The 119,344-nt window shown below is 35.1% G+C and overlaps 5 protein-coding genes, 2 long non-coding RNA genes and 1 other non-coding gene across 12 annotated transcripts; 3 read left to right on the forward strand and 5 right to left on the reverse strand.

Moving 5' to 3' along the window:
* Window positions 1-2,888: 2,888 nt before the first annotated feature.
* Window positions 2,889-6,996, reverse strand: LOC138314657 (10 kDa heat shock protein, mitochondrial-like). Its single transcript, XM_069255112.1, has 4 exons — window positions 6,832-6,996; window positions 5,351-5,512; window positions 4,970-5,059; window positions 2,889-3,558 (listed from the first exon to the last, which is right to left on the reverse strand). The coding sequence occupies exons 1-4, from the start codon at window positions 6,979-6,981 to the stop codon at window positions 3,511-3,513; spliced, it is 450 nt and encodes a 149-aa protein (XP_069111213.1). The 5' UTR covers window positions 6,982-6,996; the 3' UTR covers window positions 2,889-3,510.
* A 148-nt stretch (window positions 6,997-7,144) lies between these two features.
* LOC138314656 (heat shock protein 60A-like) lies at window positions 7,145-16,343 on the forward strand. Its single transcript, XM_069255111.1, has 13 exons — window positions 7,145-7,254; window positions 8,382-8,558; window positions 8,889-9,141; window positions 9,337-9,419; window positions 9,973-10,068; window positions 10,338-10,431; window positions 11,329-11,497; window positions 12,137-12,236; window positions 12,649-12,756; window positions 13,122-13,259; window positions 13,646-13,820; window positions 14,135-14,313; window positions 14,681-16,343. Exons 2-13 carry the CDS (start codon window positions 8,391-8,393, stop codon window positions 14,834-14,836), a joined length of 1,719 nt encoding a protein of 572 aa, XP_069111212.1. The 5' UTR covers window positions 7,145-7,254; window positions 8,382-8,390; the 3' UTR covers window positions 14,837-16,343.
* LOC138317107 (small nucleolar RNA SNORD53/SNORD92) lies at window positions 12,445-12,522 on the forward strand. Its single transcript, XR_011207727.1, has one exon. It is a non-coding gene; the product is annotated as a small nucleolar RNA SNORD53/SNORD92 (small nucleolar RNA).
* A 3,656-nt stretch (window positions 16,344-19,999) lies between the features above and the next one.
* On the reverse strand, window positions 20,000-22,254 carry LOC138314658 (uncharacterized). Its single transcript, XR_011207405.1, has 3 exons — window positions 22,096-22,254; window positions 21,114-21,162; window positions 20,000-20,308 (listed from the first exon to the last, which is right to left on the reverse strand). It is a non-coding gene; the product is annotated as an uncharacterized lncRNA (long non-coding RNA).
* A 3,039-nt stretch (window positions 22,255-25,293) lies between these two features.
* On the forward strand, window positions 25,294-27,808 carry LOC138314660 (protein yellow-like). Its single transcript, XM_069255113.1, has one exon. It carries the CDS (start codon window positions 25,430-25,432, stop codon window positions 26,651-26,653), a length of 1,224 nt encoding a protein of 407 aa, XP_069111214.1. The 5' UTR covers window positions 25,294-25,429; the 3' UTR covers window positions 26,654-27,808.
* A 4,974-nt stretch (window positions 27,809-32,782) lies between these two features.
* Window positions 32,783-34,098, reverse strand: LOC138316472 (protein yellow-like). Its single transcript, XM_069258166.1, has one exon. It carries the CDS (start codon window positions 34,096-34,098, stop codon window positions 32,905-32,907), a length of 1,194 nt encoding a protein of 397 aa, XP_069114267.1. The 3' UTR covers window positions 32,783-32,904.
* A 3,299-nt stretch (window positions 34,099-37,397) lies between these two features.
* Window positions 37,398-42,186, reverse strand: LOC138314661 (uncharacterized). The gene is made up of 2 exons (XR_011207406.1): window positions 38,541-42,186; window positions 37,398-38,487 (listed from the first exon to the last, which is right to left on the reverse strand). It is a non-coding gene; the product is annotated as an uncharacterized lncRNA (long non-coding RNA).
* Window positions 42,187-42,200: 14 nt separating this feature from the next.
* LOC138314662 (serine/threonine-protein phosphatase 6 regulatory ankyrin repeat subunit A-like) lies at window positions 42,201-64,105 on the reverse strand. Of its 5 annotated transcripts, none has more exons than XM_069255117.1 (28): window positions 63,935-64,103; window positions 62,219-62,302; window positions 61,664-61,813; window positions 60,274-60,474; window positions 59,659-59,811; window positions 59,185-59,388; window positions 58,711-58,797; window positions 58,226-58,292; window positions 54,151-54,265; window positions 53,285-53,437; window positions 52,797-52,865; window positions 51,859-51,999; window positions 51,428-51,557; window positions 50,923-50,988; window positions 50,495-50,570; window positions 50,099-50,224; window positions 49,767-49,854; window positions 49,360-49,477; window positions 48,750-48,890; window positions 48,532-48,598; window positions 48,182-48,269; window positions 47,309-47,392; window positions 46,915-47,060; window positions 46,380-46,459; window positions 46,175-46,257; window positions 45,608-45,699; window positions 44,381-44,518; window positions 42,201-43,304 (listed from the first exon to the last, which is right to left on the reverse strand). In XM_069255117.1, the coding sequence occupies exons 1-28, from the start codon at window positions 63,974-63,976 to the stop codon at window positions 43,186-43,188; spliced, it is 3,108 nt and encodes a 1,035-aa protein (XP_069111218.1). In that variant the 5' UTR covers window positions 63,977-64,103; the 3' UTR covers window positions 42,201-43,185. The 5 variants fall into 5 exon arrangements, with proteins under 5 accessions (XP_069111218.1, XP_069111216.1, XP_069111219.1 ...); XM_069255115.1 differs by having other exon boundaries at window positions 58,226-58,298; XM_069255118.1 differs by lacking the exon at window positions 58,226-58,292 and adding an exon at window positions 56,890-56,968 and having other exon boundaries at window positions 51,428-51,539; window positions 63,935-64,102.
* Between the last annotated feature and the right edge of the window lie 55,239 nt (window positions 64,106-119,344).

Below are 119,344 nucleotides of genomic sequence, written 5' to 3' on the forward strand. Positions count from 1 at the left end.
TCTTGTTGATACGGTGGCTGATTTGTGCCATTTCGTCTTTTCGTCTTTTCGTCTTTTCGCCCCGAAAAGACGAGAATTAAGAAACCTTAATTTTCGTCTTTTCGTCTTTTCGCCCCGAAAAGACGAAATTTAACAACTTTAAATTTCGTCTTTTCGCCGCGAAAAGACAAACACGAAAAGACGAAAGTGATACACGCTAATTAGCGACTTTGATTCTCGTCTTTTCGCCTTCAAAATTCTCGTCTTTTCGTCTTTTCGTCTTTTCGCCCCGAAAAGACGAAAATTAACAAACCTTAATTTTCGTCTTTTCGCCCCGAAAAGACGAAATTTAACAAACCTTAAATTTCGTCTTTTCGAGACGAAAATTAACAAACCTTAATTTTCGTCTTTTCGCCCCGAAAAGACGAAATTTAACAAACCTTAATTTTCGTCTTTTCGTCTTTTCGCCCCGAAAAGACGAAAATTAACAAACCTTAAATTTCGTCTTTTCGCCCCGAAAAGACGAAAATTAACAAACCTTAATTTTCGTCTTTTCGTCTTTTCGCCTTCCGGTCTGGTGTGGAAGTCATTTTGAAATCTTTTTATCTTAATATTGACTTAATTGTTCAATATAGAAGCATCAAAGTAGTTTATGATAACAATCGATTTATTAAATTGATAGTATTACAAGTATCTTCATCAATAACTAAGATTAGAAGTTTTAAAACAGAAGTCAACATGTTTGTTTACAGCAGTTACGTAGATTTCTCACACGTGGCATATGCCACGTGCCACTAACAGATTCATCATTCCGCAAATCCTTTAGCGTGATTGATACATTTTTTTAAAATTCATTAATATCTTATTTTTTGTGTTCTAATCGCCCTCTTTAGCAATTACGCTTATCAAAACATTGCCGTGTATATGTAAGGACCATAATGAACTTAAGATGCTAAACATAGCACTTACAGGAGTTGCCTCCCCTACACAACTTGGAAAAAAAAGTTGTCGGCGGGTATTATTTGAAAGCGTTTGAACCACGGATAAACTTGTTAACAAAATAATTTATGAAAGACAACTCGTGAAGACTTTGAGTTTAAAGGAAGGGCTTGTACCAAGAAATTGCTCAAATACAGTTAATTATAACAGTCAATCAGTAGGTACAATGTACTGTGTATTATTTGAAAAGACATTTTGACTACATACATGACATGGTCTTCATCATAATTGTACATTAGAAATTACATTATAATCTCCGTCGTATATGATAGATGACAAAGTATATTTGTAATTTGTATTTTTTTCGGGGCGAAAAGGCGAAAAGACGAAAAGAAGAAATTTTAGGTTTGTTAATTTTCATTAAATACATATTTATTCTGATAATAGTGCTAAAACAAGTGCACGAGAGAGCACTATATCGAGTGCGCGCCCGAGCACCCACTGCCATTCAGTAAATTTCTTGTCGCGCGAGCGCTCGCCATTCTGAACACGCCTTTATGTTGACCTCTTATGTAAGGCCAAAGAAATAATGTCTGTTTAGGATTACTCGACCGACCCTAATCCCCACCCCCCTTTTCTATGAAAAAAAAATCAAAGTCGGGATTTAGATCTCAGACTCTGGTTCCTGCCATTATTTTAGAGTGAAAGACACACAAAAACCAAAAAAAAAACTCCCGACCTACCGACCCTACTTTTTTTTGCCAATGTAACCCTAAACAGACATATTTTTAGGCCTAATGCGAGTATTTTACCTGTGTCAAGGTCGTTCATTTTACATATTGACTAGTCCTTTATCCCAGTAAGTTACAGAACCAAGTAACAATTTATCCTAGAAACAATGTATGCTCATTATTAGGTCTCTTGTTTGCTTTAATATCAGTTCTTACCGTCTAAATAGGGGAGATGTTTTTAAGATTTAAGCCTATTTGGCCCCAGTGGCCATGAATGAAGGTCAAGGATATTATTTTTAGCAAACTTTCTCAGTTTGAGAAGTTGATAATGTAAAATTGTGTATGACATACGACGGTTAAGAGTGTCGGACTCTCTCAGGGCTGTTCCAGCAAAACATTTATGGTAGAGGGGGAAGGCATTCTGAAATTTGGAGACCCACCGATAGAAGCGATTTTCAATTTTGTTGACCCCCACACATATCTATTTTTTTGTAAACAAGATCATGGTATAGAAGCGATTTAATTTTGTATTTAGCTCCGACATCTTTTTGGATTGACATATTTTGATTCACTGTATATAGTGCAGTGAACTATTGTTTGATGTGCTGCATCTATTATGAAATTTGTATAAAGGAATAGTCTTTCTAGAACCAGCGGAAAATCTACTAAAGATACCGAAATGTTGCACAAGGGTAATGCAAGAGTAGACATTTAGACAGTCACACTTGCGCTTGTGAACTGCCACTTTTTCCTCAACTTACATAGTAATACAAGTGAATTCAAATAAAATCTGTTGATTACAACAGTATTTTGCCAGAACTAATCCATTGTTTCTGTGTACCATTACCAAGTTTGATTGAATATAATATGTTTTAGATAAATATTCTGCCATTATTTTATCAAAACACCCAGAAAATAAAATAATTGTTTTTATTGAAGATTAACAACCTATTAGTATTGTCAGAAATTAACATTTTTCTCAACAGTTATTTTGCAGTCAGGATGACTGACAGCATTATAAAACACAAATTTTGCATTTATTTCAAAAGGTTACAAATGCTTCCGATAGACCCACCCACAGAAGTGATTTTATTGAAATGCCACTTTGGCACAGAAGTGATTTTTTTTTTTTTTTTTTTTTTAAAGTGCCTTCCCTGGGTGCCATATATGTTTTCCTGGAACTGCCCTCAGGTGGACAGTGATGGACAGTTACAGGATAAAGCACTCAAAACACAACAATGGTGTTTTTCTAATTTATTATATTTTATCAATTAAAATGAAATATGGTCAGATGATTAAAATGAATTGTTTACAATATCTTTTCATACCATTTTTTTCTGAGATGACAATTCCTTATCCTTGAAGCTACCGGGTACCCAAATATATGGATATGAATTATATAATAAAAAAGGAATATTTTTTTTTCGTAATTCATAATCGATGATAACTTTTTAAAGTTCTTTTTTCTTTCAATGTTTTCGTATCTGTATATTATTTTTCAAATCTAAAACAAATATCATCTAATTAATTAAACTAAGTCTTATTGACAACAAACATGATACAATGAATTTCACTCTTGAATAATCTATAATAATCTACACACACATTCACACAACTTATTATACACAATCATGATTAAATTGTGTGTTGAGTTCTGCTCTGCATCACAAAACACACCTCTCGCTGCACATGAGAAGGAGGCCTCCATAGAGAACATCATAGCAGGCAAGTCCCTGTTAATGGTTGTGCTCTCTATGTCTCAAACTGATGTCTTTTTGGGATTAACACTATCTTCATCACATAAATGCCTGGTCAAATTGTTCATCATAAATGTCTTGGTTATCCATTTGGGTTTTCCATTTCACTCAAACTTCCCTAATATATCGCTGTCCCGAAATAAAAAGTAGTCCTGAAACAGATATCAGTGAAAAGTTATTTGTAAACAATAAAAGAAAATGGTTATATCAGGATGTTAAACAATGACCTTACATTTATTGAATGGCTTTGATTCCAAGCACATTAATTTTTTCCTTAAATTACATACAACAGATTAGATTTTTATTACTGCATAATTTGAAAATTTGGCTCCATTCTCAATGGCAAAGGCTTTAACATTTCCCTGTCGGTGTCCTCCCTAATCCTGTGTGGTTCATTAGTTTAGGCCTTACCCTGTCCTCACTAACCCTGTGTGGTTTATTAGTGTAGGCCTTACCTTGTCCTCCCTAACCCTGTGTGGTTTATTAGTTTAGGCCTTACCCTGTCCTCCCTAACCCTGTGTGGTTTATTAGTTTAGGCCTTACCCTGTCCTCCCTAACCCTGTGTGGTTTATTAGTTTAGGCCTTACCCTGTCCTCCCTAACCCTGTGTGGTTTATTAGTTTAGGCCTTACCCTGTCCTCACTAACCCTGTGTGGTTTATTAGTTTAGGCCTTACCTTGTCCTCACTAACCCTGTGTGGTTTATTAGTTTAGGCCTTACCTTGTCCTCCCTAACCCTGTGTGGTTTATTAGTTTAGGCCTTACCTTGTCCTCCCTAACCCTGTGTGGTTTATTAGTTTAAGCCTTAGGGCCTTACCTTGTCCTCCCTAACCCTGTGTGGTTTATTAGTGTAGGCCTTACCTTGTCCTCCCTAACCCTGTGTGGTTTATTAGTTTAGGCCTTACCTTGTCCTCCCTAACCCTGTGTGGTTTATTAGTTTAGGCCTTACCCTGTCCTCACTAACCCTGTGTGGTTTATTAGTTTAAGCCTTACCCTGTCCTCACTAACCCTGTGTGGTTTATTAGTTTAGGCCTTACCTTGTCCTCACTAACCCTGTGTGGTTTATTAGTTTAGGCCTTACCTTGTCCTCCCTAACCCTGTGTGGTTTATTAGTTTAGGCCTTACCTTGTCCTCCCTAACCCTGTGTGGTTTATTAGTTTAGGCCTTACCTTGTCCTCACTAACCCTGTGTGGTTTATTAGTGTAGGCCTTACCTTGTCCTCCCTAACCCTGTGTGGTTTATTAGTTTAGGCCTTACCTTGTCCTCCCTAACCCTGTGTGGTTTATTAGTTTAGGCCTTACCTTGTCCTCCCTAACCCTGTGTGGTTTATTAGTTTAGGCCTTACCTTGTCCTCCCTAACCCTGTGTGGTTTATTAGTTTAGGCCTTACCTTGTCCTCACTAACCCTGTGTGGTTTATTAGTGTAGGCCTTACCTTGTCCTCCCTAACCCTGTGTGGTTTATTAGTTTAGGCCTTACCTTGTCCTCCCTAACCCTGTGTGGTTTATTAGTTTAGGCCTTACCTTGTCCTCCCTAACCCTGTGTGGTTTATTAGTATAAGACTTACCTTGTCCTCCAACACCACTTTGGTGCCACCATATTCGGGCAGTAAAACTCGGTCACCAGTCTTAACATTTGTTGGGATGATATTTCCGGACTGCAAAATACATTTTATTTGAAAAATGGGATAAACAGAAATAAGAAGGTATTATCAATTTATTATCTGTTTTGTCATTATAATAGGACAATTTTAAACTTAAAGACAATTTCATAATCTTGAGATCTAGCAGCAGTTCTACCTAAATGGTCTACCTAAAAAGCCACATCTGTTATTTAATTCAATATAACAGTTTTATTGCTGAGTTCATATAGCCATATGAATAGGGTCACCTGGGTGTAAAATCATTTTTTAACTTTTCTTTGATAATGTAACCACCACTTTAACTACCTTGTCTCTATTTCCTGGTCCAACTGCCACTACAGTGGCCTCCAAAACTTTTCCTGCAGATTTATCTGGAATCATAATTCCACTTTTTGTTTTCAACTCTGCAGCAAATCTCTCGACCAGGACACGATCGAACATTGGCAAAAACTTCTTGAATGCTGATGCCTGTGATAAAAACAAATTGTTGTTAGAACATATCTGCCATACTATAATATTACCATGATATTCTGACCCCCAAGCCTTCACACATTCAATTTGTGTATCATTTGTCAAAAAATAACAACACTAGCTGTCTGTCAGAGCCAGAGTAATTCTGTGTAGTTAACTGTCACTTCATTTAGAATCCAATAACAGTACACTGGTAGACTCGTGGCTTTGAAGTTAGGCGTCACTCTCTGTAATCTTCATAAGAAATATCTGCAGACCTCTCCGGTGATTTGTTAGTTTTTCTCTTTAACTGTCTTTAGGTTACTCCATGCAATGTTAGAGGTATAGCACGACGAGACACTTTTGATCATTATGTTGTGTCAAGAGGTTCTCAATACCTATGTCTAATATAGTTGGATTACCTTTAGGTAATTGCTATAACATGGGGGGGATATAACTGTAGCGGGATTGGACTGGGTCGATCATCGGTGACCAGGTACCTCAGTCGGTAGAGCACTCAGCTAGTGTTCGGAGAGTCCCGGGTTCGATTCCCGGTCTAGCCGCTACATTTTCTCCTCTTGTTTCAAAATTGGCGCCCAACTAAATAATAACCCACGTTGGTGGTGTTTGGAAGGGTCTTGTATGCCTTCGAGGGCAAAGACTTCCAGAAAGGAGGGAGGAGTGTAGCGGGGTTGGACTGGGTCGATCATCGGTGACCAGGTAGCTCAGTCGGTAGAGCACTCGGCTAGTGTTCGGAGGGTCCCTGGTCCGAATCCCGGTCTGGCCGCTACATTTTCTCCTCTCCTGTTACATAACAGTGAGATAACCCCTAGAGTATATATATAATTGAGAATGCAGTCTTGACATTTTATCAGGCAGATCTAGCACAAGTAATAAAATAATTTATCACCAGATTATGTTTACAAGGACAAAGTTTAAAAAAGGCTTATGGAGTTATGCAACCATTTACAATCTAATCTCTATGATGGTTCTGGAGCAAAATCATTAGGAACAGATAAAAGATAATACACACCTTAAATTATGCAATTTACTGGGATCACAAATGCAGATCATTTAATGGGCGTTCTTTATCATTATAATTTATCACTAAAAAATAATTATATTTTGCAATAAGACAGTGATATGTTACAGTGAAAGGGGAGTAATGGATGCTCCCCAGCCAATGCAATATCCTCCCACGTGTGTGACATTGAGCCGGTTTAAGAGTAGGACAGTGACAAGATCCATGCAATCATGCTAATTACATTTGCAAGTAACTAACAAAATAATTGAATATAATAAAAATACAAGAAATACTTCAGTTAAGTTGATCTTACCATCTTGAAGGTGATAATGAGCCCTGTGACGACCTTAGCTGCACTCAGTGTAGAACCGTCTGGAAAGTTAAACACATGGCATAAACAGGCAAGTGAGCATGCGTACATAGAAATTTCTAGCAGGAAATAAATATTGCCCTTGTTAGGCATATTTTTACATAAAGTCAAGATTAATGTTAACAGAAATATCAATAATATATATAATAACACCTTTGATTAATAAAGACTTTATCTGTCATTTAATACATAAATAATATATATTTTGGTGGTACACATTCTTTTCTTTCTGAACAATATAATAGGTGTACTGTTTCAGGGCCTCACTAAATTTTTATTCCGAAAGACAATCCGAGACCTATCGAACGTACGTCAGATCGGAACCCAAGAACCTAAGCGAAGGCACGCCGGTACTCCTACTAACTGGTAAGACTCTTTTCTCCAATAAACATTTATATTTGCCTTTGAACTTGCAATGTATATATTTATGTACTTAACTATCTGCATGACATATTTTGCACGCGCACAATAGTGTATTACGCATGATAACGCACTTAACGGTCTAACCGGAGACTCGTGAAGCCGGGTATGAAGCCTTGTCCCCACGTGGTTGGGTAACATGCCCACGTGCAGGTTATTGTCGCTGCTTACTGCATTCTGCGTGTTGCATATTTGTTTAAATGTCAATGAACTTTAGGTACCTTATCAAACATTGAATTTTTGCCATTAACGATTGAAATAACGTAACATTATTGTGTAAAGTACATTATATAAATACTAGCAAATGTCAATGTCATGTGGGGGAGAAGTCATTGTTTTATTTTTTCACCAAGTGATGAAACTGGTATTATAAGTTTCATCATATTCCTTTTTTATTGCTTATTCAATTTGGAGGATGCTTAATTCTTGTATATACATAAAATTTTCGTTAAACCTAATTTTATTATTATTTGTCCATAATTACGTGTTATATAAAAATCCTATTCTGGGGTTGAGGAATAATAATTTCAAGGCTTGATATTAACTTTTATAAGCACTTTTTCTGTCGAGCAAATGACATTAACAACCTACCTGCCCGACTGGAAATTTGATTTGTCGAATTATGAAAATGATAAGTGAATGCTGTAGACACCATCTTCAGTACTTTAGGGTTTACTTACATAATGTAAACCCTGGAGTATAGAGGATGTGTAGACACTAGACAGTACATTTTCATACCCTTGCCTACCTCAAACTGTCCCATCTATATCTACATTTATAATCTTTAAGGATAAACTGTTACAGTAGTAAATTGCAATTGTTGCAAATGAACATGTTACTGGTAAGATAAGTAATAAATTGTTCTAGCTGTCCAGCTGTCTTATAAGGGGAAATAAATCAAGTCAAACCAGTGTCAAACCATTTTTATTAATTTTAGTATAGGCCTATAGGAAATTATTAATTCCGTGTGCTTATCTTATTATATTACAGAACTGCATATATCAAGCAATTTTGATAGAGCTATTTTGTTTTACACAAGTTTTCACAAGTTTACTTTCTTGTTTTGCCTTTAGATACCAGCCATGTACCGTTTACCAAGTATGCTGCGGCCTGTTTTGGCCCGTCAGGTTATGCCCTCCCTGACAAGGTCATATGCTAAAGATCTCAAATTTGGACCTGATGCCCGTGCTCTCATGCTGCAGGGTGTGGACACACTAGTTGATGCTGTTGCCGTTACCATGGGACCAAAGGTAATTGGTGAACAAAAATTTTGTAAATATGTGTCATCTTTCATTTACACAGTAGATTTGACTTAATTAAGAATCCCTACATACAAGGTTTACACTTGCTTGTTTTCCATCCAGTAATTTTTGTCTCAAAGGTCTAGTTACCAGATTTCCTTTGAGTTTCCTAACAATTGCTTTTCCAAAGATTTGGTTGATAATAAGCCCTGCAGACACATTTTAACTCTTCTAAACCTAAAGATTAAATAGTTCATTATAAAAACATTAGACATGGATGGATTTATACCATCTGATGCTGTATTACCTATATTATTTATGAATTTTGTTTACCTTTAGGGAAGAAATGTCATCATAGAACAAAGTTGGGGAAGCCCAAAAATTACCAAGGATGGTGTGACTGTAGCCAAAGCTGTGGACCTGACTGATAAGTACCAGAACATTGGTGCTAAATTAGTACAAGACGTAGCCAACAACACAAACGAGGAGGCTGGTGATGGTACAACTACTGCTTCCGTACTCGCCCGAGCCATAGCTAAGGAAGGCTTCGACAAAATCAGCAAGGGAGCTAACCCAGTCGAAATTAGAAGAGGTTATTTTCAAAATTATTTGTAAAGCATTCATATATTTCACATAAATCCTTATTTATCTGTTCATTGAAGTAGAACTGACAGATGCTGGAAGAAATACTTAATAGAGTAAGTGTTTTAAGTTATGTAATGCATTGTAGTCGTAATTGTAAAAATACTCTATAATATAATATTTCAGCTCTTTTTTCTTTCTCCAGGTGTGATGGCTGCAGTTGACGCTATTGTCACACAACTCAAGGCCATGTCTAAACCTGTGACTACCCCAGAGGAAATAGCACAGGTAAAGATTAATAGAATCGAGCATGGGTTTAACAGGCCCATGTTTGAATATTTTTCGGAAATTTTATCAAAAACTTGATGAAATAGCATTTTCACCTTGCTATCATTACCTAAATGAGTGAATGGTGTATTGTATTCAAATTGATGATGTCTTGGACAATGGGTGCTGCATGTGTTAATGACATCATTGTTGTGTGTGTCTTACCCCGGATTATCAGTTGTCTTTTCTTAGCAACCATGGGATATTCCTGTCAAGTACGGGAGAATATGAGAGAGAAAAACTTGTGTGACAAAAGTTTATGAATGTTGTATTACTAGGAAATGGTATGACTTGCTATTGTTCTGTAATTCTACTATTCTGAGTAAACCAACCGCAAGATGTAGAATTGGAGACAGGAATACTTGTATGTCCATATTCAATTTCTTAATTGATTGTTGACTTGCTATTATAATTAAGAAATGAATATAATTAAGAAACTCGCTTATAAGTAAATCAATAATATATATATATAAAAAAAATATGAAAAAAATGATGTAATTTTGATATTTCACAGGTTGCCACCATATCTGCTAACGGTGACAGAACAGTTGGAAACCTGATCTCTGATGCCATGAAGAAAGTAGGAAGGGATGGAGTTATCACTGTCAAGGTTAGTGTTAATAATCTACTAGTCCTGCTTTCCATGGTCAAGGTGTCTCTGAGTCTTACACAGGTTCAGTGGTAATGATTTAGCAGCTTACATTCTTCTGATTTAAAAGCTGTCTGTGGTCTGTAAGTCCCCTCTGACTCCAGCCTTATTCTTACAACAGTGAATATTTTACACTGCTGTATATTTACGTATATACCACTATCAAATAATGCACAAATTCTTGCCATGTCCTAAATGTCATTATAACAAGAGATCTGAATTTCTTTTAGGATGGAAAAACCTTGAATGATGAGCTGGAAACCATTGAAGGAATGAAATTTGACCGAGGGTACATTTCACCATACTTCATCAACTCCACCAAGGGTAAGGTTATGTAGAAAACATAGTTTGTTTTCTCTGCTAGTTTGATAATGGCTATTAATAAGCACCAGATCTACACCACAGTGATACATCTTTACACTCTGGTTTGTACACTGGTGCTACAGAAACGCATGTTCACTTTCCTACGGCATTGTTATTGTACTGCCCTGGGCATAAAACATGCCACATGTCTAGCTGAATTATATTTTATTTCACCAAATATAATGTTCAAACGTCTAATGTTTTATTATATCCTTATTTGTATAAGATGTCAGATCATTAATTAGGTCATTCACTACGATATTATCCAGCAGTGATGTCCAACAGGTCATTTGTCAGTACTGACTTTACTCGCACTGTTTTATATATGGCGTATTCTTTAGTGCCACATTAGAGTTGTTAAAGTTAAGTTGCATTGTGGGCTACTTTCAAGACACTTGCTAGGATTTAATATTGTTTTAGAGGTTATAGAAAAAATATCAAATCAGGAATGATATTGAAAATTATAATCTGGAGTCCTTGGTTAGCTAGATATTATAATGGAATAGCCCTGTATAACCTAGAACATGTTTTACTCTGTTCTTCCAATTCTCTGATAGACCTGCATCATAGCGGTTTAATAGATAAATATGACAATGATGTCATTAAATATGTTATCTATGTTGTGCACTTGATCTACCCCTGGATGCCATATCTGACATTCTGGTTTGTACACTGGTGCTATAGTAACACATGTTCACTTTCCCATAGCGTCTTAGTGACGCTCTGGGCATTAAAGCATGTCACATTATTTGATATCTTATTCATCACTGAATTGTATTCTTCAATCTTTGTCCTTTAGTCTTCTGTACATGTATATAAAGTAAAAACTAATATAATGGGCTACGATTACTTTTTCAGGTGCTAAGTGCGAGTACCAGGATTGTTTGGTGTTGTTCAGTGAGAAAAAGATCTCTTCAATCCAAGGCATTATTCCAGCCCTAGAGTTGGCAAACCAGGCTAGAAAACCCCTGTTGATCATTGCTGAGGATATTGATGGGGAAGCTCTGAGCACCCTTGTTCTCAACAGGTTGGTTTCTTATCGAGGAAGTCCAAAATGGCTGATGCTATGAGGATTCTAAAGTTAATTACCCTAAATAGACTTTAATGCTATGGAAGAAGGAAAGTTATTGACTTCAAATGTAATCGTATTTGCTCAAGGAAATATCAAGTTTTCACCAACCTTTTATAAATTCCTCCAGAATCTCTTTATCATCATGACAAAGATCACTCAAATATTGTGACTAATCAAGATCTGCAAAAATTGTTATGGTCATCTAAATCTACATGAAATTCAGATAATACCACGATAATGTTTTCGATTTATAACTACACAGAAGAAAAAAACGGTTCCTTGTGTATGCACCTTACTCATTCCCCATTTTGTTGTCGTGTGACATCTTGGGATTACCTGGTGCACAAATTAAGTGTCTAAAGATAGACTGGGCTTGTTTCTACGAGTTTGGTCTACACACAGACATACAGATTGATTCTGTCTCCGTATGATGTGCTGTTTGCCAAAATTTTAATACACTCTAATTATATTCCTGAATTGTCTCTTCAGTTTGTTATTACCATGGCACTACAACAGTACTAACAAAATCTCCATACTATTTTATAGCTTTTGATTACTTTTATGGATTGCTGATTCTGATTTTGTGTGATACAGACTCAAGGTTGGACTACAAGTGTGTGCTGTGAAAGCTCCTGGGTTTGGTGATAACCGCAAGAACACACTAAAAGACATGGCCATCGCTACAGGAGGAGTGGTAAGATTATTAAACCTTTCACCCCTGATATTTTATAATGGACTGTTCAAGGTCTTTAAGAAGAATTATCCAATTGTGTTTTTAGGGGTGAATGAGTAATATGATTGGACCAGTTACCACATATTTGAAAAGTTGTCCAGCCCATTCTTATTGAGATAATTTACTAAGTATCCTAGCTGTCTATAATCATTATTATGATGTTGCCTGATTGCTGTGATGATTAAGGACATGGTTTCAATTTTTATCTGAAAGTTAATGATTATACATTCCTTGGCTGTCTGAGCGATCACATGGCAATATTTACATATTTATATATGACAAGGACTCCTCAGCCAGTTGGCTGATTTTTGTTTGATTGACTATTCTTAATTTTTTGTCTCCATTTTCGTAAAATATTACTTTTCTTTTGTAGATATTTGGTGATGATGGGGACATGTTCAAACTTGAGGATATCCAGATGCAAGATTTTGGCCAAATAGGAGAGGTTACAATCACTAAAGATGATACTCTAATAATTAGGGTAAGTTTATCCATAACTTTACATTAGCTACTCGTTACCTCATTAAAACAATTATAAGATACAGTGGCTAACACACCTATCACACCAAACAACTATCAGTGAAGCCAAGTTGGATACAGACGATGAAGAATCGGACTGATTGGGTTTATTTAGCCTGGTTGTGATAGAAAAAAACTATTTTTGATAATCAGAGAGTTATTGATCAGAATCTCCATTCTAATTGTTTAAATATTGACTATTTAAAATAACTAATAATAACTAAAGTCAAAGCACCTGCCATATTTGATACAAGGGTCTCCAACAGACATTGATTTTGAAGTGACTATTTCTTTTTGTTTTGATCTTAAATGTCCTTTTTTGTTTAGGGTAAAGGTTCCAAGGAGGATGTTGATAAACGAGCAGATCAAATTAGAGATGAAATCGAAATGAGCACCTCAGAATATGAAAAAGAAAAACTCAGTGAACGAGTGGCCAAGTTGTCAAATGGTGTGGCTGTTCTCAAAGTTAGTTTCTTGTCAACTAGATCTGAAATAAACATTGTAACATTCTTGAATTGACATTTATTTCTCGATATTTCTTGACATTATAGCAAAAAGTCTTGTTTGCCAACAAATAACATTATAAAGTATTTCTGATTGTGTACAGATAGAGTAAGTTCCATAATTGAAAAATTAATATGTTGGTAGTATGTCTTAACTTTGAGTCCATCAAAAGTTGGACAATTATTAGTATAAAACTTGATTTGGCATTGGTCACAATTGTCCTGATCAATAATGTCAAAAGAGTTACTTATGGACTGAAAACTCGGTCCCAGTAATGTAAGTTACATTCTTTTATAATGATAGGTATTCAATGATCATCTTACTATAACCCTATCATCTGCTTTTAGATTGGAGGTACCAGCGAGGTGGAGGTAAACGAGAAGAAGGACAGGGTTAACGATGCCCTGAACGCTACCAAGGCGGCCGTAGAGGAGGGAATCGTACCCGGGGGTGGCACCGCACTCATCCGATCTTTAGTAGCGCTGGAAAATGTAACAGGAGATAACGAGGACCAGAGAGCTGGTAAGTCTACAACAATAATTCCTTTAGTATGTTTTCTGACTTAGTTAGTGCCTTGAATATCACAGATGTTGTTTATTATGAATACATAAGATATGTGTCCAAAATCTAATCATAATGCTAGAGGAAATTTTTTTAAATGATATTTGAAGTTGTGACAATAATATGTGTGTAATCCTTGCATGCAAACTATAAACATATGTTTAAACTAAAGGCAAGAAAATGTAATACCTTGTTATCATGGTATTTCTGGATTCATTGTCACCCATATTGTCTGGGCAATATATATTGTACAAAATTTATTTTTTATTTTCCAGGTATTGAGATCATTAAGAAGGCCTTAAGATTGCCAGCTGTTACAATTGTAAAGAATACAGGAGTTGATCCATATGGTATTGTTGAGAAAGTTGCCAGTGGAGAAGGAGACTTTGGATACGATGCCATGAATGGAGAATTTGTAAACCTAATTGAGAGGGGTATAATTGACCCAACAAAGGTATGTAGATAAAGACATGTAAATGTAACTGATATATGCTTTACAAAGTAAGATACTGGTAGTTCAACAGTGAAATTGTTTTACCTAAAATGTAGAAGAAAAATACATAGCAAAGTTGCAAGGGAAAAAAATGCTTGCTATTAAGACTGTTTTCTCTAAAAATACATAACATGAAATTTATAAATCTTCAATACCGGTAAGTATACCAAATTTAGTTTGAATCCATCAAAGAATACAAGTAAAAATACATCCTGTAAAAAAAATGTTATGATGGAATAAAAGCAGAGTCTATAAAACTTGCTGTATGTAACCAGATATCTGCCAGTACTGATGTCAAATAGAGTAAGACTATTGCTACTATTTCCAGGTTGTGAGGACAGCTTTAGTAGATGCTGCTGGAGTTGCCTCCCTTCTTAGTACTGCGGAATGTGTTATAACGGAGATCCCCAAACCTGACCCACCAGCACCCATGGGAGGTGGTGGTATGGGTGGTATGGGAGGAATGGGTGGTATGGGCTTCTAGTTACCATAGAAACCATATATCATTCTTCTCATCACTATGGTAATCATGTACCTGTCTTTTTACCATGCAAACTAAGTACCAAAATGACTTGTGGGACTTCTTACTACCAGGCAGACTGTCATAGTAGTTACTGCTATACAGACTAAGGTGGGAACCAAATGTGATTCGTGTGGAGCTGATCGGCTCCAGACTTCATCGTATCTCGTACCAGAGACAGAGATAATGATGAGTGGATATGTCTGTTTTACTGTAATTAGACTTTAAAAAGGCTGGTTATAGTTTGTCATGAGGCAAGAAATCATGTACATAACTTTGTCAGGAACAACTGCAATTTTGTTTGATGTCATTAGTATTTACATTTTCATACCATTTCAACTTCACTCTTGCCATTCGCTTTATAGATGAACAATTAATGTAAACCTGGTATAAAGGTAGCAAGAATCATTTTCTATGAATTAAAACTGTCTGTTGTTCTATCTTTATTATAGTCTGAAGCAAATCCATCAGTACATTTCACACACAAGCTGTCATGTTCTTTTTATTATGTCCATGGTATCATGTGATTTGTATAGGAGCTGGTCTATATTTCATAACATTTATTGTATGTTATAGCATTTAAAATGTAATTTGGACTACAGCTAAACCATGGAAATGAAGAGAGAAAAAAATATTCTCCATAATGCTCTTTGAATAATAAGGTAAAAAGGGTTGAAGATGTGAAAGTGTTGATTCTTTCTTATTGACGAAATTTTGATGATGGGTTTGAAACCAATAGTTGTTACAAATATATGTATATCATCTTTGAACTGTTAAAGTTTTATGATGTTTGTTGGGCATTTCCTTGTCAAAATTTTTATTATCATATCCTTTCAAAACTAAATCATACATGTTTAAGGTGTTCATGTGAATCTGGAACAAAGTCAAAAGATGCTGTCTGTTGTATTCTATATTACAGCGATCTCCTATTAAGATGTAATCATATATGGCAAATCATCATGGAAAGAAATGAATGAGCATTGATGCAATACAGTGTTAAGAAAAATGTATTTTGGTTTGTCATAAAGAGTCAAACTTATATAAAGTATTATCAAATTACAAGAGTTGGGGGCAATGGTACAAGTTACAACTACTTACCTTAGTTACCTATAACACCCAAACTAAGTGTTGTGAAATAATTTGTTTACAGCTCAACTTATACGAAATATTTCATACCAATAGGAGGTTGATTTAGATTTTCAACAATAAGTTATTCTCAAAGAGTTTGTTTTGAGACGAGATGAGCTTTTTACAATCCCAAAATACACTTGTGTAACAGAATACCACACCAACAGGGATTGATGTGATGTGTGTAATCAGAATTAAATTAGAAATATAAAATAGAATTATGATATTTTAATGCAGAATAATTTGGTGTGTTTGGAATTCCTTATATGCTAGTTAGGTAATGTAGGTATGTGTGAAAGAATTGTGTGATTTTATATGAAAGTAATAAAAGAAAAAAAGCTCAGTTCTCTAGACTTGTTCTTTATAAAGCATGTCTGGTGCCATTTATTAGCTTGCTTGGCCTTAAGAGCGGGTGAGTTAGGCAGCATGGTTACGTTATGTCCTCTCAATATTTTCTTTAAAAAAAGTTAAAACTGGTCATGAAGGACCAAGTGAATTGTTGGTTTGAACTTATCTGAAGCGTCCTTTGTGAAGGGAAGCCACCTCAGGAATCAATCCTTCTATCAACAATCGACTGAATTCTTCCACATAACTGTTGGTTGGGATTTAATTGGACTTGCCCACCAGGAAAAATTGTCTATTTGGCTATTTCCATAATATAAACAACTTTGAAACAAAACATTGAATATCACTCGTATTTGAATCCCTGTGAATTTGGGATCAAAATCATATTAATGGCTAAAACTAAGTATTGGAGGGGATTGATTGATTCACTTGAAAATCTGTATTGAATGAGACATGGGTCAATATTACTATACATTGTGTATAGTGTAGTTGTCAAAGGGGTGGAAAATATTCCAGCTAGCTTCAGCGACCAACATGTCGTGCTCTTCTCAAAAAACAGTTTCTACTGTCGGTCATTTTACTTCATTCTGCCTGCCTGGTGGGCAAGTCTGACTATATTTGTATAATTTTAAAGTCCCCATATCCCATAAAGATACCATCAGGAAAACTTTGGTTATGAAGAAATTTTGACCTAGACTTTTGAACATCTAGAATGGTTGAAAGGCACTAAGGTGGGTCTACACATATATTAACTTAGTCTGCTAATCATTATTTTCTTTTGACTAAAAAAAACCCCTAATAATAAAAGCAGATTTAATGGACTAATATTAACTAACTAAATCTCGGATCCTTGTGGTCTGGAATCCATTCATCAACTTCATAAAACAAGAGGCCCAGAGGGCCTGTATCGCTCACCTGGTTTGTAATGCCAAGTAATGTTCTGAATACAAGTTCATTGTTTATTTTCTGAAGGAATTTGAATATTAACCTCTAATTCCCCTATTGGGCCCCACTTTTTCTGCTCCAGGGGGTCAAAGCCAAAATTTATACGAATTCTGTTAACCCCAAGGATGTTTCTGGCCAAATTTGGGTGGTACAATCCATGCAGAACTCTAGGACAAGTAGCGATTTTTAGGATTTACCTCTATTTCCCTTATCGGGCCCCGCCCCTCATGCCCCCCGGGGGTCAGAGCCAAAATTTATACAAGTTCTGTTCCCCTTCCCCCAAGGATGTGTCTGGCCAAATTTGGTTACAATCCATGCAGAACTCTAGGACAAGTAGCGATTTATAGAATTTACCTCTATTTCCCCTATTGGGCCCCGCCCCTCCTGCCCCCGGGGGGTCAGAGCCAAAATTTATACAAGTTCTGTTCCCCTTCCCCCAAGGATGTTTCTGGCCAAATTTGGTTACAATCCATCCAGAACTCTATGACTAGTAGCGATTTAAAGGAAATGTTGACGGACGGACGGACGACGGACGCCGCGCCATGATATAAGCTCACCGGCCCTTCGGGTCAGGTGAACTAAAAATGAATTTTTCAAAACCAAATTTTGACTGGTAGTAATCATGAGGTTGGGATTCATAAGTGTACATAATAAGTCGGACTGACATGACTCCATCAGGGCCTGAGGGGCTAGGCCACTTGGGCAACTTTGAATGTATAAAATATATTTACCTCCATGCTATATGAAAGGTGTATATCACTTTACACCATTTTATGGTTTTTAAGTGATAAGCAAAATATTTCTGAACTCATTTCATAAGAAAAAGTTGAAAAATCAATGATTTCATAATGAAATAGAGTAGAAATAATTTTTTTTTGTCTGCAGATCATTCATGGGTTGGTGAATTAAAGTTTAGAAAAAAAAAACACATTCAAAATTGAAGTAGGTCATTTGCTCTATTCTAGCATTCAAAACTTTTGGTGAAAACTTCATTTTTTTTATTTGATAGCTTGACATTGATGTTTACTTTATGAGAATCTCGAGCAACACCTACTCTGAAGGTAGGATATCAGAACGGAAAAACTGACAAAATTTATATTTGGGATATTAATCCTCATGGTCGCTTAGAAAAAAAAGATATATTGGATTTTTTTAACCCACCATCGGGCTATTCAATTCGCCTTTCAACCATGGTCCTTCCGTCCATTATCAATTCTTGGTACCGCTATTTCTCAATGAGATCTTTTTCAAATTTCATATGTAGGTTTCCCTTGGACTTTAGTTGTGCATATTGCATTTTGGGACTGATCGGTTGACAAGATGGCCAACCGGCCGCCATCTTGGATTTTGATAGTTAAAATTTGTTACAGCTATTTCTCAGAAAGTAACGAAGGGATCTGTCTCAAATTTCATGTGCAGGTTCCCAGAGGACTGTGTGCATATTGCATTTTGGGACTGATCGGTCAACAAGATGACTGACCGGCAGCCATCTTGGATTTTGATAGTTAAGTTTTTCCCGCTATTTCTCAGAAAGTAACCAAGGGATCTGTCTCAAATTTCATATATTGGTTCCCCTAGGACTCTTATTGTGTATATTGCATTTTTGGACTGATCGGTGAACAAGATGGCTGACCGGCAGCCATCTTGGATTTTGATAGTTAAAGTTTTAAAGTTTGTTACCGCTATTTCTCAGAAAGTGCTGAAGGGATCTGTCTCAAATTTCATATGTAGGTTCCCATAGGACTCTTGTTGTGCATATTGTATTTTGGGAAAGATCGGTGAACAAGATGGCCGACAGGCCGCCATCTTGGATTTTGATTGAAGTTTGTCACCGCTATTTCTCAAAAAGTACTGAAGTGATCTGTCTCAAATTTCATATCTAGGTTCCCCTAGGACTCTAGTTGTGCATATTGCATGTTGGGACTGATCAGTCAACAAGATGGACGATCAGTCGCCATCTAAATATTTGGATAGTAAAAGTTTGTTACTGCTATTTCCCAGAAAGTACAGAAGGGATCTGTCTCAAATTTCATATATTGGTTCCCCTAGGACTCTTATTGTGTATAATGCATTTTGGGACTGATCGGTGAACAAGATGGCTGACCGGCAGCCATCTTGGATTTTTATATTTGATAGATGAAGTTTGTTACTACGATATATATATATATCAGAAAGTAAGGAAAGGATCTTTCTCAAATGTCATATGGAGTATGTAGTAAAAGTTTGAAAAACAGAGAAAAGATCCATCTTTCCATTGTCAGACGTAGATCATTCTTTGGTGGGCGCCAAGATCCCTATGGGATCTCTTGTTATTTCATGTAGATCATTAAAAGTTTGTTTGTTTGTTTAAAGTATTAGGATGTTAGATAAAGAGTTATGAATGGCTTTGAACATTAATTTAAATTGCAAGAATCAAAGTTACTGTTGTTAAAACACCTCAATACTCAAGAGGATCAGATACATATGTACCTGCTTCTGGGTCTTTAGCATACTGACATGAAAAGTACTCTGACCTTCCTTCAAGGTCATAGGAAAGTTAATTAAATTGGAAGAGAAACAAGTGGTCACAATATTGAAGATCACAGAATGGCTTATATTACTATTAATGGTTAATAATAAGATCAAATAAATAACGAATAGTCATTATGACTTTTTTTATAATCAATCAATTCATTCACAAAGCATTGGTCAAATAAACATGAAACAAAGTCAAGAAGCTAATAAAATTTTAATATCAATATATCACACATAAAATGAAAGAATGAAAGTCTGATAATTCTATGGTATGTGGAAATGTTTGTTTCATTCATATTGGATTTGATGGTATTCCTTTCTTTGACACAACTTAAGTCCTGTTACCAGCTGGTTTATTTTGACATTACCAATCATGGCATGACTGGCGTCAATTGACAATATGAATTTAGTTTTCCATTTTTGATGTCAAAGTGTTGATGATGACTAACGCTGGGTGTTGGTGTGTAGAAGTTGGATCTTTTGCCATCTTACTGCCATAATAGACTGCAAAACAAAATTATTCATTACAGGTATTTATATTGATTTATCTCTAATCATATTACAGAGTTATCTGCACTAGCGGGTAGGTCTTAATTGTGACGTCATGTGTTTCGGAGTGTAACGTCATACGTTTCGGAGAAAACGACGTGAATTGGGCTCACAAAATAATGACGTCGCAATCAATACCTACCTGCAAGGGAAGGACCTCTGTAATGTGCAAAGAGGTATTTATATTGATTTATCTCTAATTCATTTATAACTTGTAGATAACATCTAATCTTCATTTCTTGAAAGTTGTGACAACCCTAGTTACTTGCTAGACATAGCATTTGTTTACAGTTTGTATTTTTCATAATCATCCAATACATTTAAACAAAAAAATATACTTTTTAATAGTTCAAGACAACATATGACTCCAATATTTCTCGGTTTTAAGATGAAAGCAGCTGATTTAGCTTCATACCTTGTAGCTGAAAAAAATCATATCTGATAGAGGCAACATCGACCTTCGCCTACATTTAAGTTATTGAAGGTATGATTTTTTTTTAGATTCATATAAGTCAAATTGTTTAGGGTTACCCGACTGACCCTAAGTTTTTACCCCTAACCCTATTTTTTTGCACTTTTCTTCGAAAAAAACCCAACTAAAAGTCAGGATTTCTATCTCAGACTCTGGTTTCGACCATTACTTTTGAGTGAAAGACACTTAAAAAATAAATCCTGACCTACCGACCCTATTTCTTTTGCCAAAGTAACACTAAACAGACATTTTTTTGCCTAATATTTAATAGTATTAATATGAACAAACCTTTGCCATGACAGTTCTGGCATACCTTCGTCAGCTCCTTTTTTGAAACCTGCCGATAAATTGAAACCAAATTAAAAAGTATATTATACAGTAAGTTATAATTTGAAGCTTATTGCAAATGAGGAAACATAAAATACTCATACAGAGTACATATTAGTATAGGCATGCAGGTACATGTATATTATAGCTGACTTTTCAGAAATGACAAATTTTTCTCTACAACAGTATCTAAGTTTATATCGGTATACAATGTATGACAGAACACTGATAAATTTTACTATCATAGGCTACATGAGTATTTTGTACGTACTCAAATACGATTTTCAACCTTGGCTTTGGACTACAAAATAGTAATCGACCTTGACCACAGGGACTAGTTAATAATGATAATATAAGATTAGTCGCAGTTATGTTAATTTTAATCATGTTCATGTATTTACCATACATCTTACATATCCGGACCCTGTAACTGTGTCGTACGACGTATCATTAATATAGTGACGTCACAAGTCCTTGTGTCTATGCGGGGCCGTTTTTGATTATGCGGTTTGACTGGTTGGACCTAGTTGTTCGTTTATGAATTAAAGACGGGCTTGGCGATTTTATATTGTTTTCAGTCGAGCTTTGACAAAGCCATCACAGGCTTGTATCATAAACTGCAGGTCTGTTTTTTTTTACAAACGGTCGAACCGGTTGTTCCGAATAAACGAAAACGGCCTTGGATAGGCTAGCTGACGAAATAGGGATAATATGTTTACTGGGTATCTCTAGAACGCCTGACATAATTGACAAATATATAAATAAAAACTTATACTCTAAAACCTTAACAAATATCTCAATAACGCCTTTACTGTATAGTAGCAGTAACTGAATAAAGATTATAACTTATATAAGCAAGCGACCGGTGGTCCGCCACCATCAGTGACCATGGCCACCCATTGCATGCATTGTATAATGAATTGATGTGGACGTATATACGCACCCAAGTATATTACAACTGGCATGAACCCATACTGAAAGGTCACTCTTGCACAGTTCAAAACTGTTGATACTCTCTTTTTCATCTCAGGACTCATCTTTGACTGTTTTATGCGACGAAATCAAGCATGTGAAAACCGGAAAGGAAGTTTACGATTATTTATAAATAGAAAGTCGAAATTCCGGTACACTGTTTCCGGAAACTTACAATATAACATTATTCAATACACGTAGATAACTGTATTCAATAATAAAAAAAAAAAAAATAGCATGGCATGAATTATTCTTAATAAAGATACATAAAATCTTCTATGTCTGTCATGTATAACGCTAAAAAAGTAACTGATTCTCAGTCCCCTGTAACAGTTATGATTGTATTTCGAATGACTGCAAGTGCTCTGGGCATTGTCAGAGCTACATAATATGTATCAGTAAAGACAAAAATTGGTTAAATTTTAAATGAAACGATGCAAACTTCAAATGCTTTGTTTTCATGGCCAGTTTTAAAACTGATATTCAATCGAAAGTGATAAACAAATAATTATATTTTTTGTAAATTTTATTGTTACATTTTCAATTAAAACTACAACATTATAATTACGCCATAATCAATTATCATATACAAGTGTTTTCATTATACAAAATCCAACATTACATCTTTTTTTAACTTATTTTCATTCAGGCTTTCATATGCAATACACATTACATAATTAATTCCTTATTATCATTCTCATTGTTACCATCCTCACCTCTAAATTATCAACCATGCATACATACAAAATACTATCTCCATCATCATCATTCCACACATTCTAAAGTCATTATCACATCTGCAAACCACATTCATTCACTCAGTCGATTTATAGCTTCATCCATTTATTAACACTGCACTAGCTATGATCTTCACATTCAATCATCATTTTCATCTACCAACATTACATCTTGAACCTGACTATTTCAGTTTGACTTTGCTTGGTGGTGCCAGTACATTGTATCTATTACCCAAACACACTCACTACCACTCATCGTGTCTGATAATCCGGAATTGTAAATGCTTGTCAGGTTGCTAGCGCGTTATGGCTTCATCATGAGTTTTTTTTTAGTAGAAAGCATTATCGCACATAATGAACTAGGGAACATCTTGTGTGTCAGTCGACAGGGAGTCTAAATAAACGTGGCCATAATACATTGTCGATATGCCATGTATCCCACTGACTTCCATCCTCTAATGACCATTACTATTGCTGTTCCACAGTGTAACTCTCACCATCATGACCAAGTTACTCTTTATTCCGAATTTCCGATATCGGAAATTTTAATTTGAAGTTGGAAGAAGCACATTTCCCTATATGTCGGAAATTCTATTGCCGATATCGGAAATCTAATTTCCCACGCATCGCCAAGCCAGTACACTGATATCGGAAATTACTTTTAATTTCTGATATCGGAAATTCTAATTCTGATATTGGAAATAGAACATACCATATCAGAATTAGAATTTCTGATATCGGAAATTCGGAATAAAGAGTATAACGATCTCTAAACACCGGGTGTAGAGATTGGAAGTGACCGAAACCCCTGAAGTATCGAGGATGGTTACCGATGAACCCTTTGGCAACCGTCTTCATGTCACCACGATTATTTGTCCTACAAACACGCGCCTGTTCTCTCATGCCATCCTCTTTATACACGTTATACCATTAGACACCGTTCTCATACCATTAGACACCGTTCTCATATGACAACGACTATTTAATATAATCGATGTCCCCTCGCGAACAACACCCGTCTTTGTATGACCACGACTTTTGGTGTCCACTCGCGATCATATGACCACGACTATTGGTGTCCACTCGCGATCACACGACCACGACTTTTGGTGTCAACTCGAGATCATACGACTACGACTTTTGGTGTCCACTCGCGATCATATGACCACGACTATTGGTGTCCACTCGCATTGATATGACCACGACTTTTGGTGTCCACTCGCGATCACACGACCACGACTTTTGGTGTCCACCATCCTCGATACTCCAGGGCTTCCGATCACTTACGATCTCTACACCCCTGGACTATCTCATATAGTAAAACTGGAGGCAACAGAATAGAACAGGTAACTTAGTCATTTGATGTACATCAAAAGAGCCGTATAACGGTACACTGTGGTTGACTGTGTGGCTTTGATGTTAGGCGTCGCTCTCTCTGTAGTCTTCAAATGAAATATTTGCTAGCCCGTGATTGGTCAAATGTTTTCCGCTGAGCTGCCTTCAATTTCACTGTGAGATAGTCCAGGGGTGTAGAGATCGTAAGTGATCGGAAGCCCTGGAGTATCGAGGATGGGTGTCCACTAGCGATCATATGACCACGACTTTTAGTGTCCGCTCGCGATCATATGACCACGACTATTGGTGTCCACTCGCGATCACACGACCACGACTTTTGGTGTCCACTCGCGATCACACGACCACGACTTTTGGTGTCAACTCGCGTTGATAAGACCACGACTATTGGTGTTCACTCGCGGTGATATGACCACGACTATTGGTGTCAACTCGCGTTGATAAGACCACGACTATTGGTGTTCACTCGCGGTGATATGACCACGACTATTGGTGTTCACTCGCGTTGATATGACCACGACTATTGGTGTTCACTCGCAAACGACACCCGTCCTCATATGACCATGGCTGTTGGGGTCTCCTAGAATTAGAAATACGAGTGTTTGTTAATTAGCAATCGTTATATGGTTGTGACTATTAGTGTTCCATAAATACGACGCCTAAATGGCCATGACGTTTTGTTGTTTCCATGGATACTCGTTCTCTATGACTGTTGGTGTCCTCTAGTTATCGTTATTTGCCTATAAATCGTACCAAGTTTACATTGTCATTGCTTTTAAGATATCCGTCATGGTGTTGTCTAGCATATCAGTTGATGTGTGTATATTGGCAGTTATACAGCCAAAGATAAAACTTTAAAAAACAGAAAGTTCTTATACATCTCCGAAAATAGCCACGTCTAAAGTGTATTAAAATTTACGATTACTAACCTCTAGTGTTGTATCATTATTGGTAATGTAAAAAGCAATAAATAATATGTGTTAAGGATTTTGCTGACAAATCAAACACTATTAAGTATCAGTTGCTGTTAAGTTATTGGTCGTTTAGTGGTAGTCAAGAGCTACACTCCCGGACACTAACAAAGAATTAGTCACACGAGGAAACAGCACCACTGGCTTTATAAAGCCGTCTTCAAATGAACGGTCCGCAGAAGAAGGCGATTAGCTCAAGTAAGCATTCTTTACCTGAAAGCTTCCAACTCTTTGCAAAGCTGAAATGGCGAAAATGTGGTATGTATTCCTGTCAGGAATACTGTCAGTTATGTACGTAAAAGAAGTGTCGTCTCAAGGTCATGGAGCAAGAATCATCAACCAATGGCGATCATTGAATTATTCTTGGCAGAGTGGAACGTTCAAACACTTCATAACGAGCAAGGAATTTATAATTGAAAACAATATCATATCTGGAGTGAAAGTGTTGGATGGAAATGTTTACGTAACTGTTCCCAGATGGAAGCCGGGCGTCCCATCAACATTGAACAAGGTCATAACTGATCCAGGGAATGGAAATGAAAGTATTTTGGAGCCATTTCCTAATTGGGAAATGCAGACTGTGGGCGACTGTAACGCCCTACAGTATGTCCAAAGCATGGAAGTGGACCCTAACACAGGGTACATGTGGATTATTGATGTAGGACGCATAGACACCTTAACGGAAAATCCACAAAACTTATGTCCAGCCAAACTCGTCATCTACGATGTCAGAAATCAACAGGTTGTGCACGTGCATGAATTCTCTGATAACGTTGTGCCAAGGACATCCAATTTTCTGAACGATATAGTTCTGGACTATGTGAACGGTGTCGCTTCATATGCATATATAACCGACTCTTCCCAGGCCAGCCTGATCGTGTATGACCGTGACAGGGATTCCTCTTATTTCTTTAAGCATCCGTCGATGGAAGTGGAGGCTGGCGCGGAGTCGATTTTAGTTAACGGCAATAATCTCACGACTAGGGTCCACATCAATGGAATAGCTATGAGCTACGACTTCCGGTTTGTCTACTATTGTGCCTTGAATGCCTATTGGATGTACAAGATACCAACCTATGTTTTGAGGAACCAATCAGCTACGTTTACTGTTGAAACAGTCGGACGCAAAAACGACCTTACGGGCGGAATGGTGGCTACCGACAAGGCATTGTATTACGGCAGTTTGACCAGGAATGCTGTCAACAAGTGGCCCGTTAGTCCCAACAGCGTCGAGATACCGATCCTCTCCGATGACATTAGTCTTCGTTGGGTTGATTCCTTGGCGATGGACGACCAACAGAACCTTTGGCTTGTTGCTAATGGTCTGGATTTGTTTCTGACGGACAGAATGAATTTTAAGGAAACTAACATGTTCATCTGGAAAATACGTGTTGGAGAGCATGGGTACTTAACTACCGCAAACCAGCGGACAACAGACGATGACAATGGGGGTATGGTGTTAGGCTAACTTGGAAACACAGTCTTACATTGGACCCATGTTTATGATATCCCGCACTTACTGGTGCTGATAATTTACGTTTGATTTCTGTAAACGCAAACTGTAATTCACCACAGACTATTATTTAAGCTATTTCAACACTGCTATATCAAGTACCATGCTAAAGTAGTTTTATTAGTTTTTAATGTTTTTCAGCTCGCTTAGATTTAGATGTTGTGACTGCAGAACCACCTGGAATTATTGTTTAGGTATAAATATGCTTGCTCTTGTTACATTATGGATTTTTATGCTTCTTTGTATAGTTACGAATGCTGTTTCAGTAACGTGTTGTGTTTCTATTCTCTGGTGCAAGGTTTTCAACTTTTCATATATGTATTATTTTGACAATCACTGGTTTAGTTAATCCATATTGCTGCCGCCTATATTGTTACCATATTGGGAATTTGATATCCTTCTCGTATGGTATAGTTGTCGATCATTTACACCATTCAAACACCTCGACTAAGCAGTCATTGGCCAAATACTTCGGAGAGTAGAAATATAAATTATCACGAATGTACAACGTCTATCTGTTTGGTCTAGTCTCAGGAGGAGGGCGAATGTCACATGCTTTAAATCACTGTTATCGACATTTTGATAGACGATACACATACATGATTTATAGGGAGGCAGTCGGACAGGAAAAGAAAAATAAATGGAGGATTTTTACGGGATCACAATATATACAATAACTCAATATAACAGTTTATTGTCGGTTTGTTGTAGCATCTACATGTAGTTTGGAGGATTTTTACGGGATTACAATATATACAATAACTCAATATAACAGTTTTTTGACCGCTTGTTGTAGCATCTACATGTAGTTTGGAGGATTTTTACGGGATCACAATATATACAATAACTCAATATAACAGTTTATTGTCGGTTTGTTGTAGCATCTACATGTAGTTTGGAGGATTTTTACGGGATTACAATATATACAATAACTCAATATAACAGTTTTTTGACCGCTTGTTGTAGCATCTACATGTAGTTTGGAGGATTTTTACGGGATCACAATATATACAATAACTCAATATAACAGTTTACTGACCGCTTGTTGTAGCATCTACATGTAGTTTGGAGGATTTTTACGGGATCACAATATATACAATAACTCAATATAACAGTCGTTTTATTGTCGTTTGGAGTTTTTGTTTGGTGTAGCATCTACATGTAGTTTGGAGGATTTTTACGGGATCACAATATATACAATAACTCAATATAACAGTTTATTGACCGCTTGTAGCATCTACATGTAGTTTGGAGGATTTTTACGGGATCACAATATATACAATAACTCAATATAACTAGCATCTACATGTAGTTTGGAGGATTTTTACGGGATCACAATATATACAATAACTCAATATAACAGTTTATTGACCGCTTGTAGCATCTACATGTAGTTTGGAGGATTTTTACGGGATCACAATATATACAATAACTCAATATAACAGTTTATTGACCGCTTTGTAGCATCTACATGTAGTTTGGAGGATTTTTACGGGATCACAATATATACAATAACTCAATATAACAGTTTATTGTCGGTTTGTTGTAGCATCTACATGTAGTTTGGAGGATTTTTACGGGATTACAATATATACAATAACTCAATATAACAGTTTTTTGACCGCTTGTTGTAGCATCTACATGTAGTTTGGAGGATTTTTACGGGATCACAATATATACAATAACTCAATATAACAGTTTACTGACCGCTTGTTGTAGCATCTACATGTAGTTTCATTAATAACTCATCTTAATGTTGTGTTGTCCGGATTTTGGTACTTTCCTTTGATAGATATATTACAGTCACGTTACCATGTTAAACTTCGGAGTCATTAGAAATTGCTTAAGTTTTATATCAAAGTCGCGAACTACTAGTATTTGTATAGGCATATCGTGTTATTTGATAGGCTTAGACAATTATATATATCTAATATTCAATAATCATAAAAAAACCAATTTATAATGATTGAAATAATATTCAATTTTCTGAAATAAAAAAGGAAATACAAGACATTGACTATTCTTATTTCTTAAGTATAAATGAAATGAATGACAAAGAATGATGATATGAGACATTATGAAAAGTCTAGTCTCTGTAGATATTTACGCCTGGTAGGATCCTACTGGAGTATATTTGTATACGTATTTTGAGCACACCATACATGTATATGCTTTGGTCTTGAAAATATTACAACAGTCCATTTTTCATAGATACCTTCACTAATATATACAAATTGCCAAACGCCCCGTACAATCCCTGTTCAGAAGAGATGCGATAATGGATGTGCTACACGCTGGAATAGCATATTTTATAAGAGGGGATTTTCAATTTTTTTACTATATGCTTCAACATAAAATACACCTTTTGAAATTACTGGGAAGTTCAACCCCCTCGCGTCCATCCCTCTCTCTTAAAAATGCAATAAAATACGCATATACAGTATTGTTTTTCATCAACTCATATCGTCATTCGGTTATAAAGTCTATCAGTTGGCAAAATTTGGTAAGTATCTACAACAAAAATATTTCCAAAAACAAAACTGATATTACCTTGGGCATGTGATAATATTTGGATTCGCTGAGAAAGTCGAAGCGTGCGGTAAAGCTGTGTTCACGAATAGGAACAATCTAATTAAAATTAGATTTGTAATTCCGCTCCAGAGAATCGTAGTGGGAGCGGAATTACAAGTCTAATTTTAATTAGATTGCATGACTTCCCAAACGCCTAGCTCTTTGACGTCAATGTCCCGACAGTCAACTATGACTACCCAAATGCCTACCTCTTTTACGTCAGCGTCCCGACAGTTAGCAATGACTACCCATACGCCTGCATCTTCGACGACAGCGCCCCGACAGTTCACCATGACTTCCCAAACGCCTACCTATTCAACGACAGCGTCCCGACAGTCAACAACGACTACCCAAACGCCTACCTTCGACACTTACGTCCCAACAAACAACCACGACTACCCAGACACTGACCGTTTCGACGACAACCCGCCGAAAATCAACAGTGACTTCCCAAGCGCCTACCTCTTCGACACTTACGCCCCGATATCCAAACATAACAAACATAGGTACAGAAGCGTTATCAACAACTTCCAATGATTTTGGGAGTATTTCGTCATGTCCAGGTGAGTGTTAAGGCATACTATTAGTATGTTACAATAATCCAAAGATGCCATTTCTCATAAACGTACAACATAAAAATAATGTTGTACGTTTATGTCTACGTTTACGTCGTGTGTGTACAGTATAATACTTATGATATGTATGGACGTGTGTGGACAGTGTAATACCTATGAAATGTATGGACGTGTGTGGACAATTCATTCAATTTGCTTCAAGAGGAACTCAATTCATCACCCCAAAATTTAATCCTTAAACAGTCAAACTTTAGTGCAAATTGATTTTGAATAGGTTAGCGCAGTGACAATACAACTAGCTAGCACAGTTATATTTTAGCGGTAAACGTCTTGCGTGAAATTTCTCTAAAATATAATTACCGCTAATATTAGTACGTTAACAGTATTCATTATCAAGTTCAAATTACATTTTTTTCCTAAAAATATAATAGTGATGCTATGACAATATAATCCGGGTAATTGTTTCAGACAGTTACCTACTCAAACTGTTTCCGTCTTTTACACCATTGCTTACACAACTTCAAAGTTTGGTCTCTTGTGCCTTTGGTAATTTTGTTACCGAGTATTATATACAAACGTACTGGAGGAAACTCTTGCTATAAAAGTTATTTTCAAAGTTACAAAAACATCCCATCTTTTGGTGTGTTTTTTGTGGTATTTATGTTTGGGAAGTTTATCTTTTTTTTTTCATGTGAAAATTCTTTAAATCTCCGTAAGAAGTTTTTAGCTGTGTGTTTCCAATCATTTAAATAAACTTGGTTTAATATGGGTTATTGTATACAGTTGTTGGTATCCCGGTGAAATACAAATATATGCCATGTTACTTCGTTATGAACGGCAGTCACCTGTTACGATCTGTAACGGCGAACATTATACCAAGGAATGTAAATTCATGACATCGTCATATTTTCCATCAGAACAACGGAGGCCTAGCCCCGACTGAGAATGGTTATAAACTCAGCTACACTCAATGTGTTATACGTGATTAAAAGACAGAGAATCATAATTATATTCATTACTAATATTGACATAATTAATATAATGCATATTTTATTACTATAATTACTTGTGTGATGAATAATGTAATTTATGATATTTATATACAAAGATGGGGCTAAAATAGCGCAAACCATATAACTGGGCAGTTAGATATCTGTCAAACTGTCCAGTTGTATCCCCCATCCAAATATTTTAGCCCCATCTTTGTATAAAAGGGGTTCTTATTTTGTTATTACATATATATGTCAACATATAACCTTTACATTTTTGTACTAAAAGTAAAGTTGAATTTTATGTCGTCATTTATAACTCAAATAAATGACATTATTCACTTTTAATCATGGTTTCTGTTATTATTAACCCTATTTAACAAACTGAGCACATCCTTTCTGAGTCATTGATGCATAGCTAAAACTGTCGAACTAACTGACGATTTGAATCTAGCTAGTTAAGTATTGTGATTCGACAGATATCGAAAATAATACAAAGTACATATATTTTTTATAAAAAAATTATATATAAATATGTTGTGTTATGTTGATGGAAATCACATGAACCATGCTGCGAGGTTGATATGTCATCAAACATCGTATATAGAATCATTACATATTCTTAAGCTTATAATTAATGTTTATTATTATAGTTTATATTTTAGGTATTCATTTTTCCATATTCGGAACATTATAACGTATGCTTAGATGGAAGCACCTCCGTCTATGGAAAAGTTCCATATTCCAGTAATATATTCAAGTACATATTTAGTGAAGAACGATTTGAATAATCTTTGTAACTCTCCATGTATCCAGTACCTGTACTTTGATGATTTGTGATTATAATAAATCATAAGTTGATTTTTATTCCTGACATTGTTCTTTTATGGAGTAGTGCTAGGCTGGAACCGAATCCCTTATATATTACTTTTACTTGGCGATTGCTGAAATATGCAACCCGACGGGAAAAGTTACACACCTGTGACAATGCCATGCTTAAAATAAAGGAACAAATAATGTCTACTGTGTTATGTTATACCGGTATTATCCGATAAAATTGATAAAACACTGTTACACAATAGCACTCAGACGAGCCACACTAGATACAAATGGTACACAGCGAAACCGATCGCATATGCTTATACAACAAAATTAGGGCACCATTTAGAAGTCGAATCGAAGTACAATGTTGACCAATATGTATGCATGATGCATTAACGTTCTTGCTATTTGTAGCACAGATCTGTCACTGTACGTGAATCAGAACATGGAAGGAAATAAGCACATAAATCCCCATTTGAAAAAAACAACTTCTTTACATTTGAGTTGGAAAATTTTGTGCGAAACATCCTCACTTTTATATACTGACAGAATTGGTAAAATGATTCATTGTGTAATTTAAAATAAATCCAATATTGTGTATTCCGGGGAAATAAAACAAGCTTGTTAAATTTAATTGGTAGTTACAAGAAAAACCTTGATTTTTCATTTCCCAAACTTGTATCCATTGATTAAAGATAATAGATTGTGGCAAATAAATACCTTTGATTATCTTGAGCTCAAAAAGAAGTACATTCGTATATGAACATATAGAGTAAAATTAACGAGACTTTAAGATTCGTTTAATATTCCATGTATACGACATTGCCCAATTCATGTAGTTTATCCCAGATTACATGGAAACAATTTGGTGCATAATTTGTTCCAAGTTAATTATCGTACATACTTTCCCTATGTATTTACGACATGTAAAACTTCCATCGTACCAGTATGCGTTATAGAAAACAACACGGCGGTCGGTACATGACAGATATTTCAGTTGGTTTTTTTCTGACGGGCGACCCAGAGGTGAAACAATCTAAGTTCTATGAGCCCTTAACCACGCTGTCACTGCAAACTGAAAATATAGCAATAATAAAGCTGTCACTGTAAACCGAAAATAGCTTCAATTTCATGAACGATACGTGTGAAAAATCTTCTACATGCTTGACCAACAAAACGTTTGGGTTCTGACAATATTTGTCAAATAAAAAATGTATGTTCCTATATCATTTAAATGGACCTATCTGTATTACCTGACGGTTCGTGATTGCGCATCATATAAGTAAACATTTTCGTCCATCGCGATTTTCCAAATATGTATGTTAGTCTCCGAAAAGTTCATTGTTCCGGTCATAAATAAGTCTAAGCTGTTAGCAACCAACCACAAATTCTGTTGCACATCTATAGCAAGTGTATCCACCCGAAGCTCAGGGTCAGAAATAAGCGTTATCTGTTCATCAACCCTTCCCCTTGGCAGCTTATAAACAGCGTCAGAGGACGCACCGCCATTATACAAAGCCTTGTCCGAAGCCACCATACCACCAGTCAGTTCATTCTTTCGACCAACAAAGTCCACGGAAAAGTTTGATGACTGGTTCCTGAGCACTGAAGTCGATACCTTATACACAGAGTAGCCTTGTAAAGGATAATAATAAACAAACTTGAAGTCGTATGTCATAGCTATGCCGTTGATATTCTGTCTCGTTGACGCCTCACTCTTATTGACTCCAATTATAACCTCGATCCCAGGCTCTTCTTTCATAGATGGATGCTGGAAGAAATAGGAAGTATTCGTTTTATGATTGTATACGATCAATCTGGTTTGGCCATTATCAGTAATATACACAAATTCCACAGCCCCATTGACGTAATCGAGTACCAGGTCATTCAGGAGAGTAGACGTTCGGGATGCCACGTTTTCGGGGAACTCGTGCACATGAACCAGCTGGTTATTTCTGACGTCATACACGATCAGTTTTGCTGGGCATATATTTTGGGGTTCATTCGTCGAGGTATGTATTCGTCCAGTATCTATTATCCACATATATCCTGTGTTAGGGTCAACTTCCATGCTCTGGACATACTGCAGGGCGTTACAGTCGCCCACAGTCTGCATTGCCCAATTAGGAAACGGCTCCAAAATACTTTCATTTCCATTCCCTGGATCAGTTATGACCTTGTTCAATGTTGATGGAACGCCCGGCTTCCATCTGGGAACAGTCACGTAAACATTTCCATCCAACACTTTTATCCCGCATATGATATTGTTTTCAACGACAAATTGTTCAGTTGCGATGTACGCCTGTTTTAAAGTGTCGGTCGGCCAAGAATAATCCACAGTCTTCCAACTGTAGACAATTTCTGCATGTTGCGTAGATATGTTTTGTGTAAATACACCAGACAGAGACAGAAACAAAAGCACGTGGATATATTGAGAAGTCATTACAAAGTCTACTGATACCAACAGTACAGCTTTTCCTACGCACTTTTATAAATATGGTTGATAAAGCAATGCTGTTTGTTTATTCTAGTGTGACCTATCACAGGAACTGGGTGCAAATCTACCCCCGACTATCAAAATAAAAGGTCGCTTCTGTCGTCTCGAGGATTTTCATGGTTGTTCTGTGTCTGGGTGTTAAAGCTCACTTCTGGAGTTTCTAGACTAAATGAGACAACATGGTTCATTACCAATGCACAACATAAAATTTAGCCAAAGTATTAGCTACGTGACAAATCCCTGTTGCAAAGGAAATCCCAGTCGATATCAAAACACAGCAATAAAGTTGGAAATCTTCATCATTGTTGACACATCTGTCACCAACTTAATATTTGAGACTAAAATATCAATATCAAAGCAAACTCAAGCAAGCATTAAAAATATCAAAGATGACCAGTCGTCAAATGGCTCTAATTTTAGTATACATGCCCGATACAAAAAACAAAACAAGGGATAAACTGCGATGTATCAAAGGTATTTTAAGTTTGTCTTTCTTTGTTTTTGTCTTCATTGCCACTTTTATGGTATATTATTTATTTGCCAGCTGTTTTGGTATTATTGATGGCACTGTAGAAATTGCACACTAATACAAGGAGACACATCACAAACATACACCAGTCTCAAAACAAAAGCATTAACAAACCGGAACATATAGCACACATGGTAGGCCGTCCTTAAATGACTCTGGCTGCTAATAGGACATTAAACCTAATAGAAGTATGCAAGGTTACATTATTTCTAGCCAACCATCATCGCATGGTGGGCTATTAAAATCGCTTTTCGTCCGTCCGTCCGTTAACATTTCTTTTTATCGCTATTTATCAGAAAGTGCTGAATGGTTCTTTCTCAAATTTTATCAGATAGTGCTGAAGGATTCTTTCTCAAGTTTCACTTATAGGTTCCCCTATGGCCCTAGTTGTACATATTGCATATTGCGACTGATCGGTCAACAAGATAGCGGCCAGGCAGCCATCTTGGATTTTGATAGTTAAAGTTTTTTTATCGCTATTTCTCGGAAAGTACTAAAGCGATCATTCTCAAATTTCACATGTAGGTTCCCCTAGGGCCCTAGTTGCGTTTCTTGCATTTTGGAACAGATGTGTCAACAAGATGGCCGACCGACCGCCATCTTGGATTTTGGTTAAGAACGTTTGTTTTCAGAAAGTACTGGAGGGATCGTTCTCAATTTTCATATGCAGGTTCCCCGAGGACCCTAGTTGCGCGTATTGAATTTTGGGACTGATTGGTCAACAAGATGGCCGACCGGCCGCCATGTTGGATTTTTGTAGTAAAAGTTTGTTACCATTATTTCTCATAGAGGACTGAAGGGATATTTCTCAAATTTTACATGTAGGTTCCCCAAGGGCTATATAACCTAGTTGTGCATAATGCATTTTGGGGCCGATCGGTCAAAAAGATGGCTGCGAGGCAACCATCTTGGATTTTTTATAGTTGAAGTTCATTACCGCTATTTCTCAGAAAGTACTGAAGGGATCTCTCTCAAATTTCATATGTAGGTTCCTCCATGGGCCCTAGTTGTGCATATTGCATTTTGGGACTGATTGGTTTTACAAGATGGCCGATAGTCCGCTATCTTCGATTTTGATTGATAAAGTTTAAAAAGCAGAGAAAAGATCCATTTTTCAATTGTCTGACATAGATTAATCTTCGATGTGCGCCAAGATCCATCTGGGATTTCTTGTTTAACAGTGAAAGAGGTCCAGAGGGCCTGTATCGGTCACCTGGTAATCATAACAAAAACTTACAATGCATTAGAAATAGCCAAAATGACCCGACGATGTTTAACCCACCCACCCCCTCCTGCATATATTGATGCTATCAATACCATATACCTATGGGTCTTATTCAATGCTAAGTTTCAGAGAAGAAGTTACTAGTATGAAAATTTACAAATTAGTGGAGATTCTGAATCCCCTACCTAAAAAGATGATATTACTCCAATATGAGTGTTATTCGATGCTAAGTTTCAGATAAGTTATTTATACGGAAATAACCATATTTACTCTTTTGGTTGGGTGGTCAGCTAGACCCTTTGTGAAATTTTCAGTCAGCACCCAAAACCTAAAAGGATGCTACCAGTAATTTTGTTAAATATCGACAAGGGGTTATGAAGAAGTCGATTGTTAACAGACGGACGACGATAGCCGGAGAATCGCATACGCTCACCTTGGTCCCGCTAACCAGGTTACCTAAAAAAGTTGTAGCGTAAAAATTTGAAATGCACACCATAATATGTCCTAATATACGAGTTGTCAGAAATTATTAAATTTACATGTTAAAGTCTCGTTGCCGGAATGGGTACTTGTTATAAGGCTAATAATAATCCCACCATCAACGTGGATATTTTCGCGGGTGCTTAATATCGAGATTTTCATGCATAAAACTTTTGCTGTGTTATTATATTCGCGATAGATACATTTTCAGGCTTTTAACAACAAAGTTCATTCAAAATATTACGCGTGGGGATCATGAGGTCCTCGCGTGATTAATTTCCATAGTTACAGTATATTTTTTTGTGATAAATGTTCAATCACAATGATGGTATTAGAAGGGACAAGACCGAACTATTTGAAACAATTAAGACCGTTTGAGATCAGCATGGTTGCTACATGTACAGCCTGGTTTCATACAGAAACTATGTCTGGTGTTAGCTATTGGAGAACAGCACTATGCCTATGGTGACCGTAATATTACGGCCATCGCAAATGGATGCCAGAGAAAATCGCTTCGCTTCAGCTTCGGCTGATTTAACATTTAATGCTAAATATCAAAGGGTTTCTTTTGTACTCAGAAAATCATTTGTACCTGCTGCATTTGTATCGTTAATACATAAAGGCAACAAGATTAGCAGAGCAAATGGATCAGCAATATGGGCAAAAAATAGACGAGTTGAATTATCCTTGTGTTCATGATGGAATACCTCGGGATTGACCGACTTCAGGGTAGAATATATCAGATGAACGAAACATTACTTTGGTAGCCTTGGTTTACCATCCTTGGAGTACAGACGTGGTAGAGCCAATATGATAAACTTGATCGTCTGCTATTCCATTGATTAGCATACTCGAGGACAAGGTAAATATACAAAAACATTATAGAATGAAATTACGCCATACAGGGATTGAACAGCGTTTTGATTGTGTTAAAGTTGGTCTGAACGCAAATGTATACAATGTATATTCAACGTAGCAAATACTAGCAATTACATAAATATAACAAACACGTTTCATATTTTAACCATTTTACTGGTCTTAAACACATGATATAGAAATATACAATTTCTAGAATTATTTATGAAAAAAACCCATATTTTCTCTGAATACTCACTACATACAACTCGCTCCATAACGATATTAGACTGTATAATACTATACATAACAATTTTACAGAGACTCTAACACTCGGCCGTGACTCTTACCAAAGATGTCTAAATATAAAAAAAAAAACCTCTTGGCTTTTACTGAGATTCCTGGGCATTCCAACAACTCAAAAAAACCTATAAGAACTGTATTAAAAAAAGAGCAGAAAAAAATTATCTTTGTTCATTTCGAGGATGAAATTTAGAGATAAACTATAAAAAAAAGATTTAAAAAGTTGTTAGTAGTGTTTTTGCATTCAACCACAGCGGAGTGTTAGCCCTCAAATCTACAGGTCCCATGTTTAACTAACTAAGACTCTCAGGAGTATAGCTAGCCAGCATGAAACAGTTAATAATACCGGTATATAGATATAACATCATCAATTAATATTATATTTAAATCATTATATTCTTGCATTAAAAAACAAAATATCTGTCAATTATATTTGTCCATCTGGGAACACCATCTGGAAACAGATATATCAAGTACATGTATTATCAGCTCATTTATGCTTAGAATTCCAGTTTAATCCAATTCCCATATTATGTAAACTTTTCGCTGATTATATAAACTTAAACAGCTTTAATAGTAAACTTCAGATACTTCAGTTATTACACTTCATCTATTTTAGTAACTTAAAACACATTTATTTTGGCATACTTAATTTTAGCATATGAAAAATTTAGACCAGCTTAATAGACAAACCGATATACACTTTGAATAATTAGACACCTTTCAAAAACATCAGTGCAATCACAAATTAAAGAAAGTGTAAAAAAAGAAAATACTGCGAAAATCTAGTGTATGTAATTAAAATTGGTACTGTATTTATTTTTATTAGAAGAGAATTGTTTCACTGAGCAAGCCTTTAGACTGTGTTAGCTATATAGCTTCCTCAATCAAAATGTTTATATTATAAGCAAAGTAAGAAATATGTCTTCTATAAAAAGTATGCCTTAAAGTGAATAGTCAGCAAAGTAAGAAATATGTCTTCTATAAAAAGTATGCCTTAAAGTGAATAGTCGGGCAAAGAAAACAAGTCTAAATGCGTTCTTTGGCCTTCCAAAAGTTCTCACATATTAATACGACGGTCAAGTTCTGCTTACATTTCCCAGTTCTGACCATTGAAATAAATAAAAGTTGAAGCATTGAAAGCGAGGCTGTGTGGAAATGTAACCACCGATATAGGCTGCCGGGAGAACGTTTTAGGATTCCTATACTTAAAATTAATTTCTTCGTACGCAGGCAGATTTTGACGAGAGATATTCTATTTCTATTTCATAAGAAATTATACTGGATACATTCACACCATTTTTACCGACTTTAGCCATCCTTGCCCGACTGTTCACTTTAATTCTATGTTGGAGGTTTATTCATCGACATAAAGGACGTTAGGGAGGGTAATCATCAATTTACTTATATAAGCTGGTATCACCTTTAATGAGTTAGCTTAATCTGTAATATATGACCAGCACAGATCAAAGCATTTCATGCCAATCGTACATAATATCAAATACACTGAGACAGAAATAATATGTACTCGCCATAATTAGGGGCCAGGGTGCCTAGTAAGTATTATGAGCTGATAGCACACCAACTCTTTGTTGTCTTAAATAATTAAACATAGATTAGACATATACCAGATATAAAATTAATTTTAATTATTATTACAGATAGGGAATGGGGCACTATAATTATAGCGAATACAATTATGTATTTGGTCTTAAATTAGTATAAGGAATATTGGCACATCCGATTATGATATACAGGAAAATAATTGTATATGCGTCATAGGGGATACATATTACATTAAAATATAACCAGGTGCCCACAAGTCATTAAATATATATGTATATATTATTTTGTATATGTTCTAAAATAAACAGCTTGTGTATCAACCCTTTACTAGTTTAACAACAAATAAAAATGAATCCATATATCCATCAATTTGAGCACGAAAGGGACTTCAAATGGAAAATGGAAAAAGGTAGAATTTAAAATATATATTCATTGTTTCACAATATGAAAACCTATAGCCCTTAGTGTACAATGATTTCTTTCCTTCACAAATATTATTCTGGAAAGCACTGGCTCCTGATGCCTAAAATATAAATAAAATAGAATCCATACGAGAATACCTTCATGCTACATTTAAGGTACTTTCTCCTCAGAAGTGCTAAAACTACCATGACAAGATTGAGTACATTCTATATGATTATGTGACTATCCTGATCAGAGTTTGGTACTGTATTAACACAATTCACACTAGCATGCTGCCTAGAAATGATCTACATGACAAAGCCGCAAAGACAATGATGTAGAACTGGACTGAATACTCAAATACTAGACAGATTCGTTAGTTTTAAATCCCCAGCAAGGTTTTAGGTAGTCATACGACAAACTAGATGGACTTATTAAAGCTATAAAACAAATTTCAACACACTGAATGTTAAATGAGGAACATTTTCTTGTCAGTATACATGCACTTACAATAAATCAATTTTACTAGTGATTACTGATATCGAATAATAATTGTGTAATATTTTATGGTTATACAGCGCACACTACCCATACCACTTATAGACCTGAATGGATAATTCATCAAGCTTTATAACTTTCAATTGTAGATAAAATTTCAATAAAAATGTTTTGTTTTTTAATGTACACATTGATGTTAAGTTTGTTTTACATAGAAGCTAGTTTTTTTTCAACTGATGCCAAAATTTTGCTTGTTTCAAATCTATGAAACATTCGAGTATGTTGAAAATTTTCAAAACTGGAAAAAAAACAACTGAATAAGTTGAAACATTGAATAAGATAAACAGTCAGCAAACTTAGTGAAAGCTTTACAAAGGAAACTGAATTACCTAATAACAGCTGTATCTGGCAACCTCAGGAACAATATTAGGTTCACTTCAGAGTGTAGTCATTTGTTAATCAAACAATAATGTTACTTCAGCTATGTACAAATTAGAAACAAATATTTCAACAAGGAATTTTTTTTTTCTGCAACCCTATTGATTGATATAAATATGTATGATTACAGTTACATATTACTGTTTTATTGAGTACTTTGATGTCTACTGATCTTGCGACAAATCATATATCAATTGAAATTAAAGTTTTAGAACAGTGTCAAAATACAGATATATTTAAAACAAGATCATTTGAAAATTACATAGTAGATAATAAAGATATTATATGTTACACATTTGAAAATTAATTTGTCAAGTAAACAACCTAACAAAGTATGATAATAAAAAATGTTCAAACAAACCGAAAATAGTTAACTAGGAATTATATAGTAACTAATAAATTAATAAACTATATAACAGAATAATTTTGATAAACTATCTTCCGACTGATATTAGCATGAAATTGAAGGTTAGACATTTTACTGTTATACAGTATAAAGTATACATAGTCAAACAATTAGCACTTGTTACCTGTGCATGTATACATGTGACAACTTTTGTAGTTTTGCCCTACTCTCTTGGAGTTTATTACAGTGGAATAACTGTAGAAATCCTTGTTTTCTTGGAACAATTTTCTTCCTTAATTTCTTCAATATGTTGATTTTGTGAAAAAAAATACATGTATGTGGATTACATAAATCATAATGGTTGCTAATGGTAACCAAACTATGTAGCACATCTATTTTTACTAATCTACAAATAAGGTAACATTACTGGCAAAAGTCCAACAAAATATCTGCATAAATACCACATACTCTACCACAACAGTAAATAACTTGCTACCAGACATCCAACAGAAAATATTCAAACTTATTCACAAAGATATTCACACTTAAATGTGATACAAAATTGATTGAACATATATGTTGTCTAACTGGTCAAAAATTAAATAAACTGGGAGGTATACAGGGTATTGTTAGTTAACTAGATATACACAAAATTATCTATTTTGATTCTGGTACTATAAATAGGTAGAATATATTTGAACCAGCAACGAAACAATTCTACAAAAAAAATAATAACTTATTACAATTACAGCAAACTATAATTCCTAGAGCCGCGTAACTGGCATATTTACATCAAGCATATTGACTCACTTTCACAGTTCCTGAATAAAATTAATTTGATTTCATATATGCTGACATCACACTTTAAAATTCGGTATCACTGATATTACAGAAAGATTTTTTACTTTTGTGTTTAAAATGACATGGAATCGATGTTCATTTCAGAAATAAGTTGTTTTAAAGCAATGTGTGCATATTATAGGCATGCATATCCATCACGTATAACTCAAAGAGCCTTGTGCTGGAGACATTCAACTGTGAAGTGTGGTGTTGCATGTGAAATAAGGAAAAACAAATAACCCTGAATGAGTAAACATTCAACTCAAAACGTGTCATTGTTTGAAATATTGCTACTATTGACTCACTATTACTATTTCCTGAGTGAAGAATCTGAACAGATAATGTTTTATGTTGTTGATCAGGTAGATTTCAATTCTAAACTCTTAAACTTTTTCTTCAAGTTGACATTTTGAATGGTAAAACTTTATCGTCCATCCAGTTATAGCATCAGAAAGCATCGCACAAAAATAATAATAATATAAAATGTTATTAGTATACATTAAAACCATCTTTTACAAAATTATATAAATATAAATTTCTTACAATCTTACCGTGTTATATAAATAAATATAAATTTCTTACAATCTTACCGTGTTAACTATTATTTTAATATATGTTCTATTTGTTTTAATATGTGCCATCATCATAAAATAGCATTGTGACACATTAATACGTAACCTCTACCATTCTTATACATTTTTATACATCAGTGGTTAACAACTTAAAACAGAAATCACTCAAACGAATTCAACAGAGAAAATCATCAATTCAACAATGATAAAAAACTGTGATTAGTAAAAAAAACCTTCTTTACATTACAAATGATTTAGATGATATATCTGGAAATATCTGCCCCATATGGAACTCCAGATCCAGTGGTCCACATATATAAAGCCTTTGTTCCCTGCAGACAAACTTGGAAGAACTTAATTCATATACTGGCTTACACCAAACTGCATTTAACTCTCTATTGGCTGTGGTCAATACTGGCCGATTGACCGACCTCTATCATGGGTTGTACTTCCTCTATGGGTATATCCATGGCTTGCTAGCCTTCTAGGTTATATGGGTTGTACTAATGACTTGCCTAACTATTTTGGTAGTCACGACTTTACCACCTTTATGGTTTTAAGTGACTATTTAACCTACACATGTTAACCATTGGTAGTCACGACTTTCCCACCAATTTGGGTTAGTAATGAATTGCCTTCCTCTTTGTGTACTGGCCAGCATTACCTGTACGTATAGTAGGAAAGACCAATTTACCCCTGGTAGGAAAGGCACTAGACAACCTACAACCTCTCAATGAACAATTGTCATGTTTCCGAAATCACCTTCTTACAGTATTTAGTGACAGAATCAACCAGTTTTTGTATCACACTCACAGACAAATAAGTACAGGTCAACATATCCATTGTAATATTGAGGATAGCAGTAATACTGACTACATAGGTCTGGACTAACCCACTTCAGTGGTGACCTGAAGTGGGTTGGTGGTCTTAACCACAGTGTATACAGCAAAGTCACAATATTGGCAGGATGAGAATTTGTTCAATAAAATTCAGAGTCTGAACTTTGATACGAGCCTGATGTTTCCTTGACATCCTGGACACTGCCTCCTGGACTTCCTGATCCAGGGTTGTCTGGGGTCTCCAGGGTGCGGGTCGCTCCTGGAAACACAGGTCAAAGGTTAATGATATAGGGGAGAGGTCATTACACATATGTTCTACATCCTATTACTATAATAATTTAATATCTAATAAGAGAGAAGAAGCAGACAAAGACTGAACCATAAATTTTACAAAATGTATTTTCTATTACCAAGTATATTTTACTCAAATGCTGATAAACATTTTAAACATCAAGTACAGGCTATGATGGTGAGAGATTGTCTTTGTTATGTTTGGAACATGTAAGTTGACATGAGCTTTGTAGGAAATGTCATTATAACTGAACAAGAAGAAAAACAATTCTCTAGTAATAAAGATAATTACATGATTTTAAAAATCTTTCCACCCTGAAATAATTGTGGTTCTTTAATAATTATATACTGATTTCAAAGTTACAGATCTCTGGAGTTTTAATTCAATGTGGTGCTATTACCAGTAATCCAAAATAGGCCTAATTATGTCTCAGGCATGATTATATTGGATTTTCCCAATTAATATGTTCTAATTAGGTAGAAATAAATATGAACCCATTTTAATATGTTTAAAGAACATAATATGATTCCTTTAACGTCACTATTATCACACAATTATTGTAAATTGTGCTGCAACAGGATAATTTTAAGTCTATCAACAGGTTCATACAGTTGTAACTCGACTAATCGTGTTTGGTAAAAAATTTCAATAGCAATTTTTTATTTATTTTTTATTGCTATTATTGGAGATATGAAATTACCAATGATATGCTTTGTTCTTGTGCTCATAATATAACTGTATCACAGTAATTTATTATATTAATTATTAGATATGTTAAACTTACCTGAAAGGGTGGTCATAGGCAGATTTGAATGGTGTAGCTAATGATCACAGTTAAACAATGCTTTCTTGATATCAGAAGAAAAGTCTTCACGGCAAGTGATACCATGTGTATATATTAAACAAATTTAATTTAATTTGAAAGTTCCTAATGCCTAAATATTTCAGTGTTTGGTATCTCTATTTGTTGATTTCCTTACTTGGCAATACTACGAACTTTGACAGCGTTCTACTGTTTAGATATGTTCTCTTGTTGAACTCACCAAATCCTGAGGGCGTATTGTCGAGTTTTGAACGCTGTATTGTACTGTTAGGGGTTTGAGGAATCATGTGTGCTAAGATGATAGTTAGACAGTCAGCCACCCTGTTGTTAGGGGCACATGCCAGGGCTGGGGAGTGGCCTGTAAGGAAGACAGAGATGCAGGAAAGACATAGTGATACAGACATCACATCATACAGCATGTCAGAGTACAGTAACACAAGTAGAGAGATGTCAGAGAACATTAACTAACCGTTATATTCCACCAAGAACAGCGAATAAACTTCTTAAAACAGTGGGATTGGCTTTTATTTGGATATTTAACAGAGTAAAAATATCTGTTAATGTCATCTTTTTGTCTGAAAATTGAGGCAAAATTTGAAAACAACATTAAAGGGGGTAAAGGAATGAAATGGATATGATCCGGGGGCGCCCCCTATTTTATGATGGAAAAATATTAACTTTGAACTATAAATAAATTACATTTTATTTATAGCCAGACGGGTTTGTCACCAGATGTTAACAAATGAAGAGGAGATAACACCAAATTTTAGATTCACTTGTTTACTTAACTTATAGCAGAGAATGCATAGTACCACACAAAGAGAGATTCACACTCAACGTAGACAATGAAATCTTGATACAGACAGAGGTCTACCATGAAGTATTTTCATGCAGGATTTCATACTACATCTGCTTGGGTGTGTTATTATCTTATCTACAGCAACCAATGAAGGAAACTATCCTCATTCTAAAAGTATGAGATGCGAAATATCTTTTTTTTCCAGTCTACTAAATGTCAACATAATATGATTCAGAATAAGGGAAGAGAGTTAGCTCTGACATGCTGTTCAATAAAAACATAGCAGAAATCAATTACATACAAGGTTCAATTTACCAACATAAGCATAACAGAAACATGAAATACGATAATACAAAGTAAGAGAAAAATAATTGTAATATGCTTATCAGTAATTCTGACCAACAAACTGAAATCAGATTGAACTCAACATTCAATGAATTCAAAGAAAAAGAAATATACTTGTGTATCGTTTTTATGCATATTGGATGCAATATTAATATGTTCTTGTCTAATGAATCAACTTAAAATAAAATAATTTGACTGAAGAAAAGTCCAGAATGGTCGTTTGATCCATGCAATTCTAACATATAATGACTGACAAGAAATTTCTCTAATGACCATGAAGATAGATTTAGATCCGTAACTCACCATTTTCATCAAGAGAGAAAACACTGGCCCCTTTCTCAATGAGACTGTGGACAACTGGCACAAGGCCATACTTAGCAGCTATATGTAAAGGACTAAAACAGAAAATAACAAGTCACCACAACAATGGATGGCAAAACCCTCATTTAATTAAATTTAATATGTTAATATTTCTGTAATTATATGCACACACTTGTTTCTTTAATAGTGACTCAATAATCAATATCTACACTATCTGAAGTTAAATGTGTGTTTCTTATCTGAGTTGACCAAGTGAGTCTGAGAAGTATCAATTTTGCAAGCTTTGATAAGTTTTCAACCTCAAATTAAAATATTTTGTTATACAACTGGTTTATTCATTAAATAAAGCTAAATAAATTGCCAATTTCTCTCCTTTTTTTGTGTATGTCACTAGAGCCAAATGACACGATTACTGATATGGACATTGACATGACATCAGAAATTGAAAATGAAACTTCTTTGGTTTTTTCTCTACCCCTCAACTTATTTAATAAGCTTCTATATCAATCAATAAGTAGTCAAATGAATGAGAGGGTTGTTAATACTTACGTTTTTAATTCATTATTGGCCATATTAATTGTTGCAAAATCTGTAATTTTATCCAGGAGTAATAAAGATACACTTTCATGACCCTGAAAAAAAACCATAAAGAAATTATTCAAACTGCAATTGTATTTCACTCCAAATGAAACAAAGACATTTCTAATGAGAAATCTGAGAGGTTAGCTGAAGTTGGCATTTGTAAAATACTTACATTCATACAAGCGAAATGTAAAGCTGTGTTTTTGTCTTTGTCACAATAATTCAGATCTGCTCCATTTTCTAATAATAAATCTGAAACAGAGCATGAAGAAATGAATGATTACAAAATATGCTTATTTAAAGTTTGAAAATCAAATACTTATTATCATAAATACAGAAGTGACTTATTCTGTATTTACATATTACAGAGTTATCTGCCCTTGAGGGTAGGTATTGATTGTGATGTCATGTGTTTGAGAGCGTAACATCATACTTTTCAGAGAAAACGATGTGAAATGTGCCCACAAATTAATGACATTACGATGGACACCTACCCTCAAAGGAGCTAACTCTGTAAATTATTTACATTGTATAAAGTGATGAATTAATAATTGATATAAAACCTTGATCACCTTTTAAACAAAACAGTACTGCCTTAAACATACATGTATCACACATCACTATCCAGACACCAGCTTGACCTTAATTAATCTTCCGTATGACACCAGTATTACCTTGACTTACATACAATATGACCTTGACCTTACCTACTGCTCCTATATGGCCGTTATAAGCGGCAAGCATGACCGGACATCTGCCCGTACTATCACAGTGGTTAACGTTGGCGCCGTGGGTGAGGAGGAGTTGCATAGACTCGCACTGGTCACTAAATGCTGCTGCATGTTGTGGGGTCCTGTAATAGAACCATAATAATGCACAAACAACAGAGGGTGATTTCATTGTTAACACTACAGTTAGCACTTAATGTAAGAACTAATTAATGAAAGAATAACCTGAAGAGAAATAATCCGAACTAATCCAAAAAATATTTGCTCACACCATATAATAAATATTATTTGTTCTATTTAAAATTCTGATTTTTACATTTAGAATTTTACTTTAACCTTGATATTGGATCAATGATACAGGATTAAGACTTACCTGCCCTTTGAATCTTCTAAATTTACTATAGAGTTTCCTAAGGTATCTATTAATAATTCAGTACAAGTATCATTTCCATTTATCCTGGAAACAGAGAAAATCAATGATTAGAATACATGAAAATATTGAACACATTGACCAGTGTGTAATATCTTATTCTACATTATAGGTACCATAGAATCAAACCAAAAATAGATTTCTGGAAATCCCCTTTTGGGCACAATATTTCATAGAGAGTTGAATGTTTCGGAGCCTGCTGATTGGGTATTAATGTTGCATCAGTTTCAAATGTTGAATGAGTCTCTTACTGTAGGTAGGACAATATATGTAGACGTTTAATATGTAAAGAAATTTTGGAATTCTTTTAAGACTGTTTCTGACAGTATAGATAATCAAGATAGGAATGAGCTCGAGATCAGACTTGAAAACTTCATTTAACCTACACAGTGGCAAATGTTAACATTGTCGTTTATGGAAAATCATTTGGTTCTGTGGTCTCTTTACAAAGCTACGGTGCATTCATGTGCAATTTAGTTTTGTGAATTTTGTAATCCAAGTACATTTGTGTACGTTTGTATCGGCAAATTGATATGTACTTCATTTACATTGATAGGGTTTATCATTCAATTGATAAATACACAAAATTTTAATATTAATCTTTGCAAACTCGTTTTGAAATGGAAATGGTAAAATTTAATAGCCATTTACTTTCAGTTCTGGGGTTTGTCATAAAATTGCAGTCCTTTACTTATCAGTTATTTGAGAGTCATGCTATGTACTAAAACTGTGCATACACTAATGGCCAACTTACGTTGACCTACCAAGACAACCATTGATTGAACAGAGTCCAACGAAAAGCTATAGGATACTTACACAGCACAATGTAGGGGAGAGAAGGGGTTCCCTGTAAATTTTTTATGAATTTCATCTTCTAACATTACTTCCACACAGCTGTCATGACCTAAAATATAAAATAGAAAATACTGCTGAATACTTCATCAACAAATAAGATCAATAAGGACAACCTCCCCTGTATGTATAATGCACGCAATAAATACCTTTATTTTGGGAGACTAAAACTAACAAAGCTAAACAGTAGAACAGGATACAGATATATATTCTTCATTTCCATTAACCCTGTCTGTCAATTACATCTGCTGATGCTCATTATAGAGACTTCATCCCATATACACATCAGTAGAACTAGAACACAATTTACTCACCATTATAACATGCTAAGTGGAGTGGGGTGAAAGCTTTGGCATCTTCTAATTGGTCTACTGGTCCCATCTATAAAATACAGACAGTAATTACTATGTAGTTTATACAACAGTTACATCTTTCCTCAACATAGTTATTACTTCATACAGATTAATATGGAATTTCAAAATTTGGTGACAAAACTATGTTTGAAATTGATCTTGATTTCAATACTACTGACCAACATGAGCGAGCCGAGTTGACCCACTTGGCCACATGCGGCGGCGAGGTGTAGCGCGGTTCTACCACACTGGTCCTGTATGGAGATATCAGCTCCGTTGTGGAGTAGGGCATCCACACACTCTCCATGGCCATTAGCCGCCTGTCAAACAATTTCTGGTTAATAATGTGTGGTTTGATTTACATCCAAATTACACATTATCAAGCAACACACAACAATATTTTTTTTTAAAAACTATTCATGGTCAAAATGAACACATTCTTGTCACAATAGTAGACTCATAAATGATACCTCAACATTTGTAATATGCATATTTACATAATCAAGATTTTTCCTTGATAGGTTTAAAAATTTCCATAGAGATGATCCTTTCAAGATTTGATCAGGTTTTGTTACGACAGAGATTTACTAGAGAAAAGCCACTGACTTATAACAAGTACTAGGTACTAGGTAACCATCTCAAATGGGCATTAATCTTGTGATTCAGCTAAATCATCAGATATCTGGACAACTCATACTGATTCAGTAAGAGTTATTACATTAGAAACTGCAGAACAGAAAACTGACTTCTACCAACTGTTTGACCTTGATAAATGTACAGAATACTTACTCCTCTGTGAAGAGCTGTCCGACCTTGATTATCTTTACTGTTAACAAAGGCACCATTAGCTATGAGGTATAATACAGTGTCCACATGACCATTGGCTACAGCCATCATTAGTGGAGTTCTGGAAAGAAAAACGAAAGTGCAAAGTTTTAGACTTTTAGACTCATCGTTTTTGCTTAAAACAGTTTTTGATTTAAGACTGTTTAATGATCTTATGACAAGGAGTTGACAAATATGAAACTGGAAATATTCCAGAATTTATCTTTTATGTTCAAAAATAGCTTGAATTTTATCAAATCTTTCAAAGTTTCAAAAAATTTTCATGACAAATCACAATTTATAATAACAGTTTAGTATAATCATATCTTTCATTGGAGTCAATACAATCTAACGGTAGAAAATAATCATACCTTTCATTTGAGTCTATACAATCTACAATATTGTTGTCGTCCGCAGTCTCCATAAGTAGTCGCAGGCATTCTGTATGACCATTACATGCTGCAAAAATAAAAAGTGATGATGGTTAACAAAGTTTGTCAAACTTCTTAATTCATTTCATTTGTCATTATCTTTGCACAGTTTCAAAATCACATTTATTTATTTTTCTCCAACCTCCTTCATAGCATAAGAGACTAAATGGTGTACAACAGTTCAGTTTTAATACAAATTTGCCCTGTGGAAAGAATGCTGGTGTTTTATGCAATCATGCTGTGTAAAGTTGAGTACAGGATTAAACACAAACCTGCGGCGTGGAGGGGTGTACGTCGGTTAACATTATCCTGAACTAGAATAGTAGCCCCCTGTAGTAACAATGTTTCTACACACTCGTGGTGACCCTGGTAACATGCCAAGTCCAGCATTGTACGGCCTGTAAAATCCAGAAAAAATCAGTACTTAAAATCTATATGTATGTTTATATTATTTTACTTTTAATTAATTAATATTAACTTACAAGTGGGATTTCTGAAGAGGTAACAGGCATTTCTCCACATTGAAACATTATCTTTCAGGTTTCTTTTTGTGTGTTCAGCAATAATCAAGAAGTAATGCCAGGTAGTTCTCTCTTCAACATTAGTACTCATTATCAGTAAGAAAATCTGAAGTATAATGCTTGTTTGTTTCAATTCATAACTCTTACCATTGTGATCCCGGATGTCAAGGTTCATAATACAACCAAGAAGAATGTGAAGGGCTTCGTTGTGACCATTATAAGACTGAAACAAAAAATAAGTTAAGTCACAACATCATAGATACCTTTTATAGGTTAAAAGATGTCACTCAAATTAAACAATAAATCTTTCTTTTTGTGTTACAAAACCTTGACACAGGCCAAAGTTTATCGATATAAAATACATGTATTTTACTTTTAGATTAAAAATATATAAAGTATATTCTAAGAGTTTGTATAATGAGGATTATCTCAAATGATTGTCCACTTTTTTCTTATTTATATAGCAATTATTTTCAGATTAAGAAATAATCTTTAATTTCTGAGATACAATTACTATCTAATATAGCTTTGCTCCACTTGTAAGTTGGGTTATTACTGTACATTATTTTACTTACTGCTAAGTGGGCAGGAGAGTACATTGCTCCACTCCTTAACAAGTCTGTGGCTGCAGCATCTAATAACTAACGAAAAGAAAAACAAAATTAAAATTGTTTTGAAATTCTCTGACAAGTCAAATTTATGTTTTCTCCGTCATCTGGACTTCGTCATTTGCTAGCTCCCTTCCCAGATATATTCTAGTTTTGAAAGTGATTTATTCCTAAACTTTTCTTTTTACAACATGACTTTTAAATAGCTGATCTACATAACATATCTTTGTCTGTGTAAAATCATATTAAAACCTTATTTCAATTAAAAACAGTCTGTGAAGTATTCATGCTATCCTCTCTTCAAATAGCAGATAGTTCTACCTTAATTCATTACGGCCCACAGTAAAGGACACCCAACAGACCCCCATCCACTTAGGCCAAAGGGGGACCATGTTTCTACATGTTAAGTAGAGAAAGGCTTAGAAGAGTAGAAATTAAGATCATGTTTGAACTTGCAGTGAGGTTATCTTACCATTTCCAAAGCTAACTTGTGACCTTTAAGAGCTGCATAATGTACAGTGTTGAAGCCACTGTTGTCACGGATACCTGGGCGGGCGTCATGCTTCAGTAACAACTCTACAACTCTGCAAGAGACAGACAAGCTGCCCAATCAAAACAGTTATTAATATAGCAACGATAAATCACACTGATATCTACCAAACCCAAATTACACTGAATAGGATATGATGTGGTTCCCACTGTAGAAATTTTATGAAAACACAGTTAATTTAAATATGTAACAAACTCTTTTAAATCATAACAAAATCTAATCAAAATCTACAAACAAGGGAAAGTGGATTTTTCCTGCATGGCAATTCCTACTATATATGTCTGATGTATAATGATGGGTGTGATCATGGCATTGTTATAGACTTAGTATAAGGTCCTCAGCAGTTAACATACTTAGCATCTGAGTCGGACGCGGCAGCGTAATGGAGAGGTGTACAGCCTCGACGATCTGTGATGTTGACATTACTACGGGCGTCCAGTAGGGCATGGACACAGTGGTAGTGGCAGTGAGCCGCGGCATAGTGAAGCGCCGTCCTACAATCATATTACAGAGGTTTAATTGTTGTCCTACAATCATATTACAGAGCTTCAATTGTCGTCCTACAATAATGTTACAGAGGTTTAATTTGTTGTCCTACAATAATGTTACAGAGGTTTAATTGTTGTCTACTACAGAGTTTAAGTAATGTTACAGAGGTTTAATTGTTGTCCTACAATAATGTTACAGATTGGTTTAATTGTCGTCTACAATATTTACAGAGTTAATTGTGCACATATGTTACAGAGGTTTTGTGTCTACATATTTACAGAGGTTATTGTCCTACAATATTACAGAGTTATTTGTCACTTACTACAGAGTAGTCTACATATGTTACAGAGTTTCATTAGATGTCTGTTACCTGGTGTCACATAATATAGAGTAAATTGATTACAGAATTCTGGAAACAAAAAAATGATTAAAATTGGTATGTGTTATTTGATATGACATTTTGGTCACGATAGAATTATAAAATGTACTACATATTATATATATACTGGTATGTGTAATAGAGATTATAGTGAGAGGAAATCAAAGTACTCAAGATGGAAGGGAAACAACATGGTCAGGAAAAGCATCTCCTTTTTTAACCTCAAATTTAGGAATCAATACTCTGCCATACAGTCAACTTAGCAGCCTTATAAATTAAACGACCTTCTGTTTTGAACTACCTAATTATTCCTCAAAACGAAAATTTCTATTTAGTCTATCTGTATTAAACAACTGTCTGTCTTAGGAATCAATAGTATATAAATGTATCAACCCAACACCCTATACATTTATTTCATCTCACCTGCCCTCGGAGTCCAGCATTCCTAGTTTGCCGCCCATCTTCAGTAAAAGATCAACACATTCCACTCGTCTGAAGTAAAAACCCAAGTGACATATTGAAAATGTTAGATTTGTAGACTCTCAATCAAGAAAATTTCCATCATAATTTTTTTTCTCACGCCAAACATCTTTTCATGTGCCTTTCAATGCTGGAAATTTCCTATATTGTCTAAAACTCAGTAATTTGGTCCCTTTGGCTTGATATTCTTTATCATCTTAAATTCTGTTAAATAAGATGACCAATAATCCAGGCCTCTGAAGGATTTTCAATGGATGGAAGTGAGAGTTCATGAAGACAATATCAGTACATGTACCTGCTCTGTCAAATGTAGTCCTAAAACTTCCACTATATATACAGTAACAAATATTAATTTGACCTCTCCATCTTAAATATTTAGATTTGGCTACATGTTGTTGTCCCTAAATCATACCTTCTAGTAGCCTACTTACCCACTACATGCAGCTCCGTGAAGACAACTCCGACTGAAATCATCGGTAACATCAATATCCAGGTTCTCCATGGCGGACAGCAATTTCTTGAGACAGTCAACATAGCCATTGGCAGCTGCTACGTGTACAGGAAGCATCCCACTGGTGCCTCGCCTGTCAACAGATACCCTTCGTCAGTATACTAGTACACTCAGCAGACTGAACAAGCTGGACCTCAGCCCTTACGCATCAAAACATGTCTTGTGCTCATATTATGTAACTGATATCTCTTTCAAACTCAAAATGACATATACAACACAATAAACTCTGACTAAATTGCAAATTCTTTCAACATATCCTTCCTTTGTCTTAAAAGAAAGTACTAAACAGCCTTTTTTTTTTAACCAAGACAAGAAATTTTATTTTTAGAGTTTTTATTTTTTGTGTGATCTGGCTATCAGTGTATAAACTCATAATTTAAGTGTTTCTAAATATTTCATGGATAAAATTCTTGCTATCACAGCATTGAGCAATGCCCACAAAATCACAATATCACACCCCCACAAATATAACCAACTACACTTTAACTATTCAACAGCCATTTCATTGACTGTTGAGATATTACATTCCTTTAGGGAGTATACTTAGTCTGTTAATAGTAGGTAATGTGGCAAAGTTTTGGTTCATTCTGTTAAAAACACAGCTTCCACTCATCTAATTAGCAAATATCCAAATAATTCACACACATATATATACAGTATAATTATCTCAAGAAATAAATGCAGAAACAACCTCCCTCTAAGAGATATTGTACACAAGAGGATCTGCCTCATTCTCCAGTAAAACACGTACAACTCCCCCCTCCCACACACACAAAAATAATGTACCTGAGAGGGTCTGCCCCGTTCTCCAGTAAGGTGTTTATATGAAGCTCGTGTCCATATCTGGCAGCAATGTGTAGAGGTGTATTACCCATCTTATCACAAACATCAATCTCAGCTCCTGAAACAACAAACAAGCACATCTAACCATGGAGCCTGTCTCTCATTGATAGTGTGTATATAATGGGATTGAGAACAATATCATCTCTTCTAATTTCTGCTGGTAATTTTCATTTCACGTTTCTTGATATACATACGAACTCAAAAGTCTATGAAATCTAGATCAAAGCTTCTATCATCGTTTTTGCTTCTACTATGTTCAATTTTTCCCAAAACATTTTTAATGAATTAAATCATCTTCAGAACTGCAAATTCAAACCATTTTCAAGGAATGTTTTTCTATCAGTAACAAATAAAGGACAAAATGAGATGGGGTTGATTGGGTATGAGATGCAATTAATGCTAATAGAATTATATCAATGAGCTTTAATTTATGCGTGAAAAAATGACGCTGCCACTAGAATTGTCTGTACAGAATTTGTGTCATGACAAAAGCTGTCAAGCAAAGATATAGGGGAAATATTGAAAACAAAGGCGCAAAAAAGTTGTACCAAGAAATCAGTCTGATTAAACATACCATAGTTCCAGTAAACAAAATTAAAATCAAAATTCTTTATTTTCATTTCCTATCATATCTTTAAGATATGTGATCGATCTCAGATCATGGCAAGCATATCTCCCAATTATAATGTTTTGAATTCAAAATTGATTTACAAAATGTCATATAAACTGACAAAAATATTTTATCATTCTCAAACTCTATATGATCACAATTTAAAACTTTTTTCAATAAAAATAGTCCTTTTTCTGAAGTTTCATGATTTGCATTTTCACAAGTTGGTTAAAAAGATTTGAATACAATTTTCTTGTTTATTTCTAAACCATGCAGGAAATACAAAATGCAGTAATAATTACGCCATAAAGATTTCTCTCACATGCTCCAGTTTTTATCATTCGTCAACCAAATTATACATGACAGTCGTTTACTAGATACAAGCTTAAGGAGTTAAATGGGCTGAAACATGCGAACATAATATTTCTATTGATATGTTTCTTGAACACTATAAATCATTTAGGTAACGGGGAAAATAATTTGACGAAGAAATAAAATGAAAAGAAAAAACCCAGTTGTTTCAGTAAGCCATTTTCTATTTTTATCACTAGGATACTTCAGTTGATCAGAACTGAAAAAGCACAGAGAGCAAACAAAATGAAGAGGTTTATCTCATGCTTTCAAATCATGCAGGATTTGTTTCCCATTTCGGGTACTATTTGCTACAATTTTTTTGAATCCAAAAAAATATAACTTGATCCAAAAAGAGGTATTACTTTTTACTTCAGAGATTGAACCAGGGTTATTTTCACTTTGCCCAATGAAAAAAATCTTACCTTTGCAATAGTTCGACTCTACAATATCATCATCATATTATCGGATATCAAACTGATAAAGTTCTCCAAGTAACAAATATGGTTCTCAAACTTAAGTTCAACAATGATATTTCTAAGAACTGTTGAAAGTTTGTTGTATTTTGTGTGCAGTCCCGGAAGATTGGGGACAGTCATAGACTTGTCAATAATTACTCCTAGTAGTTTAACAATACTGAGCACTATTTAGTTACATCCACATATATGTGTACCATAATAAATGTTAATTTGAAGTAAAAAACAAATAAAATAAATAAGATAGAAAATATCAAAAATAAAATTTGAATAAAGGTCAACAAAAATGAATATTACTTTTACTAACAAAATCCAACAAATAAAAGCATGAAGCAAATAAATTTTGCAAGCCAGTCGAATGCCGATTATAATGACAGTAATTATGTAAAAAAATTATATGAGAAGCTTATACACAGAAAAAAAACATATCACAAAATAAAAGCACGAACTTTGCATATCAATCCAACCCATTCATACTTTCTAGAAAAAGATCTTATAAAAGTTCACTGTGATGAAGTAAGAATTAGAAATATTATCTGTAGTATAATAATGGGAATTAGTCCTCTAAACACACAGATGGATGATGATGAGGTGCAGGTATTGTTATAGGAGTCACACCATACAACAATTAGAAGTTGTTAAAAACACCATGGAGACCAATGTTATCTACTCTATGATTTTTATATGGAATTTTAATATGAAATGATAAACAGTAACATTTCCTTGATAGTTCCTACACTTGTAATTCCAGTCCAGCATGTCTAGTAAACTCATCAATAGTACTCATAACAAATAATGTATCCATTATTTTTTTTAAGTCCCTTATCTATTTTAAAATAATAATTTGAGATTATCCAAGTATTTCCTTTAGCAGACTAGGAACACCCAAAGTCTCCTATTCATTTATCCTATAGGTTTGGAGCCATCAGTCATTTTCAGTTACAAAAGGTAAGAGTTTCCAGTTTTGATATTATGATAATATCTGGGCTTGGAATAATAATTACCTTCCTATATCTTATTAGAGGGGACTGAGAATATCAGACATCTTTTATTTTTTTTACCCTAAGGGAACTGAGAAAACTTAACCTACTGCTAATTTTCTTTCAGTCTATTGGGTCATAGATTTCCAGACGTCCCTCATTTCTAATCTTAAAAGATTCCTTAAAGTCAACAACATGTACTATTTTCTTTTTAGTCTGAGGGGACAGAGAAGTCTAATTTCCTTGAAGGAACTGGGAGGCTCACCATGCTCAATTAGTGTCTGTGCTCGAGTGAATCTACCATGCAAAGCTGTCATATGGAGAGGAGTACGGCCTTCAACACACTGAAAGAAAGATGGAGAGCTAGTTGTCATGGTAACAGGTGATGTCAAAACAAACACACGTTGGTAACACTAGATGGCAGCAACACTCATCGCCATGGCAACAGGTGCTGAGTAAGTAACAGGGACAAACCATTCAATGTTTGTTAGATGTTAAGTCTATCCATCCTCATGTTTCTGGACACTGAGATTAGTGTGCTGAAATAAAACACTCGTTCTAGGCACCTTGTACGCGTCCATATTTGTATAGACTGATGTAAAACGAATATGCTGTTAAATACATATATATATTGTGCATGGTTTTTATAGCTATTTGAAAATGCATGTAATGGTAAAATGTTTTGTCATCATACTGTCAAGGAATTCTAAAATCCTAAATATGTTAAGGAGTTAACACAGACTAGTCAATTCCATGATTATTCTGAATCTTTGGTTTGTGTACTTCTTTTTTCTTGGTTGATGCTCGACAGTGCAGAACCTTTCGCTCTTAAATTTCATCTTGGCAGAATGTCACATCCAGTTAGTGATGGCCCACTCACACTACCCTTTATATCCAGCTAAATAAACATGTCCCTAAAGTAGAAGGATGGGTTTTAAAGCCTTCCACAGCCATCGAAACATTTCCATCCTTAAATGACTATATCTTTGTTAAATAGCATGTAAAGTTGGTCTTCAACTTGATCTACAGTATCATATCGTTTCCACTGTGTTCACCATTGCTGAATAATCACACAATCTTGTTACTAACATTGAAGTTGACAGCATCAGAACTCTTATCACTTCAACATTCCCATGTTATGGTCCAGTCAAAGTTTGAATGTTTCTTTTTTAGTAATCGATACATGATTATTAGATAATACACATTCAGGATTAAATATCTGTATTGCAGGTCAAGCAGAACGATCAGTGAAAGTATACCAAAATCTTTCTCCCATGGACAGGCTCATATCAGAAAATTATCAATATTTTGAAAATATGTATTCAATGTATCTGGCATATGAAAATATGTATTCAATGTATCTGGCATATCTAGCAAGTAAATATTTTAGGTTTCCAATACAAGTTCAGTATCTATGGTAACAATTGATATTCTTTTGTGTCTAAGAGAGTGGAGCTTTCAGCTTCTGATATGGTGCCAATGGTAGATTGGTTTTGGTATATAAGTCATACAAACTGCAGCAATCTGATAGTATTTATGATTGTCTTAAAAGAAAGAGGGACATTAGGGGAGGAGGACCAATCCGTGCAGGGCACACATACTGATGGGGTATTTGGATTCCCTCTTGAGGGCCCCTTCTCCAGGTTGTGTTGATTCAGCAGTGGGAACCTGTATCTTATGAAATATCAAATATAAATTCATGTCTAAAACCTTCAAGATCACAACATATAATGAACATATAATATTTAATTATGTATATATATATATTTTTCTCATATTCTAAAACAGAAAAACATAAAACAAGCATCAAACATTGTTAGCATATTAAAAAGTCAAACTCAGTATCTAAGATTTGCTGGGCCATGAACAAATTTCAACATATGCCATAATGCAAGTAAATTTCTTCTTATTAGCTTATTAAAAGCAATATCAAATTTGTATGACTAGTATTAAAAGTAAAGATCTACTGTTTCAGTAGTCGTCATAAAAATCTGCAACTTGATGCAATTTTGTGTCTGATACTTTGCCTCCTTGAGATATTCAATACATATATTTCTATAAAATGAGTTTACACCTTGACACATACCTGTAGCTTTGTACTGGCTCCCTCAGTGACCAGAATCTCCAGACAGATACCACCGTGTGTGGAGGATGCAGCATAGTGAAGTGGGGTCTGTAATAGATAAAGTTTACATAAATTAAGAACGTATAGTGAAGTGGGGTCTTTAATAGATCAAGTTTATTAGGAATTCTGTAAGACATAATGTGCCCACTTATAAGTCTGTTTATCAAAACAGGATGGGACAGAATAGGGTGGATTTGGATAATATGCTTTCCATTTTATTGCAGGGACATAAATATCAATAGCTATCTGGAAAAAGCTTTACATAATATTGCCTATATGTACAAGTGAAATAGTAAACAAACATTACTTCATCTTCGTTTGCACTTTTTCCTACGACAATGCAATGTTACACCTTCCCCTATGTTAGTATGTGAGGGAATATTTCAGTCCGACATTACCCCACCTAACATTAAGATTGTTGACATGACGACATACCATTCCTCGGTTGTTGACAGCATTGATGGACGCTCCATAGCTCAACAACTCACTGACCACCACATCTTGACCATTGAGACAGGCAATGTGTAAAGCTGTGTTACCATGGACATTGACTGCATCCACTTCAACACCCAGCTCCAATAGTAGCTTGACCACACTGACTTGACCACTGGCTGACGAGGCATGTAGCGGTGTGTACATCTGAAAATAGATAATAGAAAACATGTATGCATATGGAGACAAAAGCACAAGTCGCTATTATTAAAAAACAAGATTATTGGAATAATAACGAGAATTGAAGAGTCAGATGAGTCATACAGAAGAACAAAATTTTAATTCACTGCAGTATTTCAATCTGATCATGATAAGTTTTTATTGAAAATCTTCGGCATTTACTCCTAAGTTGACATGAACATGTCACTTAATTTCCACAGAACTTACTGACCAGCCCTCGAGATGGTTGTGGCATACCTGTTTGTCTCTACAGTTGAGTTCTGCACCTTTTTCCACTAGTAAACTGACCACCTCTGTGTGGCCCATGTAGGCTGCCCAGTGGACAGCACGACGATCCTTCTTATCAAAGGCATTGATGGTCGCTCCTTTCTCCAGGAGTAGTTTGGTCATCTGGTGAATATAAAATTACTACTATGACTCTCATCTCACAACACTGATATTTAGGATAACAATAGCTTCATATTCAATAGGAAAATGCATGGAAATGATCGGAATTACAAGACAGGAATATATCATTTGGGACAAATATTGGGGATTAAATCAGTTTATTTTGTAGGTCAAATTGGAATTTTCACATTTTTTTTTCTTGCAACAATTTTAATACTACAACTCAAGAATGATTATTGATGTTATCTGTTACCGTTATGTGGTATCACAGGATTAATTCACTGTGACAATGAAATTAAGATTAAAAGCTAAGCTAAAAGCATAGCACAGTGATTATTCATACAACCAATACTTTATTTCCTGTATGATATCATTACATTACTGAATTAAGCTCATAATTAAAATAAAAAGTCATCATTTAATTTACACAGAGACTATAGAATTTAAAGATTTTGCACATTGTACCTCTTTATGTCCGTTGAAACAAGCATGGTGGAGACTTGTCCTTCCAGCCCGGTCTGACACATTGACATTGGTTAATAGTGGGGCCAGGAACTCAGCACATCTTACAGCATTGTTGGCAGCAGCAATGTGAAGAGGAGTCTGCCAGTTCTTATCTCGGGCATTTACGTCTGCTGAGTGGCGCAAGAGTGTTTCTACAGTCTCCTACAAATGTTACAAACAATTCAATAGCTGACACTTATATGCTACATACATGTATCAGTAAGTATACAGGAAAAAAGATCTATTAACTTAAAATGAAATAACAAAAGAAAAGTTTTTATTGATTTTAATAGCTATGTGGCAGATTAAGAACCTGTATAAGTTAGCATGGGAAAATTTCAGGAATATCTAATGCAACAAACTTAGCATAACTAAACAGTGATAAAGAGTTATTGAATTACATATATTTTTAATTCTTAATTGATGCTCATATGTAGAAAAACATTTCATAATAAAGACAAAATGTTGAGTGTCAGTATTAAAATAAAAAATCAGCATCAGTTGCATTCTGCGACTTTAAGCACTAGTCCAATGCCCACAACTAGTAATTTTACAGCTGGACAATAGTGCCAATTGTAATGAACTAGTCCTATTGGACTGGTGGCTCCCTATTCTATTAAAATAGTTAAATACTACATTTACAAGAGCGGTAATTAATTGCATTTTTGAACACATTTTGAGAGCATTCTTTGTGTGACTATTTCAGTCCGGATACATCATTTTGTGAGACTATTTGTGTTCACGAAAGCATCCAGATTGTAATTTTGGTTAACAATTGTAAAGCGATCATGACTGAAGTTGAAGGGCTGAAGCAAAACGGCTGTATAGTTGGACTAGTAAATTTTTGGGGTTTACGAGTCCAAATGACTAGCAGCGAAAAAAAATTAACATACAGACTGGCAACACAGGAAACTTGTTTTAGATAAAACTGTAACTATTTTTTTTGGAATAATTAGACACCAGTTAACATATCAACATAAGAGACATGACAATACAGACATTCATGTTAGACCATACATGAATGTATGTATCGGGTGTTATGAAATCACTGAAAATACTATTAAAAGACTATATTCTATAACAGTAATCACATATTATTATTATTAAGGAGTCACTCTAAAGTAAAACTTGTTTACAACAAATCCATGGTTATAATTCAAAGTTCCTATAAGATGTTAGTAATATGAAAACACTATGCTTATAATGAACTTGAAGTAATTTTGTTGGTCCCCTGAGGTTTATCATAACCATGTTTTACTTATATTACAGTGACTAATGTTACAGGTTGAAAGGTCTAACACCATAGCTATCATTAAACATACATAAAGTAATCCTAGCTATTATATCTTACATCACTTTTAGAGGAGCAAGCCCTGTGCAGTGGAGTGAGCCATTTATTATCCTTGGTGTTGACCCGTGCCCCACTAAGTATCAGTAGGTCTGCAATCTCTGCCTCCCCACAGTAGGCTGCAGCATGTAGAGGACTCCGCTTCTCTGTATCCTGGGCAACAAACAGGTCATTGTTAGCGAACAGTACTTTAATATTAACCTTCATTATCCTCTTCATATATCTATCCTTAATATATATAACTATATTATGAAGATACTTTTTTCAATTTGTATGCCAGTTGCAATTGTCATCTCTCAAATTTTAGAGACATAATATTTACTACAAGTAAGATAATTTTTATTTCTAATGAGGAGATCAATGCAAAAGTAATATATGATAATAGGCATATATAAATGTATGTGAGGCTGTTGTGAGCCATAACAATTAACAATTTTTCATTTTGTGTAACAACTAACTTGTACATGTGTCACTTTTGCCTTTATTTATTAAATCAAGGATTTCATTATACCACCTGTCAGTTAGTTTTATAAGTTGTATATTTGTGTATAAACCCACCTGGTAATTGACATCTTCCTTCTTATAAAGAAGTGCTCGAACCTCGTCAGGGTCTCCATGGAAACAGGCCTGCACCATAGGAGACTAAAGGAGAAATAGATAATATATTGAAATCATTATCTATTAACATTTCTTTCGCTATAAAACTGGATGATGAGTGTGCATTTAAAGATGCTCCACCGCCGACAGAGCATAAATGATATCCATGATTTGAACAATAATTGGTGTTTTATCATGTATATTTATGTCTATTAACACAAAAAATAATATAAAATAATTTATTTTGGCTTTGATGCATGCACAATCAGTACTTAATTTCATATAGGTATGCAACGGAATTTTCGGGATGCAATTAATTTTTTTTTTATATTTTTAACTTTAAGTAAAATTAGAAGCTCAAACTTTTCAATGATGGTTATGGTGCAAAGTAAGTAATTTTTGTAACTGAAGAAAAATGCTTAATCGTCTGCTCCTGTTTTTGATAGTGAAAAAATACCATTTGTCAGCGGTGGAGCATCTTACCATCATAGATAAGATTTTTTGTTTTGTTTTTACAGTTTAATCATCTATTGCTATTTATATCCACGGCCATTTTAGGATTTTTGGAGGTGGATGGAAGCAAGGATTTATAAGTGAAAAGGATTCGTCACTGTCTCTTTACACTACTAAACACCACGCGAGACGCGTTTGAATCGTGAATAAAAACCGTTTTTCTCAATAAATACTTGTCTTATCCAGTCAAACGAAACACCAATGTAACGTTTATTAAATTTCCCAACGTTTACTACTCGCTTTAAGAACGGAAGATTTAGAATATATGTCTTAAATTTTCGTTAAAAAAATACGACAGCTCATGAAATGACGGCCCGCTTCAGAAAGTAAGACGGTAACCCTCGCACCGGCAAGCTACATCAAAGGCCGAGCTGGCATCAAAGGAAAATCAGTCGTCGCCCATTGTCACGGTCAGTGAACAAACACAAAAGCTCCTGTGCTGTACTTCCCCAAAACCCAGTGTGACTTATCCTTCTCATATACATACTTGATGGAAGTATTGCAGAGAAAAACCATTCAGTATTGACATTTATTTATATTAATACTTTATTATTAAACCAAATATAAATTTTACCTACGATGGCAACAAACTTTTCACACCCATTTTTAAGAGAATGTTTTCAGGTTTCATTATCTAAAAGGAATCATTTCAACTTGTCAATCAGAAAGTTTTGAATATATCTAAAACATCATCATTTAGCTGTATGGTACATGACAAAATTGGCATGCTATAGGCCTATATATGTCAGTAGTGTGATTGTTTTTTTTCTTCAACTTTTCATGTAGACCTAGAATAACGTTGTTGCAAGCCCTAGTTCCCAGTATTTATTCGCAGCAGGTAAAAAGCACCGTGTTTCAGTACTAACAGGTTGTAGTAGGGTGGTGTGTTAGGAGAGGGATTGTCCAATATCATTTCCTGGTGTAAACAAATATGTAGCCTATTTATGTAAATGAAGCGCACAGAACATTGCACATTCATAAATTGAATTAGCTATGCGAGCCATTCCATCGTAAAACTACGAGGTAGTAAAAATAATTCAGTAAAGAACACCGAACTTTTTCAAACTCCAGCGGGTCAGTCAGTAAACTGAATGATACCTGTACAGACACCTTTCAACATTGAAAACACTGCCGATATGGCGGTCATGTAGACCTAATACTCACCTCATCTTCGAGCTGTTGTAGTACTAAAGTTCCCAACTTCATTTGCACTCTATATTTTCTGCATTAAATTGGCAGACGGTGTGCCAGTCAAACTTTTTAAGCTCAACAGGAAACAGGTTCACCCCTTAGCCGCCATATTTGTAGCATTCCGCAGTTACGATAGGTCAACTGCGGCATGTGATTATTTTTCTCCTTCCGCTGCAAAACAAGGTCGACAACTTCTCATAAAATATAGGTCAAGTGCATCGAACCGTAAAATCCTCCATTGTAACCAATTTACATACCGACAGAAAGGTGGATAGTATTTCGAATACACAGTAAGCAATTCTGAGCGAGACAAATTAAATATACAGAGACAAATTCCGCAGGTGTCAGACACCCTCTGGCGTTTCACACCAAGCAAAAAGGAGCCAAATATTGAATATTACGGAATCTTACGGGATAACTTAAGAGGATTTACAACCACTGAAGAAGCATTAAGGTGTTTTTGTACACCAGTAACCCAATGGAACTACCAATGTTAGTCTACATGTATGTGGAGTAAACACTGAAATACAGAGAGCCTTAGAAATAGGCAGGCCTACCGACTTCACGGAAATTCTAATAAAGCCCCACGCCCTTATCTTAAAACAAATCTTAATTTGCGAACGATAAATTCAGAATGAAGTTAAAACAAGCACGTGAAGAGCACGTGCACTTGATGGGTCGACTTAAAATGGTATAAAATACTCCTAACCATAGTTAGGACCTATAGCTACAATAAGAAACATGTAGGCCTATATCTACTGTACTGTACATGATCTTTCTGCTACAATGTATACCTAGGCATACATGTAATTGCATTCCCATTAGGAATTACATTTTCTTTTTCAAATGATATCTTAACAACTGGAACAGTTAACGTACATAATGTACATGCATAACAATTTTAAAGGGACAATTCAGTCTAAGAGAACATTAAAATTTGTACACATATCAAAAAAAATCCAGTTCTAATGGAAAATAGACCAGTCGGTTTTTCTGTGATATGCCAGAAAAAGCCCATGGTGGTGAAATGCGTGTGTAATGTTCAAACTCGCTCGCTGTCCGCCATTACACATTGTGGTCGAACATCTTGTATGCCGAACCCTGTCCCTTGCTCGTAGAGTAATGCTACTTTTGTCTAGAACTGCTCAAATCGGTCTGACAGTAGTGTCTTATTAGGTGAATTGTCTTGCCTAAAAATCCATTTTATCACCTCCACAGTGGTCATGTAGTTCTTTGTGTAACGTGCGTGCTTTGACTCGGATATGGGTACAGCGTACATATTGTACCTGCTTAATAGTATTGATCAACGATTTGCAATTACAACGGTATCAATTCAAATACTAAATAATGACGTGGAATTTGTCAATATTTTATGTTACATGTTTCATAAGAAATGTAGAATACATTTATGCCATATTTTGCTTCTTGGTTATGTAAAAGAATTAGCCTGAGTGAATTGTCCCTTTAAAGATACTCCACCGCTGACAAATGGTATTTTTTCACTATCAAAAACAGTAACAGACGATTTAGTATTTTCTTCAGTTACAAAAGTTACTTACTTTACACTACTTTAAGTTGAAAATATGAAAAATAATTAATTGCATCCCGAAAAAATTCCGTGTCACTATATCCTATATGGAATGAAGGACTGATTGCGCATGCACCAATGGCGAAATGAATTATTTTATATTATTTTTTTTTGTGTTAATTAGACATATATATACACGATTAAACACCAATTATTGTTCAAAAGATGAATATCATTTATGCTCTGTCGACAGTGGAGCATCTTCAATCATTGTTATCCTCAAATTTTAAATTTAGAACGTAGATCTACTCGAGCTCGTACGATAATCACTTATAATTTCATAACCTATTTCTAAATAACTGCTTTTTAAAAGTAGATTGCTATCACGTTGGCTAGCATCAAGGATGCTCCCCGATCTACTATTAATTAGTGTCAATGCAAATATTATAACTATCGAGATTTTATCTTAATTAGTGTATTGTATTAGGGAAAATAATAAAAAAAAATAGAAATGGAGTTTTAGCGTAATGTATATTGATCAGCTCAACCAACTTGTAGAACTTAGTGTGCACTGCGCGTCATTGTGGTTCACCAAAATATTGACATTCACGAATTTCTAGTTTCTTAATTATTTCTTTTGATTACAATCAACAGAAATAAATAAATTGGTACATTGCAACAAATTATTAAAGATTAACTGTTATTATATGATAATGTTATGCGAACTCAAATCATACGATATTACATATCCCTGTTTAACAGTACTAACGCATGCCCGCACGCGTGGGTTCGTAAACGGTCGATTTAGATCTATTTTTTACATGTATATATCATATGTATTTTAACAGATTTTCATTGAATTTACCTGACTCTATTTATTTGCAGATAATTAAACCATTTACCATCACGAGAGAAAATTGAATTTCTGTTCTAGTCTTAATATACATGTACACATATACACACCATGTGTTACAAAAGAGAACAGATTCAAAACTTGTTTCATTACAATTATCAATTCTCATATTAAATGATGTGACTATATATAAAGGCTGTCTGTTTGTCGTTGCATCCGCATTGCATATCATTATATGCGGTGAAATTACTTTACCAATATGAAATGGTTTCATCGAGGATGGCTATTTTATCAAATTGGTTGAATTATTTAAAACCAATTTTCTACCAAACAAAGATAAATTCTTCGCATCGCTCCCTCGACCTTAGGTTGAAAAGCTAAAGAAGACACATATGTACATCTGTATGTTGCTTGACTAAACAAGTTTAATGATTCGACAAACACTAAACAAGTATCAATATCTACACCCGTGAATGGAAATCATCGACCATGCAAGAGGTGTAATACCGATACACATTCCTATCTGTGTACAGTGGTACAATAAGTCACATGGCATATTGCGGACGAGTCGTACTGCGATATACACCCTTTAGGTCACATGTGCGTGTTACATTGTTGTTTTTTTCTGGCCGATAATTGTATACATATATTAAAATACCAACAAATCATTTGTTTCAAAGCCGATAGATAAAATTATACTAGTAAGCAGAAACTACAATAGGTAATCCATATTCTCGAAGACAAAAGTTTTCCATCTGAGAACGAAGGATATTTCATACTGTGCATCTTATAATGTACATATCTCACAAGGTAGTAACCTGCATTACGTATTGTCGTTATGGTAGGTTACGTATGTGTTAGCTAAAATTGCAGAGGGCTGTAGATATCTATATTTAAAAGTTTACCTGATTTACCAGATCTTCGGTCTAAATAGGCCTTTTACTACCACTTCCTCTCCTCAACCTTAACTTTCGTCACTGGACTCTAAACAGTGTAAGCTATTTATGATAGGAAAGGTATTCATATAACTAAAAGTACAAATAAAATGCAGGATATCCATTAAAACACACAAAGTTTTGATGTAGCGTATTTATGGTGCTAGGATATAGGTACACGTCGATATATAACTGACAAAAATTTTGATGTAGCGTAATGTAAAAATATACTATGAAAGATATTTATGGTTCGAGGGTAGGTATTCGTCGATATATAACTGACCAAAGTTTTGATGTAGCGTAATGTAAAAATATACTATGAAAGATATTTATGGTTCGAGGGTAGGTATTCGTCGATATATAACTGACCAAAGTTTTGATGTAGCGTAATGTAAAATATACTAAGAAAGATATTTATGGTTCGAGGGTAGGTATTCGTCGATATATAACTGACCAAAGTTTTGATGTAGCGTAATGTAAAAATATACTATGAAAGATATTTATGGTTCGAGGGTAGGTATTCGTCGATATATAACTGACCAAAGTTTTGATGTAGCGTAATGTAAAAATATACTATGAAAGATATTTATGGTTCGAGGGTAGGTATTCGTCGATATATAACTGACCAAAGTTTTGATGTAGCGTAATGTAAAAATATACTATGAAAGATATTTATGGTTCGAGGGTAGGTATTCGTCGATATATAACTGACCAAAGTTTTGATGTAGCGTAATGTAAAAATATTCGTACTATGAAAGATATTTATGGTTCGAGGGTAGGTATTCGTCGATATATAACTGACCAAAGTTTTGATGTAGCGTAATGTAAAAATATACTATGAAAGATATTTATGGTTCGAGGGTAGGATTTCGTCGATATATAACTGACCAAAGTTTTGATGTAGCGTAATGTAAAATATACTAAGAAAGATATTTATGGTTCGAGGGTAGGTATTCGTCGATATATAACTGACCAAAGTTTTGATGTAGCGTAATGTAAAAATATACTAAGAAAGATATTTATGGTTCGAGGGTAGGTATTCGTCGATTTATAACTGACCAAAGTTTTGATGTAGCGTAATGTAAAAATATACTAAGAAAGATATTTATGGTTCGAGGATAGGTATTCGTCGACATATAACAGACCAAAGTTTTTTATGTAGCGTAATGTAAAAATATACTAAGAAAGATATTTATGGTTCGAGGTAGGTATTCGTCGATATATAACTGACCAAAGTTTTTATGTAGCGTAATGTAAAAATATACTAAGAAAGATATTTATGATTCGAGGGTAGGTATTCGTCGATATATAACTGACCAAAGTTTTGATGTAGCGTAATGTAAAAATATACTATGAAAGATATTTATGATTCGAGGGTAGGTATTCGTCGATATATAATAGTAATTAGTATTTTAAGTTATAAAATAGCGTGTTTATTGAGGTTGTATGTCTCTTCACCAGATCATCATTAAGCCGTATTAGTGTCAGAGAACAGAAACATATAACAGGTAAAATTGCTTATTTTCATGCTCGAAGCGCAGAAGTATATAGTAGTCAGATAGGAAAAAATGTTTAGGTTTATCGAGATTGTCTCCCTTTATCCATATTACATTTTCGTTTCATTATGGGACGCCGTTGTACATGTACTAGTTTTTCTCCGCTTTTTGGATGTCCAAAATTCGAATTCTTGATATCCAAAAATCAATCATTGATATCCAAAAATACAATTTTGATTTGCTGATATCAGAAAATTCCATTTTTGGATATCCAAAATTCTAAATGATATATTGATATCAATAATTCAATTCTTGATATCCAGAATTGATCATCTGATTTTAAAAAATACAATGATTTCTTGATATCAACAATTCGAATTTTTGGATATAAATAAATGATTTTTGGATATCTAAAAAGATAATTCTTGATATCCAAAATTCGAATTCTTGATATCAAGAAATGATAGCATTTTTGGATATCAAGAATTCGAATTTTGGATATCCAAAAAGCGGAGACAATAGTACAAGAGCGCCCCATGAATTACCTTCACAACATTTCATGTATGACTAGTATTGACAAGTAGTCTTGGTAATTGTTTTTACCTTATAATTGAATATTTTAATATGTATATGATCATGTATGACAATAGTCCTTGCCAATATAAAGGTATTTATTTGTTTATGATTCTCCAATGCAGGGTATGAAAGAATATTTTCAATGGTTCTCAGACGGAGAATCGGATGTCCATGAATAATTCCATCCAGCGTTGTCTCCTCTACTGTAAGATCAACATTGATTACACTTGCTTGATTTTTTCAACCCACTCAGGAGGTCACGAAGATGACAAAAGCATCAACAAGGAGATAAAAAGCTCCAATTTGTGGCACCAATCATCAGATTATCAAGTGGAATTGAGAAAGTCAAAAAATTGAAATATGATGTGTAGTTTTCAAAAGAAAAGTTTTGTGATATGTTCTTATGTGACTTGATCTTGAACATATGTATTTATTGATTTCAGTTTATCAATTCTGTGGTAATGCAGATTTTGTGACCGTCCTATTCACAGCCAGAGTCATATATGGACGGCCTCCCATGTATGCTGTTTGTTTGGGAGACTGCGGAATATTCGTGTTGTGTCTTCTTGTAAAGTGGAACTCTTGCCCTTTTTATAGTGCTATATCACTGAAGCATGCCGCCGAATTCACCAAGCAGCATACACCGCCCGGTCACATTATACTGACAACGGGCAAACCAGTCGTCCTTCTCCTTTATTGCTGAACGTTTATCAGGAGCAGAAACTACCACTTTTATAGACATTGGTGTGTCACGGCTAGGGGATAGAATCCTTAGCCTACCTCAAAGGGGCGAGCGCTCAACAGAAGGCCAAAAGTGAGGTGATGTCAATAGAGACGTTCGGGAGAATAAAGTCAGTTAGGAAGAAAAGAAAAGATAATATCCTAAATTTAGTCGCCTTTTACGATCATGCAATAGGGGCAGCAGGTATAATTCTAACGCCCAACCTGCAGGACAGAAGGTACATATGTATATGACAAATAGCTGATATTTTCTCTTTGAAAAAGTTATGTGAATATCTGGTGTCATTTGTAGCTAGTCAGGTGTGGTAATTCAAAGAAAAAACAATATTTATGATTGAGTTGTTTGTCAATCATATGGAATTGTTGCTTTTGTTTTTATTATTTCAACAGCTATGCCTTTTGCAAATTGAATGTAATAGAAGCATTATTTATGTTTGATAAAACATTTATTTATCGAGTTCAAGTTAGATTGACATTAAAAGTTATTCATGAATATGGCAATTTAATTCTTATTTTGTTATTGACATATCTATTGCGTTTTGGAAATTAACTTAAATTCATCATAAAATTATGCAAAACCTTGAAAGATGTTAAATATCATGGAATTTATTCACAAAATCATGGAATTTATTCACAAAAAACTGCATAGTGTGTTGTCTTCGGTGGCATGCTTCAGAGATATAGCACTATAAAAAGGGCAACAGATCCAACATACAAGAAGACACAATACGGACATACCACAGTCTTCCAAAAACACGCACCTCGCACTTCACACACGCTACACACTGCATACATGGGAGTCCGTCCTTACTTGACCCTGGCTGTTAATAGGACGTTAAAATAATCAAACAAACAAAAGTATTAAAACAAGAACTCATTTCTAGCCGCGGCGTGGTGTCTCAGCTCGAACGTCGAAAATGCTCAACACGAATACACCACAGTCTTCCAAAATAAATGGTATTCGTTGTGCTGAAACAAATGGAATGTTCTGCATTACTCTATATTCACACTTGCTAGGCTTGATCTGTTTACCATAACAGCATGGTAACATTGAACTTTGAACTTGCGTATGAAAATATTCTATGCAACGTAAAGGGGCTACTTCAAGTCAGACGACAATCTCAAACAAATTTAGCTACTTGAACATCCCAATAGTTGTTTGTGTTTATCTTTTAGGCCAGAACTAGTCTTGTAGGTAAGGACTGCTTAATCACTAGTTTGTCCTGTGCCTTTTTGTGCCACATTACATGTCATGTTTATATTATTCATATTTTACTTGAGTTCTCTCCCCTCTACTGTAGTTGGCCTTTTTCATTTCTTATTTTTATTTTACTATTATACTATGTGCTTCACCCTTCATGATTTTGTTATCTTTTAGCTTATTAATCTTGTGTTTTGTGTATATTTGAATATATCAGATTTTTTTTATGCAGCATATTGTATTTAATATTTTATAACTTCAATAATTACATTAAACTGGCTACATAGTCTACCCATTTCAGTTCACACTATATTTCTGTCTATCTTGTCAAATTTTTACACTTTACTACATTAGCATAAATGTACAATACACTCTTTAAGGATTTTATATCCTTTGTTTAGCAATACATGTGTGATATACTAGTATTCGTTATTAATCTAAAATTTAAGCTTTATATTTTTTTGTGATACTCATAGTCAAAATATGTGCTGATTTGTTTTAGTTTTGTTTTTGTCTTTAAACATTGTCTTGTTATGCATACTTTCTTTACTTGTCCGCATGCTGCATTGTATATTATTTATGTTATTTATTTGTTTCCTTACTTTATTTGTCGCAAAAATAGCTCTACAAAGCTAATGTTGGTTTGTTACTCAATATACGACGTTTATAAATAAAAATTCTTAAAAATATCTTGTATACTAAAAGGCGACTAAATTTAGGATATTATCTTTTCTTTCTTCCTAACTTATTTTCTTCTTTCTAACATCTCCCTTAACGCCATTTCACTATTGGCTTTCAATGGACCGCTCGCCCATGCCAGGTAGGCTTTGGGTTCTGTCCCCTGGCCGAGACACACCATAGTCTATAAAAGTGGTAGTTTCTACCCCTGACTTAGCGCTCAGCATAATGAGAGTATGATGTTGTCAGTCTCCTTGGACATGCGTCTCGCACTTACCACGCTCAAGACACCACACACGGAGGCCGTCCTTGCATCACCCTGGCTGTTAATGGGTCAAATCAACCAACCAGCCTGATTAAGATACGACAGAGATTATATTGACAAAATTGGTTTCTGCCCCATCTCAATGCTTAGAGCGACTGTTTCGCCAGTTGTGCACCTCGGTTGGTCGTAAAATCTTCCGAAATGTCATGTACATCACGGTTGATTTAGTGGTACAACGCCAATATACCACATTCTCCCAAAATATGACATTCACATGTAATATAATGCATACAGGGGAGGCCGACTTATCGACCAATACAATAAACCAACATTTATAGCACTATCTCACTGAAGCATGCCGTCAAAGATACCAAACAGTACAACGGTGCCCCACCCGGTCACATTTTATGACAACCAGCAAACCGGTCGTCAAGAGAATAACATTTATCACAGGGGCGGGCATTCAACTCGAGGTAAAAACTTAGGTGGTGTCAAGGGGAAGATTAGAAAGAACACAGTTAGGAACAAGAGAACAATCCACATTTTGTCGTCTTCTCACGTACATGCAATTATATTATATTTATGTTGTATTAACAACCTGGGTCATTTAAGGGCGGCCTCCAGTTTGATGTCTTGCGTGTATGAAGTGCGAGGTGCGTGTTTAGAGAGACTTCGGTATATTAGTGTTGTGCCTTCTTATAGTGCTATATCACTAAAGCAAGCCGCCGGAGACACCAAACAACATACCCCACCCGGTCACATTATACCGACAACGGGCGAACCAGTCGTCCCACTCCTATTATGCTAGGAGGTGCAATTCTATCGCCCTTGTGGACTGAAACAATCTCTACTCACCGTCCATCGTTACTAGTATTACATCTACCTGATATTCCTGCTTTTAGACACCTATATATTAACTCAGTTATTTCGCTAAACAGATCTCCAAGCTTTCCTTTTCTGGTAAAAGTTATACATCAAAGTAGTGTTGTGTTCTTCTCCTAATCTGAGGTTATGCTATACACAAAACAGTACATTGTATTCAGATTGTCGGATCAATTGTTATACAGATTGATAAGTTCAGTACATGTGCACTATATACATGTATGCTGCGGGCTACATGTGACCGACCAAGTACACACCACACTGTTCTAGCACGTGCAGTAGGAATAAATGTTGTGTTTCCACGTGATGGATTATGTGGAATTACAATTTCGTTGACAAAACTGACATTATGATTGTCTACTGTCATGACGTTCTGTAAAGAGTAGATACTGAAATAACAAGGTAAGTTAATTTTTAATTCCATTACATAATCTTGGCTTTGCTTATTTTTTTCCTATTACAACTACGATCATTTTATAATTTGGTGTATGGTTTGGTTATTATATTTACGTCCTATTAGGAGCCAGAGTCATTTTATAATATATTATGTCATGCTCTCGCACATCACACACTCTACACATAGCATACATGGGAGGCCGTCCTTGCATGACCCTGGCTGTTAATGTTTGTATGTTTGTTTGATTAATTAACGTCCCATTAACAGCCAGGGTCATGTAAGAACGCCTTCCATGTATGCGGTGTGTTCCGTGTATGTAGTGCGAGGTGCGTGTTTTGGGAGATTGCAGTATATTCGTGTTGTGTCTTCTTGTATTGTGGAACTCTTGCCCTTTTTATCACTGAAGCATGCCACCGAAGACAGAAAGTAACACACCCCACCCGATCACATTATACCAGGACGATAATTAATCAAACTAATGAAGAAAGGGCGAAGTACTATTGAGAAACAACACCAACCCATGGCATAACCTATCATCCTACTGTCGCTGACCCTATGGAGGATTGGTGAAAGAACCACCTTGCAGCATCAGAATTCCAGATAATGTTACATTTACGTCAGGATTCGTCACAGCTTTAGTATTATCGGTAGTGTTACGTGTAGCACCTTCAATTGATGCTATGATATAAAACAGAAATTTCACACAAGATATAAACTTGTAAAATTTACCATGTATAAAATCCAAATGTCATATTATTATTTGAAATGAAGATTTTTATTATTTAAACTGTAAACTCTTATGCTAAATCTAAAGACATTTCAACGGATATTATTGTCGTCCAGCTAAAATGTATGGTAGACCCAGTACGAAAATTCGTTCTACATGGTAAATAATGTTAAAATATTGATGGGGATATGTATTTCAATAGTTAATTTATAACTGCTTACCCGTATACCAATAAGATATTATTTACTGAATATGTGCGAGAATCGCCCTATTATTTCGTTTTTGCGATGGAAACATTTATCAAATTATTTCAGTCAAAATTAAATCTTTATCTACGAAGACCTCTTTAAAGTGTAATATCTGATAACATACTGGTGTGAGGCTACGGTTTACGTAATGGCTATACAAAACGATAATACACTAATGAGGAGACGAGGCCCTGATGATACGAGTCAGCTGGCCTTGTTAACTTACGTCATGGGAACCCTCTCATTCATACCGGCCATACGTAATCGAAGAGAACAAATAATGTTTCAATTCTCTGAATCAGTTTGAATGAAAACCTTTTCTAGTTTTTGTAAACTGATAACGCGTTTCATTCAATATCTGGACTGGTCCACACCATAAGAGTAAAGGGAGATGACTATTTATAGAATCAGAACAAAATACAACAAACAATGAAAACAAGTAATAACAAAGCAGCAGCAATTAACAAGCAACCATTAACAAAAACATCAACAAACAACCACAAATAAAACAATGGCAACAAGACCAACCCATGAAACAAACACAAATCATTGGCAACCATAACACATAAACAAAATATCAACATAGGAGAAAAAACCGCGCCCAATAGACAAAAGCGTTAGTAATACAAGTACCATCAACCAATACAACAGAAAATGGGGTTGGATTGGTCTAAAAGGTTTAACTTCCTATTAACAGGCATGGTCATTTAATGACGACCTCTAATGTGTACTATGTGTTGCGGTGTCTGAATTTCTGCGTGATTTGGAAGGCTGCTGTATATTCGTGTTATCACTCCTTGATTTATTATGGATGGGAGTTTTTTAACGGCATCTCACTTAAATATGCCACCGAAAACACCGAAAAAGGAAAATTATAGGATTATAGAAATACAACGAAAATCAACAAATTCATAGAAAAAAAGTTTTTATGTTGAAGTTAAAAACCAATCTTATAACCGGAACACTTTTCTGTTAGACAGAAACTCTAAGTGGTATCAACACATTTTGTGGCGCACGTTCCTACTCGGGATATGAATGATGCAATGGACATACGCATGATGAATGATGTAATTTGATTGTTTTACATGTACTTGGCTCTGCTTGACTGTGTGTGGTAATCTATCGCTGTTCGAGCGTTTGGGACATTTCAATGTATGCCGACATTAAGTAACAGCTCATCAGCACATTAAACTCCCATAGGTAATGGCTGCGGCTCTCGGAATGAAAATTTGTCTTCGCTAATGGTACTTAATAACACTTTCTATGAGGTAAAAATCGACCAACTTTATTTAAAGATACCATTTTGTTGTTAAAAATGTTGCTGGACACATTTAATTGATCAATTATTAATTTGTAATCAGACTTCTGGATCTTAAAAGCGGTATTTCATTTATGTTGACGCACCACCCCACGTCACTGCGATAGTGGCCGGTGCTGCCGTCTATTTCATTTATGTTGACGCACCACCCCCCGTCACTGCGATAGTGGCCGGTGCTGCCGTCCATTTCTGTCAACATTACTAAAGATGTGAATGGTTCTTCATTCGTTTGTGTGGTGGTAATTATAAGACGTGTATAATTATAGATGTTATCAAAAATCCAAAAGGAAAGAGAGAAAAAAAAAAAAAAAAAAAAAAAAAAAAAAAAAACTCTGTAGTCTGACAGATGGCATTCAATGTAGACTGTCCTTTTTAGCACAAAAGGCAAAGTTACATTGGATAATAGCTTTATATTTTTGGTTGCCAGGGTTCCCTAACATGAGGGTTATTAGGAAAACCAGATACTTTACGAAACCAAAGATAGGTCAATCATATACCACATTTAAAAACAAATATGAAATATAAATTCAATTAGTGAGCAGGCATTAGTTTGGTTTGGATTTATATTACTTTACCGTACCTCGCTAAACAATAAAAGAGTTGTTTTTTTTTATAAATTCCGGCCAGGTACAGAATAAGATCATTTTTTAGAGTCGAACTCTTAGGTCAAAAATGAAGAAAATATATCATCAAATCCCATTTAGTCATCTTTAAGAACTAAATACATTGGAGTTATCAGATATAATCTTAACTCGTTACAAACAGAATTTGGGAGATAGAGCAGAAAGTGTCAACTACTACTATAGTGTCGCACTGGTTGCGCCAGAGTGGAGTATTGGACCCATTGTGTAGTGTTTGTTTGTTTGTTTGTTTGATAAATTAACGTCCTATTAACAGCTATGGTCATGTAAGGACGGCCTCCCATGTATGCGATGTGTTGCGTGTATGTTGTGCGATGTGCGTGTTTTAGGAGACTGCGGTATATTCATGTTGTGTCTTCTTGTATAGTGGTACTGTTGCCCTTTTTATAGTGCTATATCACTAAAGCATGCCGCCGAAGACACCAAGCAACACACCCCACCCGGTCACATTATACTGACAACGGGCAAACCAGTCGTCCCACTCCCTGTATGCTGAGCGCTAAGCAGGAGCAGAAAATACCACTTTTATAGACTTTGGTGTGTCTCGGCCAGGGGACAGAACCCAGAGCCTTCCTCACAGGGGCGAACGGTCAACTCAAGGCCAAAAGTGAGGCGGTGCCAAGGGAGGCATTAGGAAAGATTAAGTCAGTTAGGAAGAAGAGAAAAGATAAGATCCTAAATTAAGTCGCCTTTTACGATCATGCAATAGGGGCAGCAGGTACAATTCTAACGCCCTACCTGCAGGGCAGCCATTGTGTAGTGCACTATAAGCTTAACCGCAATTGTTTTATTCAAAAAGTGATGCTACTGCTACGGATTTGAAACTTAATTGTTACCATGGCTAAGAGTTTGATAAAACATGTGATAGATGGAGTCTAACAATGCATCCGTTCTTTTGTTGATGCACGACAGGAGGAGAAACTGGAAGATGTCACCACTGAACAGAAGGAGGGACTGGGTGCTGTCACCACTGCACAGAAGGAAGGACTGAGAGTTGTCACTACTGGACAGAAGGAGGGGCTGGGAGTTGTCACTACTGGACAGAAGGAGGGGCTGGGAGTTGTCACTACTGGACAGAAGGAGAGACTGGGAGCTGTCACCATTGGACAGAAGGAGGGACTGGGAGCTGTTACCACTGCACAGAAGGAGGGACTGAGAGTTGTCACTACTGGACAGAAGGAGGGGCTGGGAGTTGTCACTACTGGACAGAAGGAGGGACTGAGAGTTGTCACTACTGGACAGAAGGAGGGGCTGGGAGCTGTCACTACTGGACAGAAGGAGGGACTGAGAGTTGTCACTACTGGACAGAAGGAGGGGCTGGGAGCTGTCACTACTGCACAGAAGGAGGGACTGAGAGTTGTCACTACTGGACAGAAGGAGGGACAGAGTTGTCACTACTGGACAGAAGGAGGGGCTGGGAGCTGTCACATGACAGAAGAGGGACTGAGAGTTGTCACTACGACACGACAGAGGATGGACTGGGAGCTGTCACCATGACAGAAGGAGGACGAGATGAGCTGGAGCTGTCACCACTGCACAGAAGGAGGGACTGAGAGTTGTCACTACTGGACAGAAGGAGGGGCTGGGAGCTGTCACTACTGGACAGAAGGAGGGGCTGGGAGTTGTCACTACTGGACAGAAGGAGGGACTGAGAGTTGTCACTACTGGACAGAAGGAGGGGCTGGGAGCTGTCACTACTGCACAGAAGGAGGGACTGAGAGTTGTCACTACTGGACAGAAGGAGGGGCTGGGAGCTGTCACCACTGCACAGAAGGAGGGACTGAGAGTTGTCACTACTGGACAGAAGGATGGACTGAGAGTTGTCACTACTGGACAGAAGGAGGGGCTGGGAGCTCTCATCACTGCACAGGAGGAGGGACTGAGAGTTGTCACTACTGGACAGAAGGAGGGACTAAGAGTTGTCACTACTGGCAGAAGGAGGGCTGGAGCTGTCACCATTGGACAGAAGGAGGGACTGGGAGCTGTTACTACTGTAAAGAAGGGACTGTGAGCTGTCACCACTGGTCAGAAAGAGAAAGTGGGTTATGTCACCACTGGACAGAAGGAAGGACTGGGAACTGTTGCAACTGTAAAAAAGGGGCTGGGAGCTGTCACCACTGGACAGAAGGAGAAAGTGGGTTATGTTACCACTGGACAGAAGGAGGAACTGGGAGATGTCACCACTGGAGTGAATGAGGGACTGGGAAATGTTGCCACTGTAAAAAGGGGCTGGGAGCTGTCACCACTGGACAGAAGGAGGGACTGGGAGTTGTCACCACCCACTGGACAGAAGGAAGGACTGGGAACTGTTGCCACTAGACAGAAGAAGGGACTGGGAACTGTTGCCACTGGACAGAAGGTGGGACTGAGAATTGAAAGTGGATATGGATTTGATAATTGGATAACATGTCCGGAAAGGGTTGCCATATCTACCCTATATTTAGCAGCTGTTACGATATTTGGACATGGGCAAATTACTGTCCGGTAGTCACTCGCTTATGCCATATCGATAATACGCTATATGCTACTTCATGTTCTTGTCGCATAAAAAGGAAAACCACAAGAGGGTTTCTGTAAAGCAGTTATTTTATTCATACCAACAATGTTCTTTATAAACATTCTTTCAAAACACACCACGTACATCTGTAACAGCGGTCATTTTGACCCAGACGAGACAATAATTTATAAAAGAACATGCATATAAACGGCGCGCACGGCATGTCTTGCTTGATTCATGTTGTCTCCGCGGTCTGGTGCTGATGTATTGCCCGGATCAGGTATGTCAGGTCGAGTTCTCCTCAATATATCATGACACACAATATCCATATAGGATGTATGATATAATACCATGGATATATACATCTGTTCACATATTTACAACACAGGATTTCGATTAAGCTATATAAGTATTGATAATATATAAATAATGCTTTTGTCTGTACGTCTTAATGCTAACTGATTGCACACAAGGCATCGCGTGCTGTGTGCCAGACCATGTATTGGAACTCGTATATCGGAACAATCAGCCACACATATAGTACAGGAAGTCAACCAGAGACATGACATGCGCAAACAAAGGCTGTTCTGTTTATTACATCGCTGGTTGATGGTTGATTAAGCTTAACGTCCTATTAACAGCTAAAGTCATTTAAGGACAACATAGCACCGCAGGCTCCCTGTTATATGTTGCCCATGGTGGATGCGTGTACTAATGTTTTTTGAGGGATGATCATTTGTTTTAAACTTATTAATCATTTGTCTACCTTTGGTAATGGCGCTTCAAATATTTGTTAGATATTTTGTGTAAGCGAAACAATAGAATTCACATGGAAAGTAAAGTCTACTTTGTTAAGTTGAGCGTTCTAATAACAGCACGGCCATTTGAGGAATGCTAATGATATGTTTATGTTTTTTATAGTGGAACTCTTGTCCTTTTTATAGTGCTTTATCACTGAAACATGTCGCCAAAGACACCAAGCAACTCACCTCACCCGGTCACATTATACTGACAACTGGCGAACCACCGTAGTTTCCCAAATCACACACCCGCACATCTTATACGCAACACACCGCATACATGGAAGGCCGTCTTTACATGACCTTGGCTTGTAATAGGATGTTAATTTAATCAAACAAAAAATTCTATGTTTTGGGAAACTGCGGTAAGCTCTATGCAAATGTAGCTTTACTTCCAACTTTATAGTGTTTCTGGGCTAGAGATCGAAGCAACAGAACTAGACCAAAATTGAGAATCCTTTTCACAAATGATAATCAGTTCCAATGTCAAAAGTGAGGAACCCGGTTGTAGCTGGCAAAATATTGGAGATATGTGAAATTAAATTGTCTTTTATATCATGCAATTGTTACGAAACCTAAATGTACGTGCATTTTGTTATATAAATCATTATCCCGGTAGGTTAATCGACAAGCTCCAGATCGTGTGTCAATACCAAGAATCGATCGAATTAGAGAAAGGTTACTCAGGACAGGAAGTGGGCGAAATACGACTGATTTATATAGAGTTCTAGTTTCGTAATTACTAAGTAACGGAACCACAGCTGGGTATGTAAATCCGAACCAGCTGCAATATCCCCAATATATATACAGAAACCACACTGGTACACCCGAGAGTTAATTTCTATCTCAGCACTACTCGACTATTCATGCCTTTTATGGCCTACGATATAGATACAAGGGGATTTATCGGATATAAAAAGGACAGATAAAGGAAAAGTAGCCAATCAGTGGGCTGATATAGCGACAACTAGCTTCCTTTTCTGTAGATTACATAGCTAGAATGTACTCTAACCATATAGGTACATCTACCACGGAATGGTCAATTACTCTTACCTGCGGGAAAGAGTGAATGGACAACTGTAGATATATATACACTGCGGACATTCTGTTTTATACAGGACACGAAATAAATATTTGAGAATGTGGAATGTAAAAATATATCCATGAAGGATAATACATTGATATTGTTAACTTTTGTTATGCACGTATAATGATTATACAAGTAAAACTATAAAACGCTTTGTACTGAACTGCTAGTATTCATATAAAGGATCTCTTTTTCCAAATGAATCACTAACAGAGGAACAATCTATGTTTTGTAGTTACCATCCCCGTTTTTATGTGCTGAGAATTGCCTTGACACGTCGATAGATACCCTTCTGTAGGGTAGTATCACAACCATACATAGAATAACGATATCCTACCAACCATTTATCTTACTATACGTAATTTCAGTAAAACATGGATCAACCTTAATGGTTACTAAGGATTTCTTTCGCCTACACAGCTCCTCCCAAATACTTTTTCATGAAATTGATTTCTTACGAACGAAATCAGAATAAAACACCCAATTGAAGATCAATTCTCAATGTTTTTACTTGCATTGGGACAATGTAGGACAACGAACTCCGTTCTGTTCAATACACGATGCATTTTCGAGTAATTAGAGTAGAGTGTTAATGGAACGTAGTGATATACAAATATATACATTGGTACTAATTTATATCTAAAATTTAGTATTTAAAATGAAATAATCAGCCAGTCATGAAAAGACAATCAATTTTATTGCGTAATGATTTCGTAAATGACACAATTGTGAACGTTACAAACCACTTATAGTTTATGATGCATAGTTTAATGTCATATTGATTTATCATAAACCGACACTCAATTATATTCTTGAAAGGGTTTAAGTATCTCTAAGACTGTGGTGTTAACGATATAGTTATTAATACGAGAATGCAATTAATGCTCTGTTGAAATCCTGAACTAAGTTGTGAACTAAGCTGTTGTGCTTTAGTTCAATAACATTGAAGTAAAATCTTGATTGTTTAAACTGCAGGATAAGTGACAATCATAGAAGCTTTATCGGTGTCCGACCTAGTTATTGATAATCCCACCATTGCCCCGTTACCTAAGATTTCCCAACATAAAATGCAAATAGCTCATGCATGTGTTGTAAAAGCATCCACAACGGAACTTTGAATTAAACCTGATGATAAAAAGAAGCACAAATCTGCGTTAGTAACAATATATTGGTTTTTAATGACACCTGCGGCACATTGCGAATTTTCATGAAAGGCTGTATTTTCTCTAACAGACAGCTTTCTATGTAATCTTTTCGGCTATTACTGGTGTAATTATGCTTAACAATACCAGCGAAATTCGACACATTATTCCAAATCCTCGTAATAGTACCTAGCTTACATTTCATTCAAAGCTATAGTCAGCACATCATTGAAAATGTGTAGATGATGGATTGAGCGAGTGACCCTTTCACTGACTTCCGTTATCAATCAGCCTCCGCGTGTCTGTTCGATCTATCACAAGAATCGGGCGTACCTTATTACATGAAATAGTTCTCAGACAGAATCATGGCGAGCGGTGTCTGTTCGTCTGTAGACAGACATCAGGGATTTTCTAGAATACTAATTGTAGATTTAATATGAATGATTAGGTAGAGATTCGACTTAAGTCGACATAGAACGCTTTCACACACAATTGAAATAATCGAAGCTTATGAAAGTCGTAAAGACAGCGACCGGAAGGTCAAAATTGAACTCGTGTACTGGTTTGGATGAGGATAGACGTCAGGGAATGATGTTTGTGGCATCGATATCTCTATACTCCAACTAAAAGCACGGGACTCCACAGGAAGACTTAGAAGGTCTAACGTTCATAGTACCTGCTCACTACAGCATGCGTCTTAGAATATTCCGGATTCATACTAGGTCGTTTGGTTAGTTTTTTGATTATCATAACGCCTTGTTAAGAGCTTATGTCATTTAAGAACTGTATGCCGTTTGTGCAAAGTGTTGCATGTAGTGGTTGTGTATGTGGCTAGAGACATCGATCAGCAAATACTACCCATTCACATTATACTGACAATGGCCTAATTTGAACGAATATGCGTTCCTGCCATAATATACCTTTTGGCCTTACTATTATCTGTCTAGAAGTCTATGAGGCAGCTACCAGCTACTAGGAAACAGTCGTCCCACTCCTAAATATTTTTGCCGCGCATGTAAGGCGTGATTATTGCCCCTGCTGCCCCCATTACAATTGTACCCTGGATATGATATTGTAAAATGCGAATAAATTTGGGATCTTATCTGTTCTTTTCTTCTCTGTACCGCCTCACTTTTAGCCTTTGAGCGTTCGTCATGTGAGAAAGACTCTTAGGTCTTTGTTTCTAAAAGTGTAATTTACGTTTGAATGTCAACATGAAGGAAAAGGTAGGATACTATTTTAAATAAAGTCGTCTTTTACGACCAAATCATGGAGGCAGTACCCGTTAACACGATGGTCAGCTTTTTCTCTGAATGCGATTGACATATCATTATATTTATCTTGCATATTGGCTTGAATGAAAATTTCAACGAAAACTGAAAAAGAACATCAATTAAATGCCCAGACTTCCATTACAATAATGTACGGAATTAGTTTTGTGATGAAGAAATGGTTTTGATATACTGTAAACCTTCCGCTGCTACTAAACTTTTTTTTATTTTTAATTTCGAAATTCTTTTTTATTTAAATATACAATTTATTCACGGAAATAAACTTTCACGAATAAACTTTGATTATATTCCCCAGTTACGAAAGTGTGACTTACTGACACTCTGAAGAGATTGTAGTGAAAACAACAGTGATTTTCCGTGTACACGAAAGCTTGATTAACCTGGTGTAGACTGTCTTTGTCTATGTGCTATGCATCACACGCTACACTATGACGTGATGTCTAGTCTGAGATTCCCGTCAGTAACGGCTCCAGTGTTCTTTAAGCAGGCGTGAAGGCTAGTTAGAGTGAGATGGATTTACGGTAAACTGTCTGAGGAACCTTTATGTCGTGTTAGTTGTGCAGTAAATAATCTACACGCTTACCTTCACCATTATTTGTAGGAAATCCACTGGTCGGTCATCATTGACAAATTAGATTAAGTATCATCGCCCCATTGTCTCATTACGATGCGATCTATTTAATCTACTTTTTACACCGCTATCGATAAATAACAAGGGCATGCTTCTTCTGGTAGATTATCCGATACTTAGTAATCCAAACTTGTTCAACTTGAATCTGCAAAATGTTGTCTACTTGGTCTGTTTTGAAACACAGTTAGGGGCACCATCGCTTCTAATTTTAGTTTGATATATTTTTGCTATAATGACGTTGTAAGCTAAACTATTTATGGTTTAAGATATTTAATATTTAAACTAAAACTAAAAATTCATTTTAGTTATCTGACTACATGACACTGTTTCTGTGTGCATCACGAAAGTACAAGAACGGGAGAGACTTACAGTTGTTATGTCTTACAAAGTGCTCTAGATGACGGACAATCCAGAAACTACCCCTATCATATATGTAAAGAAAACACTTTTAATATTGGTTTACAAACAAAGAAGTCAGGTTATTTTTTCTCTCTATCATGACACTACGATGTTATCGGAAGCAGTACCCGCCCTTATCCAATTTGCCAAAAGTCAATTGGTGGTTTATTATATTGGCTCAGTAATGGTCTTCACCGTCCAGCGTTCTGATATTCAACCCTTCATTGGTATTGGTCCTGAATATTCTGACTCGCGATAAAGTGCATTTGGAAAGGACGTCGTCTATAATTTGTGGAGGGGTTTCGGTAACAATTATCCGCCCGGAAAGGCCTGCTGTTTATACAAGGCCGGGCCTAATAGAGTGGTAAATCAAACTTCCATTGGATTGATTCCTAGGTGTGTGTACAAACCCTTCAGCATTGTCTATTAGGACCTCGCCAAAAGACGAATTGGAGGAGAATTGGAGTCTACACAATAACCGCAGATTTGATGAGACGCGCGGCCGGAAGTGGATAAAAACTACTCAAATAGGTTTATTATCAGATCTAGTTAATGAAGTTACAAAATATTACAGAGTATTCACAATGTCTGAGTAACTAATATACAATTCATCGGCTTTCATCAAGATGAAGCCACCATCTAACAAAACTTGCATAAAAAGATACATTTTTTAATCAATGTCAATGATTTCTTGCAATAAATTGCATGATTTGTCGTGTGTAGATTTGAACATTTGATGTATGGTGCCTGTATGAAAACACGGAATTGTGTAAACTATCCCTTTCTTTTAAAGAAAAATCAGAGTACTTCCTTAAATGGTGTTAATGTGGTTCTACATTCTACTAATACATTGTAGTTCCTTGCGTTGCGTGTTTGAAGCTTATTGACCTTATGTCGGTTACACTTGTAGACTAAAAAACTAGAAAGGGAAATGTTTAAAATAAAAAAATAAAAAATAAAAAAAAACAACAACCTTCCCCCCAAAAAACCTTTTTGCAGAATTAAATACCCATATTTACACATTCACGATTTTCGCACCATCTTTTGCAACTTGGTTTTCCTGTTAATGTAATAGTCTTATAAAAAAGTTTTGAGTATTAAAGGAATTTACAAGTTTAACTTAAAAGCATGTAAGTATCCTACTTTTATTACGGTCTAATAATTTCAGAATCATTTGTTTACAGTGGATAATTTTGTTTTGTCTACGTTAAGATATTGGCCGTATATCTTTGGTATTGTTTCATCTACTGCCTTTATTCCTTACAATGACCGGTTGTCCCATTCTAAATAATCAACTCAGGATATTCTGGCCTACTGCCAGAGTTAACATCTCTGTTAGTTTGACGGAAAGCTACTATAATTACTACATTGGTCTCAGGTTGGGAATCCTTTATTTAACTTCCGTTAATCCATACCCATCTTCTGTAGTTTGCCCTGAAACAGACACGCTTTTATAAAGGTAACATAAAGTGCTGTGTTTTCGCGGTGCCTAAATTTCGCGTTTTCGAATCTGAAATTATTCGTGGGGTTTCAAAATCGCGCTACACCGGATTTTGGTATATGAACACCCATTATGCATTAGTTTTCGCTTGGGTTTTGAATTCACGAAACAAGTCTTAATATTATACAATTATGGCCCTCTGTGGAGTTTGTTACATCAACAAGCTATCTATATCTAAAAACTCGTAAAAACATTTCCTAACAACGTTGCTAAATTCAAGCGTCGGGCTACAAAAATAAGCCACATTTGGATGACGTTACAGATGACTTCAACTTCCGCTCACGTGCGGAGTTTCTATGGGGTTATTTGCCTGTGCTTATTTCCTTCGGAGGCTATATCCCTCGCCTTCCGAATCCGGTGAAATATCGAACTTATTCAATGTCATGTGATCAAGTAACGATATTTGAATGTTGAATGTCGAATGTCGTATATCGAGCCAACTTCACACAACCGAATTATATACCATCGCGAAATAAAAACACGTAACAATATCTTAAGTGATTTTAGTAATTGTTGGGTTAGCGCACAAGCGACAATACGAATCACTGAGGAAGCACTGGCAACCGTAATACGTATATACATAACGTCATTAAAGTGATAAAGCACTATAAAAAGGCAACAGTTCCACTATACATGAAGACACAATACGAATATACCGCAGTCTCCCCAAAAAACACAGAGTGCACTATACATACGCGCTGCACACAGGATCCGTGGGAGACCGTCCTTACGTAACCATGGCTGTTAATGGGACGTTAATTAATCAAACAAGAAAACATCATCAAAGATGGATGCCGGCAAAATCAGTATGTTACGGTTTTTGGCTGATATTAGTGGTTTTAAATAATATAGAAAGGTTTCCAATTCTGTTCAAAGGAAGAGCTTAACCTGTTAAATGTGTCTGATTTCGGTATAACTAGCGTATAATTCCGGGTAGGAAAAGGTGATTGATTTTTGGTTTATATTTCCAATCAGAAATTGGCAGAATAGTTCCGGCCATGGTAACTATATTATATGTCAGATAGAACTCATTCACAACATTTACACAATAAGGTGTATGTTTTATATTCGACAAATGTCCCCGCAACATATACACCATATCGATATTGATGTTTTATCTAGTTCAGCGGTGTATGCGGGAATCAATCTTATGTGCTGTATTGGTAGAATCAGCAAGGTCCCTAGTGTCCGGCCGTTCAGGATACTAGTCATTATGTATATACATCACGTGACCAGAAAATGTCCTGTGTAGATGGTATCACAATGAATGAGAGGTTTGCGTGTCTGCTCTGTTGTCACGCGGCCTGATCAGGTGTTCCTCTGTGATGTTAGTCAGACTTGTACGTGACTTTTTGATATACCCTGATGGTTATGTTCTCACCAAAGAACTTACAATTAACCTTACCTGAAATTGATCTAGGCATGCACAACTGGGTAGTGTTTATAAGGGGGCATGCTGTAAACGTTCTTAGTTTGGTGCAATCAAAATTAGCGTAAAAGGTGATCTTGAACAGGTTAGCACATTAATGAATTTGTGCGATAACTATAACCTTTTTAAAGATGAGTTTCCGCATATTTTGCGCGCATGATTTTCTACGAAAGCGTAGAATTAAAACTCTCACTTACACAGCCGAGTATAAGGGTTTATCCTTTTGAAAAATTAGAAAGATAGTCACTTATCAAGAAGGAGAAAGGTATACAACATCATTATGAAGTTGCAAAACTACTGTCCGACAGGTGCAACCTTCAACGTTGTGTCATACAAGGGATACGACATATAGAATATAAGAAATTATATTGGTATTATCCAATTAAAACATCATATGATGCGTAGTTCTCAGTAAATCTATTTCTTTTATTTTTTTACGATCATAGAAATAATAACATTGTTCCTTTGTTGTTATTATCGAATTAAAACATCATATGGTTCATGGCATGCAGTAAAGCTATTTCTTTTATTTTTGTTCACGATTTTCTCTCGCGATGATATCTGTTATGTATTGATATATAAACATACATGAAATATAGTGTAGGTTGTAGAATATAATTACATCGTCTTTATAGATAATAGAAGATTAGATGAAATAAAGTCAAGAGAGACGTTAGGGATAATAAAGTTGACTAGGAAGAAGACAAGACCCTAAAAGTCGTCTTTTACGATCATGCAATAGGTATAGCAGGTGCAATTCTATCGCCCAATATTTGCGGTGTTATGAGGTGTTGTCTCAACAATAAAGTTACAGACAGGCTAGGCAAGCTGATTCCACCTCGCACTACATACAAACTACACACCGCATATATAAGAGGCTGTCCTTACATGACCCTAGCTGTTAAGGATGTATTCTTCTGAGGTTTCAGTCCCGTTGAAGTCTCGTTTCGACAAAGATCAAAGAAGTTACGAGATTTTCATATACAATTATCAATATCTGTAGCAAGTTGCCAGATGCCAATTTTGTCAAAAAATTACATATCTATTTTTAGTAGATTTTTTATACGTGGATGTTAAGATTGGCGGCCATTTTGAAATTCTGTCTTTTTTCCGCTTTGAGTAAAGCCACAGTTTTACCATTTTTTGCTGAAATTGTTTTTACTTAAATCATCACTGCGCCAGTATTTTTAGCTTTATCAAGCTAATTTTTGATGTAAATCTTTACTAGGTTCATGGTTATTAAAATATTGCGCATTAATGCGTGAAATAATCTACTTTTGTCACTTTATTGTTTTACATTTAATAGTAATTTGAGCACTTTTAATTTTTACTTTAAAATGCTGAAAAATAACAAATAATCAAATGGGGCAAAAAAGTAAGCACACGAATTCCCCCATTTTTCTGCCTAATTTAGAAAGAACAACCCATTCCCTATTAATATGCAAAATATTAACAAAAGTTAATACCAAAAACTTTTCTATAAAGGGTTAATTTGGCAAAAATGGTGTATTTTGTAGTTCAAAATTAAGGGTAGGGGTAGCATATGTTGTTATTCTGAAAAAAATGTGAGTCTTATTAATCAAAACTGGAATGTTTTTAAAGAAGACTACAGGAAAATAAATTCTACAAACATCCATACATATCAAACATCTCATTAGGAAATTATGGCTTTAATATCTTGTGTATATAGTCAAAACAGCAAAATTCCCATAAAATCCAATATTGTCAACTAGGCATCTTTGAGTGACAATAGCTCAAAAACGAGCACACGGACATGGGTTTTTTCTTCCATTTTCTTTTATGGTATGAACTCCTATATATACAAATCTATATGAGAAAAAAAATAATACAAGGCAATTTTGACTTCTCAGAGGAGTACATCCTTAATAGGACGTTAATTAAAAAAAAAAAAAAAAAAAAAAAAAAAAAAAAAAAAAAAAAAAAAAAAGGTGACCAGTCGAACCATTTGTTCGTTAATTTCTTTTATAGATTTCTGCTAAACCCCCGTTTTCTCCAGATGATAGCTTGGATTCAAGGGCGAAAAAATAACACTTTCTATCCTATTCAAATCTTGTAAATTTCATGTTTCGGCTGACGTCATTATTTGCCACTAGTTTTAATATCTAGATTACTCAATGAAAAGACTCTAAAATATTACATTTGTGTTATAAACATATTACCAGCATTATTGTAGCCCAATTACTCGATCCCTGTTGTATTATACTTAGGTTTCAAACAGAAAGTCTGAGAGCCGCCACTTACATATAAACTATTTCAAACGAATAGAAGTTTTTATAAACGGCACATATTTACGCAATTTATTGAAATACAACAATTTATTTTTATATGTCACCCTTTGTCTCGTCTTGTACTTGCTCTAATTAGATTTCTAAGATTTCTAGGTTAATGTCAAAAACAAATATGATTAAAACGTTATACTTATTACCATATTATTTCTTGTTCTAGAGAAAAAAAGTTCACTCGTATGGTAATACCGTATAATGGTAAAAGGTTTATGCGTTTTCCCTATGAATTCGTGTCCTATATGGCTTAGTGTAGACATATTCCAGATTCCATCTAGATTTGTATGGCCGTCATTAATAAATTTTTAGAACGGTCACTATTCCAGAGCATCTGGTTCTATTATCTACGTATTTTTTCAGAATTTCTTTGGCCATTTATGTATGTGAATACATATGATGTACATGTATATGTTTTATTACGTTGTTATGACCTCGTCACAGTTTTTATTAGATTCGGTCATAATAAGTGTATTCTTGGCCGTTTTTTTATCTTACGTGTACTCAAACTTGTCACTTTTTCATGTCACATTTTTTGTCACTGAAATATATTGGAAGCCCCATTTTCCAGATCTGTTATAGCGAACCGCCATTTCTATATAGAATGATGTAACACCAGTTTTGTTTATTATGCTAATAAATAAGACACAGTATAAGATGATTAAACACAGTCATAAGACAGAATGTTATACGGAATAAGCTCCAATGTCAATAAATAAGTATCAGTATAGACAGATAAAATTCCCGTAGTTTATAGATATTTCTGGTATATAATAAACATCGCCACCTTGTATACATTGACCAGAATGGCCTTGTCTGTCCCCTTATACCTTTCTTTATGATCATGCTTAGTTGAGATCTACGTGACTATACTTTATCAACAAAGGCCTACCGTTGGATTTCAATCGTATATAGAATGGATTAATGTAAATCATAATATGGATATATATTTCAAATTCATGACATGCAAGATCAACTTTACCACCAATGAAACTAATGAATTTTGTATTGATCCTCCATATACATTTGCTTTGTTAGGACGAAAGTGTAAACTAAATTTGATTCTGCCCAACAGATATAAAAAAGACTGCATCCAACACATCTGTTTCGTTCTCATACAATGTAAAACGGCAAGGATACTAAGAGCCTAACACGTTGATAAGTAAACAGGAAAAATATAAAGCAGGGCATGTCTAGAGAGGTATATAAGGGTTGAGATAGATTTGAAGGTGTAACCATTCAAAAAAAATTAAAGATGCTTCACCGCCCACAGAGCATAAACGATAATCATTATTTGAACAATAATTGGTGTTTAATCATGTATATATATGTCTAATTAACACAAAAATAATATATAATAATTTATATTGCTTTTGGTGCATACATATTCAGCACTTAATTCTATATAGAACATAGTGCCACGGATTTTTCGAGATTCAATTAACTAGTTTTGATATTTTTATCGTGAAATTAAATTAGAAGCTCAAACTTTTTCATGGTGGTAATGGTGTAAAGTAAGTAACTTTTGCAACTCAAGAAAAATTCTTATTTGTCTGCTCCTTGTTTCGATAGAGAAAAAAAATACGATTCGTCAGCAGTGGAGCTGCTCATCTTTAAAGAACGTAAAGATAAATTTAAACTTTAGAGTTTTCATGCGAATTCTATAAATCATTCTGACGCAAAGTCAGGGAGTGCTGTAATGACAAAAGTGACCATGATCGCGACAAGAAAAAAATCACAAAGGAGGATCTCCTCACCACCCACTCATATAAAATTACATTGTTCTAAAATTAACAAATCAGTAATCAAAACCAGGCAGTCTTGAAATAGCTTCAATTACAGGATTACAAGAGAATGAAGCAAAGCGTTTTCTGAATTCCAGTTGACAGTGGTTGTTGGATCAAAGTCTCGAGAGATAACCCTTTCCTTAACTGTATGAGACGAAATGACACACTTCTATCTGGACAAGCCAATTTAACTTCCTGGTAAAAATGAAATTGATCAAACAGGATATCCGCTAAAGGGAATGCTACTTCCTTTAGAACCGTTTTCCAGTAGAACCTGAATCTCCAGAGAGGTACATAAACTTTCCTTCATTAGATAATCATGCTATACCAACTGTTCTACAAGTATCAAGGAAGCTGAATGGGAATTGGAGGCATACTTCTAATCGTTCTGACCTCTGATATTAGTAGAAGAAACCGTTATTTATTGTTAGGTCTCTGCAGAAATACATCCATCAACTTTGATTTGTCACAAAACTAGCTTTAGGTTCGGAGTCATTCGGACGCGTTATATCAATCCTACGGTAAATATAGAGAAATTGCCGAAGTGCAAAAATGACGTCATCCGTAGAGCGAAAGCAAAATAATGACAGTCGGAAATAGATAATTATAGAGGACATGAACAATATGTCTGTGCAGTAAACACTTAGGGGTAAATTAATCAGGGGAATACTTGCTACTGCTATCTCTGGTTAACCAGTGAAAGACAACAATCTAAATTGTTTACAGTTCTATCAAAGTCTAGCCTTTTGATACGCCTCAAATATATTTAGAGACATTGATGTTTTTGTTTTGAACATTTTATGCCACATGGAAGTATGGTGTGGTCAGTGGTGATACGTGAACGAAGTGGTTGAAGCAAGGAAGCGTATCCACATACATCAACGTATTGACGTAATGCATGTGCTGATTGGTATCTTTCGTTTACGCATTGTTGACAAGTATTGATGGACAACTTGGTCAAATTATTCTATTTCATAATGAAATTTGAATGACTAAAAAAAGACAATGAAGAAATACAGTTTAATTCTACATTAAAACAATTACTACAATTAATTCGCTTAAACGAAAATGATGTATTATTTTCGCATGGAAAAGTGAAGTACCCGGAGAAAAACCACCGAGCTATCGTAAATATATGGCAACTACTCCATAGATGTAACCAAGACGTAAAGGACTTTTGGCATAATGACACCTCTTAAAATCGAACATTATTAATACCAGCCTAAAATAAAAGAAATGCTACAAAAACTGAAAGTCGTTTTAAATGGATATAGAAAAAGAAAGATAAAACCTTTTTTTAAAAAAGAAAACATTATGGAATGTTATGCTCCGGAAGCCTTGTCTACTTCACCGCAGCAGCCACAATACAAATCTAGTCACAATCTTAAGAGCGACACTCGGATGGTGAATAAATACACTGAACGAGTAAGCTGAAGCTGCTTACTTCCTGGCGACCTCAGGATATCTGTAATATTACTTCTTTCATCGACTAACATAGCAGTGCTCAGTATGATTAAAGACACTTCCCAGACCTTCTTTAACTTTTCTCTTTCAAAGAAAGTGTTGATATGCTTTCATCAAACAAGCAATATATTGACAAGTTTGTCAGCGGTGTGCACTGGAAACCAAGGACGTTTCCTTACCTTGATCTTTACTTTCTTCATGTTAGTCACACAGGTTCACATCTAATTTACATGGCCTGCGTGACGGTTTCAATTTGCCCGAGTTTGATATGTATCTATTTGGAGATAGAGCATTCATGTTTCTCCATTGACCTGTCTCTGTGACAGTCGGCCTTACCTGTTCCCATTGATTCATGATTCCTTCATTCATTCAATACTTAATAACATCACGATTTCCATTATAGATGCAGACTATTGGCCGACAGACATGTGACACCTTGGTACTGCACGCTCTTGTATGATGGTCGGTCACGATCTCCTCAGGAAATGGTACTGCCAAATATAGGTAGCTTTAGTCCAATTTCGTTTTGGTAGCTTTCATTCTGCAAAGTTGATGATGTATTACTGATTATATGACTTCCCTAAATCTAAGGCACTGGTGATAAAACATAAGAGAGCAATATTTCAAGCATTACACTTAACATCCCGTGCTTTTTTGAAAGGTATATTTGACCGGAAAAGGTCTTAACTCGAAATACACCTGCATATGAGGTCAATTTAACATGAAAGAAACTCTCGGAATTTTCTTTCACCAGGTTTTTTTTAGATGAAATTGACCTGATTTTTTTACATGACACTGTATTGTCTACCTGAATTCACACGACATGTAAATAAAACCTGTGCGCCTTTTGAGTTTATTACTTTTAACCCTGCTATGTATATTTACATCACATATTAGTCAATGAAAAGACTAACTTCTTCAGACCTATATAATGGCTTTTACTCTGAAAAAAAGTCCTAAGTCAAAGTTATTTATATTTCACTCCCTGGTTGGAATTTCATCTGCAAAGTAAGTAATATTTTTTTATATAAATTTGAGATACAAGCTCTGTTTAATACGACATCAAGTATCCCTGACCTTATACGTTATAATGCACTTGTTAGGTAATTCGATTGCACATTATTGAAAAACAAACCCGGATAAATCTACAAAGCCATATAGACAAAATATTGTTGCATACGAGTAAAATTTATTTTCTTCAATTCCGGACTTGACAGTGATACTGCATTCAACGTCCATGTAGTTTGGTGGGCGATTATTGTAAATATATATTTTCAATTCGATGATCAATTCGGCGAATGTGACCTAAATGTAATATTAACCAATGAAATAAAAATAGTAGTTAGAAATCCCCCATTGCAACACGCTAGTCTCTTCAATGAAGGCTGCTCGGTGTCGTAAAAGATTCTTTAATATATCATTCAAAAAAAGTCTATCATTCTTAAATTGTAAAATAAAATTGCATTTTAGAAATGAATGTAAAAAACATCTATTTACTTACAGCATTGTGCCATTGCATGCCTATTTTTCTTAGCGATAGTATTCGCTTTAAAGATTAGCATCGTTTTCAATCATCAGGATTGAGGAATACCATGAATAAATCGATCAAAGGGGTTTAAGTTTCAATTTAAATCAACGTGATAGCATGCAAACTGACAATTGCTGGGTTACTATAAAGAAATAGACCGAATAAAAAAAATATATTACATCATCCGAAGCAATTTCTAGTTTTCTCTTTTTACAAAATATGATCAGTTTTTCTGCCACTTTTGACTGATACGGACAGCGATAGAGATGCGAGGACATGGTATGATGCAATCGTTGGGATTGGTTTTGAACTCGGCTGCGTTCAAGGCTGCGTATATGTCACTCTGCGTGACAGGACTCCCGTTTGATTCCGCATACTGTTCTAAGGTTTAATTAATAATGTATACAGAAATGCAGACTTCCGTAGTTACAGCCGTGACTTCCGTGTCAAAGAAACGACACGTTCGTTAATAGCAGATGAAATGTCGTAAGATAGTTTGTTCAGCTTTAACTTTTCAAATTCTCTTCTGGTCAGTCCCATAAATGATGCTTTTCCTTTAAAAGCTCTATTATGTAGAATTTGGTAAAGAATTACAGTCGTTTGAGGTTTAGAATGGTTGAAGGTTTAAGGTGATATGCTCTGCTGATGAAGTATACCATCATAGATGGAAACTTAAATGGAGTGAAACAAAAATTTAATTTGCTTAGTATTGATTTTTCAGTTAATTTAGATGAAATGACTAGTATCAATTACACAAAAGTGCAAACTAATATAAAAAATATCCTTGGGCATTGGTCAAGGAGACTCCTTACTCCTATTGGAAGAATTGTAGTTTTGAAATCAATTATTATACCTAAATTCAATCATTTGTTTATAACCATTCCCACTCCTGGAAACTCTTTCATTCAACATTTGAATACTTTATTCTTTAATTTCATTTGGCAATCACCAGTTGATAAAATCAAAAGAAAAACATTAATATCAAATTATGAAAATGGTGGTCTTAAAATGGTTGATATTTCTGAATTCATATCTAGTTTGAAATCTACATGGATGCGAAGGCTTCTTAAAAGTAATAGAAAATGCTGGATTAATATTTTTGAAGCACAACACTTCCCAATATCATATGTATCTGATTTAGGAACTGATTTTATAAAAAACCATAAAACAAATAATACATTTTGGATGCATGTTTTCCAGGCATGGGTTAGGGTATCTGAAGCAGTACAGGTGAGAACTTCTTCAGAATTTTTAAGACTTCCTTTATGGTACAACCCTATTTTTTGCATTGATAATAAATCCTTTTTTAACAAAAAATGGTTTGATAAGGGTGTTCGAAATGTTTGTGATTTATTAGACCAAGAGAATAATTTTCTTTCTTTTAATGATTTCAAACAAAGATTCGGTATAGAATCAGAAAATTTTTTGCTTTATCGAAGTATATGCAGTTGTATCAAGAAAATATGTAAGAATCTAAATTTAAACCTTAGTATGTTAAATAAACTAGATAGACCATTCATACCTAGCCATATTCATATTCTATTTAAAAGTATTAAGGGATGTAAAGACATGTATCTTTGTTTAATTGAAAAAAATAAAGGTTTGATAACATCAGAGCAGAAATGGAAGCAACAAGCTGTCTTTAGAAACATACACTGGAAAAACAAATATAAAATACTTTTTCTAATTACCAAAGATACATCAATACAATGGTTCCAGTATAGATTACAGCACCGTATACTCCCTTTGAATAATTACTTAAAAATTATAAATATTTCTGAAAATAATATATGTAATATCTGTAATACAGAAGTTGAAACCATAGAACATGTTTTTTGGTATTGTCAAAAATCTTTTGAAATATGGCAAGGTATGAAAAGAAAAATATATGAAAAAACTAATAATGTGGTGGAATTTAAATTAGAAACAATACTGTTTGGTGAGACTGAATTTTTTTCAATACCTCTCAATTTTATTATTCTTTATATGAAGTTTTATATTTTTTCTGTATCAAGAAAAAAACAAAACATAAATATGCAAGGTTTGAGTGAGTTTTTGTTAACAAAATATGATGTTGAAAAAAAGCTGTCAATTAAAAATGGAAGTATTGAGAAATTTGATCAAATATGGATCAATTGGAAATATATTTTTGAATAGTTCTTGAAATATGCCAATCTATGTTTGTATGATGTTTTTATGTTGTAGTACTTAAATATGTATGATTTGAATCTTTTTGTTTTGTTTGTGTATTGTCTATAATTCTTTATATATATGTGTGTGTGTGTGTGTCTTTTTGTGCTAGATTTTGTTTGTATATACAAATGTTTTATTCACTCCACTACAAACATTAAACCAAAACAATTAAATTCCAAATCTTAATGTGAACAGAATACTCAATATACGCGTAATTTTCTTAAAATTTTTTTTCCTTTTTTCCCTTTAACTATAATGGCTCTAAAAACTTATATTTATTGTTTAAATTGATGAATTGATGCATGCTGTGCGAGAGCCCTCCTGTGCGAGGACATTATTGTTCGGGGAGTTGACCCCAGGGCACCCCAACCCTGGCAGCTCTCACCAAATTACCGATGTGTATATACATTTGTTGCAATGCCACAAATGTATATACACATCATACTTAGCTGGGGGAATAAAATATTTGTACTGTAAAAAAAAAATGGTTGAAGGTTTAAGGTGATATGCTCTGCTGATGAATATATTTTCAGACGTTTTAGTATTGCCATCCTCCTCTTCATTTGCTATTTCCCTGCCCAGATGTCGTCGCCTCTCAGATTTATTAGTTCTTATAAGTCTTACTTTAAGTATGTTATTCTAACCTCTTTTGGTAATTAAGAGTAATTATATTGTCCCCACCTCCAGGGTCTAAAGGGTAAAATGACTGGAATTTCGAAAATTCCCTCAAAGCAAAAGTGATGTGGAAACAAAGGCAATTTAGTGTATTTATGACCATGGGTAAGGGGTAAAGTTTACGATAGCTTTTGTAGACAAACACAATTAGTAGAACTATTAGCATGATATGGCGAATTAGTCCGAATAATCTCCAGGGCCTGAGAGTCTGGATCAAAAGGAGAAAAATGACTAAAATCTAAAAATATCGTCTCATTTTACAAATGCAATTGAATCAAATCCTTTTCATAATAAATTAAAGTCACATTATGTTTTCGTAATAAATTTAATCGAAAAAAAATTACCAAATCTCATCAAATGATAGAGTTGATATTTTTATGGCGATACTTCTTAACTAAAAATGTCGTAGGTATTCATGATTGTCGCAATGATGGGGGATTCCGTTTTTACGCTCTGTTGGTGCCACAGTCCACACCTAGGGAAACATCACAATTGAGAACCGCTTGAAAATTGTTAGGGAGTTAACCATGGAAAGTCAGTTTCTTGGGAATAGGTAAGTATTAAGCGAACAAACAGTTTTGTACGAGACCATACAATGCACTCTACACAGGGAAGAGTGCACACAGTCCACACGTAGGGAAACATCACAATTGAGAACCGCTTTGTATAACCTTTGACCCAAGGTATGTTTGTTAACTGATAGATATTGACAGACGACGCTAAATGCATGGTTATCTTACTTAAATCTTTAAATTCTTTAAAAACTATTATCAGAGATTGGTCATATGAAAATTGATAGGGAGTTAACCATGGAAAGTCAGTTTCTTGGGAATAGATAAGTATTAAGCGAACAAACAGTTTTGTACGAGACCATACAATGCACTCTACACAGAGAAGAGCGGAGCAGGTACACGCGCTCGATTAAGAGGCAATACTTCGCTCTTTTGAAGTTTTGGTGTACAAGTGCGTGTTTAAAGTCGTCAGAATGGAGTATACAGTTCTACTGAAGTATTGTGTTTTTATTGAACTAAAGAAGAAGTAGTTTTATAAGGATGAACATTGTAAAAAATTGAATATCTAAACATGTTCTAAATTTCCCCGTGGTGTCGCTGGGACTTGCCTGGTGATCATCCGGATACGTACAGGCACAAAGGCTATTTTCAGACAAACACATTTACATGTTTTATCTGTATATATTTTTTGATATAATTTTTGTCGAAACTGTACATATTTGAACAAAATTAAGTAAAGATAAATTCATAAGGATCATCGATGTTTAGTTTGTAGAGCATTCATAAAAACATAATGGGACTTTAAAAGATAAAAGGTAAAATCACATTGTCATTGCAAGATTTTTAATGATTTAACTATTTTTTGCATGTTCACATTAGTCCTGACTGACATCAAAAGCCTGGTGGGTGCATAAGTCCATCTTTCTTGTCTTCTGTATCAGAACCCAGGTGGCAGTTACAGCTCAATAAGTCTGGTGTACTGTTTTTAACGTCACCATTACGGCGGCAGGATATATTGGCTGAGTATCACGGATGCCATTGTTAGGTTATAGGTAGGAGTTAGGTGTTAGAGTCCGGATTGTTTATGTTTCAGCGTTATTGACTATCACATGTCTGCATCTCTGTATATCATTCATGACAGTATCTGTACCTTCAAATTTACCTCCGGCATCATATTAGTGTTTTACGTAAGAGATTCACATTAGGCAGCGTCACCAAACCATCATAAATGTAAGTATGATCACATTGTAAAATTTATCATTAAGTGTTTGTTTTGATAAAATGAGCAAAATTAAGACCATTGAAAAGCAAAGCGATTTAAAATAAATGATTTAATGAAATGTTTTAGAGTTGGTGAAATACCTTGGTACTTTTTGGAAAATATCTTCATATCTTTACAATAATAAATTGGATATCTTTTGTTTTCATTTTACAAACACTCCTTATTGTATTTTTCAGACAGAAACATTTGTTTCCATGATCGTCATTAACACAAGTTTTCGAGTTATAAAAAGTTAGAATAGGCCGGAAGTCAAGAGGTCACGTGATACTGTATTGAGATAGCATTAGCATTTAAAAGCCATTGCTTTTTCGCTCAATCACTATCCATCACACAGGCTCCCAGCTTAACAATTTATGGGACAAAAATACAACCAATCACTTTGAGTCAATCAGTCAAAGAAAATAAAATCGAACTTAAAATTTCGTTTCAACCGGAAGACATTGGTGATTGATTTCATGTCTAAAGTTCTTGGAATACTTGATATTTTCTTATGTATTTAATACTGCATTGTTTTTCGCATCCTTTCCTACCATTGTTCTTTAAATAGGTCAGTATATTCATCATGTCTAAGTATCATTAATAAGTCATGAACAGATTTTGATATCTGACCAATAATTAAGTTGATAGTTATTTATAAAATATTTATGTCATTACATGTGATGCAGGCAATAGATAAAATAATGCAAATGTCCAATCTGTGATATCTGACACACAACACAAACTGTACTTAAATAAGACCCGGACTGAACTAAAAACCCAACACTCAATATAGAATGTCCTGCCAAGCATACGATTACAGAATACTTTTCCCCCCTTTTTGACTTGTTCTTTTGCGAAGGTAAATGGTCCAATTAAGTTTTACAATTTATATCATATATGATACAAAACTCCTTGCATGCCACATACGATATTTTTTTGGGTAATTTCCACACCTGACAAATGCGAAAGTATTTGCAAAATAAAAAAAATCTGATTGCTATTTCTAGGGACGTGCCGTAGAGGCTTTTAATCATATACTATATTATATAGTCTATATTATATATATCGAATTGTAAATGTTTCAATTCATTTATTTGGTTTTACAACACGGCGATGAGTTTTAGTTAATTCCTGCTTAGTATCTCCTCTAATCTGTAAGAGATGATGACTGCCTTATCTTTACATACAAGATTCCATTGTGTTAAATCAATAAAATTTATGCCAGAAATGGAGAAGATACATTGTTTTTACTTTTGCCAACTGAATCATCTTACAAAATATCTCTAAAATTCGTTTGCATAGTCATTCACGAAAGACCTTAATGCAGGGATGGAATTACAGTTGTAGTCAGGATACAACTATTTTACAATAAGGAAGTTGTTAAAATGGCTACCCTGTTTCCTCTTTTTTATTCTGGAGATGCGAATTTGTTCTGTATGCTTAGATATGGTTTTCAGATGTTTATTGAATATTTTATTACAATGATTGGTTATATAAAACGACAGGAAAACGTGGGGAATACCTACCTCAAAAATGATAAGAATAGACCGTCATATTCTATTTTTGGAAACAAAAAACGAAAGCTGGCCAAAAGCGAGGTTATGATGAACAACAAACTTGCTGACATGACAAGGAATATTAGTTTTCCACATTTAAAGATTATTTTCTAATTTACGATGGTTGCCAATGAAGTTTAAGCCATATCTGTTATAAAACAATTTTTATTTAGCGTAAGAATGATAAGTGAAAAGTCAAACGAGACTTTTCATTCGACAGGGCACCGCGAAGGGAGGTTCCTGACTTATTGCACATATGTACATCACGCAAGTATAAAGTGGGCAGTTGCTCCCGTCTCATGCATTACAGTGATCCCTTTTTATTTACCTACTTTCCCAATCGCGCACGTTACTGACTCTTGACGTACACTGTTTTCTATCGGAATTCGTTTGTGTTTGCTTCACCCACGTTTTTGACCCACCATTTTGTTTACATATGCAGTGCATTGTGGGAGGTTACTAAAGTTCAACACCACTATACTATCGTTACAAAATTCGACCGGGCCGGTTCAAAATAAAGAAAGATGGAATTTCCATGATAATTATTTTATTTGACACATTTGCACAATAGTTGATATATATTAAGGTATCCGACACGTCTTAAATATGTATTTTACTCAAATTTACATGGTTTATTTAGGTCCCTTTAAATTAAAAAATGACCCTAAATCATATTAAAAAACACAATTACTGACGGAATTTTGTAAACTAATATACACGTATATATTATAAAAAATAGTGCATCTATATTCTTGTGTTTTCCAAATAGTTTTTTCCCCGAAATATGGGAGATTTTTTATACAAAAGATTATTTCAAACTGATTTTTTCGTAAAAAGTATATGTCGAAGTGTTCCCGCCAATCGTATGCTCTATCCATCATATTCTTTATTGGTCGTACCAACGCCTGATAGAACAGATTTATTCAAAGTCGATCGGCACTTAGGACATTATGAAAACGACGAAATTATATACATGTTCTTAGGTGTTAGTTTTCGGAGAATAAAAATAATAACTGTCGAACTAGCAAAACGATTTAAGAGAAATTACTAACACTGTGGCTATGGCACCAGTACAACTGTAGTTCACTGGTCGTCCTACACCAGGTTATAATAGACAGGAGCCTTTTACTGGACATCAAACTTATCTCAGACTAGCGTAAAAGCCAGAAAAAACCCGGGTTAATGACAAACCTTTTGTGGGCGTGAAACCTTACCAATGTAAGTGTCCAACTTTTATAGACTGGATCGAAACCTCGTCTGTTAATGTAGATACCAGCATTTTGTGTGAATTTGTCGTTATTTCGCCCTTTATCTGTCCAGCCCACTGACATTACTAAGACATTTGGTCACAGTAATTACAACTCGTTCTGTTCCCAATGCCTCTTATCGAAGTGATATGTTTCGGCGCTCGTCCAGTTCGAAAATAATCTGGATTATAAACTCTCGTTAATGCCAGAAGTCGATAGCGAGCCTAAACCATGTATCGTACAGTGATCCAATATGGTCATAAAATATTGAATCAATTACATCGCTACTGGTGAGGCACCATTATTCTTTGCAGTCATATTGCAGTTGTAATGTATTATAAGTTGAAAAAATAAAACAATATATTATAAACTTAACTTGCCTTGTCTCTATCTCACCATATGGAATAACGTATCGTCCAACGACGAATGAAACCTGGTTGAAGGCCAATCACTTTATTTGTAACTTATTTGGAAAAGGTGACAAAAAAGTTGACTTAATAAGCTTCTACGTGGTTTAGTTAAAAATTCGTTTAATAACGATTTCTGTACAGATATAATGAGAGATTGAAGAATACCAAGAATCATTATTTATTTCTATAAGATCATCTATTTCAACCGAGTGATATCGTTTCTGATGTCATCGGCCTCGAAAGGAAACAATCATCCTTCCTGGATTTCTTTTTTGTTTCCTATAGGCAATTACTAACTCAAGTATTTCCCTAAGTTAATGTGCGCCGGTGAATTCGGGGATTTTCTCTATCACTGATTCTACTTCCTCTCGACACCTTCCAGGAGTCGCTATACGTTTGGCCACACTTGCATCCTGGCAATCGGTCGGAGTTATTGCGTTTACTTCGTTGACATTTCCATTTCCTTATTATCACATAATTACATAACAATATCTACCAAAATGTGTTCGGCGTAATTTAGAGAGAGGTTGTCAAAAATTATAATTATAGCTATTATTTGATAAAAAACTTGATCAGCAACAACGTTTTTGAAAATCTTTTAAGGTCTTTTTTCTCTCACTATCGGTCACTTAATAAACTCGTATAAAACTGAAATATTTCGATAGCGTTCGTCTTGCAAAACCTATAGGTACAGTTACCAAATATAGATATAGTTAATAAGCGACCAATGAACTGTACGTAATTGTTGCTATTTATATTCAATGATTACATACATATGCTATTTATAGTAAATTATTACTTATATATCCAGCCAAATTATTACGTAGCACGTAGTAATACGGTGCCCTAGAATATGTTGCTAGTGTAGTGCGAGTGTATTTATATATAACTCACGCCTGCGGACATGACAGCCATCGTCTGTGTGTTTCCTCTTTTCAAACAAAAAAGAAAAATTGCTAGAGACGCCTTTTCATTTGTAAATAACACATGTGGACCATTGGTGTTGTATATACATCCAGCTGGATAGTTTATGTCTTGATACATGTATTCATTTGATGATATACTTATCAACCTGATGTTTGATAAATTCTGTGTTATGTACATATAAATACATGTTATCACTTACATTTATCATTATGCATACAATCAAACACGAGAGAAGAGGTATGTGTAAAGTTATACATAATTACACATCTTTTTGAAATACAACATTAAATTTTTATTACAAGGATATACACGATGCACACATGCGTGCAGACGGAGTGGTAATCTCTATTGATATATCTAATCTGATTGTTTTAGAAGTTTAAGCCTAATTCATCTGTTGCGCAATGCAAAATACCCTCACATACTCATGCACAAATGTTGACTTCAAATTTTCTCGAGAAATTAACATTATTTTTTCAACACGGCCATTTTATTTTATTTTGGATGAAGATACCTTAGGATCAGCTGCATATCGTATGCTAATCAGAATATCCGATTTTTTTCTGAGTTTCTATTTTGCTTTTTTTACGTTTGTTTTAAGAGAAAGTACTAAGCAACATTTACATTTTAAGCATGATATTCGAATTGTAACTGCTGATTCAGTGCATGATCGGATTAGGCGACTTAATCTGGAATCTCAAATCTAGTGGCTACCTAGATCAAATATATATTGGTTTTCTGTCAATATCAATTGAAAAGTTCTCAACAAGGCTTTTCTGTCACTACAAACCAATTATTTTCAAGATTTTACTCTTTAATGGTGAACACAGGATGTTGAATGTATTGATATTGTTTGCTATAGCCTCGAGATCAAGGTTCCATTTTAGTTGCCTCCAACGATCATGTAATGGGACATCAGGCAAAATTCTAACATACTTGCAATGTAGATGTTTTTTGTGCTTCTGTCATAAAACAAACTTAGATAGTTTGACAATTGCTTAAAACATGGAAAACCCAGTAGATATATAGCTGACAGAAGATACGTTTCATTAAATATGACCCAATTCATACCCTCACCTAGCTCATGTGACCAAAAGATGCAATCATCTTACAAGCAGACCATGACAGAAAAAATCTTAGAAAATAAAGTGTTTTCATCTCATTAACCACGAAATTAAGAGTACAAATTAAGTCACCATTTACGATCATGCACTGGGGCAGCAAGCACTATTCTAACATCCTACCTTCAGTACATTATATGCTTAGTGGACTGATGATACCGTCAATTGAATTAATTTATGCACGTAATCTAATTTATGGACGTAACCTAGCGAATATGACCATAGGATGTAATAGTCTTAAGTAGCTCATGTCAAGATCCACATGCAGTACTAAACATCAATCTCAAGCTATCAAATCGTTGAAAAATCTTAGTTACCAGCCTAATGCCTAAAAAGGTCACTGTGACCTACTTTTTGAATTTTTCATCAGTTTTCTGAACTGAACTTCACAAACCAATATTTACATGCATAAACTGCAAAAAGTATTATCTCTATTCTAATATTTAATTAGTTAGGACTTAAACAATGAATATGTGAATTTTCACCCTTTTACCTTTAATCTCTGAAATTACCATCAGCGCAGAAAAAATGCATATTCTGATTAGCATACAATATGCAGCTGACCCTAAGGTATCTTCATGCAAAATATTTTGCATATAACTGAGTGGCCGTAAAACGGCCCAAAGTGATACTCCTCCTTAAAATGGAATTTGGGTGAAGAAATATTTGTGATATCAATATTGATATAATACGGAAATGGCAAAGAATGAAAAAATATTGTATTATTTCAGTCAGGTGTAGCTGCATGATAAGAACCTATATTTTTTTTGTAAACTTTGCTGCTCTGCCTTGTTACTGAACTACCTCAATGATTATTTGAATTTTCATTGATATGAATATAAAATCAGACTAGCAGTCCTCTAGAATGACTCGATATTGATAAGATATGATTTTTTTTACATTCACTTATATTGTGGTCGAATTATAAAGAATTCTGAATACTCTTTTACGCTGAAACTCTTTTCTTAATTGTGTCACTTTGTTTGCTTACTTTCCCCATTATCCTTTTATATCAATTGGTGACCTGATCCTAAATTATATCCAATTGTTCTATTCCTATATATATTTATATAATCATTTGGCGGAGCCATGCATGCCTTCTTCACCGGATATCTCCTAGAACACACCATTTTTTCCCCTTTTTAATGCATGCGACGTCCCCCCACCCACTTAGTGTCTGGTTATTAGCAGTGTATGTTTCGATCATCATGTTACACGTTAGCGGAAATTGTCAGACAAACTAACTTGTCGGAATTTGACATTCTTTATCTGACAGGTTTGGGCATATATTCCTCAAATAACACACATTTTAAATGGAACCCAGTGATAGCGTATTTATTTTGCTCGCATCGGATTCTGGACACGTTCAATAGCTTTATGATTTTGTTCGATAACTGGAAAACATGATAATGGGAAGGGATAATAAAGATAGGAAATGTAACACCACAAGAGCGAATTCATGCTAAAAGTACTTAAAATATTGGTGATAAATGACAAGCCAAACAAAAGCTTACAAAGTTTTATTTCCAACATTTCACATATATGTCTGCTATAATGTCCATTAACATTGTCAAAACAAGACACCTCATGGATTCCAAAAAAGAAACAGAAATTCTAAAAGTCGAATGACCAAAGCTTTACTTTAAAAAAGACTAAGCATGAAAATATTACTAATTTAATCATAATGCATTTAATATTTACCTATTTATTTATGGATTATTTAAAATTCTGCTAAATGCTGCCAAATGAAAAAAATGAACGGTTATGATTAAATATAACATTAATCCACATAATCATAAGGATGAAAATATGTTCAAAACACAAAAAAGTACCAGAATGTGAGAACCATGCGCTTCGAAAAAATGAGCGGTATCCGCTTATGATAAAGTTACTATGAAATAACCAACCACTGAACATATTAAGAATAGCTTTCATCTCATAGGGTAAAGGATGATCAACCACCAAAGTAATCATTTCAGCTTTTATGTATGTCTTCCTGAAAAAAACCCACCTACCAATAATTGAATGCATATCATAAAGTCCGTCCCGTATGTCTGTAATAACTGGACAAAAAAGATACCAGTTTATGACATTCTTTGTAGGAGAGTGGTACGGTAAATCGGCAGTAAATCCCAAATAGATTAATTTAACAGCTAGAGGAAGCGGCACCGATACTATTAAACGGGGCACGGTGGACAGTCGCAAACGTCTGGGACAGATAAAGCATTATTAATGGTGTTGAGAATGCCGACTTCCAAATCCGTATTAACTCTTTCATTTTTTGGTTCTTTTCAGATTTTCATACCTTTGGTGTGGAATCCTTAGAACAAGTTTTATGAAGCAGCTATGCTGAAAACGTCTATATACATGCTTTATATACGAATATTGAATCCCTTAATGGTAGATTGGTCTGTATTTCTTGCAAACAGGACTTTATTTCTGTCCTGTCTTGCATCGTCAAGCAAAAACTGCGGGCAATACGAAGGTGGGGCTATCCGTAGAATTAAAATTCGACATATTCGTGTTGTATTTAGTATTGGCCTCTTTATAGTGCTATTTCACTGCCGCATACCGAAGTAAACACCAAACAGAACACCCAGTCACTTTATCTTGTGGCGAACGCTCAACTCAAGGCCAAAAAAATGACAACATATCCAAATGCCTTTAACAGATAACAGTCCCATGAGAACAGTTGAATTATATTCCATTTAATTTTGTTTTAAAAATCGTCTATTTTAATAATTACCTTATTTATTTACTTCGCGCTTATCAAGATTTCATTAAACAAAATTATTGTTCATATTCATTTAAATAAGTTGATTGACTAGCTTCAGGTAGGGCGGTAGTGTTTTTACCTGCTGCTTTTATTGCTTTAAGGATCTTTCCTTTTATTCCTAATAGGCTTTATTTTCTCGAACGTCTCCCCTGACACTATCTCACTTTTAACATTTAATTGAACGCTCTGGGCTCTGTGCCCTGACCGAAGCACACCTTTATAAAAGTAGTGGTTTTTGCTCCTGCTTTAACACTCAGCATTAATGGAGTAGGACGACTGGTTCGCCCGTTATATAATAATATAAAACAACTAGAACAGTAGAAACAAACGTAGATCTGCTTCCATACGTTCTAACGATGAATATTATTTTTCTTCCCGATCTTCCCGTACCAAAGGCTCTATTCCAAAAAGCATTTCAATTATCTTTTATATTCCTCAAGTACTTCCTTGTTCCTAACGTCTCCTTCAACACCACCCAACATTCAGTCAGGAATTGAGCGCTCATCCCAGGGAGGAATTCTCCGGGTTCCATCCCCTGTGTATAAAACACCAAAATTCCACTAAGACTCGCATCACAAACATACTGTGGCCTCCCAAAATCCACACGCACTTTCAAACAACAAATACTTTTCATATACTGTATTTAAATGACCATGACTGTTAATATGACCTTTACACAATCAACTAACTAACAAAAATCGTTTTCGAGAGGAGAGAAGGTGTTTTCTGTTTGTGCTAATTCTCTTCTCAGAAATCTATCATAAATATAAGTTAGCACATACTGATAAAATTAATTGTATACTTTACAGAAGGAGTATAGCAGTCATTCGTCTTCAGAATGTACAGTGGTTCTATTTTCATACTTTAAATATATTATACGATGCTGAAGTGTTATTATAGCTATTATATATCTTTAATGTACTGCTACCTGTGTAATAAATGATGTTATTTCCAAAAGCGTTCGGCAATAAATATAATAATGTACACAATAATGATAATTGACTTCAACACTTCATTACCTCCCTTTTTATATCTTAACTACTCAAAACATAAGTAAAAGTGTCTAAACGAAAGATGAACTAGATACATGCATAAACCAATAATGGGTTATACACCGATTTATGTCAGTTTAATTTCTCATTAATGTTGCTTTTTAGATATTTACAAAATTAAAGCATATTTTTCTGGATGTTATGTCTTTATCAGTGATGATAATGGCATTGCGTATTGACAACAAATGCCTGCTATCAACAATCATCATCATACATATATAAATCCATATGTGATATAATCTTATTGGTAATGAACACGTTCATTGTTTTGAAAAAAAGAGATGCATCTTGTATAACGTAAAAATGTCGTCGCCGTGCCTTTGATTGGCTGGTACAACTGTGTAATAAGTGTACAGAAGGTATGTTGAACTATGGGGAATTAATTAGAACATTTTGTTATCATGTAGCTGTATCTACTGCTCTACGTGTATATAGGTCCCTAGCATACACAGAGAATAAATGAACACTACCTCTTAAAAATATCATAGTTAATATATTTGTTAATCATTTTAAGAACGTTTGTTTACAATCATGCCGACATATACCAGTGGATCATGGGTTACATTCCCGCAGTTTCCTACCAAGACAAATCATGTTTTCTTAATGCATAATGATTCATTGGTACCATGATTGAATGTTACTGTGGAAACAACTAGCTAAGAGAAAACTAGAAGATTAGGCACCCCAAATCAAATGTTAATCGAGTTACTAGTTTGCTGGTTAATTATGATTTTTTTTGCAAAATGTGTGAATCCGCGTAGTATTTCATAAAATAAAGCCTTTTAAAATGTATAATTCTAGTGATTTTTCAAAGGATTCTTTTTCCAAATCAATACGCAACGTCAATGTCTCTCTTGTGACATTAGGAAAAACGTCGGGGTTTCGCGCCATTCTCGGATTATTTTCCATAATGGTTTTCAAAAAAGTATTGGCTGATTAGAAAGCCAGATTTGGTATGAAAACAAAGAAATATTAATTATTCCCTTTTGCAGACTACATCACAGTAGTCACCAGACATGTGTTAGATCGTCAACATTAACATAAAGAACTTAACAATCTCGGGTTTAGAAATAGATTCATTCCTAAACTGATGAGTGGAATCGATCTATCTGTGTTCCTAACACTAAGCATGATAAATACCAGAACCTGTCGTTAACGTCGATACGGAAGCAGATGGTGATATGGACATATTATCGCCTCGTCATTATATAATTACAAGTGAATTTCATGCTCTGCTGTGCGATACATCATTCTATCTACCGGGATTTCAAAATCAAATCAAGGAAATTGTAATGGAAAGTACAAATATTTCCTGAAAATCTGATGAAAGTGTTATCAATTATATAAGTCGTCAGATGTTGCGTGCGGTAGATGCTTAAAATACAACTTCGTGTAAATTGTTTTTTATAAACACAGATATGAACTAGATGTTTCTCATCGCGTTATTGGCGGAGGGAAGGCCTGGGCGTCAGCAGACAAAGTGGACACACGACTATAATGTCAGTATCGCCATACCGAGGTCTTTGATGCCATCGTGGCTTTTTTCGAGAGAAATAATTTTGTTGTGTGTGTTCGTTCATCATTTTACTGTATCTATATTTGCAAAACAATAATAAATTATAAATAAATTGGTGGGCAACAAAGCTCTGAAAACTTCGCCGTGTTTAATAGTGTATAGTTTGGCTTGTTCAAAAGATAACGATCATTATTACTTTACTCCTTATAGTATTGCTGGTGTGTATAAGAAGAGGGAGATAATAGAAATGTATCGTTGAAAAGCGAGACGGTCAAACGTTTGAGTTGTAAAACAGGAGGTGCCCTAGATAAGCGAGACAGTTGTACTTTTTAATATTTTATGTCCTGGTAGACATACTTGGTCCCGATTTCAAGGGACAAAACAACACCTAGCAAATGTAAACTTATGTCAAAAGACTTCTTGATTAATTGTTTTTGAGATATTGGAACCGGGTCCCGAATTCTCGAAGCAAAAGAAAACGACTTTAGTCAAAATGTAAGTTTTCTCCTTATATATATTATGTAAAACATGACTTAGTCTGATTTGTAAGGAAGAATTCGTTCTTGAAAAATTGGGGCCTGGTTACCGATGGACGACCTTGTTTAGTTTCGTCCCAACCTTCCTCTTTTCTGTAAGTCTTCAACTACAGATATACGATACCATATACGACTGGCGTGGGTATCGAATTAATCGCCCATTCTGTAACAGGGGAATATAGAAGCAAGACCGGAGTTTGAACCCGGGACCTTATAACACTAGCCAGATGTTCTGCTTATAGAAATTCCTGGTCACCGATGATTTTTTCTTTCAATTTCCTCTTTCTCTCAAAGTTTTTCAACATTGATACTTTTTTTTATTAAGTTGCCACCGGTCTGGATAATACATTCACATATATCGTCCATAGAAGTTAACCAGTTGACCTCATGTAGGTAAACTAGGTCGACATGTGTCTAGGTATTTTAATGAAAAAGTTATCATTGTATGACAAAGCGACAATTTGTAAGATGACTTGACAGAACAGGACGGTTTTGGTGTTGCGTGTATTTAATCATTGTGGCCATGTACATATCGGAATCATGCATTAGGCTCTCGTGTTATGTGGTATTACAGGAGATAACGGTTTCCCTTTCTCTCTTGCTCTCTTCTTTTCATTATGTGATGATGTGTATCTATTTGTTTTACTTTTCCTTCTGAAGTTTGATATTGCGCTTTCCATCTGCGAATTTAATATCGTCTGGCTTTTTGTACATTGTTATTGTAGACAAATGGGTATTTCACAACTAACGTATTTTATGCAATCAGAAACACGAGATAGGTAAAATACTTCGACAACATCAAAGTTTACCGAACTGAATGATGGTGTGATTTGTTTCGATAATTAATTAAAGAAAATCCCTTGGCGTCGCTCTCCGTGGTGTCACAACATTCTGATGAAGCATGCCGATACACCTTCTAATAACACTAGCTGCAGATTGTCGTGTCGCATGGTTGATAAGACAAAAATCTGTGACATTTATCCCCGACATGGGAGAACAGAAACAAAACGGTTTGCTATATACTATACATGAATATGTTTTGATAAATGAAAAGTTGCATTTATATGTTATCTGAAATCTACAGCTCAGCGATACATTTTGTCTGAATAGTTTCGCCATAGCAACAGCGTGAAAGCCTTAAGGGGTATATTGGTTTCCAGATTCAGCCTTATCGAGACATGCTCATAATGGAATATTTCAAACTAAACGCAATATCTATTTCTTGTAAACTTATCTACTGTTGAGATATTCCCCACTATCGAACTCCTAACCAGAATGACGTTTTAATGTATAACCGCTCTTGGTAGTGAAGCATGGTTACGCGATTCTTGTTCGAGGCGACCCGGACGAAAAAAAGTGCTTACAAAGTCTCTGTGTATCAGTTTTACATTTTCAGGTTATTACAATCGCTTATTGATTAATAATAAGCAAGCATGTGAAGTTGATAAATGACGGAGGGCGATAAGACGAATACGACAGCTGGTTAAATACTGCGTTGCTGAAGTGAGAGATATTTCCCAACATGTGTGAGGTTATGTTCCCCTATTGTGAAGGTATTTTGATACTTTTCCATGCTGTAACGTTTTAACCGATATCTATTTTTACAAGCCACGTCTATTTACGTCATTGCTGATTAACTAATAGTAAGTAAACTTACGTGTGTATTTACAGTTTTGGATGCGTCATAGCGAATCCAGAGAGTGTATCAGCTGTATTCGGAATACCTCGGGGTGTTTTGTAAATCTGCTTTATAGATCAACTGTCTGTCTTAACAGATTGATTTCCTTTTGAGCATTTTTAGCTTTTAATAAATAGGTTAATAATGTGTAACATTTTACTCCATGTAGACTGTCAAACAAAGTGCGTTATACTTGGTACACTTGTCTGGCATTGTAAATATGTTTACCTTACTCTAGTTTACTTCACTCTAAAGGAAAAGGGATGGAAAGGTCAAACGGAAAAACTTCGTATCATTTACATGATGCGTCTGGTTTTGATCCGTTTTGCTAACATTATAAAATTTAGTAATTTGCATGCTAGATTTTATCACAGGTTGTGGTGATTTCTTTTGGCCTCCATGCCATGCAGGTTGTGTTTTTGTTTTTAGAGACTATTGTACCAAGTGTGCTTTGGCGGTATGTTGTCTCATTGTGATATAGAAAAAAAATCTTACTATAATAACTTACTTACTGAATAGCTCCCATAATCCTCTTCACATTGAAGACCGAATATTAGTTATTATCAAGGGAAAAATAATAATAAAAAAGTATCAACAACTGGTATATCACTTTGCAATGATGTAAGCCATACGTTTTACAACTTCCTTTCAAAATGAATGCTAAATATCAATGTCATTTAGAATGATTTTTCATAAGGGCTAAATCTGAACAATTTGTGTGATGCTATCTAAAACTAAAAGAGCTTCGAATAACGGTGTAAACAGGGAATATTTTGTGGTGCTTTTTATATCGCTGAATGATTAGTTCTCCTGAACAAAAGTTTATATTTCAATGGTTTAACCTGTCTTAATGAAGATAGTTGACGTACATCGCGAGCTCCAGCTACAAAAAAAAGCATACGGGCAATCATATACACGTGATATAAAATATCGCCGTCCTTGAGGGATAGACAGCTCAGGGATAAAACATATACAGTAAAGTGTATTCCATATCAAATGACATTAATATTTCAACATGGATATCGCCGGTGGCGTGTTATATTTCACTGAGACAATAATAAAGTTTGGACCGAATCCCAGGGCGCGGTGGAGTAGTTTAATAAGGATATATAATCTAGTCTGAATAATTCCGCCATTCTATCGTCTTTTTTATAGGTTTGAGCCAACGAATAAGGTCTTATGGCCTGTATGAAAAGGTAATTGCACGGCAAAACAATTCAGACTAATCAACACAAGGCCACAACTGTATACGGAGAGGATTGTTCCAAGAGTCAAAGGGAGAGACTAGGTAATACTGTGGGTGGTTTAGTTAAAAGAATAACAAACTATTTTTGCGATGCATTTCTGGCAGTATTGCCGGATATGCATATTTGATCTGTGTCATTTCCTTTGGCCGCATCTATATGGCACATTCCTCTTACAACTGTGTAAGACTTCCCTAGCGTTCCTTATCAACAGAACAGGTTTAGTAAAGCTACATCTTTGTTCATGTTGAGAAGAGATTTATCCGCACATGAAAACCCTGGTTAGGATTAACATCTGTATGACGTTGTTGGGATCTGCTCTGCATGTATTGCGTTGTAATTGTTATCATAATGAAGTTATGTCCCTTTATCTTATTAATCTATGACATATTTTCCTGTTATTATATAAACTATACGTCCATATCTTAAATAAAAATATTGTGATCATGAAATAGCACTTTAGAGGTTGGTAGGGTTATTGATGTTATTTTCAAAACAAATGAAATCATTCATAACTTCAAATGCAAAATGTTCAGCATAGTGTTATCAAATTAAACTATGGTCATTTAAATCCTTGAAGAGCTTGAGGTTTCTGTCATTTTTCAATCGTATCCATGAGAACATAATGCGTTCTCTCCCTTTACATGAAACTGTCGTGTTAAAAATTGGCGTTTTCATGTGCCTATTTACACACATTTCATTGATTACAATTCTACAAGAACTCGAACAGGTGTTCGATTGTACATTTAGGCAATGTGATGAAGGATCTGCTCTGGTGAGGTTTTAGTCTCGCTGAAGTCTCGATTCAACATAAATCAAAATATTTTTGCTGTTTTCAAAAACTAATTACAAATATCTCAATTTGTAGCAAATAACCATAAATCTGTCAAAAAATTAGACTTATATTGCTCGTAAATTTGAAAAGGTGCATTTCTTACACTTTGTAAAATGATGAAATTTCACAATTTTTTTAATTTCAATGTGTTTACTTAACTTGTCGGTTCTACATCATGTTAAGCTATATCAAGATAATTTTTGCTGTAAATCTTTTTAAGGTTCACTGAAATGAAAATGATGAGCACTTAAGGTTGCAATCATAAACTATTGTTTTTTTTTGTTTTTGTTTTTTTTAAACATTTTAGTGAAGTTATTTGAATTTTCAGTAAAACATGAGAAAATGTAACAAATTTGGTATTGGGACAAAAAATCAACACACTAACCCCTATTTTTAGGATTGTTTTAGAAACAGAAACTTTTGGGGTAACAACAATGTTCGGCTGTCCGACCAAAAATAAAGGGTTGATTGTGTGATATTATTATTTTCTTAAAGAAAACATTTGTTTTGTCAATTTCTCGAACATTCGTACTTATCAGGGTACTCATTTGCAAAATATTGCTTTGGTTTGTCGGTGTAAAAATCACAATTAACACCAATTAACCGTCTTTGATTCAAAATAGCTCAAAATCAAGCACACCGTCATATTATTTTTATTACATTTTTAGCTACGGTATGAATTCCTATTACCAAAAATCTATATTAGAAAAATAGTTAGTCATCAGATAATCTTGACTTTTCAGCAGAGCTAATCCTTAAGTAATTTACCTGAGCAGTGTTCACACGAGTAATCAATTGAGTGTAGATGAATCGGAACATAAGTTTCATACTTAAATGAATTATAAACAAGAATGTATCCCTGTATGCACTTTCCGTTATATATACGGAAAATAAATTGGAGATATAATTAATGAAATGGATGTCTCAGCTTTTGATACCAGAGTATCCAAATTTTGGTGTTTTATTTTAGCGCGCTCTCATGCCAAACAGGAAGCCAAAATATCACAATAACGACATGTTAGGTCCTAATTTAAAGATTTCTTAATTTCATGTCATACACAGTGTTATTTCCTGACGCTTTTAGTGTGTAAATGACAATTACTCAATTGATTCATCATAACTATCTTGAAAATACCTTAATGCCTAAATATGACAAGTAGACCCCGTCACTCTTTAAATCGCCTCAATTTTGACCTGAATTCACCCTTGTTAGGAAGTATCTGGTTCTTTACCATGGCCAAGCCATACTTTCGTCTATGATAGTGGACTGTCTTGCTCCTGCTTATCACTCAGCACAGAAATAGGACTGGCCTGTCCGCAGTTAGTATCGAGTGCAGTGTGCTACTCGATGTCTTTGGCAGTAATCTTAAGTGATATGACACTATGAAATGGGAAAGAGTTCCACAGCAAAAAAAACTTCTAGACACCGAATACTATCTGGTAATACGTATTGGATGTCTCCGCACAAACGTCTAACGTTGGTGAAAGAATTCTCTATGAGACAGAGAAAAAAACCCAAAGACATCCCCCTAATAAATAACCGATACTTCCTCCAGCGGCATATCTCCGGCTGTGATGAAGAAACGGGAAATAGCATGATTTGAAATAGTTTGAGCAGAACAATGGTTTGATAAAGTGTTTACAATATGACCTTTATCGATCATGTGATTTAAAGAGCGCTTGTCTGTATAAACAATGAATTAGTCTGGCTTTGTGTAACAGAATAACTCAGCATTCGGTGTTATATAGCAAAGGAACGGAGTCTATACTCCTGAAAGAAAGTCCATTTAAAAAATTATACCAAAGTAGTAGTGCTATCGTAACGTTTTCCCGCAAATGAATTTTCTTTCTTTTGAATTGTTTTATGAAGTAAAATTATGCAATCTCTCATACCTGGAAATTGTGTTTTGAGTTGTCGTGTACTTTACGTCAATACCCTTAAATGGTTACTCCCTTGTAGGGCTAGGTAAGTCTCCATGTACAGTGTAATTTATTTGTTATTACTCAAAACATACCAGATATTTGTTGACTATGCCGTTATGGTGACGGCATTCGTTAATATTTCACCAAAATAATAATAATAATAATGTACTGATGGAATGTGCTTGACAAACCTAGATTACCCTTGTATTTGTACACTGTAGACGTTAGGCGGTGACATAAACTTCCAAAAAGACAGTTTGAAATTTAGGCACTTGAAGAATTTTCTATTTACCACAATATGATAACAAGAATATCCCTCTTAAGCCCCACGTAGACAAATATTTCTGTCTAATTTAATATCATTAGTTATGATTATTGTGCGTTCTCAATATCCCAAATCTACAAATACCTTTTAAGGTATTGCCTAATTGCTTAGTTTTATTTTTTAACTTTTGTGTTGTATATGTTTGCGTGTCTGGATGGTAGCGCCATCAAGTATTTGTAATACGTTGTTTTGCTAGGCACACCAACACCATTGAATTGAACATACACGATCAGTCTTATAACATGTATACGACTTCACAGACGTTGTTCACGAATTGACTATATCTGCTTATATACCAAACTATGCTCTCTGTTCAATGTGCTGTTGGTGTGTGTATTGTGAATTTGTCTTCAATAATGTACATAATTGCTCGTGTCTATGTCCGAAGTTTTGATCCTTTAGTGATATATCACTATAAAAAAGGTAAGAATTTCACTATACAAGAAGACACAACACGAATACATACCACAGTCTCCCAAAACACACACCTCACACTTGACACACAAACAAAACACGACATACACGGGAGGCCGTCCTTAAACAACCCTGTTGATTAATAGGACGTTGATATGATAAACCAAATGCATTTTACTTTATGTATGGAAGTTGAGAATTGAGCGTTAACAACAAATATATCTCCTAAGAGTGAACTAGCCTATCAGCTGTTATTATTGTTTTTTTTCTTCCTGTTAACCCACTACCCTTGTTCCAACCCGCCATTATGTTCATTATTTGAATCCAAAAATGATACTCTGTTTAGTAAAAGATGAACTGTTATTTTTATAGCTCAATATTTAACCCATTTACTGTTTATGACATTTATAAGATTAAAATTGAATTATATTGTTTGGCTCCGTCGGACACTTCAAACAGCCACTTGAAGTGGTGAGAATTTAAAAAAAATGAAATAAAATGAGTTCATTCTGATGAAGCATAACTATGGGATTTTCATTTTATTTATCTAATGTTAAAAACTTTAAAAGTGCAAATCAGTTTGATTTTAGGAGTTTTCATAGTATGATTACGTAGCTTATACAGTTCATATCATGAGGATATCTAATGTAGTTTTACCGTAGCGTACGATTCAAACCGCATCTTGTCAAGGATGTATGACGAACAGAGTTTCTTTAACGTTGCAATCTGAAATATAACAGTGGATTTTTCAATCGAAAGCAATACGATTATTTCATTAAAACCCTTAATTAAACACAATTTTCTCCAAAGATAACATGAAATACTGCTGTTATCAATATGAGTTTTAATAATCAAATATGTTCATTTTAATTCGTTTTTTGCATCTTTAATGTTAACACATAGTATTGACACTATTTAAGGTAACTACTGTGTCATAGTTCATCAGATACACACTGTGGATACAAAGAACCTTTATGGTTTGGTTTAAATTTATCGTCATATTAACAACCATGGTCATTTAATATGGTCTTCCATGTATACAAAGAGTTCCGTTGTGTAAATGTCTATGTTTTGGAAGGTTGCGGTATACATGTATTCGCATCGTATATTATATCGACAACGGGCAAACCAGTCGTCACACTCCCTTTATACACAGGAGCATGCGCCCAACTCAAGGACAAAAGTGAGGCTGAGGTACAGTTCTAAAGGACCTGCTGTCCCTATTTTTCTTCCTCTCCACTAACTTTATTCTTCCTGACGTCTCACTTTTGGCCTTCGGTGTGAGGTAGACTGGTTTCTGTCCGTTGGCCGAAACACACCATAGTATATAAAGTGGTAGTTTCTGCTCCTACTAAGCGCTCAGCATTAAGGGAATGTGACGACTGGTTCGCCCGTTGTCAGCATAATGTGACCGGGTAAAGTGTGTTGAATGGTGTCGGTGGCGACATACTTCAGTGACACAGCACTAAAAAGGGCCAAGACTTCCATCAGACTACAGGAATATACCGCAGTCTCCCAAAACACGCAACACACCGCATACATGAGAGGCCGTCCTGACATGACCCTGACTGTTAATAGGACATTAATTTGATCAAACAACTGCCCTAACTGCATTGTCTGTGTTTTTTTATCGAATCACACCTTATTCCTTCTGGTTCGATTACCAAAATTCCTTTGCCTCCCATTAGTACTCCAATATCTCTAGAAGCCTCTATATCCCGGGGACGTGAGATTTTGTTAACGATAAAAAATATAAGATAATGTAAATTTAATCTTCCTAAAGTTTCCTGGATATCGCCTCACATTTTGCTTTTGAATTCAGATATCATTTTATTGTGATATTATCTGGTTCTATTCCTTGGCTAAAAATACGTAAGGATATAAAAATGATAGTTGCTTCTGGAACATTGCTTCAAATATATATGACCTGTCACCAGTTAATGGCGAGAGAACTTCGAGGAGTTAGTTCTATACACTTCCTCTTAAAGAGTCTCCGAGCTTAGTTATATTTTAGTTTTATTTGTTCAATCGATTTGAGTTAGTATTGTGATATGGTTTCTATTGTGACATATTAAAAATATTTCCAGATATGTAGAGAACGGTACGAACTTTAATTAAAAAAATAAAGCAAAAATCATTATCTCTCCATTGGCAATCCATCACTGATGAGTTTCCTTTTTATTCCGCTGTACTGCTATTTAATTTTTTGATTGATCGTTAGTTTTTGAAATTCGATTCAAAATCAATTCATTTCACATGGACATTAGTAAACAGAGTCGATTATAGCCATAATAGTGACAAATAAAAAAATAGGGAAAAAAATATTATACTGTAATAATTGTTACAATGTTTAAAAGTGTTAATTCAAGGCAGGTTACAACATTTAAGAAAATTTTATACCCATTACATTTTCATTAATTTAATTTCGATGGCATTTATGCGCATCATCATTTACCACACACCAGGTTCGAGAACAAGTGTCGTCTTGCAAATCAAACTGACTAAGACTTGTTTCCATGGTATTTGTTCGTTTGTTCGTTTGACTGATTATTTTAACATCCTATTAACAGCCAGGGTCATGTAAGGACGACCTCCCATGTATGCAGTGTGCAGCGTGTGTGAAGTGCGAGGTGCATGTTTTTGGATTATTCCGATCTAGAATTCATTTAACTTCACACATGCCATTCCTATTTGTTTTGTACGCAGCAATTTATATATCTAGACAATACATATCTAAGGATATGTACTTATAGGCTATATCCTTATTTTTCAAAGCAGATATTAGCGTTATAGAATGCTATAACAGTGTTTCAACGAAATAAGTAAAAAATAATCCCAC

This window comes from Argopecten irradians, chromosome 2, assembly GCF_041381155.1.
Source record: "Argopecten irradians isolate NY chromosome 2, Ai_NY, whole genome shotgun sequence".
In the NCBI taxonomy this organism is placed as follows: Eukaryota; Metazoa; Mollusca; class Bivalvia; order Pectinida; family Pectinidae; genus Argopecten; species Argopecten irradians.

Excerpts from the sequence above, each read along its gene's own strand:
- LOC138314662 (XM_069255114.1), bottom strand. The coding sequence starts at position 63,976 with ATGAAGTTGGGAACTTTAGTACTACAACAGCTCGAAGATGAG. Across the intron at positions 49,855-50,098 it reads TACACCCCTCCACGCCGCAG|CATGTAATGGTCATACAGAA; the intron begins GTTTGTGTTTAA and ends TTATTTTTGCAG. Across the intron at positions 49,478-49,766 it reads TGTATAGACTCAAATGAAAG|AACTCCACTAATGATGGCTG; the intron begins GTATGATTATTT and ends TTTTCTTTCCAG.
- LOC138316472 (XM_069258166.1), bottom strand. The coding sequence starts at position 34,098 with ATGACTTCTCAATATATCCACGTGCTTTTGTTTCTGTCTCTGTCTGGT.
- LOC138314660 (XM_069255113.1), top strand. The coding sequence starts at position 25,430 with ATGGCGAAAATGTGGTATGTATTCCTGTCAGGAATACTGTCAGTTATG.
- LOC138314657 (XM_069255112.1), bottom strand. The coding sequence starts at position 6,981 with ATGCCTAACAAGGGCAATATTTATTTCCTGCTAGAAATTTCTATGTAC. Across the intron at positions 5,060-5,350 it reads GACCAGGAAATAGAGACAAG|TCCGGAAATATCATCCCAAC; the intron begins GTAGTTAAAGTG and ends TGTATTTTGCAG. Across the intron at positions 3,559-4,969 it reads AAGTGGTGTTGGAGGACAAG|GACTACTTTTTATTTCGGGA; the intron begins GTAAGTCTTATA and ends TATCTGTTTCAG.
- LOC138314656 (XM_069255111.1), top strand. The coding sequence starts at position 8,391 with ATGTACCGTTTACCAAGTATGCTGCGGCCTGTTTTGGCCCGTCAGGTT. Across the intron at positions 8,559-8,888 it reads CCGTTACCATGGGACCAAAG|GGAAGAAATGTCATCATAGA; the intron begins GTAATTGGTGAA and ends GTTTACCTTTAG. Across the intron at positions 10,069-10,337 it reads ATGGAGTTATCACTGTCAAG|GATGGAAAAACCTTGAATGA; the intron begins GTTAGTGTTAAT and ends AATTTCTTTTAG.